The sequence below is a fragment of the Scylla paramamosain genome, chromosome 4, assembly GCF_035594125.1.
Source record: "Scylla paramamosain isolate STU-SP2022 chromosome 4, ASM3559412v1, whole genome shotgun sequence".
Taxonomy (NCBI): Eukaryota; Metazoa; Arthropoda; class Malacostraca; order Decapoda; family Portunidae; genus Scylla; species Scylla paramamosain.
The window spans coordinates 19,915,920-20,060,098 of record NC_087154.1 but is presented as its reverse complement, the minus strand read 5'-3'; the positions used below and the strand labels follow the sequence as shown (position 1 = coordinate 20,060,098).

Below are 144,179 nucleotides of genomic sequence, written 5' to 3'. Positions count from 1 at the left end.
TGCCATCTGTCCTGATTTTCGTGGACCTGCCCTGCTTCCAAATGTCAAAGTTTTCATTCAGGAGAAATTTGACAACATTTTACATTTTACTACATGAAAAGGCTTGAGATTGAGTTGACATGAAGTTTAAAGATATGCCTTTTTCATGTTTTGCATTTTATTGCCATATTGTAAAAATATATATATATATATATATATATATATATATATATATATATATATATATATATATATATATATATATATATATATATATATATATATGGTAGGATGTAGCAGCATCATTTAATATGTATGTACATAATCATACTAGCTACATCCCATTCTAGTGACAAATGTGAAAAAAATCTTTGAGATACCATGGCCTTACATTATTGTCATTCATTCATCCTCATCTGTTTTCTGATTTAAGTGTTGGTGCATCACTTTCTCATAAAAAAAGTTTGACCTTTTTAATTCATATTTCCTTTCTGATCACTTGTAGCAGTTTGTTTCACTCAGGATATCTGTTCTATCTTGGATACTCTTTGTATGTATGCCTTGTTCTGCCATAATTCACCTAAAAAAATCTGCTCTTCTCATGATCTGGTCTTCCACTCCTTCCATCTCGTACACTTCCCTTTTCCTACATCCCTCCATTCTGCTATCACCAATTGCCATGCAGAGGAAAAGCATCCCTGCTACAGCAATCTTTACCTAGTTTCTTTTCTTCACTTGCCATCCACACCTGTGAGTCATGTGTTTACTGTTGAAAGTCTGCAAAAACAATAACATTACCATTGCCATCATAGTATACTTCAGCTGGCATGCATCTAACCACTGGTATTATATAAAGGATAACTTTATAGCCTGTAGATACATACAGAGAAAGGAATTTTATCTATTCTATCTTCAAATCCTCTCCTTGTGCTCTCAGACCAGGAAGAAGTGTGCTGGAGTAAGTGGTCAACAGGAAGTGCATGACGGAACTAATGATTCTAGCAGGCAGTACACAAATTGTATGAAGTTGCCACCACTTAGCATGGAGTCACTACAGTATTGTGTAATGAAGTGGCAAGTAACATGAGATGCTAAACAGTGACATGACTCTGGAGCAGCATTTAGAGCATCTTGATACACACCTATTACTGAGGCTCTTACTGTTAATTAGGGCAAAAAAAAATCATGCATTAATCAGTTTTCATTTTTGCTGTTTACTTATTCCCAGGCCTGCTTTCACCTGTATTATGACTTTCACATTCAAAAGTTATCTCATTTCAAAAAGAGAACAGCAGAGATGCCGAATGCAGTAAACTGTAATTTACTGGATTTTTATCCTTCACTTATGTACTTTAATGAAGTAATGTTAAAAAAAAAAATATATGCAGCTTGCATTACTTTGAAGACAATAATTCCCACCCAGCAAAGTCATTCCATGCAACAACAGTTACTTCAGATAATTACATAATACAACTTTGTTAACTTTGCATTAAGTTCAGTGTTTGAGCAAGTAAGTCCTGCATCAAGTCGCACACTCAGTGTGCTAGATTCTTCAGTTTCTTGTTTAGTCATTTTTAACAGGGGGTTATAATGAAATTTGCATTTTTTTTTTTTCTAGACTTAAGCTGTTTCAGCTTTAAAAATCTATGCCATAATTTTATGTACATATTCAGTGCTTTATTCTGACATTTTCATTACTGTTTTAGTAAATATTTCCTCTGATTTCTGGCATAACAAAGTCAGCATGATTCTGACTGACTTACAGTGCCCTTATGATGCATGCTGTACACTCAGCACACACAATATACAGGTATATATATATATATATATATATATATATATATATATATATATATATATATATATATATATATATATATATATATATATATATATATATATATATGAATTATACTTATGATGTTAAAAAAAAGAATAGAGATACACTTATTTTAAACTTCTTACTCTTAAATTATATTCACGTTTTTTTTATGTAAGCAAACATCAAAATTCATTGTTATACTTTCATATAAGAACATAACATAAGAACATAAGAAATAAGGGAAGCTGCAAGAAGCGACCAGGCTTACACGTGGCTGTCCCTGTATGAAACACACCTACCTATTTCCATCTGTTATCCCCATCCATAAACTTGTCTAATCTTCTCTTAAAGCTCTCTAGTGTCCTACCACTAACTACATGATTACTGAGTCCGTTCCACTCATCTACCACTCTATTTGAGAACCAATTTTTTCCTATCTTCCTAAACCTAAATTTTTCAAGCTTGAACCCGTTATTCCTTGTTCTACCCTGGTTGCTGATCCTAAGAATTTTGCTTACATCTCCCTTGTTATAACCCTTATACCACTTAAAGACTTCTATCAGGTCCCCTCTTAACCTATGTCTCTCTAGAGAATGTAAATTTAATAGCTTCAACCTCGCCTCGTAAGGAATACTCCTCATCCCCTGTATCCTTTTAGTCATTCTCCTCTGTACTGATTCTAATAGACCTATATCTTTCCTGTAATGTGGGGACCAGAACTGCACAGCGTAGTCTAGATGAGGTCTGACCAGAGCCAAGTATAACTTTAATATTACTTCCGGCCTTCTACTTTTAACATTCCTAAAAATGAATCCAAGTACCCTATTTGCCTTGTTTCTGGCTTCTATGCATTGTTTCCCTAGACGGAGTTCAGAGCATATATGTTTACCAGTACAAGATTAAGAGCCAATTCACAGCTCTCTAGCCAAGACTAACAGTAGCAATTCTTACTAGAGATCCCACAAGGCACCTTCTATAGGATCTGTACATACTTTGTATTTGACTGGCAGGCTGTGTTACCTTACTGGATATATGGTGAAGGATGAATGACAAGGGGTGAAGAGTGATCATTTGTGTGGGGCAGTCATGAATGGGATGGAGGATGAGGGATGTGGTAATTACAAGATAGTGGATTGTGGGGAAGTATTTCTGGAGAAAGGTCAGGACAAGCAAATAACACTGCTATCTTTGTAATAGAGGTTTTGATTATTATATCATAATGAAAAGTGTTCATTAATGTCTAAATTTTGTTTTAGTGTCATTACACATGGTCCATGAAAAATATTACCTTATGCTGCTTTTTTGTGGCTGCTGATCAGCCTGGCAGCAAAGGAGTATTTTTCTTTCCTGAAGATCAAATCCTGAGTTTGGCAGTGTACTACCAGGTGCACAGGTAGCTACTCCATCTCACCTGTAGATCACACAGCAGGCACACCCATGTGAGGGTACAGCATACACCCTGTGGTTACATATTCAACAACAGCACATGACTCACTGCCGCAAAATATACAATATATTTCCCACTGTCTTTGTCAGAATACAGCATGTATATAATTTACTGCTGTATGAGCTATTTATTCATTTCAAATATTTACTATTTTTTGTGTGTCAAGATTACACAGTTAGTTTTCTGTAAATCTTTTCTGCATATTGGATGGATATTGCTACTGAAATATTATTATGCTCTCTTTGCTCAATATAGCTAAATTTCTGATAACCATAAATGCATTTGCTAGAGTTGCATCATAGAAATAAAGTTTGATTCGTGTGATGTATAACTGCTATTTATACTCATGAGCACCATCTAGTATGATCCACACTTGATACCTAAATCACAAACTGAAAGTTATTTGTCTTTACCTTTGTCTTTATCCATCTTCACAGTTGTTTTTTTTTTTTTTTTTTTTTTTTTTTTTTTTTTTTTTTTTTGTCAATTTATAACAAATCTTTTATATATGCTGTTGGCCACCAGATGTTGCTGTGGACAGCTGTGGCAGTATCACCGCGATGGGTCACCAGCCACCCTGCGGCACGGAGAAGACCTTCATTGGAGTCCCTCAAGACACACACAGCTCCTCCCCACAGACGCCTATGGCATCCTCGAGTTCCAAGGAGGTGCACATCCCACCAAGGCTCATGTTAGTTGACAAAAGTGTTTATAGAAAGGCAAACTATTTTGTGTATTGGTTGACTTAAGTATCTGAAGAATGCACTGCATTTTTAGCATTAAGTTGCAAAGGTCTGCTATATAGAGAAATAAAGAAAAAAGACTTTTTTTGCAATAAAGCTATATATCATGATTCTTTATGCATACAGAAAATAATCAATTAATGAAATATCACAAACAAGAAATTATGACAACAGAAGTAGGTAAATATACATGATTATAGCACCTTAGCATGGACACAGTGTCTGATGAGGGTAAAAACTCATTGCAGTACATCCGGCTGGCTCACGACACAAGACCCGACAACACTCTACAGCTCCTTACCAGGGAGTGGGGACTGGACCTCCCAAAGCTCCTGATCACAGTTCAGGGTGGAAAAGCAAACTTTGACCTCCAGCCAAAGCTAAAGAAAGTCATCAGAAAAGGTCTGTTGAAGGCTGCCAAGACAACAGGCGCATGGGTCTTCACGGCTGGCACAAACACAGGTATGTTTCTGCGGTCACCCTGGCCAGTCCTCAGGGATAATGTTAATGAATTTACAGTAAGATATATGGTGTATTTAAAATCTTTTCTTTTGACTGTAAATACAATGATGTACAAACATGGGGATCATTGCATTTTACTCTGATTATTGTTGCACAATGCTGATGCACTAGAAGGTATGATCTTTATCTTTTCTGTGTTCTTATTTTGTTGCTTATACTTTGATACTTTGTTTTCACAGAATAATTTCCACTGCTTCATTTCCAGGAAATCTTAAGTTGAACTGTGTTAATGAAATACATAGTCTCATAAAGATATCCTGTTCTTATTATCTCTACACAAGTACAACCACAGTGGTGTTATGTTTTCATTGCTTCAGTGATGTAGGTAGACTTGTGCAACATACCGCCGTAAACTTTTAGCTTCACTATATTTTATTTCTTCCTGTCATTTTTGCTTTTCTTGCTGTTCAGTGTGATTGGTGAAGCTATCAGTGATGATTCATTATGAGATAAATCAAGCATTGGCTTTCACTGTTATTATTATGTTTATTAAGTTGGTGATTTTTTTTTATTTTGGATGTTGATTTTTTATGGTGTGTGTGTGTGTGTGTGTGTGTGTGTGTGTGTGTGTGTGTGTGTGTGTGTGTGTGTGTGTGTGTGTGTGTGTGTGTGTGTGTGTGTGTTTACCTAGTTTTACCTAGTTGTATCTACCTAGTTGTGGTTTATGGGAGGGGAGAAATCTGAGTAATCTCATAGTATCCCATCTCTATATCTATCCAGTTTGGTCTTGAAAGCATGGACAGTTTCGGCATTGACAACGTCTTCACTGAATTCATTCCATTTGTTTACACTTCTGTTAGGAAAACTATACTTCTTGATGTCTCTTCTACAGTTAACTTTTTTCAGTTTCTTACTGTGTCCCCTTGTATTCTTTGTGTCTAAATTTATAAAACATTCTCTGTCCACATTTTCCATACCATTTATCACTCTATAGATGTTTATTAAATCTCCTCTCCCTCTCCTATTTTTCAAGGGTAGTGTATGTGTGTGTGTGTGTGTGTGTGTGTGTGTGTGTTTATTTTGTTTAATTCAAAATATTTGATTCACAAATACATATAATCTGTGTGAGTATGCATCTGTAATGGCTTCATAATAATTAGTCTTAGAGAGTTAGTTGCAGGGCTTGATTGATTGGCTTGTGGAGCTCATTTTCAGTGTTTTCTTCTTCCCTAACCATTGATTTTGAGTCTGAATGTGCCCAACCATAGGCAGCTGTATTATTAGAACTCCTGCACAGAAAAAAATTATGAGTGGTTATTTGGCCAACAAGAGGACTGTTCTGAACCATGCATGGATAATAAGTTAGATTTTTCTTTAATCTTGTGAGTAGGATAGCTTTATGGTGGCTCAGCAGAGTTAAAGAGGTGCTGAAATTCTACAAAGTCCCCACCTGAAACCTCCCACCTCTTGCCCTACCCTTAGATATTAAATTGTGCATCCCTCAAGCTGGTTATAGTAAACCAGACTAATTTGGTACTTGGGTTGGTGGCTGCTCTTTTCCCACACTGGTGTCATGTTCACAGTTGACAGGCACATGAACATCTCTCTCTCTCTTGCTCATTCTGTCATCCTTTGCCTTTGTTATTCTAAAATTATAAGTTGTTATATACAACTGGATGTTTTTTTTTAATGGCTTTTGATTTGATGATGGAACAACAACACTGTATATCTTCCAGTACACTTAGCATTGTGTATAGGCCATGCAGCACTGCTGCCCCAGTGTCCTTAACACATGAATACCCCAGCCCATGCCTTGCTAGCCATTGTCAGGTCAGGTTACTCCAAGGTTGAGGTGGCAACAGCGCAGAGAGGTACAGCCATCACCCAAGGTACCAAGTTAGTCTGGTTCCACTATAGTGAGGGGCAGTGGAATTAGAGGTGACAGTCATGTTATGTAGCTCATATAAGCCTCTTTCTTGTTAGTATGGATTGTGAGCATTGGTGATGGTGGTGGTGGTGGTAATTATATTGTTGACTATCAGGACATAGAGTAGATCAGTAACATGAAGGTGTTTGAGCAGGAGTCACCAGGCACGTGGGGGAGGCACTGGTGACAGAGAGCTCACTAAGAGTGCGCAGCGGCCACCTAGTGAGTGTGGGCATTGCTCCCTGGGGCATCATTGAGAGGCGGCAGGACCTGGTGGGCCACAATAAGGATGTCCCCTACCACCCCATCAATTCACCAAAATCAAAGTGAGTCTTTGTTTCTATCATTGTTTTATGAGTAGAAAAGAATACATTTGTTGTTGTTTTATGGAGAGAAAATAAAGCTATCCTTAAAATGATTATTGTAAATGTGAAATTATTGAATTCATGTAGCAATTGTTCCAGAAAGAACTTTGATTTCCTCTTTTCTTTTAACTTCATATGTAAGCTAAAAGATTATTTATAATAATTTATGGTGTAAGTTTGTCATTTAATATCTTTATGATATCTTCCTTAACAATAAAGGAAAGTGAACCATTAGGTAATTGATCTTCAGACATTAGGAAGTTCATAAAAGTATTCAAAATTTAATGTTTCCTTTCTGAATTGACGATATTTTAAAATCAAAATGATCAGATGCTTACTCATGTAATACATTTATCTATTTAATTCATTTTTTTTTTTTTTGTTTATTTGAGTATTTGATTATCTTTATTTACTTATTTACTTATTTTTGTTTATTTCTTATTTTTATTTATTTTATGTATTCTTTTTTTTTTTTTGACTGGGATAATTCCTGGTCTTGTGTACTTTTATTAAAAATATTTATTATAACTTGTTTTGTCAGATTTGTTGCTCTAAATAAGCACCACACCTTCTTCCTGCTGGTGGACAATGGAACAGTGGGCAAGTATGGACCAGAGCTCATTCTGCGCAGAAAGCTTGAAAACTACATTTCAAAGCAAAGAATTGAAACAAGTAAGTGTATTGTAACTGTTCAGAGAAATATAAAGATTTCTAATTGTGGTAATTCATGTCCTGCCAGCTTAACTTCTCTTATAGGTAAAATAATGGAGTCAGTAATAGCAAAGAACATTAGGGAGCTAGACAAACATAACTTGATAAATCGGTCACAGCATGGCTTCATGAAGTGGAAGTCTTGCTTGACAAACTTGTTAAGTTTTTTACAGTAAAGTTTATGAGGCAGCAGATAATGATGATAGTTATGATATCCTATATCTGGAATTTAGTAAAGCAAGCATTTGACAAGGTACCCCATCAGAGGCTTCAGAGAAAGGTTAGGACACATGGGATAGATGGGAAGGTATTAGATTGGATAAGGTCATGGCTAAGCAACAGGCAACAGAGAGTTGTAATAAATGGCTATAAATCCGAGTGGGACCAAATAATTAGTGGGGTGCCACAGGGATTAGTTTTAGGGCCATTGTTGTTTTTAATATATATCAATGACTTTGATAGTGAAATTACTAGTGATGTTAGTAAATTTGCGGGATGACTTAAAGATAGGTAGATTAATTAGGTCAGAATCAGATGCCATCGTCTTGCAGGCAGGTTTGGATAGGATGAACGAATGAACAGACAGATTGCAAATGCAGTTTAATATCAACAAATACAAAGTACTTAGCACAGGTAGAAGAAACCCACACAGTAGGTACACAATAAACATTGAAGCTCTGGTAGGTTTCTGGGTATGAAAAGATTTAGGAGTTATAGTTAGCTCTGAACTCTGTCTAAGAAAGCAATGCATAGAGGCCAGAAATAGGAGTGTTAAAAGTAGAAATCTTGGAGTAATATTGAAGTTATATTTGGCGCTGGTCAGACCTCATCTAGACTACGCTGTGCAGTTCTGGTCCCCATATTACAGGAAGGATATAGGTCTATAAGAATCAGTACAAAGGAGAATGACCAAAAGGATACAGGGGATGAGGGGTATTCCTTATGAAGTGAGATTGAACCTGTTAAATTTACACTCTTTAGAGAGACTTAGGTTAAGAGGAGATCTGATAGAAGTCTTTAAGTGCTATAAGGGTTTTATTAACAAAGGGGACATAAGCAGAATTCTTGGAATCAGTAATCAGGATAACAAGAAATAACAGGATCAGCTTTAAAAAATTTGGTTTAAAACAGAGATAGGAAGGAATTGGTTCTCAAATATAATGGTAGATGAATGGAAATGACTCAGTAATCAAGTTGTTAGTGCTGAGTCATTAGGGAGATTTTAGAGAAAATTAGACAGATTTATGGATGGGGATGATAGTGGAAATAGGTAGGTATATTTCATACAGGGACTACCATGTGTAGGACTGATGGCTTCATGCAGTTTCCCTTATTTCTTATGTTCTTATGTTTTACAAGAGAGATCTTTGGAATCCCCCAGCTTAACTCCTCTTGGCCACCTGTTTTTCATAATAGGTTTAATTGTTTTGTGTTTCTTGGATACTATATTGCAGAGAGAGACCAATCCCAATGAAAAGATGGCAACTTATCAGTTTTTATTGATGCTTATCCCTTGAGGGTCCATTAGAAGGATGATCATGGGAGAAAAATATTTCCTTATATTCCTGTACTGCAGCCTTTCTCAAACCCAATCCTCTCACATGTACCTTCTGTCTCTCTTATAGTAATACTTTGTTCCCATACTTAACAGAGATCCTTTCTTTCTCATCTATAGCATCCACTTTACCCCTTAATATACTCTCTTTTATTACACAGAATTCCGTTTTGTTCATTTGAAGACCATATATTTATGTTGTGTCAAGATTGTATTGTCTTGTGGCATTTCTAAATAATTGTGGAAACTTTCTATAAAGCAACAAAATAAAAAATCTGTACATTTATTCTGTCTTGTAGAGACACTGACAAATGTTTTTTGTTTTCAGGAGGTGGTTTGGCAACTCCTGTTGTGTGTGTGGTCATAGAGGGCGGACCTCAGACCATCCGGCAGGTGCTGGAATATGTCACTGACTCCCCACCTGTCCCTGTTATTGTTTGCGACGGAACGGGAAGGGCAGCTGACATACTGGCATTTGTACATAAGTGAGTGGATAAGTTGATCATTGTGAAAATTATTTTGTCTTATTATTGGAATGCTTTTATTATTCACTTTCCTGTAGAATCCTCTTGATGTCCTAAGCATTAAGTAAATGTCAAGATGGACTTACAGTGAATTGATTTAAGATTGGATAGATAACTAGTATAGATACAGAGGCAAGATCACATGAGTCTACCTCAACCCATGTATACTACAAATAATACATATGCAGACATCTGCATACACATGTTTTGGTGTTATGTGAGCATTGTATAGGAACAAACCAAACTATTATGTTGTGATCAAAAAATGTGTAGGATAAAGCTTTGTTATTGGAAATGTTCAGCTTGATAGAAATAATCTTCCCTATCCTCATCATTACCTTTCTTTTCAATAGGGTTCTACTTTATCTTATTCATTACATATTTGAAAATTTCATCAAACCTTCATTTCAGCTATGTGCTTCTTAAAAATCTTTTCTTTTCAGATATACTTACTCAGGATTGAGCATGATAGAAGGAAGCCGTGAGACTGTGATCATGACTCTTGGAAGAGTGTTTGAGTTGAGGCCGGTGCAGGCAGAGAAGCTCTACACTGAGGTGCTGCAGTGCATGCGCAAGAGAGATTTGGTCAGTAGTCCAGTAACTTGTTATTTCCACATGAGTATGAAGAAGATATAAAAGTAATATTTAATTTATATATTAGTAAAATTAATTAGAATATCTGTAGCTACTAATAATTACTTAAAGGTAAATTTTAGTATTAGACGAATGCCAGATACTTAATGTGATAATAATATTTGTGGATATCTGCCATGGATAGATTGGTGTTTTTGTTTTGTTTTGCTTAAACTGTTAGTGGAGGGAAAGGTGGATTACTGGGAGTGATGCAGTGTGAATGTCTTCTTGTAAACTTTGTCTTTTCACAAAGAATATTCTGCTTCATACAGGCATAAGCTGTAGGCCTGTTGGTATTATCAGTGTTGAATGTTGTTGAATTGCCTTGACAGATAACTGTTTTCCGTCTAAAAGAAGGCTCTGAGCTGGACCAGAGTATCCTGTCTGCTCTCCTTCATGCCCAGAGACTCAACCCTCCAGAGCAGCTGTCTCTTGCCCTCACCTGGAACAGAGTGGACATTGCAAGGTCACATGTCTTCTGTGAGGATGTAGAATGGTCCAAAGGTATGGACTGGTGACTGGTCTGTTCATGTCTTTGCAGAATATCTGTGGAGTCATGTTGAATAGGGAAAACTTTTCAAAAAGGATGATTTTTGCAGAATATTTTTGTCATCTCTTAAAAACTGCACTTGACATGAGGATCTTCCTATTTTAATGGCTTCTGAATGATACTTTTGAATCACATACACAAGAATCAGATAGCACCTGCAGAAGTCAAACTATTTTCCTAGTATTATTAATGTTCATGATTTCTGAATTTAACAAGCATTAATCTTCTTGTGCATATTTCAGGTTCCCTTGAGCAAGCCATGATGGATGCATTAGTAAATGATCGCATTGAGTTTGTTAAGCTCCTCCTAGAGCAAGGAGTTATAATGAACAGGTTTTTAACCATCCAGAGACTTGAAGAACTCTACAACTCGGTAAGCAAGATGGAAGATTTCTTACTATTAATTCTACAGATACAAGTAAGACCTAAACATTAAAAAATAGATGTGAGTAATGGTGATGAGTGAACAGACTGAATGGTGAGTGTAATGAAAAGTTTGTTATGTCTAGTAAGTGAAAGAAAGTGAGTTGATGAGTCATAATTTTGGTGAAATGTTATATCTGTAACTTACATCACCAGAAAAGAAAGGGCCTGGACTATAAGGTTAGGTTAAATGCTGTGGGTGTAAGATAAATGCCTGTGAAGCATGAATGGTCTTGAAGTACTTGAGTTAGAGAGAGAGAGTAGTGCATGGACAAGACTGAATGATGAATTTTCTGCCATGGTTGTCATTTTAAGGAGTAGACTGATATATATATTCATAATTTTCTGCAGAAAAGTGGACCTTCCAACACACTGCGGTACATTATTCGTGATGTGAAGAAGAATATTCCTCGTGACTATCGCTATACTCTCATTGACATTGGCCTCGTCATCAACAAATTGATGGGTGGAGCTTATAGGTATGTATATGATAAGGATAGTCCACAGATTTATAAAGGTTATTGAAATGGCCAAAATGTAGCTTAAGGAATCTTTAAATGCCCATAATTAGTGTACAAGGAAATGATTTAAAGTGGCCAAAAAAATTCAAAGGTACATAATATCCTACATTGCATGTGCTTCTTCCCTTTCAAGGCTTTGTATACTGTATGTCTCTGAATATTTTTGTAAATCACTGAAAGACTATTTGAGATCCAAAAAATAGAAAAATGCGCATAGCTGATTTAGTTAAACTTTCATCCACCAGAGCTTATTATACAAGAAAGAAGTTCCGCACCACATATGAAAACACAATGCTCAGGTCTCCACGGCTGCACCGCAACAACAGCAGCATCTTCCAGGCCAGCAAGAGTCTGTTGCAGAAGAACCCCAATAGCTCCCCAAAGTCTTACATCAGCCAAGATGACTTCTCTTTCAAGTTTGAGTTTGACTATCCCTTCAGTGAACTTTTAGTGAGTACAGTATTAATAAGCATAATGACATCCTCAAAGTATCATATTCAGTACAAGACAGCTCACTCATTACATGGTCCTGACCAAGAGATGCCATTGTGGAATGTATGTAGGATATGTAAAATTGAGTTTGGTGATTTAGGGTAGAGAATTATAGTAAATTCTTTATGATTTTAGCCTTCAGATGACTCCTACCGTAAAAGCCTTGGTTAAATTTTCATTAACATAATACTTGGTCCCTAAAGGCACTGTATTATGTTGCTGTTTTATTTAATAATGCATGTAATTCCTTTTGCATTGATGTAGATTCCTACTTCTTGTCTTTCCTGAGATGCTGTTCAAAACATGCTTTTAGAAATGGACAGTTTTATGAAAAGGATGATTTCCTCCACATGCTCCTTTTGTCTTTTTCATCTTGCTAGCATATTGTTTTGTGCCTCTTTCCCTAATCCATCTGTTACCCAACATTATTAGTATCTTGGTTGTATACAGTGCTAGCAGGATGTCACCTTTTGTATTTCCCTAATCCATCTATCACCCAACATTACTAGTATCTTGGTTGTATACAGTGTTAGCAGGATGTCACCTTTTGTATATTTTTATTATCTAGGTGTGGGCAGTGTTGACCAAGAGGCAGGGCATGGCAATGCTGATGTGGCAGCATGGAGAGGAAGCAATTGCGAAAGCTCTGGTGGCAGCCAAGTTGTACAAGGCTTTAGCACACGAAGCAGCTGATGATGATTTAGAGACAGAGGTTTATGAAGAACTCAAGGGATATGCAAAAGAATTTGAGACTCTTGGTAAGCATCACTGTGGATAATTTTTATCAATGTATCTATCAAAGGTTGGTCATGATAGGGCTCTACAGGGCACCAGCTGACCCTCTCACAAATGAACAGCTTGGAAACATATTGGAACATTTGTGACCACAGCAAACCCAGGGATTTATTACATTACTGGTACATCACTGGTGCTCAGTTGGGTTGAGACACCTCAGTTTTCCAAAACCAAGACTAGCAGTTCTTATATCAGCCATCACCTCACACCAGAGCTACTCATATCCAGGCCCACCATAACTAGACTGTCATGAGTTTTTTCATTGTCCACAGTAAGTTCATTTTATGTGTGTGTTTATAAGCATATACATATCTTTTTCCATGTTCTTTCTTTTTATATTTTAACTGCTTGTCATGATAGCTTTGTGTTGCTTCAGCCTTGCAGGTGATGGACTACTGCTACCGGCAAGATGATGACCGGGCACAGCAGCTTCTGACCTATGAGCTGAAAAACTGGTCCAAGCAGACCTGCCTCTCGCTGGCTGTGGCAGACAACCATCGTGCTCTGCTGTCCCACACCTGCTGTCAGATCCTCTTGGCAGACCTCTGGCTTGGAGGACTTAGAACCAGGAAGAATACCAACATAAAGGTGAAATTAACTCCATGAATCGGTGTATGAATTGCAGTAGTGTTAATATAAATTGTCATCACTACTCGATGTACTTCATGTCATGTTGAAGAGTGGTAGTGGTGCAGTGACTATTTGTCATGCAGTTGAATGAATTATATGCTTTCTTTCATAGATTTGTTTTCAGGTACTCCACCTATCTTCTTTTTCCACTTCTGCAAATATCAGTATTTTAATAGTCTGAATCTGTATAATTGCTATACACTGAATTCATAAAATTATCAACTTCTATATATCAGTCATGTTGATAAAAGTTTCACTGTATGTATTTTCTTCCATTTTCTCTTATATTCTCTTTTCTCTATCCTACATTATGTCATCATAGTTTTTGCAGAACATAAAAAGTATAAATGTGAACATCCTGATTCAATTTCCTGTTTGCAGCAGAGACCTTTCTATTTGTGCCCTTAATGTGGTTACCATACCCTTGTATGTGATCACACAGGTGATGTTGAGCCTCCTGTTTCCGCCACTGGTCTTGCTACTGGGCTTCAGGAGCCGTGAGGAGCTCAAAACAATGCCTCAGACTCGTGAGGAACACCAGTATGATGACCCAGAGAGATCCTCAGACTCTGAGAGTGATACAGACTCGGATGATGAAAACATGGACCTGAGGAATGACCATGATCCAGAGGTAAAGTTAGATCATGACCACTGTCATTGATAAGATTATCTCTTACGGTAGAGGTGACACAACCTGGTCATATACTTCACATCCAAGTTGGAAGAACATGGCCTCCCTATTCTTAGCATGTATAGAAGATTTAACATTCCCTGTGGTTCAGTGCTTCCTTAACCCTTGTTCTTGTTGGGAATTAGATGGAGCCATGCAGGCTGTGGTGTCTTTCTTACCCCTTTGTTCTACAAGACTAAATCACTTGAACATGATATTGATTATAATCTATATACTAGACACTGTTTAAAGAGGATCATCATCACAAAGTGTCAAATCCTACCTCATTGTAGTAATCAAAGTTCATTATATCAAGACGAGAAAATTTCTAAATCTCTCCCACTCCATTCCTTGTTAGCCAAGAGAATACAGTGGTAGTTTTCTTCTAACTAGGTGAGAAAATTTTTCAAACACAAAATCTGCCATGGTTGGAGGAAGATTACTGTATGTATGTGCACATCTTTTGAACTTTTCTTTTTCTGCATTTGTACCCATCTGATGATAAATTGTCTTTTAAAGATTGTTTCTTTATGTCAGAAAAGTACAGCAATCCTCTCTTCCCAGTGGCAGCCTTTTAGTCCCTCTCTGCCTTTATTTATATCATCACATAGAACTGTATCCCTTTTCTCTTTATTCTGAAGTCGCAATAACCTCAGTCTTTTACTAACTTTCATTTCTCATGTCATACATTTTTATGTTACTAATTAGTCTTGCATTCTTTCTTAAATTTAAGGTAACTCTGTCCTCTTTTCTTACTTGCACATTTTTCCCTTTAATAATAAATTTTTCATGATGTTTGTTTGCTTGACTAATTGACTGAAAAATTGCTTGTTATTTGTTTTCCTCTCACTTCCATGTGTATTTGTTCCATCCCAAGGAAATGTTTCTCTCAATGATTATTTTACATCAGTCCAATATTTCTTAATGTTGAAGTTAAGAATGAATTTTCATAAGCTATTTATTTTTTTTACTTTCTACAACTGTTGTGTGTATCATCCATGAATTTCATGAATAAGATACAGATTTACATTTCACTTTATATTCAACATGTTAATGACAAAAAGAGAAGTCATTCAGCTATTAGAGTGACAGTCAGGTTCATTACAGAAGCAATAACCATTGTCTTTATAGATGAAATTGCATTTTGTCATCACCTTTACCTTTTTGGTAAACTTATATCTTCTGTTTCCATGCTAGTGAGTCTTCTAGTTGTCAAGGAAATTTAAATGCTTAATAAGGTTTATGAACATTTTACTAGCTGTCAGCCTAAGTTTTAATGCCTGTTCAGATGAGTGGGAGTGTCCATTGGGCAGCACAGTTGGTGGGCAAATTCTACCAGGCCTGTCCATAAATGATGTCCACACAGCTGAGTTGATAAATAGGTGGGCATGCCCAGTGATGCCAATAGTGTGTGAAGTGTGGTACAATAAGCATGGTGCTTAGCATTACTAAGAAGAAAATATTGTGTAGCATGATAATTGTTTTGAAGAAGAAAAGAGGCAGGACAAAGTTGACTCAGTGTGCTTGTAAGTTGTTTAGACCAGTAAATGGTAGGTGGTTTATTGGAGGTCTCCAGGATAGACATCACAAGGTACTAATGTGAACCATGTTACAGTGATGTGGGATGTGGGGAGTCAACTTTGCTGTGGGTACACTACATAATATGTTAACTTGCGTCTGGTAGGGTTGAAGCTCAAGCCACCAGGCACTGCCTGGTGATTTTGCTCAATAAGCACTCAGACAGTTTGACAGTTTGCCTGTCAAATGTACCCATTAATGGGTATGCCCACCAATCAGGCTCTCTCATCTGGACACACCATTAACCATATTAATTGTTAGTTAAAAATAATGTAAAAAGGGAACAATATGTTTATATATCCAGTATGCATTGAATGCTTTCTAGGAAGCTGACTGTGTATATGCCTACTCATCACATGAAGAATCTTCTTCATGAGAAATTATTTGACAAGAGGGCCAAGATAGGTTACACTTACCTACTATATTTGTTATTGCTAACTAAAGGTTATCTTTTTCTGAGTCACTTAAATGCAAATGGCAGTACAGTAAATGGTTGCTAGTGAGTAGACATTATAGTACTAACCATCAGTTATCATTTTTTTTTTTTACTTTTTATTAAATATTCTGATATAGCAGTAAGCAATAGCACTTCATTCTGACCTCAGACAGCCATGCTACAGCAGTGAATCAGGCTCAGTCCGACTTGAGAATTCTCATCTCTGAATGTCTTAGTAACCAATTTTTTTTTTTTTTTTTTTTTTTTTTGGGGGGGGGGGGGATACCACTGAGCACATCTGTCAGGCTCATGTGTTCGTTCATGTTTTCTTGTGCTTTTTTGGTGTAATGTGCTGGGTGCTATATTGCTGCTTTTGTAACATTTTCCTTTTTCCAAATTACTAATGCTGAAAGATGGTTTTTGAGGCATTGCTTTTTAACAAGAGAGCAATGTTGGCATGACCTTTTCTTTAGTGGCTGAAGATAATTTTGAAGGTATTTTTCTCCTGGCACTTGCGATGTGTGTCCCTCTCCTTCTAGGCCCAACTGGTCAACTCTGTGTCGCTTCCCTCTCACCCCGTCACCCCAACCCTCCAGCCTGAGGTAGGACATCCTGGAGGGTATTGCAGAAAGCTTAGAATAGCAAAACAAACAAGGACCTGGATACACTTTGGAATGTACTTGAGAATAAGTTGAAAACTAACAAATACACCTGTAGACAGAAGACACGGTATACTTTTTAGCAAGAATCACCCATTTTGTAAAAACGAACACATTGACAAAAACAATGCATAAATCAAGAAGTAAAACCCATGTGCTTTGTGGAAGTTGAAACCAATACCTTGATGCTTTGTGTGTGTGTCAGTGATCAGAACTCAACTGAAATTTATACAAGACTTTCCCTACAGGCACCTCTATGCAACAGCAACAGTGCAGGGCCTATACCCAGCACCCTTGTTGTCCCACCCGTGCCTGATGCTTCAAGTTTCATTGATGAACACCATTCATCAGTGAGACAGAACGGAGTGTCCGGTGGTCATCTGTCAGTCTTGGACACATCAGCTTTTCTCACTAGCCGCTCAAAGCAGCTCTCTGCAAGAATAAAGTTTTATGAGTTCTACAATGCTCCAATTGCAAAATTCTGGGCTCATTCTGTAAGATCCTTTTATATATTTTTGCTTTATATCTTATAATGGAGATACTTAATCTGATAGGCTTTCAGATGTTGTATAAGGAACACTTTCTAATATTTAATGTTCCTGCAAGATCTGTGAATGAAATGAACAGTATCCTTTCTTGACATGTTTCAGTCAACATATTAACTGGCTCAGCAAGATGTGGTATACATACTTTATGCAGTGATCCCACTCTTCTGTCTTTTCCCTGACAGATAGCTTATGTTTTCTTCCTGTGTTTGTTCACCTATGTTGTTCTGGTGAGACTCCACAAACAGCCACAGTGGATGGAGTGGTATGTTATTGCATACATTTCCACACTTATTCTGGAAAAGGTGCGGGAGATACTGTCTACAGAACCAGTGGAATTAAAGTAAGTTAAATTGTAATGAGATTACTCATTTTTATTGATAATTGTTCAGGAACTGTAATGATTTTGAATGAGTTTAATGTGGAGTATTTATGTAATTCTCCAGTTATCCATGTATATGTAGTAGCAGCTAGACCAAAAGTGTTGATCAGATGAATGATACACAAGACTACTCAGCTGCCCATCCTCTCTTATTTGGAACTGGGTGAAGGTGATATGGGAAGTCAGAAGTCATTCCTTTCTATTAGAGTGGAATTATTTTTTTTTGCTCTGAGGTGATGTAGATATGTAGTAAACAGGAAAGAACCTAGTGCCCCCAACTTGATAATTCTTCTAGTGATTTTTATTGCTTTATTAACTCTGTATATATACAGACTGAAAATTGCAGCAACCATGATAGAAAGAGAATATGTATCAGTTGCTTTCATGGGGAGCATCTTTTAAGTCACACAGCACCTTGTGACACATGTTAAAATGTTGCTCATTTTTTTTTTGTTTTTTCTTTCAGGCAAAAAATAACTGTGTGGTCAGACAAATTGTGGAATGTGTGTGACTTGTTATTTGGAGTGCTGTTCATGATTGGCATGACACTGAGATTACAAGACCAGATGATGCAAGCTGGCCGGGTTATTTATTGTGTTGATATCATATATTGGTGAGTCAGCTTGAGATCAGTTGTACTATTACTTAAAGAGTTGCTCAGTTTCATTTACTGAGGTATGAGTTTGGTATCCTAACTTTGTGTAAAGGACATCTTGCTTCAATATAATTTGCTTTTAAACATAGTTACAATGTTATAACTAGACATAGATTGCCAACATATGCAAAGGTGTAATAGTTGTTAAATGTTTCAGGTATCTGAGAATTTTAGAGATCTTATCAGCAAACAAATATCTTGGTCCACTGGTGATGATGATGGGGAAGATGATCAAGAATATGGCTTACTTTGTGGTGCTGCTGCTGGTGGTGCTGATGGCCTTTGGAGTTTGTCGGCAAAGCATCCTCTACCCAAATGAGGAGCCACACTGGCGACTGGCTCGACACATCTTCTATCAGGTTTGTTGTGCTGCCAGTGTATTCACATCTTGGAAGATGATAAGATGCCAATGATAGCTCTTAGTGTAATAATGTATAGTCTATTTTTTCACCATTCATTGTAATAAAAGATTCAGATTGTTAGGTGCTGGTGTCAGAAAATATAAAAGGTTGGGCATTGAGAGTGGAGGTTGTGTCTGTCAGAATCCTGTACTTATTACACCTATATCCTTTTCTTCCTCATTCTTGGGCTTTTTCAAATCTTTGTAACTGATTGATGTCTGCTGAATATTTATCAGGTGATTACCAAGTACAGCACTCCAAATTCTTACCATCCCGACTTTTGTGCATTGTCTCCTCAAATTTTACGATTTCATCACATACAGATCATACATTTCTACATTGGCATCACAGATAACAAAAATAGATACATACATACTATGCATTGTATATATATATATATATATATATATATATATATATATATATATATATATATATATATATATATATATATATACAATGCATAGTATGTATGTATCTATTTTTGTTATCTGTGATGCCAATGTAGAAATGTATGATCTATATGTGATGAAATCGTAAAATTTGAGGAGACAATGCACAAAAGTCGGGATGGTAATATATATATATATATATATATATATATATATATATATATATATATATATATATATATATATATATATATATATATATATATATATATATATATATATATATATATATATATATATATATATATATATATATATATATCTGGGTACAGTTCACATACCTGAACATATAAATTCTTTATGTGGATAAGCCACTTCTTAGCCACAACACTATTCATTCCTGCTTGCATGTGAGAGAGGGGGAGAGGAAGGCTGGTGACAGCATTGTAAAAAAAATGCACAAACAAATGAGAGGTGCCTCACTACTGTGAAAGATGTGAGATTACACTATACTGCTGAATAATGCTGGATGTGAGAACAAAACGCACACATAGTTTTAGATGTAATGGCTCTGCACTACTGCATTGCAGCATCACCCAGATGTGATGACAAAGCACACACACACACACATGAGAAGAAGTGAAGAGACCAAAATAGAGACGTAAATTGGGAAATGAAGAAATAATAAAAGTACAGTGGAAACTTGGTTACTGAATGCCTCCCTTTTTGAACAAATCAGTTTTTAACAAAATTTTGAACTTGTTATTGCTTCAGTTGTGGTACCATAATTCAGTTTTAGAACAAAGTTATTTGATTTCAAATATTAAAAGACACAGCAAAAGCTGCTGTTTATTACTAATTTATAGTTTCTATAAATTTTTACTTATTTTATTTATATATTTGGAGGAGAGACACAGGATGTAAGACAATAATTCAATCTTTGAAATAAGGTAAATGTGATCCTGTTGAAAAGCCTTGATATAAATAAACAGTTTTTGCCACTCAGGAGTAATCCCAAGCTTTCTGTGGTTTCTCAATGACCCCCATTGCTATCAATACTGCACAACTATATTTTTCCAGTTTTTTATTTTGCCAGTAAGAGGATTGCTCCTCTCCGTGCCCCTCTGTAAGGCTTCCCTCACTAGATCGATGACAAAGAGAATACCTGCATGGTCATGGTCAAAACAGTATCTTCTGATGAGTTCTGTTTCACTAAGTTCATTCAATACATCCTTTCTGGCTGTGGTAGTGTCTGTCATAAGCCGCTAAGACAGGGTAGGCTGGTGTTTGGGAACAGATTAATCCATCTTACATTGATTCCTATGGGGAAAATAGTTTCAGTTTTTGAACATTTCAGATTTTGAAAAACATTCAGGAATGAATTAAGTTTGAAAACCAAGAAGAGAAAGATCTGGGAGTGATGATACAGGATAGTTAACATTTGGAGAAGCATGTAGAAAGGATATTCAGAGATGCATATAGAATGGAGAGAAATATTGGAACAGCATTCCATTACTTGGATAAAGATATGATGAGAAAGATAATTACCACTATGATTAGACCAGAGTTGGAACATGATGAATCAGTGTGGTCTCCCCACAAGAAGAAACATGTGAAAAAAATAGAAAGGATACAAACGATGGCAATGAAGATGGTTCCAAAATTGGAAGAATTAACATACAAAGAAAGGTTAAAGGAAGTGAATCTGCCAACATTGGAACAAAGAAGAGAAGGGGGAGATTTAATACTAATTTATAAACTGTGGAATAGAGTAAGAAATAGATAAAGAGGAGGTGCTGCTAAGAGGAGTAGGAAATACATACACGAGGACATAACAAAAAACTAAGAAAAGGAAGAGGCTTGAGTAATGTAAAGAAATATAGTTTCCCACAGAGAAATATAGAAGTTTGGAACAAGCTTAGTGAGGAAGTGGTATCAGCAATGAGTGCACACATCTTTAAGGAAAAACTGGACAAGTGTAGACATGGAGACGGGACCACACAAGTGTAGCTCAGACCCTTTAAATTACAACTAGGTAAATACAACTAGGTAATACACACACACACACACACACACACACACACGGTTTTAGATGTGATGGCACTACACCACAGCACCACTGTATCATGGTGGATGTGAGAACAAAATATATACACTCAAACAGTTCTAGGCCATGTTGACAGAATAAATAAGCATTTTTCCAGTCCTTGAAAATTAGTCACATTTGACTACCTTACAAACACTATCTGGTGAATCTTGTGATAGAGAATGGAATATGAATGAGAAGCTGTTTGCAGATGATACACTGGTGTGTGATTGAAAGGAGATATTGATGTAGCTGGTAGAGCAGTTTAGGATGGTGTGTGAAAGGAGTAAATTGAAAGTGAATAACATTTAGAGTAATAGTAGATGGTAGGAGGATGAATGTAGTTTTGAGTGGTTAGTAGCTTGAGGAGATAGACTGTTTAAATTATTTAGCTTGTAGTTTCTGACTAGTGGTATGAAAAAAATGTTTTTGCAGTTGAAGCCACACATGATATTCACAGAATACAACTATTTATTCTTTTTAAGGCATGACAACTTACATTATCATAATACATACATGTGAATACCACTTGCAATTGGCTTTAATGGGATTCATATTACTACAGCAGTTGAGCTTGAGTGCAACATGTTCATTCTTGACCAGATAGAGCAGCTACAAGCATTACTGGGCTCCTGAGCCCAAGGTTGACCCTTCCTCACACTAACCAAACCTCAGCCATCATCAGACATGCTGAATGTTCCATGATGCTGCCACTGATTCTTGCACTCTTTGGTGCATAGACATGAAACTTTTCATGTGGCTGTCATGCTCATTATACCTAAAAGGCAGCAGCCACAGCACTGAATATCTGATGTTTTCATAAATTTTTCAATCTCAGTTTTGATTACAAAATGGAGTGATTCTGTTTTTGTGCCATCATTGGCAACTTATTAAAGACCTGACATTAACAGAAGTAGATGCTATATTCTCCATGATTTTTCTAAATTTATCTCTGAATACTGATGCTAGTTGTAGTACTCCTGAAAAACAATACAGTACTAGTTTCCATCCGTAGGTATTTCAAGTCACTGAGTTAATTAAAGCGATCTCACTTTTCTCTTACAGATTGAGTTGGTCTAGCATTTTCATCATAATACAAGAGTATCTTTTCATATAATTTTTAAGAGACTGATATTTTTGCCCACAATGGTTTTCCCAGCATCATGCTGAAAGAGAATAATGATTTTTCAGCCCTATTTTATGTTGTACGGTGAAGTGTTTGCTGGTGACATTGATCCGGATTGTGGCGGCGAGGGCCAGATTCCATGCCACCCAGGGCGGTGGCTCACCCCAACAGTCATGTCCATGTACCTACTGGTGGCCAACATTCTCCTCATCAACCTACTCATTGCAGTGTTCAACAACATCTTTCAGGAAGTCAATGCAATATCCCACCAGGTGTGGATGTTCCAAAGATTTCAGGTAAGCCGTGTTGTCACCATCCATTTCAGACCATATGAAGCATCGTTTTTTGTAGATAGCTTCTAAACAAACATTTAGATTAGTGATATTTTGGCACAGCATATTTGACACAGTCCCTTAATTTGTGGTACTACAGTTCATTATTTCATTAAGGAGTTTACTTTTGGCTTTGAAGGTGCAGTTGGCATGAGGCAAGTAGACATTTGGACAGGAGAAGGTTTTATGCTGTGATGTGTAAAGGAGATGTGGGGTGGGAGAAAGACAAGGAGGGAAGGAGGGAGAGAGGAGAAGACAGGAGTGGAAGGAGAGGTAAAGTGATACATGTCACAACTACATCACATAAAACCTTGCCCTGTCAAAATGTCTACTTGGCTCTTGCCAGCTTCACCTTCAAAGGTAAGAGTAAACTCCTTAATGAAAGGCTCTTGGCAGTGTACTGTAGTGCCATAAATTAGGGGACCGTGTCAAACAAACTGTGCTGAACATTGATCCAACTGTTTGTTAGAATATGTTTGTTAAAAATTATGTCTCATAGGATCTGAAATGGCTAGTGGGTAAGAGATGGTCAATGATTATTGTACAGCTACATAATTCTATATTATGTTTTCTTAATCTTCATTTATATTCATTGTATTGTTTTTTATAACTAAATACATTCTTATTAAATGGCAGTGTTTTGGTATAAGTGACTATTTAAGAAATCATTGGCCAAAATAAATTGTACATGAGCACCGGAGCAAGCAAATACTTTCACCATATTATCTAAATTGTAAGTCTCATAATTCTTAAGTTTGATGTAAGTTCTCATGAACAAAGCAGTCATGAAGCCTGAGTGCCTCCTGTACTTTGTGCCATTGGATTTGCAGGTTGTGATGGAATTTGAAGGCAAGCCAGTGTTCCCTCCACCTCTTATCATCCTGTCACACATTCATCGGGTCATCAAGTACGTCTTCAGGAGATGGAAAGGAAAGCCACTCCTATATGACAATGGTCTCAAGTTGTTCCTCGATGGAGAGTCTTTAGAACGTTTGCATGACTTTGAGGAGGAGTGCATGGATGGCTATAACAGAGAGAAAGATCAAAAGGAGCAGATGAGCACAGAGGTACATGATACTGTCATCTACAGCAGCATTATAATTATAGATTGAGGCTCAGAATTTCTTTTTTTTTTTTTAATGTGAAGTGACATGTGAAATCACTACAACTAGCCTCCAAACATAAATAATCATGCATGTCTTAAGTTTCCTTGTGACACGAGTCACCGGACAGCAGGGATTGGTAATGTACCTACTTCATTAAGAGAATTACATTCATTTAACGTTTGAGGGCCATTCATACTTGACTCCCTCAACAATCAGTTGTACACATTCATGTTTTGTCTTAAGGCTATATAAGGATGAGTCCAGATGTCAGTAGCTTTCTGAAGATTTTTCACTGGCAGACAGAACCTAGGAGAAAATTATCTTAACCTGCACAGTGTTGGCAGCCAATTTTTTATTTTTATTTTATATATTTTTTTCATGCACTGAAAAATCCTAAACAAAGTAAAGATTGTGGAAAATATGTAAAAAGGGACTTAACAAAGTGAAACATTTTTTAAATCCACATTATAAGTTGCCAGGTGTTGGTGCATATAATGTGATGAATAGCAGTGCCAGTGGTGTTCGTGGTGCTCGTGATTTGTGGCCACTACCACTGTTTATGAATGGTGTTATGTCACCTCAGTAATGGTAAATCACCACAATGCCAATGTACATATGATTGGTAGGCTACTTGTAGTATATGAGATTGGCATTACATTATTCACCTTGTGCTAGTAATTTGTGGCCACTACCACTGTTTATGAATGGTATTGTGTCACCTTAGTAATGGTAAATTACCATAATGCCAACGTACACATGATTGGTAGTCTACTTGTAGTATGTGGGGTTCGCATTACATTATTTACATCACTGAATGATCAGTAGTCTATTGCAATTCACATGTTTGAATGTGTGGTGGCACTTTTTTAAAAAAGCAATATAATACATAACCAGTACTAGTTCACTTTAGAAGCGAAGAAGTGTGTGGTATTCTCAGAAGCAGGGCTCCAGGCACAACCTTACATCACACTCATTACTCTGTAATTGCAAGTCAGTGCATTTTCAAGAGGCTAGAGTAAGATTTGGAGTACATGCACTGTGTTTTCTGTCAAGCTCAATTAACAAATAAACAGTCTAGACTTTTTAAAGTTACCACCATAAATTCATGGTGTTGGCACTGAGCACAGGCATTTGAGATGCTTTAAATTTATTATGGCATTGGCATTGGGCGGGTTAAGGCCCAGTACACTCATTGCAATGCAGTGCAGGTCAGGCAACACAGGATTACACTTTAGTTATTTTCAAGGAACATTAATGATAAGGAATTTCGTCCTGCTGTCTGCTTTGCAGTGCCTGCCAAGTGTTCCATACCCTTGATGCACAGTGTACATTATACCTGAGAAACCATGAAATTTACATTCTCTGGTGTATAGATTATAGGGTAGTTTTGATACCTGTTTTTTGTGGAGGGGTGTAAGCAAGGGAAATGTGCATCCTGTTCACCAAAAAATACAGTAGTTCTATAAACCAAACTTAGTAGATGCCACTGTGATCACCAGGTAAAAACTACACTAACAAAGTAGTGGCAGCATCACTCTATTGTTTGAATAATTCTTTTGTCTTTCTTCACTAGGAACGTGTGCGCATCATGGCTGAGCGAACAGAGGGCCTGGCACAGAGAATTGAAGACATGCATGCAAAATTCATTGGAGCAATGACATCAGTGAATAATCTAGATTTTCATATAAAGAGACTGGAGGAAACGATGGAGCAAACCAAGAATAGTTATGCTGTTGTTCACCGATTCATGTTGAGTCATGTGAAGCAGAGGAGATCTGCTTCACCTTGTTCAGGATCGGGCAGCCCCAAGTCTGATGAAGGCTGCACATCACGTTCTGTGTCTCAGACAAGCTTGCATCAAATGTTAGAGGAAACAGAGAAGCTCATGAGCAGGAGACACACCCCTGAAGAAGAGACAAGTGATAAGGAAGTTAGTGACACAACTGATGCTGAACATGAAGCTGCACGACCCAAACTCTCCCCCAAATCAGGACACTTTGAAGAACTCCTAACATCCACTCACTTGGGAATGCTGGAAGGACTCAGTTTTGAGTCTATGAAAGCTTCAGGTGCCAGGCAAGCCAAGCGGCAAAGTCGTCGCTCAAAACAGAGATTAGATTCTGAGTCAGGAAGTTCTCAAGGTCGTGCATCAAGGGAGCGGAGATCTTCTGGAGGCCGAAAAAGTAGTATACGCAAGTCTTCCAATGTGTCTGGAGATTCAAAGCCAATGTTCATTCCTAAAGTTTGCTTTATGGATGACACTGAAGAAATTCCTGGACACCCTTCCCCTCCCAAGTATGAAAGGTGTCTCTCTAACCCCAATCAGCCCATCATTCAAGTCATTCCCCCATCCTCCCCTCCCCAAATCTTCACCTTTGCTAGTGAATATACAAGTCTGGCAGATGAACTGGAGACTGTCTGCAGGCTGTCTCCTCCCTCATCTCCACACCTACATTTCCAAAGCAGAGGCGCTCCTCCAATTCGTCGTCGTTTCTTGTCAGAATCTGCTGGAATTTCCATCACTATCAGCTCCAACCCACTGCGGGATGCAGAGGAAGCTGATTACCAGCTGATGGAAGGTTTGATTCAGAGGAGAATGCATAGAGATTCTGAAAATTTGGCAGTTTCCCTAGAGGACCTTTGTTCAGTGAAGACAGACTTCTCTGATGGGGAAGATGGAGTGTATTCTCACCTTGGAAGGAGAGATTCAAGGGCAACAGAGCTTCGAAAGAGACATAGTACAAGTATTGACAACAACTTGCCCGATATGTTGTCTGTCCCAAGATCCATCCCACTGACATCCTCCCGTATCCTTTCCCCAACTGGACGCAGATCCTCTTTTGTGTGTAGTAGTGAAACTACTCGGCTGGCCATTTCCCAGCCCAACAGCCCCAGCACTCGCCGGTCTTCCATACATGGGGATATGCGCACCCACTGGGCTTCCTCCAGCGCCCTGCCACAATCTGAGGCATGGCATAGGGCAAGGCCATCTCCCCGTCCACATTCGCCTCCATGCGTGCTGCCTCAGGTGTTGCCTGTTCCCAAGACTCCAAGCATAACTGCCTCAGTTCAATCTGACAGTCAGCCCTTCATGGCCACCCTGCAGGTACCTGCTGTCACTGAATTAGAGGGCAGACCTAAAGATTCCATCACCGAAACAGAGTGTTAATATTTAAGTGATACATATATCAACTCGAGTCATAGAAATTAAACATACTATGAACATTAGCTCAGTATTTTGAAAGTATAAATGTTTGTCAATTAAAAAGCTGTAGAGACTAGCTTCTTTAATTGCTTTTATTAGATTTCAGTAATTTAAAGATTTTATCACTACATTTTTATAGTTTTTGTCTCAAATTTTAGCATTTCATCAGTTGTTGATTTATTAGAAATGAGCAATAATTACTTAATTAACTTTATTAAAGAAGCAATAAGAGTGCAATGTTGTATGAAAGTAATTTAAGCATATGTGGAACTATAATTTTTACTAATGGGTGATATTATCCAGCAGTGGTATTGGGAGGAACATAAGATTTGAGAAGCTATTTGCAAATAAAGAATGATTATATTTTTTATAATTTCCTTTGTTTTTTATATTATACATTGACCTTACCATATTTTATATATATATATATATATATATATATATATATATATATATATATATATATATATATATATATATATATATATATATATATATATATATATATATATATATATATATATATATATATATAAAGTCTGCAGCATAAGACTACTCAGTGCAATAGTTGAAAACAGTTGACAGCATGAACCAGTCATAGCAGAGTAGTTCTTAGTCACCAAAAAAGTTTGTATCTAGTATTAATCAGTGGCAGAAGAAATAGTACAATACATGTGTATGTGAGTCTTGCTTATTTTTTAAGATTGACATGTAAAGCTTGTTTTATTAGTCTTTTCAAGATCATTGTTGCAAGGTAAATGACACACAAGTTGACATTGTTTTCACTTGAGGCCAAGGGACGCCTTTACACATGTAGCACTTCATTTCATTGACATCATGTAAACATCAGAGTTCCATATAAGTCATTCCAGGCATTCATTGTGTACTACTTGTATGCTCAATATCATACAGCAGTATGTAAGACATTACAGAGCTACCTATACACAGCAGGTATGGTACACTAGTTTTGTTATTGTTATATTGCTAGTAATCAGCCTTATATATAAAATGGCAGTGCTTGTATAGAAATGAACATGCAAAATATGACATGTAATGTTTCTTCCCTCTCTTTAGTCCTGTCTTTTTCTTTCATCAAAAAACAGTTCGTAAACTGACTCTCCAGAAATGCAAATTGTTCATACCTTTTAGATTTTATGACGTTTCACAACACTGAATAGATTTCTTTTTATTATAATCTTATGAAATCCACAGATTATTACAAGTCAGTTCTGATTTTTTGTAGGATGAGTGAACCAGAAAATGGAACAAAAAAAAGATAAAACCAAAGAACAATATAGACAATGTGGTTCCTTGCAGTAAATCACTTATGGATACAGTTAACTTTTGTCAATCCATAGGTAATTACATTTTTAGAAAATAATGTCTCAGATGACCTGGAACCTGGCTATGATTATTTCTTTATTAACATTTTAAAATCATCACAGACAGTGAAAGTAAGACATGGTCTTCCCCTTGAGATGCTTTATTACAAAAGGACTGCACTCATGGCCATGGTGATGAAGCCTCAGGAAGTTTTCAATTAAACTTGAGAATGTAGCATTCCCTTTAAGCTTTCTTTGAATGAGCACTGGTGTGTGCATGCATCAGTTTACACAACTAGATACTCATGGAACAGTTAAACATTCCTTTATCCATCACTAGAGCAATTTTAGACATTGGCCTCTGGAACTCCAAGACAAAATTAATTGTCTGCTACTTGCCTGCATTGCTGTTCATGGACTGCCATCATTGTCATTGCTTTGCTATGCTCCTTAGTATCCTTGCCTTCACTACTTAGGCTTTCTATCTTGGAAGAAAATGTTTTTATTATCTCTGCTATCAGAATGTGTATTGTTACATTATTTACATACATATATTTTTTTCTGGAAAGTAATGAATATTTTTTCAAGTATGTTTACCTAGTTGTGACTTAAAGGAAGATGGTTCTACTGTTCCACAAATGTTATTTACTGTTATCCAACTTGGTTTTAAATTCATATAAAAAAAGAGAGAATCTGGAAGAAGCCACCAGCAGGCCTTGTACAAAACATGCCTATTTCTACCTATCATCCCCATTTATAAAATATGTCTAACCTATTAAAGGCTCCTCTCTTCTCTGCACTAAGAAGCTCATTACTATCAATCTATTGGAAATATTCTGAACCCTTGCACCATCCACTCATTTATTTACCAGGAAACTGACACATGGCAGATAGCAGGACTGACAGAATTCAAGGTTAGTATAAGCATCGAAAAGTTGGAGATTGTCCCTGACATGTCAAAGCTGCTTCTGGTCTGGTTGAACAAACTTTTGGAAATTGGGACCCATCAACAGTAAGAATCTTGGTCATATGGAGATGGTCTGTTATAATTGCTCCAACTTGTTCCTTCAAGATGCAAAGTGATTCATCAATCTGCCATGATATCATCATGAATTACTGTATTTATGTTTACCTAGGTGGTCACCATCAAAGGTTTTCCTTTATGTGGGTCATCTTTCAGCTTTACCTACCTCGCTTAAACTCGGCTGCCTATTTCTTAACTATGCCATAGGAAAGAGCACCATCCCCTGCTAGTGTGGCCATTGTATCCTTGTGGATTTCCTTGGAAGATAATCCTTCAATGAAAAAGAAGTGAATATAGGCCTTTATTTTATTCTTAGAGTGGAGAGAATTATGTTGAGCACCTGAAGCTGGCACATGGTGATTCACTGGTGCATTTGGAACAAGGAAGCTGAATCACACACTGCTATGGGATATAGGCAGTGACTTGGAAGGAGAACACTGGAAAGACCACAGAACACCTCTAGATGGTGTGTGGACAATGACATGAGAAGGTAACAAGTAAAACAATATAGAAAAATGGAACTTCTATTAGTAGTGGCTAATTCTGAAGCTGTAAGGTCGCATCTCTGATGACATGGCATCTGCTTGGCAGCCAAGGTAAGAGTTACTCTGAAAAAATGGCATTAGAGAAACTGGCACAGGAATATATATATATATATATATATATATATATATATATATATATATATATATATATATATATATATATATATATATATATATATATATATATATATATATATATATATATATATATATATATATATATATATATATATATATATATATATATATATATGCCAATGGGGAAAAAAAAAAAAAAAACACCAGAAGAAATGGCACCAGAAAATGCCACAAAATTTTACATAGGAAAAAATGTCACTCAAATATTTACATGTTATGATATGTAATGGGATAGTACCGTACAACTACTACTACAATGGAGATTATTGAAAGCAATAAGGGAAATCAGACACCTGTGTTACAGTGGATACATGTATGTACGTACACCAGGCAATGGTCGAGAGCAAAAATGATTTTGTGGACAGTGTCTCAGAGATTATAGCTATTTTTTTCTCTATGTCTTTTAGTCATCAGTATACTGTATAGTTTTCCCTGCAGTTGGAGAGATGACCTCTTTACAGGCTCTGCTGTTAGTTTTGGCATATGGCAATGTAAAGGTGCAGAGCATGGGCAATAAGAACTCCTATCTTTGTATTTTCATTACCATATTGAAATTTAAGACAAAACAACATGGTCTGGATCATTTCCCTCTGAAGAGGGATTTCACCCTGCTGTATTGATACATCAAGTACAGTAAGGACTGGAAGGTAGGCAGATTATATAAATTTATATATCTAGACCAATGGTTCCCAACTTTTTTCTTGCCTTCCTCCCTCCCACCATCAACCATTTTACCTGGTCGGATTTCCCCCTTCATATACTACTACTACTGACATGCCATATCCCGTAGGATGTCGGCAACCATGGATTGCCACTGCTCACTGTCTCTAGTTGCTTGTATCAACTAAGCTGCAGACATTCCTCCTCCAGTCACTTGCATCAGTCCATCCATGTACTTCTGTCTTGGTCTTCCTTGTGGTCTCTTGCCTTCTATTTTACCAGTTAGAGTCTATGTTCCAGTCCCTCTCTTCTCATAACATGGCCCAGGAAGCGCATCTGTCTACTCCTAACCGTACTCAACTCTCTTCCAACACCCACCCCTTGCATCACTTCTTCATTTGTTCTCCTTTCTGTCCAAGATATCTTAAGCATCCTCCTCCAGAACCACATCGCAGCTGCTTGAAGTCTTTGTTCATCTGCCTTCATATAATGACCACAATATTATGGAATTTCGACCAAAATTATTGTACTTAGTTGCTACTAAAAGTAATAGTATAAATTTGATTTGTATTTATATATAGTAGTTGAAGAAAAGTCAGCTGCCACATTGTATGATAGTTTTTTTTTTCTGTTGGCTAGTAGCCATTTCCCTCAATAGAATTCCTCCATGGAATCCTAAAATTTCCCCCCAGATTGGGAAATACTCTTCTAGACCTGAGCATATAACACACACACACACACACACACACACACACACACACACACACACACACACACAAATTCTCTCCTTGCCAAGAAATTTTGTATGTTGGTGATAAGAAAAATACACAAAAGGTAGAATCAACAATTATGGTTGAAGGCCTTGTGATTACAAGCTGGTAGCCATGGTATAAACAACTTTAAAGTAATTGTTAGTTTGATTCCAAATCACAATTATATATTTAATCCACAAAATTTCTAATGAATGTAAAACCAAATTTCAAGCCAAAGGGAAGGTCTCTTGACCACCCACTGTAAATAATCCCATCCCTAGAGTTCATACATACAAGTACCTGGGTGTACAGCTGAGTTTCAGGAAGTCACTCCACGCTGTACACTATGTTCAAGACCTCTGTCTGCCACGGCTAGTGCCACTTCAGCTACTAATAAGCTGAGGCCTGGGGTCTGGCATCCCAGTCCTAAGGATGTTCTATATATCTCGTATGGTCCCTCATTGACTACACAGCCCCTATTCTAATACAGTTTAGTGCCATCCATCTCCATCCCCTGGAGCTTGTTCAGAATGAAGCCATGAGAATAATTTTGGGATGCCCAACGACTGCTCGGATTGAGGTTCTCAGAGCTGAACTGCACCTGCTGAGTATTATGTGTAGGATACAGGAGATTACTTATCGTACTGTTGGTTGGATGCTATGCATGGGCTTCGACTCTCTTAAGGGATCACTGAACCCCTCTCCCCCTGTATCATGATCCTTGGACTCCTACAACTCCATACCTCAGGAAGATCTTGGGAGTTTTTACAAGTGTAGGTACGAGTATAGCCGAGGCCTGTATTAACGTTGTTATGTCACTGCTCCAACCTGTTTGGAACCCTCACCGTGTCATTGTTGATATTCACTCACTGCATCAGCCCAAAAGGGACAGGCCCCCTCATGTGCTGCAAAACATGTTCATGACTAAATTGTCCAAGTACCCCCACGTTCAGGCTATTCATGTTTATTGTGATGGATCAGTCAATGGCAGCAAGTCCGGATGTGGGCTGTTCATCCGCGACTACATTTCTGCCAATCACCACATTGACACTGAGGTTTTCAGGTGGCTCCTTGCACACATGTTCTCCACTAAGGCAGAACTGTATGCTGTTCTGGAGACGCTCCTTATTATGGCGCCTCTCCGTAAAGATGTATTCTCCTTTGTTGACAATCAGGCTGCATTGTATGCTCTCCAGTCTACCTCCTCCATGGACTGTGATCTAGTTAATAAATGTCTTGATCTCATCCACACCCTAGAAGCTGCTGGTGCCATGGTTCACTTCACCTGGATACCCTCTCATGTGGGCATCCCGCTTAATGAAGAGGCAGAACGCCTTGCTCAATGTGCCCTTCAGGACAACACAGTGGACCCTGGCGCTGAGTACACTCTGGGCTATGTTAAGAGTAGCATTAAGGACTTTGTAAATAGTAGCATTAGTGATCAGCTGGAGCTTTGTTGCCATAGGGGCAGTGGCAGTAGCAGTAGTCTTCACTATGTACGTATCTCCCAGACCTGTGCTTACACCTATGGGAGACACACTAGGCAATGAGGCACAGATTAGGCTATAAATACTTTTGGGAAGTCAGTGCTTCTCCTGGTGTATGCTGTGTGCTGCACCAAGGGGACATACTGCGTCATAATGTCACGGAATGTCCTCTCATTGCTAAATTTAGGCTGCAAGGTCAACATTTTTTTTTTTATGTAGAAGGGACACTGGCCAAGGACAACAAAAATCCAATAAAAAAAAAAAATGCCCACTGAAATGCCAGTCCCATAAAAGGGTCAAAGCAGTTGTCAAAAATTGATGAATAAGTGTCTTGAAACCTCCCTCTTGAAGGAATTCAAGTCATAGGAAGGTGGAAATACAGAAGCAGGCAGGGAGTTCCAGAGAAAGGGATGAATGATTGAGAATACTGGTTAACTCTTGCGTTAGAGAGATGGACAGAATTGGGGTGAGAGAAAGAAGAAAGTCTTGTGCAGCAAGGCTGCGGGAGGAGGGGAGGCATGCAGTTAGCAAGATCAGAAGAGCAGTTAGCATAAAAATAGTGGTAGAAGACAGCTAGAGATGCAACATTGCGGTGGCGAGAGAGAGGCTGAAGACAGTCAGAAGAGAGGAGTTGATGAGACAAAAACCTTTTGATTCCACCCTGTCTAGAAGAGCAGTATGAGTGGAACCCTCCCAGACATGTGAAGCATACTCCATACATGGACGGATAAGGCCCTTGTACAGAGTTAGCAGCTGGAGGTGTGAGAAAAACTGGCGGAGACGTCTCAGAATGCCTAACTTCATAAAAGCTGTTTTAGCTAGAGATGAGATGTGAAGTTTCCACTTCAGATTATAAGTAAAGGACAGACCAAGGATGTTCAATGTAGAAGAGGGGGACAGTTGAGTGTCATTGAAGAAGAGGGGGATAGTTGTCTGGAAGGTTGTGTCGAGTTGATAGATGGAGGAATTGAGTTTTTGAGGCATTGAACAATACCAAGTTTGCTCTGCCCTAATCAGAAATTTTAGAAAGATCAGAAGTCAAGCATTCTGTGGCTTCCCTGCATGAAATGTTTACCTCCTGAAGGGTTGGACGTCTATGAAAAGACATGGAAAAGTGCAGGGTGGTATCATCAGCGTAGGAGTGGATAGGACAAGAAGTTTGGTTTAGAAGATCATTAATGAATAATAAGATGAGAGTGGATGACAGGACAGAACCCTGAGGAACACCACTGTTAATAGATTTAGGAGAAGAACAGTGACCGTCTACCACAGCAGCAATAGAATGGTCAGAAAGGAAACTTGAGATGAAGTTACAGAGAGAAGGATAGAAGCCGTAGGAGGGTAGTTTGGAAATCAAAGCTTTGTGCCAGACTCTATCAAAAGCTTTTGATATGTCCAAGGCAATAGCGAAAGTTTCACCAAAATCTCTAAAAGAGGATGACCAAGACTCAGTAAGGAAAGCCAGAAGATCACCAGTAGAGCGGCCTTGACAGAATCCATACTGGCGATCAGATAGAAGGTTGTGAAGTGATAGATGTTTAAGAATCTTCCTGTTGAGGATAGATTCAAAAACTTTAGATAGGCAGGAAATTAAAACAATAGGATGGTAGTTTTAGGGGTTTAGAGCAGTCACCCTTTTTAGGAACAGGTTGAATGTAGGCAAACTTCCAGCAAGAAGGAAAGGTAGATGTTGACAGACAGAGCTGAGAGAGCTTGACTAGGCAAGGTGCAAGCACGGAGGCACAGTTTCGGAGAACAATAGGAGCGACCCCATCAGGTCCATAAGCCTTCTGAGGGTTTAGGCCAGTGAGGGCATGGAAAACATCATTGCGAAGAACTTTAATAGGTGGCATGAAGTAGTCAGAGGGTGGAGGAGAGGGAGGAACAAGCCCAGAATCATCCAAGGTAGAGTTTTTTGGCAAAGGTTTGAGCAGAGTTCAGCTTTAGAGATAAATGTGATAGCAGTGGTGCCATCTGGTTGGGATAGAGGAGGGAAAGAAGAAGAAGCAAAGTTATTGGAGATATTTTTGGCTAGATGCCAGAAATCACGAGGGGAGTTAGATCTTGAAAGGTTTTGACATTTTCTGTTAATGAAGGAGTTTTTGGCTAGTTGGAGAACAGACTTGGCATGGTTCTGGGCAGAAATATAAAGTGCATGAGATTCTGGTGATGGAAGGCTTAAGTACCTTTTGTGGGCCACCTCTCTATCATGTATAGCATGAGAACAAGCTGTGTTAAACCAAGGTTTAGAAGGTTTAGGACGAGAAAAAGAGTGAGGAATGTATGCCTCCATGCCTCCATCACCTCTGTTATGCGCTCAGCACACAAAGACAGGTCTCTGACATGGAAGCAGTAGTCATTCCAAGGAAAATCAGCAAAATACGTCCTCATGTCCCCCCAACTAGCAGAGGCAAAACGCCAGAGGCACCTTCGCTTGGGGGGATCCTGAGGAGGGATTGGAGCGATAGGACAAGATAAAGATATGAGATTGTGATCGGAAGAGCCCAACGGAGAAGAAAGAGTGACAGCATACGCAGAAGGATTAGAGGTCAGGAAAAGGTAAAGAATGTTGGGCGTATCTCCAAGACGGTCAGGAATATGAGTAGGGTGTTGCACCAGGTCATGTTGTGGGCTAGTTCACCAGGATGGTCAGTAAAGAGAGGGTATACATGACTTGTATACCCTCATTGACCATTTCTTAGACTCAGCCACTCTCAGGGATATACTCAAGGAATATCCTACGTTTGCTTCCAGACTGTAGGATATTGATGCAATAAGGTGTGCAATATCTGTATTTATTTATTTACTTATATGTATTCTATATTTTTACTTATAATGTATACTATATTTTTATATTTTTGATACTCTACCCTTAAGTCTTTGCCCAGGGGGTGGGTGGCAAGGTCCGTCCTCCTCCTTTGTTGTATTTCATTATTAATGCAGTATCAATCACGACATAGACAACCTGAATATAAGATTGGATTTTTTTTTTTTTAAGACTTTTTTTTTTTTTATGTAGGAAGGACACTGGCCAAGGGCAACAAAAATCTAATAAAAAAAAAAATACCCACTGAAATGCCAGTCCCATAAAAGGGTCAAAGCAGCGGTCAAAAATTGATGAATAAGTGTCTTGAAACCTGCCTCTTGAAGGAATTCGTCATATGAAGGTGGAAATACAGAAGCAGGCAGGGAGATCCAGAGTTTACCAGAGAAAGGGATGAATGATTGAGAATACTGGTTAACTCTTGCGTTAGAAAGGGGGACAGAATAGGAGTGAAAGAAGAAAGTCTTGTGCAGCGAGGCCGCGGAAGGAGGGGAGGCATGCAGTGAGCAAGATCAGAAGAGCTGGATGTTTGAAAATATTAGTGTGTGTGTGTGTGTGTGTGTCCTCACATGAACGTTATAATACATGTTATATTATACATGAACACAGGTTGCCTCATAAAATAAGAAGGAAGAAAATACTAAATATTATCGAAGAAATATTGGGAAGAAATTTCTTGCATATATATATATATATATATATATATATATATATATATATATATATATATATATATATATATATATATATATATATATATATATATATATATATATATATATATATATATATATATATTCGGCATTTAAAAAAAAAATAAAGAAACATGCTTTAATACCAAACTATTTATTGGAAGTTTAACACGCTTTTGCAGCCACAGAACAGCAATTATAGACAAGAAGTATAATTCTATCATTGTATCCCGAACACAACCCTGGTATAACGAAGAGGGACCAAAGGAAGGCAAGGCGCACGTGGAGGTTCTCGGTCAATCCTGGTCTGCTCTAGTCCACAGCTGTGCCTCACACCCACCGCCCACTGACAAATTGACAATCCACCAATCCTGTATGTCCACCAGTACGTCAGAAGTAGGTGTCCAGGACAAGTGAGGAAAGGAGATAGAAGGAAACAGGAAGACAAGGAATAGAGGAAACAGGACGGGAGTGCCTGGCGTGAGTCAAGCAGCCATGCATCCCACGGCGGACAAAATACTGATGCGGAAGATCAAGAAAAGCCAAAAGAAAAAGCTGAAAATTGTGAAGGAAAAGGAAGAGCACAAAGAAGACAGTGTTCCAGGTGAGCTGTGTGTAGGTGGTGTTGGGATTTCCCTTCTTGGTGAGATATAACATGGGTGATGAGTGGCCGTCACAAGTAGCAGACGTGACAACTGATTGTGGTGTTGCAGCGTGGTCACCTCATCACAGGTTATGGCCATTACACCGCCGAGCCACACCAAAGAAATATATGATGGCCCCGAAAAGGACAACAAAAGTGGTTATTATTTTAGGTTTACATATTCGTGCTTAACAGCATTGGGAATGTGGTTTTTGCATACCTTACTGGATTTAAAAAAAAACTTTATCTTGTGAGTTTTAGTGGGAAATCAATAGTTTTCGAAATAGACACGGACACTATCCCCCAAAAAAACTCCCTAGATCCGATCCAGCAAAATAATTTAGGTTGGCATCCGTAAGGGGGTCCAGGGGTTAGGCTAAGTTAAATTAGTAGTATCCCTGGAGTTGGGGGGCCAGGGGGCACAACCCCCCAGTTAGGTTAGGGGAATAGGGGGATTATGGTGCAAATCTAAAAATTTACCCAAAAAGTGTTATATATGACCTTTAGAGATGTGCCCCAATTTCCATTTTATCATTCCCTCTCTACAACTTAGTGCCTGGTGGGAATCTGGGGTTTGCAGATAAAAGGAGGAAAAGTCTGTGAAATTTTACTTACCAATCTAACCTAGCTCATTGCTTTCTGAACTTCATGTAATAACATTGAGTGTTGTGGGTGGATGTTACTGTTGTATCGTGCATCATTAATTGTTATGTAAGAGGAAAGCCGCAAACCAGGTGGTAACATTGCATCCATTAAGATAATAGTAACCTAAATATTAATCTGCAGATTCATACACTACTTTGATTTTGTTAACCTTTCCCATTATACAGGGTGAGAGACAAGTGGAAAGACTGACACTAACTGGGGAGATGTCTTTCCCTGGACCACTGAAAGCATGCTGACTGCCAAATGTTGATCACTTAACTACATGACAGTTAGGGGCATTTCCAAATTAAGTCTAACTAAACATTTATTATAATTAAGGGCCAAGTTCCATCCTGGAGCTCTTGAGTTTGAGATGTATCAATATCTGGAACTCACTCCCAGACTGCCTTGGAATACATTGATACTTTTAAGGCAGCCCTGCAATCTAACCTTTAATCTTTTTTACTATATGGATTGATTTTATCATTGTTACAGTTATACAAAATTCTGCACATTGTTACTCTTCTAATTCAGGACTGGCGTGCCTGCAGACTTAAGCTGCTCCCATCCTAAATTTTGCCCATTCTCTCCTTTTTAAGCTATCTAGCAATACAGGGTTTCCAACCAGCTGAGTTAACCTGCCCCCTCAGTGGAAACAGGTAACTGTTGTCCATCAGTCTTTTGGTCACAAAAGTCAAACTGACTACCTTGCTTCAGTCTTGCCCATACAAAAATGGAAAGTATTCTGAAACTGAATCCCTACAAATGTTATAGTCTCTAAGCTGGGACACCTACTCCAAAATTGTTCAAAACATCAAAGACCATATCTTTCCTCCACTGTATGTAACTGCTGATAGAGTGGCAAGCTGGTGTCAAATATGTGATAAAAAAAAAAAAAAAAAAAATAGGTGAACCTATAGTGGACTCTGACTGTTGGTTAGCTAAAGTAGTGGCATCACAGGATTGATCAGGTCATGTATAGATGCACTGAACTTTGTGGAAACATTTCTCAAGTTAAAGCAATCATTGATTCCTGCAGTATTTTGTACATTGAATTTTAGGCACTTATATTTTTACCATGTACTGTGACAACTTTCCTCGCACATTTTGATAATTTCACTACCCATTATTATCTGTTTCGTATGCTGTCCCGTAATGGTCTAAGTCAGTGGTTCTTAACCCCTGGGTTGCGACACAAAGTTGGGTCACCAAACCATATCAGTGGGTTGCCAAAGATATGTACACAATTTTTTCCCCAATATACCTATTCAAAATGCTATCAAAGCTTTAATCCTGCATATAGAAGTTTTAATCCTGCATATACCTAAGTCATTAACATCTAAAGTTAAACAAACCATAGACAATTTAATTGAAGTAAAAAAAACAGCCTACATCTACTTTTGCCGCTTAGATATAATTCAAATTTTAAATAAAAAAAAATGGTTGCGGCCATAAAAAGGTTAGGAATCAGTGCTCTAAGTGGTTATTGAGTATTGCCATGTGTTGAAAGCTGAAAGTTGCCTGTATGTGAACAAATGAAAAAATCCAATTCTTGCTAACTCAAGGAAGCTGATAATGAATCAGATTTATGATAGACTGAGTTGGAACAAATCATAATTGAAGATTGTGCAAGGAAAGAGCAATTATGATTTCAAATGGAAGCTGAATAAAAAAAAAGAAATGGGAACACTAGCTTACCTAAAATTCTGTGGACTTACTAAAATTGGGTAAATACATTGTCATCTCTATACTTCATAACCTGTTGATGTAAATAGCTTTCCTTTTCCTCTCTTCTTCAGAAGAAAAGTTGCCAGAGGATGAAACAGAGCGCCTCATCCAGACTCATCACATTCTCAGCAAACGCCCAGCAGAGGATGACGAACCTTTCCCAAAAAAGAAAAGTAAGGAGAGTTTGCCTTCATTTGTGGCACTCTCATGGGGCCTCACCTGTATGTGTAGTGTTGACACCTGCTTGCTGGCCTGCTTACGCTTTCTTCAGGTGTATTTAGTAAGCAAATCAGGAGAATGTTCAGTGTTCCTGTTTACTTAAAGGGGAATGTTCAGTGTTTTTGTTTATTTATACAATTCTTTAAACTTGTGTTTGTTTATAAATATTTTTGCTGAATATTTCATGTGCAGGTGTTGGGTTATGTGGGTATGGGGTGTAAAGATGTCCCCATTGAAAGTCTCTGGGCCGTATTAATGAAGATTCTTAAATAGAGACGTAGGGATTAGCACAGTCATTATGCATGTTGTCTTGCTTACCCTTGTGCTTACCATACCAAAAAAGTTGAGCATGGTCCAGGACAGGCTTAACTTTAAGAATTAAGATGGACAACTGTCAGGAAGCCCAAGCTCACTGCCTGAAGAATTATCAGCCCTGTAAGGATGTTCTTGGTGACATGAATAAATGAACTGTTGAAAATATATTGACTAGATTGGCTGGAGTGTTATTGGTGACAGATTTGGCTGGAGATGTCTTGGAGAGCCCCACAGGAAGGAGTGATGCACTGACGCTAGTAATTAAAGTAATAATTAGTGTTATTTAGCCACTGGGAAATGCAGCTCTGCAGCAATGATGACCTTGACCATTCCTGTGTTCTGTTATTACTGTGTCTCCTTTACCTTAGTAATAGAGCCCACATGTAACTTTTTTGTGCTGCTGAGGGAGCGAAGCCCTTCAGGGTACTTCTTTCTTCATATACTAACTAGATGAGGAAGGAAACAGAAAAGAAGGAGTTGCTAAGTGGGAGTAGTGAGGCTCAGTTGGCTCTAGGTTATAAACACTGAGACAAAATACTTGTGCCTTGCACAGGATCTAATTTGCTTAATAAGAAAAAACAAAAAAATATGCTTTCTTATTCCTACAGAATTAAAGATAAATTACTATTTTTTTTTTTGTTTAATTGCCAAAATTGAAAAAAAGATTGCACTTTTAACTCCCAAAGGACTGGGGAGGTTGATTGACATCCTGCTGCTAAAGGATTTGGGAATGTCGATCAATGTCTTCGCTAAAATAAAACCAAATTATGTTATTTTCCACTCGATTTGCTAGCCCAGGCTCTGATTACACTGGTTTTGAGTCAGACAGCAAGGCTTGTTGGTCTACAGCTTGTCTCTGTCATGGCCAGTTCCCAGGAACATGATTCCGGTGTGTCCAATTCAGCTAATTTGCACCTGCATTTCCTTGCCTCCATAACCAGTCTGGTATGGTCAGCTAACCACACCATCAGCCACTGTAATGTGTGGGGGCAGAGAAAATGCCTGGGTATGGGGTATATGGAAAATCGTGAACAACACGTGGGGAGCTGATTGGATGCGAGGGCTGAGCGACTCTCAGCGTGTGCTGACAACACCTCGTTCAGTTTGTGATATCACTGTAATCATGGCACCTACAGACATCCAGATGGTGCCGTTTGAAAGAGGAGGAATTGATTGTGGGGAAAGTAGTGCTTTTTTTTTTCACTCATTCATTGCAGGTTAAGAGTAATAAACATATGAAAACAGGCTATTTTATGTGTTTTGAGCTCAACATGCAGTCCTTGTGGTACATTCAAATTACTCCCCCCCCACCCCCACCCAATCCTTTAGGGGCTAATGTGAAATTAAGAACCATAAGATTTTACTGTTTTGCTTTGTCACCATTTCCTGCTGCATTGGTACTGGGCTAAAGTTTTATGCATAGCCCATCCTTAAGCATGCACAAGATCAAGCTTAAGGCTGAGAATCTTTGTTAATATGGTCTTTGGGATCTTTTCAAGATCTAGCATCATAGAGGTGCAGTTGACTGTTTGTAAGGTTTAGTAAGAAATTTGTCTCCCCTACTGTGAACACCAAGCTTACTCTGTCTCTGTGTCTGAAGCAAGTTATTAAGGCCAAGAACTTACAAATAAATAAAATGACCAATACAGGACTGCATATAGTATTTTTTTTATAAAGATTTCTTTCTTTTTCATCTAGTAATTTTTATTTGATTCAAATTGCACTGACTGTTAGTGTGTTGGGAGGTAGGGATGAGAAAGAAAGATTGCTGGATGATGAAGAGAAGGAGAGCATTGTAATACCAAGTAACAAAGCCTGTTGGATTTTTTACTATGAGTGTTTCAATGTTGCAGAGAAAAAGAAAAAGCTAGAGCAGTTGGAAGAAATCCTCGATGATGGAGCTGATAACAAAGTACAAAATGACATTGAACAGAAAGTGAAGAAGAAGAAAAGTAAAGTGCCTCAGCAGGGGACCACAGCAGCAGTGCAGAGTGGACAAGAGAATGGAGTGAAGCAAGGACAGGACAGGGGGGGTGAGAGTGAAGAGACAGGCTATGAGAGTGAAGAGGGCAAAGGAGGTAGGTGCAACAAAGATGCAGTTTTGGTTTAAATCTATTTTTGATGGAGTCAAAAGAGTTTCTTGAAATTATTGTTTGATATGTATGCCAAGTGAACTCATGAAATACTGTTTTCTCTATTGGCCATCCTTACATGAGAAACTGTTTTTGAAATGTGATATGGTGGAGGATCTTCCTAAAATAACAACTTGTTACAGGTGTTGACAATACACTAGGATTTGACACAACTGTAAACAAATCTTTTGAAAGTCTGCGTGGGCAAGTTTCTGAAGAGACCATGAAGGCCATAGAAGGCATGGGCTTTACAGAGATGACAGAGATTCAGGCCAAGGCGATCCCCAAGCTGCTGGAGGGGAGGGATCTACGGGGGACAGCCAAGACTGGTGCTGGGAAGACTCTGGCTTTTGTCATTCCTGCTGTGGAACTGCTTCACAAGCTCAAGTTCAAACCAAGAAATGGTAAGCAGGGATGCTTATAAATAGTATTTGATATACTTCATTGTACACAGTGCAAAAGAAAACAGTTCAGTTTTGTAGTGATGCACGCTTAGCTTAGCTGGGTTCAAATCCTGGGTATGAGTATGATTTTTTTTTTTATTCACATTCTGACCACTTATCTCCTAGCAGTAAACAAATATGGGATGTTAGCTGAGGAGTTATGGGCTTGCCTTTCCAGCAGGAGAAAGCTAGGAATCTTACCCCTTGTTTGTCCATGTTGTAAGTGTGAATGTGCAGGTATGTGTGTGTTGTTTGCTTCTTTGAAGAGATGAGAAATGGTCTGTGCCTTATCCAGAGATGCAAGCAGAGCAAGGTAAAATAAATTGATGTTGATGAACTTTATGCTTCAGGTACTGGTGTGATTGTTATCTCGCCAACACGAGAGCTGTCAATGCAGACATTTGGTGTGCTACGAGAAGTGATGCAGGAACACACACAGACTTATGGCCTCATCATGGGAGGTGCTGACCGCAGGAGTGAGGCAGCAAAACTGGCTAAAGGTAATTGCAGAATAATCTGGTGTTTTGAAAATAATAATTGGCAGAACTAATTCTACTTAAAATGGATGTAAAAGAGGACAATCCAGCTCAAGTTGTTGGAATGGACTGATGTTGAGGAGTTATTAAGATGGAATAGTGATTCTTCCCAGACTATATCTGCTTTGCTTTGTTGCCTCTCCTCCTTTGAGTGTCATTCAAGGGAATCATCATGGTAGAAGAGCCATGTCTCCTTGTCTAAGCACTATTTTTAGTAAGCACTATTTTTACTTTGTCAATTCCCTGTCATTGCTTACTAGCACCTCTTTCACTCGTGTATTGCTTTATCCTATCCTTTCATCTTCCAAGTGATCATCTTCCTGGACAAGGTTCCTTGATCTCACTTGCATACTCTCTTCATAAACTCTTCATTCACATCTACCCAAAAAAATATTTGCCATGTATGGGAAACTAAAGGAAACTAAATAATGTGAATGGTAGATCTTTATATTAGTTTGTTCCCTGTACTCTTCATGTTCCTGTCTTGCATGTCCAGAAAGAGGAAGGGATACAAAGGCTTGATGTTTGCAGGTGTGAATGCTCTTGTGGCCACTCCGGGAAGGCTTCTGGATCATTTGCAAAACTCCCCAAATTTTCTCTTCAAGAACCTTGTGTGTTTGGTCATTGATGAAGCAGATCGAATCTTTGATGTAGGATTTGAAGAAGAGATGAAACAAATTTTGCGGATTTTGCCAAGTAAGTTTTTCTCATACAGCATGTATATATATATATATATATATATATATATATATATATATATATATATATATATATATATATATATATATTTATATAATTGACCATGATTTTTCCATTTTTGCAGGATGTCTGAAAAAATATTGGAAAATACAAAAGAAATGGTGATTAAACCACCAATTTAACTTGAAGTTAAATCATGACTGAAGTTGAAAAATTGTCAAAGTGGGTCTTTGTGTATTTTATATATATATATATATATATATATATATATATATATATATATATATATATATATATATATATATATATATATATATATATATATATATATATATATATATATATATATATATATATATATATATATATATAATACACACACACACACACACACACACACACACACACACACACACACACACACACACACACACAGTATTGGTGGATAAAGTTGACACCTTCGATTGAAACACAGAAAAATTGGTGCCAACTCCTTAGGTCACAACATTCATATGCTAGCATGTAGGTTTGTATGGTGGTGTCTGGCAGTGCCTCATGCCATGGTGGAAAAACAATCAAGGACTTTCTTCAGGAAAATAAAATTCCTGTTTTGGAGTGGCCAGGCAGCTTGCTAGACATGAATCTGATAGAGAATGTGTGGACACACATCAAGGAGTAGGTGGGCACCATCCAGACTCCATCAATTCCATGCTTGCTGGAGGCCATCACATGGGTTTGGAGGGACATGGACTAAGACTACTTAAAAATCTGGCTACCAGCATGCCCCAGTGCTTTTAGGATGTCAAGAGACTCAGGGAAGATGTTACTAAGTATTAAAGGAAGTAAATTAATGCATTAGCCATAGCATTTTTCATTTTAATTTATGGTGGTACAGTAATCCCTTGACTACCGTGGGGGTACGTTCCAAAATCCATGAAGTAGAAACAGTACAGTATATTTTTTAAAATTATTTTTATAATTTGTATATATTTATTTTAGTATTTTTATATATTTAAGCTTTTATAAACCCTCCTCACACTCTTATAAACCTTTTCTACACTCGTAAACACTTAAATTCAAAGTTACTTTTAGACACATCTGTATTTATTAAAAAAAAAATAATAAAATTTGGTACACTCACCTGTGAAGATATACAACTTGATTGATGATGATAATAATGATGATTAGCTGTGCAGTACTCAGTAGTGTAGGTGATGATGGTGCATAGAAGATTATTGTTGACAGCGTGACACACACAGGCGGCACAAGGCAAGGGTTTGTCTATGTTTAGGAAAACTAATTGTACTGCACATTGCCTATCCGTAATTTTACACCATCTTTGTCCATCTGTCCTTTTTCATGAAAATTTACAAAAGCACCTGGCGGAATTTTATTTTGTTTAGTTTTGTGCTTGAAGATGAAGAAGTTATTTTATTCATTGTATTGCTATATCACCATCTCACTTGTCTAGTGCTCACAGACCTAAACTTCACCACAGATAGTTATATCAGCTAAAAACCATTATATTCAAATGAAAATTTGGGGATATATATATATATATATATATATATATATATATATATATATATATATATATATATATATATATATATATATATATATATATATATATATATATATATATATATATATATACAGTGACAGTGAATATTTAGAAGATGAAGAAAGCGAAGACATTAGTGAGGACTCGGAAAATGATTTACAGGATCCACCTGTTTTATCAGAACAGAGAGATGATACCTATCATTCTTTCATGGTAATTTTTTCATTATCTTCGATTTTATAATAAAATGGTAGAAGGTAACTTGTCAGAGAGAGAGAGAGAGAGAGAGAGAGAGAGAGAGAGAGAGAGAGAGAGAGATAATGTTATTTGCCTGAAACTTGATATGAAAAGGGATGAAATCTCTCTCTCTCTCTCTCTCTCTCTCTCTCTCTCTCTCTCTCTCTCTCTCTCTCTCTCTCTCTCTCTCTCTCTCTCTCTCTCATTGGAAGTGTACAATTTCCCCTCCAAGATGAGAGAGAGAGAGAGAGAGAGAGAGAGAGAGAGAGAGAGAGAGAGAGAGAGAGAGAGTGTGTGTGTGTGCGCGCGGCGTCATCGCTCTCCGGGCTGTTTCTGGATGACGGATCACACAGCGGGAGGAGGAGGAATCTTTTATAAGGCATAAACTCAACTTTGAGAGGTCACATTGAGCTACAAAGTATATCATTGTATTCAGAATAACAAAGAGAAAATAATTATTAGTATTCAAACAATTTTCTGACAATTTCTAGGTTTACCATTTTTAGCTGTCATACAAAACGGTAAAATAATTTAAGCGCCGGAAGGAAAGGGTTAAGCAACACATGATTTAATAGTTTAATGATCAGTATGTGTCTGAACTGCAAGAAGATAGTTAATATAGCTTTAGATGTCATTAATAAGGACAGTTACAGATGACATAACTCATTTGCCTGCATATGTTTGGTAGAACGAAGACAGAGCATGCTGTTCAGTGCCACCAAGGATAACAAGACAAATGAGCTTGCCAGGCTTGCCCTTAAAACTGAGCCCATGGAGGTGGATGTTGACTCGGACAAGATCAGTGCCACAGTGGAAGGCCTTGAGCAGGGTAAGTGAACAGGTTTTATGTATTTTTTTTGCATGGATTTTTGCAATATTGAGTCTTGCTTGAAATGTGCTGTTTTTCAATACTGAGTGGTGTGTGAATGTGTGCATGCTTGCTCATTTCTTGCCAAGTTAGAATCAAACTTATTGGAAACATTCATAGGTACCTGTTTATTGGCAATTAAGAATCAAACTTATTGGAAACATTCATAGGTACCTGTTTATTGGCAATTAAGAATCAAACTTATTGGAAACATTCATAGGTACCTGTTTATTGGCAATTAAGAATCAAACTTATTGGAAACATTCATAGGTACCTGTTTAGTTGGCAATATATTTTTTTCTTCCTTATGGAATGGTTTGTATATCACACTTGTTTAATTTTACTTCACTGGTTAAGATCCTTGGCTAGGTGGAGACGGTTTGCTCTTGTCTCCTAACACAGCTTGGTGCTTCATCTGGTTTAACCACCCACCAGTCATGGGAATAAGTCCAAATTGATATTACCTGATGATCTGTGTGTCAGAGGTTCCTATATACTCATGTGTGTCCAAGAAACTGAGAAATGATTAACATTTCAGCTTTCCTGGTGTGCCCCGCTGACAAGAGATTCCTCGTCCTATATACATTCATCAAGAAAAACCGAAAGAAGAAAGTGATGGTGTTCTTCAACTCCTGCATGACTGTCAAATTTTACCATGAGCTTCTTAACTACATTGACCTCCCTGTTATGTGTATCCATGTGAGTTTCAGCCTTGCATTCACTTATATGCTAGTAGATTGGCTGGGTTGAAAGAATATAGTTGCCTCAATTTTTGTGTTGTAAATGGTGTCAGGAATGGATCCCCTTCTGAATATTTTTTTTCCCATAGTGAGATGAATTGTGATGTGACATCTTTTCAAGGCTACTCATATTTTTAGTAAACCCCCCATTAATTCTTGTCGCTTTGTAGAATATCATAGTGTGAGTATTTTGAAAACAAGACTATTACAGACTTCTTACTTATCACATGTATGATTTTTCTTTCCTTTTCTTTTAAGGGTAAACAAAAGCAAGTAAAGCGGACCAGCACATTTTATCAGTTCTGCAATGCTGAGTCTGGCATTCTGCTGTGCACAGATGTGGCTGCTCGAGGTTGGGATATCCCTGCTGTGGACTGGATAGTGCAATATGATCCTCCAGATGATCCCAAGTGAGAATCAAATGCAGTTGCTATGTGCTTGTGAAAAATTAGATGCATGTGTAGAGGTGCTGAGCATGCTACTAATTTTTTGGACCTGTTGAGCTTCCTTGAGATAAGAACATAAGAAATAAGGGAAGCTGCAAGAAGCGACCAGGCTTACACGTGGCAGTCCCTGTATGAAACACACCTACCTATTTCCATCTTTTATCCCCATCCATAAACTTGTCTAATCTTCTCTTAAAGCTCTCTAGTGTCCTACCACTAACTACATGATTACTGAGTCTGTTCCACTCATCTACCACTCTATTTGAGAACCAATTTTTTTCCTATCTCCTTCCTAAACCTAAATTTTTCAAGCTTGAACCTGTTATTCCTTGTTCTACCCTGGTTGCTGATCCTAAGAATTTTGCTTACATCTCCCTTGTTATAACCCTTATACCACTTAAAGACTTCTATCAGGTCCCCTCTTAACCTACGTCTCTCTAGAGAATGTAAATTTAACAGCTTCAACCTCGCCTCGTAAGGAATACTCCTCATCCCCTGTATCCTTTTAGTCATTCTCTTCTGTACTGATTCTAATAGACCTATATCTTTCCTGTAATGTGGGGACCAGAACTGCACAGCGTAGTCTAAATGAGGTCTGACCAGAGCCAAGTATAACTTTAATATTACTTCCGGCCTTCTACTTTTAACACTCCTAAAAATGAATCCTAGTACCCTATTTGCCTTGTTTCTGGCTTCTATGCATTGTTTCCCTAGACGGAGTTCAGAGCTAACTATAACTCCTAAATCTTTCTCGTACCCTGTACCTACCAGAGTTTGGTTGTTTAATGTGTACCTATTGTGTGGGTTTCCTCTACCTACGCTAAGCACTTTGCATTTATTGATATTAAATTGCATTTGCCATCTATCCGTCCATTCATTCATTCTATCTAAGTCTGCCTGCAAGGCGATAGCATCCGATTCTGACCTAATTAATCTACCTATCTTTGTGTCATCCTCAAATTTACTAACATCACTACTAATTCCACTATCCAGGTCACTGATATATATTAGAAATAACAATGGCCCTAATACTGATCCCTGTGACACCCCACTAATTACATGACCCCACTCGGATTTCAAGCCGTTTATTACCACTCTCTGTCGCCTGTTACCAAGCCATGACCCTATCCAGCCTAACACCTTCCCATCTATCCCGTGTGCCCTAACCTTTCTCAGGAGCCTTTGATGGGGTACCTTGTCAAATGCTTTACTAAAGTCCAGATATAAGATATCATAACTATCACCATTATCTACTGCCTCGTACACCTTACTGTAAAAACTTAACAAGTTTGTCAGGCAAGACTTCCCCTTCGTGAAGCCATGCTGTGACTGATTTATCAAGTTATGTTTGTCTAAATGTTCCCTAATGTTCCTCGCTATTATTGACTCTAACATTTTACCTACAACTGAAGTTAAGCTGACAGGTCTATAATTAGATGCTAAAGTTTTTACCTACAACTGAAGTTAAGCTGACAGGTCTATAATTAGATGCTAAAGTTTTATCTCCTTTCTTAAAGATGGGTACTACATTAGCCTGCCTCCACATTACTGGTACCTCACCTGACTCCAGTGATTTCCTAAAGACAGAAACTAACGGCTCACTAATAATCTCTTTACATTCCTTAAGTACTCTGGGATATATTTCATCAGGTCCTGGTGACTTGAACTTTTTTAGCCTATCTATCTCCTGTTCTACTATCTCCCTAGTTATGGAAATATCTGTCAGCTTCTCATTCTCATCTGGTCTAAACACCTGTTCACTATCTGGCATATCCTGCATGTTTTCCTGGGTGAAGACAGTTAAAAAATAATCATTCAGAAGTTTACTAATCTCCTCCCCAGAACTAACCAGCTCCCCATCTGCTGCCTTTAATGGACCTACAGTATCCTTATTCTTCATCCTGTATACCTGATAAAATCCCTTGGGGTCTGTCTTCGCCTGGCTGGCTACCTTTAATTCATAATTGTCCTTAGCTTTCCTTGTTAACTTCCTGACTGTTCTAACTAATTCATTATATTGTGTCCTTAAAACTTCTTCACCTGCCCTTAATCTCTTATATATACTTCTCTTACGCCCTATATAATGCTTTAACCTAGCAGTCATCCATTTAGGGTTATTTTTTTGTGATCTTATTGTTCTATACGGAATGTTTGCTAACTGACCTGTATGAACTTTTTCTACTAAATATTTATACAATTCATCTACATTTACTTCACCTAATCCCCTCACCTTGTCCCCTACCATCCTCTCCACTCCCTCATCTACTCGCCTCGACCTCACCTCTCTCATTTCAGCATGACCTGACATTCCAACATACTCACACCTATCTCCCCCCTTCCTCTTTCCTCCTCCCTTCTGGAGCCTCACCTCACCTCTCTCATCCTGCCTTATCTCTCTGAACTCCGTCCCTGACCTGACCTCACCCTGCATCCTTTGCCAGTCCACTCCTTGGAGGTACCTTTTTAATTCTTCAAAATCTGCTCTCCTAAAGTCGGGTATTTTACTAGTGTTTTTGTTTCTAACAGTTTCTTCCCATTCTAAATTGTACCTAATTTCCCTATGGTCACTGTTACTTAGGTGTCCTCCAACCTCTACCTGTGTGACTGCTTCCTCCCTGTTAGTAAGAATTAAATCTAGAATATTATTCCCCCTTGTGGGTTCTACGACTACCTGTTTTAAAAAATTATCCTGAATTACCTTAAGAAATTCCTCTGCTTCCTTGTTACCCGCAATCAGACTCCAGTCGATATTCCTAAAATTAAAATCTCCTACCACACATACCTGACTGTACCTGCCTGCTCTATTTAATTCCTGCCACAGTGAGGTGTTAATTTCCTCTGTACTGGTTGGTGGTCTGTAAACTACCCCTAGTACTACTGACTGCGATCCTTCCTTAATATCTACCCATATCGACTCTGCTTTGCTATCCATTTTAATTCTATTGTTCATACAACACTGTAATGTGTCCCTAATGTGTAACGCGTTTTCCCTACCTATATAGAACATTGTATACCCATCTATCTTAACCTCTGGATTAAATACTTTTCCTGACATATCTAACCAAGTTTCAGTTAAAGCAATGATATCAAATTTCTCTATGCTCACTATTCCTCTAAGCAAGTCTATTTTATTCAGAATACTTCTACAGTTTGTGTAGTAAACACTTAAGCTATTTCTCAACATCAGATACCTCAGAATTAATAATTTCAACAATAGCAAATGTGCACACACACACACACACACACACACACACACACACACACACACACACACACACATGAAGAAGATTGTAGGGTGCGATATGACATCATGAAATTCCTGGCATCTTTGTTATAACAGTGCTACTAGGCCATGAACTTGCAATCTTTGAACAAGAGTGAAGGGTGAGTGATGTTTATGTAACATTGATAATATTTTTCTCATTGTAACATTGATAATATTTTTTTATATTTTTAAATGGCCTGTTCTTATTCTTTCTAGTATTGCTCTGTGTTCTTTTTTCCTAGGATTGCTCTTTTTTTACAAGTATGGGAAAGGACAAATAAAAAAGAATAGATAGGTGAGTGAAAGGCAGCATAAAATTTTGCCCTAGTTTATTCTAACTCCCTTTTATTCCAAACTGCAGTGTAAATAATATGCTGTACTTTCCAGAGAGTACATTCACCGTGTTGGAAGGACAGCCCGTGCAGGAGGCCAGGGCCATGCTCTCCTTTTCATTCGTGAGGAAGAAATTGGTTTTGTGCGGTACCTCAAGGCTCACAAGGTTAATGTGGAGGCCATGGACATCACTTGGAGTAAGGTAGCCAACATTCAGCCACAGGTGAGTTAGTGAACATTAGTACATCAAAGTCTTATACTGTGTACCTGTCAGATGTATCTCTGAAAATGTGTGTGTGGTATGTTGGGTAGATGTCTTTGGGAATAAATGTAAAAGTTCAAATGTGGTATTTAGGAATCATTTCATAATGTAGTAAAGTGTGCTGGGATGGTTTTATGTTGAAATAATAGACTTTGTCATATCTAGTCCTTTATATTGGTATTTTTGGCAGGCTTCCCAGAAATTAGCCTGTTCTGGTGAGCAGATGGCTTAGAGTTGTTGAGATCAAGAAGTGTCTTGTGATAATTTGCACATTGAGACACCAGAGAATGCAGTCAGGGGAGTACATTCTTTTAGTATACAGTCTGCACGTTAAGTTAGTGCACTAGACTACAGGTGAACTGAATAATCACATTTTTCAATTAATGGCTAAGAGTGAGTTAACTTGTAGTTTAAAATCTCAGATCACTGATCTGTTGCCAACAAAAATGTCTTGACAGTGTTGTGTGGCAGGACAGCTGCACTCAGCCACTGTGTGAGGCTTACAAGGAGGGTTTTGTTTCATGTGTTATTTTGTGCCTAGCATTTCTTTTTGATTTGTTGTGTATTTATCCTGGTGTGATGGCCTGGAGGGTCACTACAAGGGAAAACATAACAGCTGTGGTTGCCTTGTGCAAGGCAGGCATTTCTATCCAGCCAATATCAGCTCAGACAGGTGTGAGCATAAATGTTTGTTAGGTGGTGATGAAGTGATTTGTCAAGGGAGAAGCATAGGACCTGCATGCATCCTGTCTCTGGCTTGGCAGGCCTAAATTATTATTCACAAAAAGGGATTGCAAGGACCAGGAAAGTGCAAGGCAGTGCAATGTCTTTTTGGGTCCTTGTGGATATTGATTTAGACCCATCAGGCCAGAGACAGGGTGCATGCAGGTCCTATGCTTTCTCAACAAATCACTTCACCACCTTTCTGACAAACACATATGTTCATGTCAGTCTGAGCTGATATCTGCTAGATTGGAATGCCTGCCTTGTATAAGGCAACCATAACTCTTTAGTGGTAACTCTCCTGCCCATCACATTGTGGTACACACACACACACACACACACACACACACACACACACACACACACACACACACACACACACACACACACACACACACACACACACACACACCAGATGTTGCACACCAAACCAAAAAAAGAAATGGCAAGTCACAAAACAACACACTAATCAAAATCTCACCTTAAAGGTCTCATACAGCAGCTGCCCTGCTACACAGCACTGCCAAGGCATCATTGTTGCTGAAAGATCAGTGAAAAGAGATTTTTTTCTAATTAACTCACTCTTAGCCATGAATTGAAAAATATGATTTATCAGTTTGCCCACCACCCAGTAAACTAACTTTCTGCACAGACAGTATGTTCCTCACTTACTGTGATGAATATGTTTCCAGTGTTCACCTTTCCTGTGACAGGTGTTGAATTTTCTTAGCCCATCCTGTTTAGCTATATTTTCTTATTAGTTCCTGGTAGACACTGAAGTCTGTCTGAAGCAGTGGTTCTTAACCTGGCTTTGATAGAACCCCAGGAGTTTGGTGAGTCAGTCTCATGGGTTCAGTGGAGGTGTGTGTGTTGCACAGTTTTATTTTTTTCAACTTCAGAGGGTTCAGTGAATGCATGTATGAAACTTGTGGGGTTCAGTACCACTGGTCTAAAGTTATGGTTTTTGTCCACAGTTAGAGAAGCTGATGACACAGAATTACTTCCTACATGCTAGTGCCAAAGAGGCCTTCAAAGGATATGTTCGGGCATACAACTCTCATCAGCAGAAGGACTTGTTCAATATCAACACTCTGGACTTGAAGAAGGTAAGCTGAAGAATAACTGTTTATTCTTTCATGTATTTAGGGAGGTATGTGGCCAACCATCTGAATTTCTGCTGTCATTATTGGAAAAAAAATTGAGTCGCATTCTCTCAGACCCACACCTGCATCTCCAGGGCATTTCCTGCATGCTTAAGTCACTTTAGGAACAGAATGTCCTTCATGGACAGACACATGATGTTTTTATAATTTTTTGTTTCAGTAAGTAGAGACTTGCTGTCATCACTGGTTGAGTTTTTAGGTTACTGGTATCAAGTGGATGGGTTGAAGGTATGTCAGTCTTACTATTGTAAATTTCATGTTAAATTTTTAGTAAGTGATTGCAACTAATAGGAAAAGTTTTGGATATAAAGGTATCAGGTTTTCATTTAAGTTAGAAGAAAGGGAGGTAATGAGTTTTAAGTGTAAAATCTGTAGATAATTATGTTCTTCAACAGGGTTTGAAAATTACACACTAATTTACAGGTAACTACATATGCACTAAGAACTCCACTTTATACCTATTTCCACTTCGATGAAAATCCGATGATGCTGTCATATCCAGAAGTTTTCTGTCTTGATTTAATGAATCCTCTCACATACTGGACACACATGTGTGTCAGGCAGAAGTGCACTGATGCATGTGTCAAAAAAAGTTACAGTGGAACCTCAGTTAATGAATGCCTCCTTTTTCTAAAATCCGTTTTCGAACAAAATTTTGAATTTGCTATTGCATTGGTTGCTCTAACATAATTCGATTCCAGAACAAAATTACTTGATTTCAAATATTGATTTCAAATATTAAAAGACAGCTAAGCTGTCATTTATTACTAATTCATAGTTTCTATAAATATTTATTTTGTTTTTTTATATTTGGAGGAGAGAGACTGTAAGACAGTAATTCATTCTTTGAAATAAGGTAAATGTGATTGTGTTGAAAATCCTTGATATAAACAAACAGTTTTTGGCACTCAGGAATAATCCCGAGCCACCTTTGGCTCTCTAGACCCCCAACATCATCATTACTGTACAGTTGCATTTTTCCATTAGCTTTTTTCCCAGCATCAAGATGTTTAAGTGTTATGATCACCTTCATTTTGTTGGTAAGTGAGTTGGTCCTCTCCGTGTCCCTCTGTAAGGCTTCCCTCACTAGATCAGTGACAAAGAGAATACTTGCACGGTCTAAACAGTATCTTCTGATGAGCTCTAGCTCATGTCACCAAGTTCATTCATAACATCCTTTCTGGATGAATTATAATTTGTGAGCTAGAGATGTGAAGCAGCCATCTTAGCATTGAGTGTCCATCATAAGAACATAAGAAATAAGGGAAACTGCAAGAAGATACCAAGCTTGCACGTGGCAGTTCCTGTATGAAATATACTTACCTATTTCTATCTATTATTCCCATCCATAAGCCCATCTAAAGCTGCTAAGATAAGGTGGACAGGTGTCTGGGAACAGGTTAGTCTATTTTACATTGATGCCTATGGGGAAAATAGTTTTGGTTTTTGAATACTTCAGATTTTGAACAGTATTCAGGAAAAATTAAGTTAAAAAACCAAGATTCCACTGTATTTAAATTCATTAAAAATTAAGTTTCTGGTGTAAATGTGTCAATTTTGGGGGAGTCAAAGATGATCATAAGTTTTACAAAAGTAATAAATTGGCAGCACTGATGCTTCCCAGAATAGGCTAACTCTTAGATCATTTGTCAGTTTCAGCCTGTGACTTGGGTGGGCTGTCTTCACAATCTGAGACATGCTGACTTCAGTTTTCCTTTATTTAGTTGATATCTAATGGATATTTCACAATGCCAATAGTACCATTTTAAAACTTGTAAAAAGACGGTTTAGGTGGTAAAACTTGTAAAAAGATGATTTAGATGATGTGTAGTGCACTGAATGCTTGCAGGGAAAGTTCTGAGCTATGAGGTTGGGAATATTTTTTCTTGTTTTGTATTTATTTTTTTTTAGGGAAAAATTAGTGAAATTACTTATTAGTAAATTTTTTATGTGGTTATTTTAAAGATAATTTATTTGTGAATTTAGTGATATATAATAATACATGCCTACTGTTGAGTTTCAAAGGAAAGAAAACTGCTTCTAAATCAAAGTTTTGCAAGATGTTTGGAGAGGCCACAAATGCATGCCAACAGAAGAGGTATTGGAAAGAAAACATGAAATTTAATGGTGTGTGTGAGGTCTAATTGAAACAATGTGAAAGTAACATTTAACATGTTCTCTTACTTATTCATAATTTCTGTCCAGTTTTATTAAATATCTGTTACTGATTAACTCCAAGGATCCATCACAGTTGTTCAAATTGGTTATAAAAGAAATGGAAGAAAAATCATCATACATGATACTGTGTGTGTGCACTCCTGTATCTATTCCTCCCCCCTTCTCTCTCTCTCTCTCTCTCTCTCTCTCTCTCTCTCTCTCTCTCTCTCTCTCTCTCTCTCTCTCTCTCTCTCTCTCTCTCTCTCTCTCTCTCTCTCTCTCTCTCTCTCTCTCTCTCTCTCTCTCTGACCTACAGTATGTTTATGAATCAGTCTGATAACACACCTGTTTCCTTTCCTGTAAAATGGGAAGAGATATTTCATGCCTGTATAGAACCACCAGTACAGTGAGGCCCTGTTCATATTACCTATTTCATGTTGTCTGAAGATTGGTTATGTTATCAGTGGTGTCACTCCATCAGTGGGAAAATGAACTGCAGCCACCAAATACCCTTCCTTGAGACAGGTGAGCACTGTTACCTCTACTTGTGGCAGCAATGCTCTTCTGTCTTAGGAATATTTGATAGCTCTGATTAATTTTTCTATCAAAGGAGTAACATCAGTGATAACAATCCATCTTCGGATGAACATGTGAAATTGGTAGGGTGAAGTGGGCCTAAGACCTGTGTACATTACTTATCTAGTTCTGTTTCTCCATTGCACAAGTTTATTTTACTGGATTAGGTTGGTAGTGGTGAAATGCCTGTCAGTATGTTTTTAGGGAGGATAGTTTTGGTTTATAGGGAGGGTGTCCTAGGAGGAAAGTCATATATTCTCAGAAATGAAAGCTCAAGTCATTCTAGATTGGAAGTATTCTATCTAGTTCTGTTTCTCCATTGCACATGTTTATTTTACTGGATTAGGTTGGTAGTGGTGCAATGCCTGTCACTATGTTTTTAGGAAGGATAGTTTTGGTTTATATGGAGGTTGTCCTAGGAGGAAAGTCATATATTCTCAGAAATGAAAGCTCAAGTCATTCTAGATTGGAAGTATTCTATTGTCAGATTGCTTTTAATGCCATGGTTTAGAAATTACATGACATTTAGATATGAACTCACATCAGTGGCAAGTGCCTGCACACAGACCATCCAGCAACATCCAGCTGGTTGCTGTTGCATTATGGTGTTTGTATTGTTTTACCTGTTATTTGCTACTGATTCACTGCATTCTTGGATTCAGTTATATTTTTATTCATGAAAACTTTGATGTGTAATCAGATGACATACTCATGACAGTGCCCACCATTGCTACCCTCTTCACTCCATCCCCCTTCCCCTTTTTTAATTCATAGCATGCTCATATAAAAAATATCGTATAACTTTTAAACTGTGACCTTAAAAGCATTTGACCATAGAATATTTCTGACTTAGAATGACTCTTTTTTTATGTAAGAGGGCCATTGGCCAAGGGCAACAAAAAATTTTGTATATAAAAAAGCCAGTTCTTGTGGAGATTCCAAATAGAAAAATCAAATAATGGAAGATAAGTGTCTTGAAAAGAGTTCAAGTCTTAGGAAGGAGGAAATACAGGAGCAGGAAGGGAATTCCAGAGTTTACCAGAGAAAGGGATGAATGATTGAGAATACTATTCTCAAATTCTTGCATTAGAGAAGTGGACAGAATAGAGATGAGAAAAAAAAAGTCTTCTACTATGAGGCCATGGGAAGAGGAGAGGCATGCAGTTAGCAAGATCAGAACAGTTAGCATGAAAATAGTGGTAGAAGATAGCAAGTGATGCAACACTGCATCAATGAGAAGAGGCTGAACTGAAGACAGTCAGTCAGAAGAGAGTTGATAGGTTGAAACGTTTTTTTATTCCACCCTGTCTAAAATAGCAAGATTTGAATGATTCCACCCTGTCTAAAATAGCAAGATTTGAGAATGTGACTTTTCTTCTGGGACTTACACACAGTGAAATCTCAGTTACTGAACGCCTCTCTTTTTGAACAAAATTTTGAACTTATTGCTTCGGTTGCAGTACCATAATTTGGTTCTAGAATCAGTTACTTGATTTCAAATATTAAAAGATGTGGCAAAAAAGCTGCTGTTTATTATTAATTTATACTTTCTATAAATATTTACTTCACTTTTATATATTTGGAAGACACAGTGTAAGACAGTAATTCGATCTTTGAAGTAAAGTAAATGTTATCCTGTTGAAAAGCCTCAATGTAAACACAGTTTTTGGCACTTGGGAGTAATTCTGGGCCACCTGTGGCTCTCTCAATGATGCTCAGTGCTCACTATTGCACAGCTACATTTTTTTTAGCAGCTTTTCCCAGCAGTAAATGGGTTACTCCTTTCTTCGTCCCTTTGTAAGGCTTCCCTCACAAGAGCGGTCTAAACAGTATCTTCTGATCAATTCTTTACCAGTAAGTTCATTCAGTACATCCTTTCTGGATTAATAATTTTTGAGCTGGAGATGTTCTGAAGCAGCCATCTTGGCTGTGGGTGCATCTGTCATGAGCCACTAAGACTGGTGTCTGGGAACAACAGATTAATCCATTTTACATTGATTCCTATGGGAAAATAGTTTTGGTTTTTTAACATTTTGGATTTCAAATGGCATTCAGGAATGAATCAAGTTTGAGAACTGAGGTTCCACTGTGTATAATATATATATATATATATATATATATATATATATATATATATATATATATATATATATATATATATATATATATATATATATATATATATATATATATATATATATATATTTTATATATATATATATATATATATATATATATATATATATATATATATATATTTTATATATATATATATATATATATATATGACATTATGAATGTATAAATTACTTTTTAGGGTGTGGAGCATATCTTCATATTTACTGGAGGTATGAAATGGAGCGAGTTATTTTACAGGACTAATACTTTGGATGTAGGCAGATCAGATGTCTAATGGATTAAAAGGAAACTTGCTTAAGTGTTTTATCAGATTTGGTTCACCTGTAACCAAGACCAATGAATTTACTAATTACCTACTTTAATGCTTGTTGATTCCCCTTTCAGGTTGCTAAATGTTTTGGCTTTCAAGTGCCTCCTTTTGTGGACTTGGGTTTCACAGCAAGCAAGCACCACGGTCGGCGAGGTGGTGGTGGAGGCGGAGGCTTTGGTGGAAAGAACAAGAAGCAGTTTGCTAAAACTAAGATATATAGACCTGCAAACAAGAAGTAGAATCTAAAATTGTATGTATTCAAAGAATAAATATAATGAGAAATATATTGTGTATATGATACTTACTCCATTCTTTCGGAGATACACAAGGGAGTTGACTTCAAGGTACACCAGCTTAATCTAAATATGGTTCATCAATAAATGAGTAAATTACATCTTTGTTTTTATTAAGTGTAAATAGTGCATCAATAATATCATATACATAGTACTTAATAGCAAATACTTAACTCGTTATTATATAAACTGAATGTGATGTACATACATGTTTGGTTTTCCTATCATAACAGCAAGGCACCAAAAACCTTGGCACCACAGCTTTTCCTGAGGCTGACTGACTTTTCTGTTCTCCCTTGACACGTTTAGGACTTAGATATGGATATAAACAAGGTTAATAAAATTCACAAAGGTGTGATGTAAATTATGTGTTAGAAGATGGAAATGTTTTGTCATATGATAACTGTTGCATGATCCCTTCTCTAGCATTCTGGTATTGAAGAGTAAAATTAGAATTCAGCCAAAGTTAATACATAAAAAATTAACAAGGAATCTACACGTGACATGCAATTCATCGAAACAAAGCATCTCCAGTTGATGTCAGTAGGATCAAGTACATACCAAGGGTTTGCTAAAAATGCCATTAATCACAGGATACATAAACTGTGTTAACAGTACCATAAGATACATTGAAATGTGGCTAATGGCTTAAGAGGAGAGGAAAAGGAGACATGCACAGTGAACACACTGGCACTTCATGACAGTGCTGTAGCACCATACAAGGAATTTTTAGTCAGCCAGCCGATCAACAGATTTTCTCTTCAGAAATTCCTATTTAAAACTTATTTTAGCATTTACATTGTGTCAAGAAAACTTAGAGTGGACAGTTGGATTAAAAGTCACACAGAACTGTTACCCACTTGCTTCCTAAAGTAGCAAGGATGTATTTTCTTTCTAGCATTGTGATGCTAATGAGATGAAAGATCTAATTATCTCAAGGAACACTCTTGAGGCAAAGTATATACAATATAAGTAACACTAATGTGAGAACAAGTAGGTAATCCTGGATAATTAGGTGTGTCCTGTTCATAAAACACAAAGATCTGTTTTGTAATGATGTATGTAAAAATTCTATAAAATTTTCACGTCTGAAAACTAAGTGTTCTTTGAAATAGCAGCATCATAAATACATAAATACTGTGTGATCTATTAGACAAAACTAATGTTCAACTTGGTGAATTAGCTTCCCATTTTGGATAAAATCATCAAGGAGAAAACTAATGAGTGATATGTAAAATGCATTCCCTACATGAGGCTTAAAACTACATCAGACAAGGCAAAATAATGTTGCTGAAATAAGATGCACACAGATGAGTCCCTATACTTTGGTGACATGGACTCTGGTGTAGCAAGTTTGTCACCTGAGGACTCAGGAACATGGTGACACTGACTGGGCAATGCTCTCGCTCACTCATTGATCTACGTATTTCAGTCTTCTATTGATATTTATGGCCTATTGACTTTAAGCCATTGTATTCCCAATCAGTCTTGGTATTTAGCAAATAACTTAAGGTTATGATGAGAATATGAAAAGAATTTTTGCAGCATGTTTTCACCAAACAACAGTAAAAAAGGCACTTAATGAATAAATGAGCGAGTATTATATTTGTGTCCCTAAAGAGCAAAAATTACTCCACCAGAACCAGCCACTGAATATAGTTGTGTTTTCTTCACTGGATGATCCTCACATTGATAACTAAAAATTTGGAATATGTTAATGTGAATGTGTATACTGTACTGTGTAGCTACAGAAATGTAGGTTGCATGTGTATTTAAGATAAAAATTAACAATTGAAAAAAACATACAAGTTATATTTAATAAACCTCTCACTGTCTTGTGGGTGAATTCTTAAGGTATTCTTAATGAGGTTTTTACTTTTTGACTTGCCAGATAAAAAGGTTTGTGAAGTTCTTGCAATCTTTATGTCTTACCACTTGCAACCTACATGTGAGACAGTTTCTTATCATTGTTATGAAAAGTGAAACTAAAAGTACAGTAATTACCACATGTGCGAAACATATGGTTGTCTTTGACAACACAATTTCTACTCAAATAAAATGTAATACATACAAAAAATTAAAATAATACAATAAAAAAATTACATACAACTCAAGAGGAGTGAATCACAGGAGTGAAGGTGTTTGTGCCATCAGGGACCTGGTGTGACCGACCCCTAGCAGGGAGTGGTGGTGCGTGTCACTTGCCTCCCGCCAGCCCCTTAACCCTCCACCTCAGGGAGCCTTAACAGGTGATCCTGAGCATAAATAAGTTAGATTGGAAATCAAAAAGTTAAGAGCTTGTGACCACATAAGCTGTGGCAACTCTACTTATATGATAATGGTGGTGGGCAAGTCATCAATATTATTATAAATGTGAATCTAGGATACTCCCAGTCAGCTTTGGGGTCTGGCAGGTGACATTGTACTGTGGTTAAGAAACACTGTTATCTGAGTGCAATGACTAGTCTACACCATGTGATCCAATGCTTACCAACATCTACTCTTATACAAATGACACTTCTCACTAAACAAGTTCTACGTGGCATACCACTCTACTGTACTACCATACAACTGCAGTCCTACCTGATATGTGATAAATCATTACAGTATCAGTGCACCACAGGTCCAAACTACATCAGGCTACCGAAGCCACATAAGACAACTTTCTCTGGAATACTTGCAAAACAAGTGCCAAGAGACTGGGCTTCTCTCACTAGCCTGAACATGGATTCAGATGGCCATTTTCAGATCTGTCAGCAGTAGGGGTGGGGGGTGAACAATGCTGTGGTGAAGGGTTAGCACACTTCATTGGAACTTAGGATAATGATTCAGCTAAGACTAGACACCAGTTTCCTCATTTGACTGGTGATAAAGTAGACTGTTCCCTGCAATATTTGGGGCTGGCATAACACATCTTGCAACCTGCTGCTCATGTACATACTCATATATTAATATGTGGTTCGTGGACAAACCAGTTTGTCCTATAGGCACAAGTACAAGTGGATGGTTGAATAGAACTTGGTTTGCCTACTGAAGCAAAATGATTGACAGTCCTGTGTTAAAATGAAGCATTGTTGCCACATTTCATGTGATGCTTCTCATTAATGTCAAACTTTGGCTTAAGATGATCTTGAATCAATGCAGTTAGTTCCACTTGCTAATCATGAACTGTGATGTTTACCAGATACATCTTGAATATCTTTGCTATTCTGGATTTTATAAAGCCTTGCATCTCTTTCTGGAAGGCTTAAGTCTAGCTATATATTTTAGCCTTAAATGTGTTGTTCTGAAAGCCAAGGTCTTCTTGTTCTCTCACATATCAGGGCTAAGTGATGGAATATGACTAAGTGATGGAATCAATAACAGGTACGTTTCCTTAATCAGTATTCAGTATGCTGCTAGCAGTCTAGTAAATGAATTTGTGGACAGGTAGAATTACAATCTGAATGGTGTTAAAACTATATCCTTTCATTCATGCATTCTTCATGTTAGTGCCAAACCACCACAATCTATACAGCATAACAATCTGCTTCATCCACAATTAAAATGAGGTCTCTGGTTACTCTGAATGTCTAATTACTCTCATAAAGAGCATTTACTCTTGGCTCTTTGAAGACTCAGAGTTGGTAGCTTCAATTTTCCGAGTCCACTTGCCTTTGTTTGGGGTAAAGACATCATAGGTGCCCTTTTCGGTAAACGCCTGCTTATAGTGGGTTGTACAGTACATGTCATCACCACCTATAGAGAATGTGTTCATACTGAAAAGAAAAAGTTTGGTATCTTTAAAGTAGAAAAAAAGTAGTTTCCAGTCTTCTACCTCTCTTTCACTGAAAAGACCTTGCAAGATTAAATCAACAAAAAATATTTGATGACTTAGATCACCATAATTCAATAAAATTATATGAATTCTTCACCTGTGTCCAGAAGCTTGCTGAAATGTTCCTTTATGTGTATGTTCATTAACTTTTCCTGACTTATTGGTTGCACCAGTATAGTCAAGAACACTGAAGTACAAACTAACACTCACCTTAATTTTGTACTACACTTGCAGCACTTGAAGCAATTTTTGTGGAGCACCCGTCCAGCCACTTCCAGCCGTTCCATGGCATAGACTGTGTGGTCACACAACATGCACTTGTCACCCCCACCACCCTGTAATGGCAGTCCTTGTATTAGTGACTGACAAAACTGTGTCAGTTTACAGTTATCATAATTATGACTGATTACTGAATAGACCTACATATATGTTCCATCAATAGGGATACTATCAATAAAGAAGTTTCATTAACATTTTTTTTTTTTATAATAGTGAGATGTCAAATGACTTATCATATGGGAATCAGTGAAGGGAACAAGTGTAAATATGACATGTTTGAGAGTACAAAGATTGAACAGAATAACACACATGTCTGGCAACCAGTAGCTCATAGGAAGAAGTTCCACAACTGAACTCAAATCAGGATTGTTCCTCCATGAAAATTACAACTTAAAAGGATAAATGAAATCTTATTGCAAGTTCTAAGCAGATATTATCAAAATATGAAACTGTCTTAAATATTAAAAAAAAAAAGACTAAGGCAGCCTTGAGATATATATATATATATATATATATATATATATATATATATATATATATATATATATATATATATATATATATATATATATATATATATATATATATATATATATATATATATATATATAAAATAAAAAAAAAAGAATAAAAATAACTATTACATAACGGATGTTCAGGAATTAGTCTGCATGCTTCAAACCGCAAGAGCCACAATAGTGATCTGCATCTTAACTATGTAGATGTGGACCCAGTGGCATGAACCATCAAGCACTCAGTGACCTGTCACGCATTAGTAGTCTTCAGTCACACCATAATGATGTATTAGGCCATCAAGTTAGTGATGCATTATATATGTATGTATATGCACACTGAATATACACTATTTTCATATTAATACATTTGTCACTTCTGTAAAAAAAAAAAAAAAAAAAAAAAAAAAAATGCATGTAAAAATCAACAGACTAAAACAAGTATTACAAAAGAATAGCACAAAGAAATCATAAGTTAGTTTCAACTAGATATGACCAAATTTCTCTAATATCAACACTTCAGAAAGTCTTTTTAGATAACCACAAAACAAACAAATAAATATTTCTTTGTCTTACCATAAACTGTAGTTCCTTCTCCCTAGAAAATGGCAATGTTGAGCTATACACATATAATGTTGTAGTTTATTAACCAATTTAAAATACAAAGTTGATAAATACATAAAAATTCAAATGGTAACATAAACCCTATAACATTTTTTGGTGATGAAAGTAACTATGGAAGGGACAGGATCACACACAGGTAGTGTTGTAATGTGCCACCACATCACTTGTTGAGTTGTGATGACTCAGTGATCCACAAACTTCACTTCTGTGAACTTAACTTTGGCAAATAACTGAGACCTATTTTATCTACAGTATTCCATACACAATTTTAATACCCATGACAATTAATACTTGACTGCTACCATGTGTCTAGTGTACCTCAGGTGGAGTGAGGGAGAAAATGTATTCCACTTCAGTACATTTCCAAGGTGAGGCTAAGGATCAACTTAAGCAATGTTACTCAAGTTACTTCTACTGCACTGACTCCTACTATGAATAATTTTCTGAATACTCGCCAATATCTGTCTTAATGGCTTACGATTATAAACACTTTTAAGGCATCTGGGAAGATTTTTTAATATTCAACAAAACTTGCAAATAGAATGTATGAATTTAATGTGGAAGGAGGCAATATTTTAGTAACTTCATTCAAAAGATTCAGTTTTGATAACAGTGCACAGATTACTTTCATCTTTATGCTACTTATTCTAGATAATTCCATGCATTCTAGATATAATACAATGAATACAATGAAGAAATTCTTTCTTTACAAGTCTGACACTGATAAACAATACAGAGTAAAAATCTGATAATTTGCAGACAAGCTGACAACAGGACAGTGTAGAAGCAAGTACAGATGTACCAGACATGCCAGTCCAATGAGTGCAGGAGTGGGTGGTGTACGGCACGGGACAGTCACAGCCACTCAACATTCACTTCTCTCATCACAATATTTCTCAAAGTCAATAACACCAGTCTCACACTTAAGTTCTCAAAATCACCATACATATACTAACTTTCAAAGTCACATGTTGTGCTCTAGCAATGACAAATGTAAGCAATTTATACATAAGTGAATGTTTCACAAGCTTTTCACTTTTTAAAGAGGTACAGTACTCTGTTAAGTGAATAATCACACAGCAGTAAAGCATATTACTCTGTAGTTTATATTCTTTCATGGAGTAATTCAGAATTATAACATATGCTAACAGCATTAATTCAAATCATAATCATGGCACTTCAGCTGCTCTGATCTTGAGGCAGAGCTGATCCAAAACTAGTAATATAAAAATCAGTAACCTGGAGCACTGCAGCTCATCTCTGGTCACTGGCAACTAATGAAAGCTACCTTTTCATTTGCTAAATTTGCCATCATACTTTGCAGACATCTAAAGTTTTGGAAGTCACAAGGCAGCCTCTTGTGAGTCAAGTGCTGGACTAAGCACCATCACCTAAGACACTAAAGACAACACAAGCATCTGGAAGAGCATTATATATAAAAAAAAAAAGACACCACCATATCACTGCCAAATATCTATCTATCCCATAACCCACAACTTAAAACTATCATTAACTAAATCTTTCTTCCACTTCTGTCTTCAAGTACAAGTCTGAGTGGTGACTTGCATATTGAAAATCAACGAGGCAATAAAATGGAACAAACTATATCAACGTGTCTCAGTTGAGGTCCATACATACATACATATGCAGTCAGGCAATGCTTCCTTATCTCTCCTATGAATGCCTTCTTATAATTTACTCTTAGAACTTTAACTATTTATCTGCTTTACAATTCTTTTGAACTCAAAATATTACAGATGTTCTTTAATATATTAATTATACTTCCATTAAATCTCTGTCAACTTAGAACTGATCTCATAAAATTGTGTATTCACTGAAAATACTGACATAGTACATAAATAGATAAACTTAGAATATATACATAAATTTATTTCATTACAAGGAAGCATTTTCACACAGGAAACACTTAACAAACTGGGCGATGAGCAGTGAGCTTTGAGGCGATGGCTGAGCAGTGATGATGGAGGAAGGCTGAGGCACCTGGGCTGAGGCAGGTCTTCACTGAAGGGGGAGGCAGGGCATCATCAATGAAGCACTTGTTCATCAAATTCACAGAATTAGCTTCGTGCAACTACTAGTGGTTAACCACACAACAATATCAGTGTTACCAAAATGAACACAAACTCTGAGAGATGATTCAAGTAAGCCATATGTAAGGATTTACATAAAGTAAATGGAGAGAAAGCTTACAGACCTTCATCTTTCAGTGTTTGCAAAGTATTGGAAATATACTCAGTTACAAGAAAACCATCAAAGAGACACATTTACAATGCATTTCATGTTTACTACACTGCATGCTTCGAGTAATCCATACAAAGCAAAGAACAATTAGTTCACACTAACACTACTAATTGCTGTACCACAAAGATTTGCCTCTGGAGTGTCTACTGACATTCAAAGAGCTAGATATGAGGACAAAATTCAGAGAATATCCACCAAGGTTATGGAGATCAGTACCCCTAGCAGATACAGTTACCTGTCCTGCTTGTCCTCCTTGGTCTTGAAAACAAACAGTATTGTCTGATAATTTATGATTTCACATTTCCATTCCAAATCTTGGGTAGCTAATCTTTCTGGCGATGTGAAAGTTCATTGGTCAGTCTTTCTGGTGAGGTGGCAACTTATCCTTTCAGTGGCTAACACACAAGTCACAAATATTGGGAAGACAATGTAAGGCCTTCAGCAGGTGAAAATGTGTTGTAAGATCATTGAGTTGAATCTCTCTGCCTTGACACTGCTCAACTCACTCAGTCAGGTACAGAGCTTGAGTGCAGTTGAGCAAGACACAAGAAAAAAATGTTGAGGGAGCCTTCCTTCCAGTGTGAGTTAACAGCATCAAGTGGACAACAGGTGGACACTCAAAGAATGTGTATTCAATGCTCCAAGTTATTTATTTTCATTTGATGGTTCAATTTCATATGTTCCTTATTATATTATTAATATTTACACTAATTATATATTTCTTTTCAAGTTTCATTTGCATAAAGTTATTAGTTAAGCACATACAAGGCAAAGAAAAAACTGTAACACCATGCAGGAAGATATAGACCTGGAAAAAGCACTCTCTCTCTCTCTCTCTCTCTCTCTCTCTCTCTCTCTCTCTCTCTCTCTCTCTCTCTCACTCATTCCCATGAAAAATAATCCCGTAAGTTACTTTTTAAAAGTACTTTTATCTATACAGGATAGATCTGAAGTTTATTTTTCAGCATCTTGAGAACAGTTTCCCTCACTTTTGCACTCTTTGGCCCTTGCATAATTTTTTTCTAGTTACATGAATATAACATACATGCCAAAATATGAGAAACAATCATCCATTATATTTACATGCAGCTTTTTTCACACAATGTATGTTAAATAGCAACTACCATAACTGTCAAGCTCACAACATGAATGAATGATATGTTTATATTTTAGGAGAGGAAGCCATGATAAGTTCATTAAAGCAATACAAATTAAAATCTTACACATGTCACATTAAAGGCTACCATGCATTGTCATGTAAAAATAAAACATTAATAACAATGTTGTACTACACTCATAGATCACCTGAAGGAAACCAAGTCACCTTATGTGACACATCAACATCACAGGTATATAACCATACAATCCTATCTTCCCATTCCAAGTATATATTCATGGCAATCATGCATAAATGGCAGGTAAATGGAATCTGTCACTTGCTGAAAAACATTTGAGCCACAAGTCAAAACGCCTTCATTGGGCACGAAGATCAGCACAATGTACAGTACCCTCTCGAGTTTCACAATTGCTTTTCTCCAAAGTCATAGTGCTAAATTCAAGGGTCATAAAACTTGGGTTGTTGAAAACACTTGAAAATGCTTATTTATTCTGATTGTATGAGTGAATATGTGTGTGTGTTTTGTCATCACATTCAAAGCATGAATTGACAGTGCAGCAGTGCAGTGCTATCACATCTAAAACAATTTGTGTGTGTGTGTGTGTGTTTTGTCCTCATATCTGGTGGTGTGGCTGTGCAGTGCCATCCTATCTAAAATTGTGCGTGTGTGTGTGTGTGTGTGTGTGTGTGCGTGTGTGTGTTTTTTGTTCTCAAATTTGGTGGTGTGGCTGTGCAGTGCCATCCTATCTAAAACTGTGTGTGTGTGTGTGTGTGTGTGTGTGTGTGTGTGTGTGTGTGTGTGTGTGTGTGTGTGTGTGTGTGTGTGTGTGTGTGTGTGTGTGTGTGTGTGTGTGTGTGTGTGTGTGTGTGTGTGTGTGTGTGTGTGTGTGTAAAATAATAATAATAACGATAATGTGTGTGTGTGTGTGTGTGTGTGTGTGTGTGTGTGTGTGTGTGATGCCCCCACATTTGGGGGTGTGGTGGTACAGCACCATCACATCTAAAACTGTGTGTGTATGTATATTTCGTCCATAAATCCTGAGTGACGCAATGGTGCAGTGCCATCACATCTGCCACAATAATAAGATACCTCTCATTTATTTTTGTTTTTTCACAATGTGGTGGTACTGTTGCCAACCTTCCTCTCCTCTGTTGCATGCAAGCTGATGTGAATAGTGTTGCAGTTAACACATAAAAATTTATATGTTCAAGAATGTAAACTGAATGAAATGAATGTACAATACACAGCATATATGTATTTACTTTTGCTATATGTGATGCAAATGATAAGAAGGTGTATCCCATATGTGATGAAAGCACAAAACTTGAGGAAATAATGCACGAAAGTTGGGATAGTAAGAATTTAGGACTCGGCTCGAAACTTGAGGATTACATAACTTGGATACCATGAAACTCAGGGTGGCACTGTACATGACTGTGTTGATGAAATATCAGTAATGTGAGTGGCTATTTATGGATCATATTATTAGTCTTGTTATTAGATATGTACATAGTATACTAAGTAAGAATATAACTAATTTCCTTATCTGTTCCTCACTGTGATATTCACTGATCAACCTCATGACATCACAGACTTGCTTCTAACAGAAGGCAAACCAAGTCAAGTGCTGACCACCACTGACAGGTTACTAAAACAATGTCATCAGCTTGATGACCTCATGAGATTTACAGCATTCCCTGTGGAGTAACCTTTGTGTTGCTTTACTTCAAAAATTCTGCTCATCCTGATGACCTAAACACAAATGAAGGATCTCAGGTACTTACCACAAATCTGTTGACCTTGACCTTGGGACGTTGACCGACCGGCTGGGTTGACTCCTGAGCCTTGTTCTCAAACATGGCACGGAGGTTTCGGGCCGTGTCGATAGAGGGCATGCACTCGTCCTCGTCCTCGTACCTCTCGATGCTCTGGTTATATTCATTGTTACGCTCCACCTCAGACTCCCACTTCTCAAATTTGGCACGCAGGGAAGCTGCCTTTTTGGCACTCTGTGAGGATTTAACCTGTGTAGCGGCAAGGAAGCACGGCAATACAGCAGCACAGCAGCACCAGCACAGTGTGTGCGTGCATCAAAGGCAGTGCAGCAGATATTATGCAAATTTTACCATATATAATTTCATATTGTTGTATATTTTGACATCAATGATGTTGCCAGCCACATGTACATAATTCATGCATAACATTAATATGACAGTATTGAAAGAAAGGCAGAAAGTTAAGACATTTTGAATTAGAGGCAAATTGTGAACAGAATGACAATTAGAAAGTAATAGAAAAAATTGAAGGGAAAAACACAGATTGAACAAGCAGCAAAAGCAAACAAGCAAAAAAATACAACAAAAGTAAGAGGCAGATGGCAGTTGGGGAAAAAAAAAAAAAAAAAAAAAAAAGGTGAGTGAAATGTAAGCAGAATCAAGCAATCAAGCAACAACAGCCAAGGGAGGAGAGGCAGTAAGAAAAACAAACATTAGCAATGTTATAAACACTGTGTTGAATTTCCTGATATTGATCAAATATTATTTTTTGAAATATTCTGAAGTATAAGAAATATCAAACATGTACAAGTTATTAACATTTCCTTTTGAAGGATTAAAACTAATATTTAAACAGCACACACTGACAGACATTGTGACAGGTGAGACTTTGTGGTGAACTAAGTCTTCAGTGTGTTTTGTTCACTTGAGACCATCTAATGCCTATCAGTGACATATGGTGCCACTAATTCTTTGACTTGAACTCACATACTATACTTCAGACTATTCCAATTGGCAAACACTAATTACTCAGGACAAAATCAACAATGAGAGAAAAAGAACCACCTAAGACAAAATCAGATAAATTGATAACTAAGGAAAAGGCTGGAGAGTTTTATCAGTATATGATTACTGGGTATTTTACAGATAATGATTAAGTGATTATCATCTTAAGATATTGGATAAAATAAATGAACATGGGTGAAAACATGCTTTGACAGGTGCAGAGAAAACACTGGAAAAAACAAACAAACCATTATGGAAGAGAAAATGCAGTGCTAGTGTACTCAAAATTCTGAACACAAGAGGTGTGGCATCTCCCTCTATTGACTGTACTGGACTAAAATGGTTTTGTTCTCCCATTAAATTGGTGACTAGTGCTTTTATGCTTGAAAATGATCATCCTTTGCAACTAATGGAATCAGCTGTCATGAATGATAATTGTTTTATCTGGAGCTTGCAGAAGATCAAGTCTTCCAAAGATATGCTGTTTTTGAACAAGAAATTCAGCCATTGGAATATACTGAAAAATTCTGTATGCACAGTATAATCTTGTCTTACTATCAGTGTGTCATTAGTGTTTATGTTTGAGTATTCCAGCCACACCCTCAAAGACCTCATCCACATACAGTTTTAGCAACACAGCTTTGAGTGACCTGACATGACAAGTCAAAGATCACATCAATGCACATTTTTCTTAAAACAAGAAAATAAGAAGAACTACAAACTTTTCAAGTGTACCATGAATAATAGCTATGGATGAAATAAAACTGAAATGCTGAGAAAGAAATATTAACAATGAGTTAAAATTGATTTTAGGTCCCAGTTTGGAAATCTTATCTTAAAAATAAAAAAAACTATAACCTCTATGCAAATTATCATTGAAGGAAGTTAAATACCAAGCAAAACCTTCAACTTTATGCAGCAGCTCATGAGAACATTAATCTTGCCACACTTACATAAAAACAACTTGTTTGCAGAATCTCAAAGTTAGTGGAAGCTCATTTTTGACCTATGTCAGGAAAGCTATGAGCGTTTTTTCACAATAAAATGTCTTCACTACAAGAAAATAGAAAAGAAACTGAAAACGAACTAATGAAAGTTGTCTCCATGCTTCCATGAGATGTTATTTCTGAGGTGTAAATCCAACAAATCAGTTGGTGATAGCACACCCCCTGAGTGCATGTTTCATAAATTATTATGATACTTTCCAAGTTTTGTTCATCTGCTCAGTGAACTCAGTTTCCTAAGAAAAAAAGAGCTTTTAAATGTACTGAGAACTTTGAGACTGAAATACCTGGTGAGAAAAAAAATCTGGACTAGTTTGTTCACACTGCAAAGAACAGATGCAGAGCAAAGCTGAAAAGTTGATCTAACTGTAGCAAGACCAGAAGGCCAACAATCCTCCCCTCCTGTGTGTATCAAACTTGTGTTGACTGATAATTACTTTTAAACAATTTATGAAAAGCTTTTAGTTACAATTGCCAACTGAACATGTGAAAAAAAAAGTCTCACTCTAGTAACTGAAGTGAGTGGCAGGACCAGTTGCATGCACGCTCCAAATCTTACCATCACCATGATAAGGCAAATGAGTGGGGCAACAAGGGTTACAAAAGCAGAATATTGAGTTTGTACACTGCGAGTACCTCACCTATACCACTGCCACACCTACCAGCTGCAATGGCAACAATAACAACAAACATATCAGTCATCTCAGATGTACACCAACTTCTGAGTAGCTTTTTTCAAACCTTAACAATAGTAAAATATATTGGGTAAAAAGGTTTTGGTAGTAAAAATCACTTATGTTCCAAAAATAAATGATAAAGGGTCTCCACACCATCCATTAATTTCAAACCTCAAGATATGTAACATGTATACATGTCATATACACATGTGAAGAGAAAAATTCTTCTATTTAAAAACTTTACATAAAAAAAAATTCAGTTTAAAAGAATACAGCATAACCTTAACTAATGGCATTTGTTATAGTAGCTTCAGTTTTCACAGAGTAACCCAAGCTATTTCCATACCACTCAACAATACTTGTATTACTCAAAATTACATCAACAAACACAAGGCAACTGTGTTATCGTGTGCTTACAAAAAATACTCCCAGCACTATTATCATTAATTGAAATTAACAAGTCCTGATAGCTGAATCTCTGTAAAAGTGAGCTACTTGTCTTATCAGAGAAGATACACATGAAGGAGAACATCAAACAAATCATAAGGTTGCACCCTTACATGTAATGAAGTCCTATAGAACTGGACATGGAAATGGAAAGATCTCAGGGCAATTTTAGATGATGAGAGTTCAGACTTGAAGCACTTACAGACATCTGCATTAATTCAACACCAAACATTAAGGTTATGCTGCAGTCAGCTGTACCAAGATGTTACAAAACCTGTCTTCCTTACCATCTCCAGGACTTCATCCTTATACTTTGGCTTCCCATCCTCCTCCTCACTATCTTCCTCCTCACTGTCTTCTTCCTCGCTATCTTCCTCTTCTTCATCAGAATACTCCTCGTCAGAATATTCTTCGTCAGAGTCGTAGTCTTCCTCTCCCTCTGGGGGTGGAGTAAACTGCTTTGGGGGGCGAGGACCTGCATGCCGGCATTGGATTGGCAATGTTATTGTAAAATGTCAGAAAAAAGTAGGGGAAAATAAGAACTTCAGTTCTCCTTCAGGCAAAACAAAAATAAAAAATGAAAATGCCCTAGTTTTGCTTCTATAGTCTACTTACAAGAAGTACACAAATGTCATTCTTAATGTGGACAATTAATACTGGAACAGTGACATGCTAGACAAATCTATACTAGGGTTTGAATGGGAAGACTGCAGTGAAATACACTGTTACACCCTTCTAACATCTAAGAATAAAATTATTTTTATCAGGATAGACTTGGTTCAGGCTGCTTAAATCAATTTCTATCATGCAAAAATTACAAATTCACAAGTGTGCTCATAAGTATATACACAACTGCATTAGGGATGGCACAAGTGTACTCCAGAAAAATGTAAAGAAAACTTGTGTTGCTTTCTGATTCTTGAAAATCCCCACTTTAGAAGATTTCAAGAGTGGCTCCTTGTTATTTCTACCTTTATCAATAATCTCTGCCTGCTTCTCCATCTTCTTGAACTTGGCCAGCAGTTTACGGGTGCCTCGGCAGTCCACCTCGTCTTCATAGTTGTCTGTGCACTTCACCAGGTTGGGGTCTCGGCCAAGTTCAAGTTCCTCCATGTCGATGCCCTGGAAGAGAAGTGTGTTTGCTGTGCTGGGGCGAGTCATGGTGGGGGTAAAGGTGCAGTGACTGGGCTGACAGGTAGTAGTGGAGGTGTGAGACAGGTAGTGAAGCAAGGAGAGGAGGGTTTGTGGAATCAGAGTCTGCAGTCACATCTGGGTGGCTGGTTAGCTACCTTTTATCAACAAAATAATGAAGGTGATTAGTTTCTTATGCTTCACTGTTAGATCAGAAACATCTACTGACAAAGAATGCCTGAAAAAAATAAATGAAAAAAAAATATATACACAAGTAAAAGGGTGTTACAGTTTAACTTGTGACGGGGCTGTGAAATAAAAGGGAGTAGGTGTATCAGTTAGTTGTTGAATTATTACTTGCAAGGAGACTGAGTTACTGGGACTTACTTGGGATAAAAGTATTAGTAAAATAAAAATAAGGTACACACATCCATACACGAAGGATAAATTATGGGTAGGTTGATGTATACAATTATATGACTCCTATTAAAATTTAAGAGCAAAACCACAAAAGTATCTACTCCACTCTTGTGTTCATTTGCAACTGAGAGCAATTATTTATTTGAATTAGCCTCCAGGTATATATTATTTAGTGAAATCTTTATTTAATCTGAATTTTAATTAATTTTCCTTTTATAGGCATATGAAAGATAACATGACAAAAAAGTGGTATACAACATAACAAGAATAAAAGAGTGGTTCAACTATTCACTTGAACTAAAAAAAAATACACAAAAAAATACTGTAAAACAAAAATAAATAAATAAGGGAAAGGAAGGAAGTGAGGAAGGAAGGAATGAAGGAAGGAGATGGATAAAGGAAAAGACAAAGACAAAACATCGATAAAATTTGTACCTGCCATTGTGTTTTCAAAATAAATGTTGGGAAATTAAAGTCTAAAGGGAGAGCCTAAACAGAATGCCTGCAGTTTGTGACCACAATCAAAGGGACCACATCAAATTGGTGTTTTGGTTTCACAAGTTACCAGGGGGAGCACAGGGAAAGAGAAAGAGAAAGGGGGGTTTTGGTGATCTATTAACCAGTGCAACATGTTAGCCTTGTAGACTTCCAAATACCCTTATCAAAGACCTTCACCAAATTAACATCCAACTCATTAGAAAAAAAAAGAAAAAGTCACATTAATAAGGAAGAAAATAAAATGGAGAAACTGAGTTGAAGAAAGTGAACATATAAATACAATAAATATCTGACAAATTAAATAAATAAATGAAATGGGTATAGAATGAGCATGAGGAGGGGTGTGGGTGAAGTGATGGAGAAATAACACTGTACCATATCACAAAGACAAGAGAAAAACGGGAGATAAAAGCAGGAGCAGGATGAATACAAAGGGAAAGATGGAGAGAGAGAGAAAAAAAAAAAGGAAAAAAGAAAGGAGAGAAAAAATGAGGAGGAGGAGGAGGAGGAGGAGGAGGAGGAGGAGGAGGAGGACTAATTTAAGTATAAACTTTGAAACTGAGAAAACACAACAGGATTTACAGTCAAGTAGAACATCAATAAAAATGACAATGCATTCAAAAGTCTGACACAAACAATGCAAAGACCAACATGTCATAAGTGTGTGTCTGTGTAATACACAAAGAACAATTACTGAGCTTTCTCCCCTAAACATCTTGTAGTGTCTAACCAGGATAATTTTTAAATAAAAGACACAAGGTATAAAAGAATAAAAACTACATAGTTATTGAAAAGAGATGGATGTGAAAGAAAATGACAAAAGACATGATGAAAAATAGAACAGTAGTATGGTGAGAAAACACAACAAAAAAATATTCAATTAAAAAAAAAAAACGTAATTTGGTGAAAGCAAGGAATGGTTAAAGAATTCCCTTCATAGATGATGTCTAACTAAAGTGACAAAGATCATAAGGACTGAGGAGTCTTCCTCATAAACTGTTTGCCTGCAATTGACCTGTCCAGTTATTGGCTCAACAGTATCCCGTGTCTCATGTCTCAGTGTTGTCTGCTCATTAGTTCCTCCCTGTTAACTGGTGTTTTCGTGCTGATTACTTCAGGATCATGTGAAATCAGTTTAAAATTACTTATTAGCTTTTGAAAAATGCTTATATGGCTAAAAAAATATTGTGCAATTACTCTGCTCAGTACCACATCTTAGGATATCCTTAAAATTATTATTGACATTATTGCCAATGGGTTAAGTGGGGTGGTATCAAGAGCATAGGTGGTTTGCTTGAAGGTGATGGTAAGCATGGGGTCAACTGGGCATTAGAGGGACAAGCACATCCATTGCACTTCACCTCTACAAGACATGACTGCCTTAGCACTGTCCAATAAAAGTGAAGTGTGGTTATTTCAACGTGAATAATGAGTGAAAACTTGAAGGAAAAAATCTCAATAACAAAAACAAAGTAATCCAGCCTGTTATAATGCACTTACTATAAATTGTTAGACTGAAGTCTAACTTTTATTGCAAACATATCACTCATTCTATTTATACATGTATTATGAAAACTAAGACAACAAAATATAACATAAATGAAAACAAGCAAGCGAACACCAAGTTAAAGAAAAGTGTTGCCTCATTTGCTCATGTCTCCAGTAAAATAAGACATTACTGGTTAGTTTCAGCTTTAAGAGCATTAGACAGCCATTGGGCATACACAAGTATATATTCATACCTCATGGTGTTTGGGAAGTGTCAAGTCAACATATTAGCCTCATCCCTCCCCTGTGAAAACTAGATCTAAGGCGCAAAGCTCATGAGGAAGAGTGACAGTTCCGACGGTCACAGGTTGGCTGGATACTAGATGAGGGACTCCAGCTATGTGGGTTAATGGCCCATCACCACCACAGGGCAAGTATAAGAGGGTGAAGGTTGTCTGACTTCAAGAATAGGTGGAACTAGACAGGTCTAGCTAGTGCCATAGGGTGATGCTAACTCATGAGGGAAGCCAGTGAAAAATGTGATGGCTAAGTAATAAGGGAACTGGTATTGCTGTTTCATGTAGTGATTGCAGTTCAAGTTACTGTATTCAGTCATTGATGAATCAGTCTAGCAAGAGCTTACAATTCTAGGATCAGACATGTGTGACCTGCAGCCTGTGGGACATGTGGTACCTGGTGCACCTTTCCAATGGCCTGCCAAAACTTTATTTCTACTCTACAATAGTGTGTGGCTGTGAATCATTAAGATCACAGTTTGGCAAGCTGACTCTGAAAAGCACCCATCTGTTACAGACCATTATAGTACTGTAAAAAGTTCATGTACATGATATACACAAAACTCTAATACCATCACTACAGTGAAGTGAAAGTGCATGAAGAAATCTTTATCATTGTATTTCTGTTGGCAGTATGGAAAAAAAGACAATACCAAAGAAAACTATTACAATACAAAAAAAAACATCCAGAAGGATAAAACTTAATAATGTTCTAAATTTGGAAAGGGTACTAAGAACAGCTACAGTAACATGCAAATACCAGTTTGGTTGACTCATGAGGCAGGAGACAAATTCTTGGCAAAAATGTCAGATTAATATAACGTAACTTTGCTTTTATACCTCATGCTTCACTATTACTCTTATGTTGCTGTTAAGGCTTTCACATTTGGCATATTTAAAAATTAAAGGTTGTAGTTTACGGTCATACCACAACAAATGCAATGTGTGTAAATGCAATGAAGTTAAGAGATCCTATTTTTGTCTTTGCAGTGGCCGCCAATTAATGTATTTACCTTGTTGTGCTTTACTGGAAAAGAGCTGTATGTGTGTGTGTGTGTGTGTGTGTGTGTGTGTGTGTGTGTGTGTGTGTGTGTGTGTGTGTGTGTGTGTGTGTGTGTGTGTGTGTGTGTGTGTGTGTGTGTGTGTGTGCGTGTGTGTGTGTGTGTGTGTGTGTCCTATTATCCTAAGTGTCTATTATCCTAAAATTAATCTGATGTGAGAGGGAGTCATCACCCATGGTTACATAAAGCAAACCCTCATTTATCTTAAATAATGAAACTCCTTATTGAATGTGATGAGTCTGAATCTGGCCTGTGGTGGTGAGGCTGTGGTGGTGAGGTGCCAGTCTCGTGTGCTACTTCTGAACAGATCTTGGTCCTTCACAGTGAGGGTGTGTGTAGGTTTTTGATCACTCAGACGGACAGGCATGGTGGGTACCTCACAGACAACACAGGGATTGGTGGGTGGGGAGGGGGTAGGGGCCAGGAAAGGGGACAACTCAGTGACCATGGGAAAAATTACCCGAAGCCGGCACACCGCACAATTAAATGCCATGCAACGTTTGGGCAAATGCGTCTTATCTAGGTCTTCATCAACCTGATCCTCTCCATCTGGATCCGATGAGCAGAGGAATAGTTTTTTCCGTCTCTTGGCATCCTCTTTAGCACGTTCTTCATACGTGGCAAAGAACTTAAAGCGATCAGCAAGGGAAGACCTTTCACCTTCTTCCTCATTAGATTCATCTTCATCTTCAAAGATCTGAGAAGTGAAATTTCGAATGCGCTTGCCCTGCAACATACCAGCAACACTCACTGGTTAGAATCTCTCCTGCAGCAGTCCATGCAGGAAGCAAGTCCTGCTGCAAAACATTCATGATGGAAGAACCAGGTCGGCATTCACTGTACTTAAATTGAAAACATATGCATAAATGTGTCTATAATATCCATCTAAATCTGATACCTGTTGCTACAGTCTGCCTCCAGAGGATGGCCAAAACAAAGATGGTCCCCCTTATTCTTGTCCTTGCATTCTCTAATCCTCTCATTCTTCTCTTCCACCCTCTCATGTATGTCAACATATGGCAGGGAGGTCTTCCTCTTGTACCAACAGTACCTATCAATCCTATACATTCTTAGTTACGCCATTTTCTGCTCTTCTTTCCCTGTGGTTAAAACCAACAAAGGATGCTGTGCTTGATTCCCTCAACCACTTGCATTTCATTCCTTTACCTTTACTTGGCATAAAAAAAAATTAGCTGTGAACTTTCAAAACTTTCACCATTCATTCTCTGCACACCACAGGCACTTCTTAAGTAACTCTTATGTATTTGTTCAAAATAGAAAAAAAGATTGTGCTGGTTAGCTATGCCATTTTGATTCCAGATTTATTGAAGCCTTGAAAATTCATGCTTTTACACATTACCTTTTTTTTAGGTGATGAAGTTACTTATCCATAATATTTGTCTTATTTATCCATAAACATCTCTGGTCATTAGAAAAAAAAAAGTGGAAATGGAATTCGAGCAAAGTGCAGGAATCCACTTCATCGCAAAATAAGTCAAACACTACAAATTAAAAAAATAATGGAATTTATGAATATTTGAAATAACTTTCTAGAGGCTTTCATAAACTGGGACCATATGGCATGAATGCAAATTTCAAGATATTTATTTCATAAGCTACCAAGGACTTTTCCCAAAGTACAGCTTCCAAGAATCTGTGTGGATAAGAGACAAATGTTAGAAAGAAGAAACTATAACTACTGATGAGGATGTTCAACCTTTCTTTATAAATACATGAGCAAATAAGCATAGAAAAGATGCAATACTTACAAGCAAGGGACACCAGTGGAATACATCAAAATGAAAGAAACCATTACATTGCCAGGAATTGTACTGCAACATATTCACCATAACGTGATTTATCAGGTCACATAATTAATGAAGCAGTATAATTAATACTAGACAAAAGCCAAAATTTCAGTAGCTTAAAATTTTCATGAAGGGAGATAACAACTTTCATGAAGGGAGATAACAAAGTGGTGGGTGAAGTTAAACAGAGCCACTTACATCTCGGGATAACCTGTTCTCCCGCCGGGCCTGAGCTGAGGAGGCTGGTCGCAGCACCACCTCCCCGCCCTCAGCAACGGTCTTGTCTATTTGCTTGAAGAGATTGCGTGCTTTGCTGGCAGTCTCTGTGAAGTGATGCCATTGTTTAGTAAGTTGCTACTCCTATTTTCAACATCAAGCTTCTGTCTGTTTTCAAAATATATATTTCAAGGATCAATAATCTTAAGGGAGAATCAATGAAGCTTCAATGAACAGCACACAAACCTGCTTCTTTGAAAACTCTATCCACTTCCCTTCTGTCGCCGCTTTCTTCTGAGTCACTTTCAACCACAGACAGGCCCTTTTCAAAACGTTCCCTCAGGTTCTTAGCATCAATTTGACCTTCAATCTTAATCTGTTCTTTGCGTCGAAGTTGACCCTTCTCATCCTCATTGCCACCCTCAAATATTTCCCTTGTGGATATGTTCTTTCCCTGGAATGGCATTAATGGGTATTAAAGGCAGCAAACCCTTAATAAAAGCCATGAATACTCAAAACTCTTCACAGCAGGATATTGTGGTGACAGTGAACAGCTAAGGAGAAAGTTGCATTAACTGCTAATCTCATGCACATTTTAACTTACATGGCTTACAATTAAAAGGTCTTACTTTTATGAGCAAGTGAAAAATATAGAAACCCGTGCATTTTACTTTTAGCTGACATATTCATCCTAATTAGGCAGATTTGCTGTTAATCACACGAATGCAACTGCTGCTTAAATTCATTCTCATATTTCAGATTCCAAGATGCAAACACATACAGCGCACAGCATCTGTCGGAACTTTGCCAGCTCCTGCCTTCGCTTCTTGGTGAGCTCATCTTGACGGTTCTTGCGTGCAAAACCGGCCTTCAGATCCTTCATGCCACTGAAGCTTGCCTGGGAATAGGAGGAAGAAACAGTCACACACCACAGCTTGACAGTGTAATTCTTAGTAATACAGCAAATACAAGTTAATACTCTAGGAATCCCACTAATGTTCTCTTATGGATTGATCAGAGATATTATTTATTGTTTCAGCAGCTCAGTTTCTCAGCTTTTCACAATATTATTATGATATGAATATAACAGTACTTACCATTGATTACTGATTCTATCCTAATTTTAAATAACCAGTATAAGAACCAAGTCTGTTTGTAACTATCTCATCCCATTCCATCTTACTTCCTCTTTTATCTTTTCATTTATTTTTTTCCTTCGTAAGTTTGTAATGCCACCAGTTCCACTGCTCATGCTTCACCCTGTAGCTGATTGTGCCCAAATGATAAGGAATTCCTGGATTAGTAGTGTGAAAGAAAGTGGGGATTTATGTATGATGGCAGTGTGACACATTCCTGAATTAATAGTCTAAAAAAAAAGGTGGCCTATTGTGTAAAAAAGTGGGAACTTCTGTGTGCTGGCAATGTAAAAAATTGATGGATCAGAAGTGTGTAAAAAAAAAAAAAAAAACTGGGATGTGTATGCTGCCAGTGTAAAGAACTCTTAAATCAGTAGTAGTGTGCAAAAATGTGGATGAGAGATTGGGTAAGTGTTCCTGTTATATTTCATTACATAATGCTTTGTACTAAGCAAATGAGCTCTGAGTTTGGCAACTTGCAGACACAGGCTTCAGGTAGCAGCCTCTATGTTGGTTTAGTTTGTATCAGTGTCATATCAGAGGTTTATTTTATTTGTCTGTTTATTTATTATGTAAGAAGCACTCTAACTAAAAGGCTAAAAAAAAAGGGGAGAGAGAGAGAGAGAGAGAGAGAGAGAGAGAGAGAGAGAGAGAGAGAGAGAGAGAGAGAGAGAGAGAGAGAGAGAGAGAGAGAGAGAGAGAGAGAGAGAGAGAGAGAGAGAGAGAGAGAGAGAGAGAGAGAGGGAGGGAGGGAGGGAGGGGAGGGGGTGGCTCCTGAAGTGCTAGTCTCTAAAGAATAGATCCAAAAGGATTATTCAAAATTACGATCACAGTCCTTGTATTCTGCCAGTATTAATATTTCCACCACGAAATATCTCAAGAGCCAGGATGGCTGTGTTCATCCTTAAAAGCCTCCCGCCTTTCCTGCCGCAACCACCCTGAATGTGGCCCACCATCCTTCATCACCACAAGAATCTTCTTACTTACCGCCCGACTCTTCTTGTTGAGTTTACCATCCTCTCCTTCCTCGCCTTCCTCACCGTCCTCTTCCTCATCCTCCTCATAATCCTCGTCCTCCTCATCTTCATCATATTCACCAAGTTCTGAGTTCTCAATGCCGTAGTCATCATCAGACTGCATAAATCTGGAACGTGAAGATTGATGATGTGATGACCACGCCTTACAATGAAATAAGTCTTTATTTATTTTTATTTTTTTTTACTTTACTTTACTACTTTATTTTGAATTTAAGATTATTTTCCATAATCATCACCAATCTAGTCTGTCATTTTGCAAAATATCAAAATAATCACAATGATGTGTGTGTGTGTGTGTGTGTGTGTGTGTGTGTGTGTGTGTGTGTGTGTTCACGTTTAGCTGGCTCGTGTACACTGGTGACGCAGTTGCTGTTATGAGTCGGGTTTTACATAATGGTATTACTATTACCAGACATACCCTCAACACATGCATATCTCAGGAAAATTCCATTTATAACAAGCTTTTTCCACTGATGTCCCTTCAATAGACTTCCATGATAAGATTTTTCCTTAGACGGCAATTATCTTTTAGTCTGTTCACCTTAGTTTTTTTTTTTTTTTTTTTTTTTTTTTTAGTTATTCCATTCGATTCATAATTCTCTCTTGCTCACATATTTTCATCACGCCCGATGCATCATTCGCCTTTTCTGTTTCAACCAGATGCATTGCATGACTAGCTAGTTGACGGTGCTAGTTTCAACTAGCACAGTCAACCTTCTCTTTCATTCCACTCAGGATTTGGAATAGTAAGCAAAATATACAACATAGAACCACAAGCAGCACACCAACTAGATGGTGAGGCCACGGTAACCACCTCCTCGCTGCTGCTTCGGGATTGGCTGGAACACAATGGTGTCATTGTGACGACACGTACATTTCACAACTCAATCACCAAGGGCACGCCGCCCATCACTTGGCACTTCCCAATACATGAATGACACACGCAATAAAATTTTCTTGGTTATTTTAGTATTTCGCAAACTGAAAACTAGATTATTAGTATTTTTGCTGTATATATATATATATATATATATATATATATATATATATATATATATATATATATATATATATATATATATATATATATATATATATACAGAATTAACTAAACATCTATTGCGAAATTTCCGCTTTTTTTTTGAGTAAATAAAACATTTAAAATTATCTGCAATTATACCAAAACAGATTTCGGAAAAAAATAATGACCTACTCTTAAAATCGTACAGTAAACATTCGCTGATTAGCCAGAGAGAGAGAGAGAGAGAGAGAGAGAGAGAGAGAGAGAGAGAGAGAGAGAGAGGCGCAGACCACCAACCTTGCGGCCTTGGTGAGGAGGGACTGCGAGCGCCTCACAGGGATAGGGTCCGGGACTCGCTCCTCCTCTGTTGAGATTTGCTCGAACATCTTGAACTTCTGCTTCAGGTTGGCATGGGATAAATCCTCCAGGCCATAGTCAGGTTTGTTGGTCGCTGTGGAGGGGAACAGTGAGTACTTACTTGGGTTAAGGCATGCATTACTCAACACAAGTCTATTTGTGTTAGGGAATCTACCGACATAACTCGTGTTCAAATTTCAGTGAAGCAATAAGCTCCAGGCGTGATGACGAGAGGTAGATGGCATATTATCATGCTGAAGAGTTATTCGTCTCAAGTCACGTCGTGTACATCAAACTGTTGCTACTATAGATATAGAAACACCTTCATAGTGACGCGGGATGGACGGAGGGAGTTGGGAGAGGGGATGTACTGAATGTGTGGTGTCAAGAAGCTGAAGAACTATTAACAATGGCTCTCCCCTCTTTCACAACCATCACCAGCACCACTAACATCTCTCTCTCTCTCTTTTCTTTTAAGCAGCGCACAGCACCATCACAACACACCAAGATGCACAACTAACCATCATATGTTACCATTAGTAGAAACAAAAACAATAACCCTAAAAATCACGTCTTCCAACTTCGCGACCTCTTAGTCATGTCACGTGTTTGGGTCGCGAGTCTAAATATACTCAGAACAAAACTCCAATGACTGGAGGTGCCGGCCGAGAGACGAGCAGGCAAGAAAGCAGAGAAGGGAAGGATCCACGCAGGCTGCCGCAGGTCGAAGGGGGCCACTCCACAGGCTGTAATCTTGCCCACATAACCCCAGCCTGCTATGAGCCACACTCCCAGGGCTCTCAAAGTTATCACCGCCAATTTTTCTCAGACGCCGCTCGCCGCTAAATATTGCGCCGGAAACGTTAATTAAGCCTCCCTAAATATACAGCAAGGGATTTTTTTTTTTATAATTATTTTGTTATTGTTTTCAGTTTTCTGTTCAGCGTGGGAGTCACGTGTGTTCCAAAGCTTCGGTCGCAGCAAGACAGGAGGAGCACTGATGAAAGAGAAGGAAAGACGGATTGGCAGGAGAGAGAGAGAGAGAGAGAGAGAGAGAGAGAGAGAGAGAGAGAGAGAGAGAGAGAGATTATGCATGAGGCAGCCATCTCTCTCTCTCTCTCTCTCTCTCTCTCTCTCTCTCTCTCTCTCTCTCTCTCTCTCTCTCTTTCCTTCCTCTGCTGTCCTCCTGCACCCCTGCCCTAATCACCACCACCACCACCACCCTGCTGCTTTCTCATGCACGCTAGGGATCCTGAAAAATTAGATTGAGGAATGGAAGTGGACTAGCGAGGAGTGAAACTCCTAAGCTATATATTCACTAATTTCTTGTTGACTCACATAACCAACACCCCTTTCCTCCCGTCCTCCTCTTCTTTCTCCTCCTCTGTCATCGCACACCCCTTTTTCACATCATGTTTCTTGGACAAGACGAGACGAGACAAGACAACACGCATGGCATTCTTATCCTTTGCCTCCCTCCGTGTCAGCTGCCAAGAGGAGACCGCGGGAGGTTATCAAAGCGTCGGGGAAGGACCGGTAGCGCTATACAGGGACTGAATGAATGGCAGGCTAATTTCTTTCTTTGTACATTAAAGCAAGGGGGAAAGATGACGGACAGGGGAAGAAATAAAAAAAAAAATATGAAACTACGTAATCCTGTCAGTTCTTAAAGCGAATAAAGAAGCGTTTGGGATTAATGATGAAGCTTACTTTATTTTATTTATTAACATTTTCAGTCAGACCTAATTAAATAACCCTCCGTTCTCTCTCTCTCTCTCTCTCTCTCTCTCTCTCTCTCTCTCCCCTCTCTCTCTCTGAATGGCGTGATAAGAAATCCGAGCAATAATATAACGCAGAGAGAGAGAGAGAGAGAGAGAGAGAGAGAGAGAGAGAGAGAGAGAGAGAGAGAGAGAGAGAGAGAGAGAGAGAGAGAGAGAGAGAGAGAAATACGTTCGAAAACAATATGAAACATCTTTCTTTTCGGCATTAAACATATCGGAAAGGAAAGAGGCGAGACAAACACAAATAATCAAATCACAGTTTTAGAATGTGCAAAAATTAAATCCAGCAGTTATAGCAAGAGGGAAATCAAATACGCAATCTTGCATCGCTTAGTCTTAAAAAAAAAGGAAGAAAAAAATGAGAAAAAACGGTCCCACCAATAAATAACAGCAAGAAGAAAAAGAACCAGACTAAGTGAAGCGACTAAAACTTTCTACCAATGCGTCGCAACAACTACGGTCATATAGGGCGGAATTATAGAGTGCATAAAATACTAGTGAAGTTAAAATCAAACACAAAAAAGGCACAGTGAGGCACAGTTCAAATTTAAAATAGTAAAAAAGGTAAAAACTAAAAACTATCCACAGATGTAAACGAAATAAAAGCGCATCTACCAACACAACTAAACCAATATAATTATAAACCACGTGACTAATTGAACATAAACTGCACTACTTGAACAAATTTCCCTGCAATCTCGACCCAACAGAACTGTCAGCCAATGGCCTCTTGCTACTGCATAGTTAGAGCCAGCGAGTGAGGGGGCAATTGGAAGAGTATGGGGGGTAGATGAGGAGAGGGAACGCTAAGGGTGAGAAAAAAGAAGGGAAATGTGCTGAGGGTGAGGGAGGGGGAGACGTGAGGTGGACACGAGTGGGAAGGAGGAGGAGGAGGGGAAGGAGGATAACGAAGCGAAGTGAGATATGAGCATAGAGCAAGAGTAAGAGATGAGAAGAAGGTCAGGAAGACGTAATTACGTTCGGTGAGGAAGCGAGGAAAGGAAGGTTTGAGAAGAATGGACGAGGAAAGGGAAACCAACGTGGAGAGAAAAGAGAAGTGAGTGAGTGAGTGAGGAGGACGAGAAGGCGGAGGGGAAGGAGAAATATTCCTGCCTAGGCCGTGGATCACTGAGCAAGACGAGGAGAGGCAGGGCGGGGCTGGGCAAGGCGGGGAGGAGCCGGGTGGTGGGAGGGTTACGCTGGACGATTACTGTTTTAACGCCGCCGCGTGACTGATGCTGATGACTCCCCCGCCCCGTCAATGAGAGAGGTGCAGCGGCCAGGCCAGAGCAAGCAAGCGCTATCCGAGGCTTGTCTGTGGCACAGGAATAATTTTCAACCTTCGACAAGCATACATATGTAGAAAGATAATTGGTTTGATTTAATGCGCCGCAAGAATGAGGTCAGATATATTACAGAGGGTTAAGTATTATACGACTGTTGAGCTTATCTTTGAAATAACTACTAAGAAAAAAAAAATCCAAGTCGCAGCGTCCTTCTTATTCTTATAACAGTATCTTTAAAAAGTCAATATTTCAAGGACCCCGAAGCAAATTAACTAAGTTGAAAGCTGTGACTATATCAACTGAGGCGAGGCGATGATCTATGTAAATTACGTAGTTCCTCAAATATCGTGGAACTGAGCGACCGCACTTATTCAAACGCCGTCATTCCCGTGATGTGCTGCCATGACTCATTCACTGTCAGTGCGTTCAGGAAGTCACAAGTGTCACGGGTAATTTTCAGCCAATTTCCTGCTGCTCTCTGCCTCTCTGTGACTTGCCATGACCTGACCTCGCTGACCGGTGACTGTGGGCGGGCGACTCTCCATCATACCTGTAATTACCTGCCGCCGTGGCCAGGAGGGGAACAGCCGCCTTCCCTCTCCCCCCTTACAAACCCCATTCCCTCGCCAGGACCAGCCATTCTTGCTATACCAGATGTGTGTGTGTGTGTGTGTGTGTGTGTGTGTGTGTTTGGATGACGTCACTTCCTGGACTGGTGACTCATGAAGCTGTTTCACAATTTTACTCTCTGGGTAGTAAACAGGTAAAAGCGAATCGTCGTGCTTCATGTAAGAGATTGGTGGCGTTCGTTACTGAATCAAAAGACCTCAGCAGACCACGCAGCGCTTTGACAATCTGCGTCCATTCCACAACTGTCGTCCGTGTGGCTAACTGGTTTGCTTTTTTTTTTTTTTTTTTCGCGGACTAATGAGTTAAACGCATCTGAGACAGGAAGCGGACAAACATGAAAAAGCTAGTTACGTCTTTTTATTCTGGCCAATAGGCAAGGCGCGTAATGTCCGCTTGGCACGACAGACTGCTGTTACTGGCGGCTGTACCAACGCGGCTCATCGTGCACAGCCTGGGCAGCGGAAAAAACAGCAATTACAAACACACGGCATGGACCGCCAGCCGCCAGGTTACCGAATGATCATCTGCGTGGCGGCTGCAATAAATAATCAGAAAGCTCTGCGCTGTTCCTCACAGAGTCTGCGCTGCACTGGCTCTTGGCACTGCACACACCACCTACAGGGACTGTCTCTCCCCTCAGACGCTGCGTTGGTCAAGACAGCGGCACATGACAGACTACCGCAGTCCTCTCGTAACATAATCCTACTTCCTGATGATTTACATGCACGTATCTTTCCCCGCCTCCGTCACAACAGGCAGTACTCTCCCACTCCCACTTATGACTAGTACATTGCCACTTACAAGAAGTAACGGGAGTGCCTTGAGTAAATTATTAGTTTTCCTTTCTCTCAACTCCTGGAATGCGGCGAAAAACCAAATTAGCACGTATTTTCTTCCTCCCACGAGATGGAATGCAATAAGAAACTAAAGTAACACTGATTTCTTTCCTCTCAGTTCCTGGCATGCAGCAAGAAACCAAAAACAACAATGATTTTCTTCCTCCCAGTTGATGGAATGCACCGAAAAAACTAAATTAACTCGGATTTTCTTCCTCTTAACTGCTGGAATGCGACAAGAAACAAAAAAAAAAAAAAAAAAAAGATTTTCTTCCTCCCACGTGATGGAATGCAGCAAGAAACTAAATTAACTCGGATTTTCTTCCTCCCAGCTGCTGTAATGCGGCGAGGTACCAAATTAGCTAGGATTTTCTTCCTCCCAGTTGATGGAAGGTGGCGAGATGGACTTCACTCAGCCTGCAGCAGAGTGAAGCCACCAGTTGCCAGACGGTGCCTTGACAAACGTCCTCATGCAACATTACCTTCACACATTAGTCTGCTGCTACACACACACACACACAAGCACGCACGTCCCTTAATCGGACTAATGGGCTGTGCTCCAACTAATGTATGTTTTTAACGAATGATAACGAAAATAAAATACTACACACGTACAACAGTCACGTGACAGATCATAACACTCCATGCACGTCAGGAAAACAGTTAAAGAAAATAAGTAAAATATATCACACACTTCTTGGGCGACGCAGCAACACATCAATTAGTAAAACAACACCAAAATTCTACAACTGATTAGTAAACACTTCAAAACACTTCACATTAGTTAAAGTGGAGAAAACATTATGTACTTAGCGAAAATACAGTGACAAGTTAAAACATCAAATTGCATCATAACTGGAAAAAAAAATAAAAATAGTAAGTCTGTCGCTACCAGACACTCAAAAAGTGACACACCAGTAGTAGTAGTAGTAGTAGTAGTAGTAGTAGTAGTAGGAGGAGGAGGAGGAGGAGGAGGAGGAGGAGGAGGAGGAGGAGGAGGAGGAGGAGGAGGAGGAGGAGGAGGAGGAGGAGGAGGAGGAAGAGGAGGAGTAGAAATAATAGTAGGGCCAGGAGAATAATAATAAGTAGAAGTAGTAGTAGTAGTAGTAGTAGTAGTAGTAGTAGTAAGGAAGTGTTGACTAGTGACTCACATCTGACGACCCCTTCGGCCAGTTCCTGAGGCTGACTCTCCAGCACGATGAGTTTGGGTCTCCGCAACACTGTCCGGGTGACACACACTCACTAACTATCTCTCTCTCTCTCTCTCTCTCTCTCTCTCTCTCTCTCTCTCTCTCTCTCTCTCTCTCTCTCTCTTTTATACACTTTACGTTCTTGACAGCCTAAAATGATAATAATAATAATAATAATAAAAACAGCAACAACAACAACAACAACAACAATAATAATAATAATAATAATAATAATAATAATAATAATAATAATAATAATAATAATAACAACAACTACAAACCAACAGCTGTTTCACGTTCCTTGCATGTATGTGTGTGTGTGTGTGTGTGTGTGTGTGTGTGTGTACTTGGATGTGGGTGGTTGGGCGAGTGAGTCACCCTATACAATTATTAACCTTGAAATTCCAGTATACACACACACACACACACACACACACACACACACACACACACACACACACACAACCTGTCTGAATTGAACTAAATATACCTATATAAAAACGCCCTCTCTCTCTCTCTCTCTCTCTCTCTCTCTCTCTCTCTCTCTCTCTCTCTCTCTCTCTCTCTCTCTCTCTCTCTCTCCCCCCTACCGTGTGTCATAACTCATCCAGGGATCAACACACAGATCAAAAGAGCAGCTCAATATGCCACACGCACGTAAAATCAAACAAAAGTCTTGCAAATCTATCGGTGCTTGAGTCGTATTAAGATGAAAAGGGTAAGGCAAGACGAGAGTCTCACACGCAAAACAGCACACATCTTACGCTATTTGTCCTTCATTTATGTTTTTCGCCTTTTTTCGTATGGATAATATCTCTATGGCTTATTTTCGGTCTCAATAGGATTTTTCTTACTCTGATGCATTAACTTTTATCTATATCCTTGATTTTTCTCTCATTTTTCAGTCTAAACTCGATAACGTTTCTCTAATGCTTAAATTATTATCGTTGTCGTCATATTATCAGTGTTTTTTTCAGTCTTCAATTTTCTCTCGCTCATGCATGATTTATGAGAGTATTGACCAGTCATTCTCATTATCACCACAAACGAAACAACTGTTTCGATTCGAGATTCTGAGATGCGAGGAATGACTCAGATGTGCACACAAGACACTCCAAGCAACGCCCGGGATCCTGATGCTGCTGGTGTGAACTATAAACACAAGCAGCTCGCGACGACCCGGTAACGCAACACTGACACGCGACCTGGCCATGACAATAACACCACCTCCAAACACACACACACACACACACACACACACACTGGTGTCAAAAATGCTCTAACACTTGAACGCGAAAGTATGTACAAACAAATCACCTTTTTTCCTTGATTCAAGATTGTCACAAGCGCGTGAAAATCGAAACTTGATCTTTTAAGCTTTTTTTTTCACATTAGCGGCACGGGTTAACATATAACGACATAACACAGGTAGTGGGTGTAATAAAGGCGCCTGCAGGTGGGCAGGAAGGACAGACAGACCAGGTGTAGTGGATGTGAGTTAGCCAGCCAGACTGCACTCTTGTGATAACCTGCTGAGGTGCCAGACACCACCACGCCGCAACGCGATGGATCCCAAACATTAAACTAAATATTCCTCGCCTGACGAGTGCCATTATTGCTTCCCTTTTTCTGCAACATCAATAATCGCCATCACTCTGGAGATAATCAGAGCCAAGACTCCGCCGTTCCTTGGGTCAATGATCACAAGAGAATCCTTCCAAACGTCATTTAAGTTTTACAAAAGATCGAGGAGTTATTTCAGGATCAAGGTGGCCTGGCCGAATCTTCCTTCACATGCGTTTTGGGGTGAAATACTGACTGACTGCTGGTGACGTCACAGTTTTCAGAAGCATCACGTGACTAGCCTGGGCTGGCTGGCTGGCTGACCGTCACGCTATGAGGAGTGGTGAACCTTGAACCTACGTAATTTCGGATAGTGAACCAATTAAGGGATCGGTTTCCAGGTAGTGGTTCGAACTCAAACATTCCATTGCGCTGAATCGGTAACAAACTAGTAGATTGGTTGACTGGTAGATTAACTTATTGAAAGTAACGGACATGGCAACACTGAGATCATATGCCGCCGTGAACGAATGGATGGAAAATTACGACACCTGAATTCACCAATAGCAGCAGCAGCAGCAGCACCACCACCACCACCACCACCAGCAAGATTAAAATGCGTGACGAGAACCCGACCTTGATTCCATTTAATGAACTTTTTTTTTTCTTCCCGTGGTCCACTTCTTTTAATCATTATTTATTTTTTAGTATTCCAGTCAATGGATGGCGTAGAGAGAAAAAGATACATGGGCGGTCGATGTTCTGTCTGCGTCAACATCAATTAAAACGCAGCCTGTCACATCATCATCATCATCAACTGACCGCTAGCTGCCTTAATATGAATTCACAGAAAGCCGCAGACAATGTAATGAATCTTTTCTTTCATAATTATCTGACGCAGTGCAAATATTCCGCAGAACACACACACACACACACACACACACACACACACACACACACATACACACACACACACAGTCCCGTATGCATGCCTAATACCACGAATTAATCACGCAAATAAATGAAAAAGCCCACGCCTAAGCTTTCATTGAGCAGACCAGCACGCCAAGGGCAGAGGCAGCCTTGGGTGGGCGGGGCGGGCTTGTCTCATTCATTCATGGCTGTGTGGATGCAAAAAAATTGCCCGCTTACACCCACGTAAATAAAAACAACAGTGAATGAACGAATAAATAAACATGTAAACAAAGAATTAATATAACAAATAAGGTATGGAAACTTTTAAACAAATAAGTTTTTATAAATTAAACAAAAACAATGACAAAATAATCATTGACACAATAATAACAATAATAATAATAATAATAATAATAAAAATAATAATAATAATAATAATAATAATAATAATAATGAACGAAGCCTACTCCAAACGTTCTCAGACTCCCCACCACTGCAATCAGAACCTCTATTACTACAATATTCGCATCTAACCATCACTCATCACATCTATCACCCGTTCATCGCATCAAGGCATCGAAATACACCAATACCCACCAATAATACACCAAGGCACCCAACAGCTCCTCAACTCCTGTACCTCCTTGTTCCTAGATAGCCAGCAACACTCGGTCACTCACATCAAGACACCCAGCAACTCAACTCTTCCTGTGTTTTTCTCAATAGACAAGAACAGCCACTCACATCTCTCCTTGCGGGCTTCGTCTGGGTCCTCCACCACCACCTTAGGCCTGAAGAGCTCCTTGAAGTGAGGCTTGCAGTACAGGACGCCCTCGTGACTCTGGTACGTCTCCAGCCTGCGACGAGAGAGGGAAAGAGGATCTGAAGAGGCTAGTATGAAGATTCTCGTAAACTTGTATTCTCTAACGTTTTGTCTAGGCACAGCTTTCAACAGGCTCTAGTGGATGTGTTTTCATGATTCTCGTTGGTCTCCAGCTTACTCCAGGAGAGGGAAAGAAGGGAGCTTGAAAAGGCTATGTAAATCGTTAAGGGTGGGAAGAAAGGAGAGAAGATAGGAAGGAGGGAGAGAAGGGTGGGTGGGGAAGTGGGATTAAGGTATTTTCAAATATTTCGTCGTCTTATAGCTCGAATACTTTTAACAGGCAAAAGTAGAAGTTGCTGCAGGTTTTCAAGGGTGTGTTCATGATCCTAGCGATAGTTTAATCCATTCGGTACTAAACAAATTTTTCCCCATCTTCGTTTCGTGCATGTATCCATCTTTTTTTTTTCTTTTTTGACATTTACTTTGGCATTATACAGTATTAATGTAGCTTACAAAAAAAAAGTGTCCAGGCTTTTTTTTTTTTCTTTTTTATCACAGGGCTTTGAGCGACCATATGAGTGAAAGTGTTTGCTGAAGTAAATTCCATACTGAGAGAACCCAAGTTAAGTCAGCCTTAGTATTCGCCGCAACACTCACGTCAGGATGCAGTTACACTCCTTGCAGCGGAAGCAGTTCTTGTGCCAGGCCGCCTTCTCCGCCACGATCTTCTCCATCTGGAACACCTGCTTCCCGCACTGCCGGCACTCGCTGGACACCTGGGACACCTGCTGAGAGGAGGACAACCGAAGCAGGTGTTAATGAGGCCTCACGGGAAGATCAGTGGGTCAGGAAGGCGAGAGGGAATGAAAGATGGGAAAGCTGATAACTCGCTTGGTCTTCAGAATGATTCAAATATTTATACAAAATTTCAAGGCTAGGATAAAAGGAGGGAAAAGGAAAAAAAAATAAAGAAAAAAAATCTAATGAAAACAAGCTCTGTACAGAAGTACTGATCAAGTCGAATATCTATGCAAAACAAAAGAAAATGCAAAAACGAACACTTGAATCAAATAAAATAAATATACAAAGTAGAAGTATTTAGAGAGTGGGAATGAGTAAAGAGGAAATGAGGAATAAGAGGGTAGAAAAGCGAAGAGGAGGAATGAGAGGGAGGGAAAGATGTGAGGGTGCAGGGAGGCTTTGATCTACGTATAACATAAACACATGTAAACTAAATGCTAAATGGATGTGGTTAATCAATCTATCTATCTGTCCATCCATCCAGCTAGCAGGACAAAGGTTTACATACGTACCTGTGGACGCTTCGACATCTGTTAGTTCATATTACTTTTTGGAAATTGGTCAATTTATGTACAAGTATATGTTTATTTATATCTTGTTATATCTACACAGTGGCTTGTACTTATTAATCACCTTGTTAGTTGTTGTCATTAGTACGTGGAAAAATTGTTACATCTGTTGTCATTAGTACGTGGAAAAATTGTTACATACGTCTGTTAAGAGAGAGAAAAAAAAAAAAACGTAAAGATATTTCATTTTAGATGCGTAATGAATGCATGAGTAAATACATCAATTGATAAAGAAAATCGCTTAATCACACGTTTTGAGTTTCGTCTCGCGTGACTGATCTGACACAAACGCGATGGAAAGAAAAAGAAAAAAAAAAAAAAAAGAAAAAAAAGTCACCATCAACAAACAGGCCAACAGGGACCGCCACGTGTAGAACTGATGGCTTCCTGCAGCTTCCCTTGTGTCCTCGTGTTCTTGCGTTCCTTATTATATACATAAACAGTTCCGCTATGATTTAAGTTTCTCGTATGTATCATTGTTAATCGTTTATCGCTCTCCTTTCTTTCTCTTTTGTTATTATTTTGTTCCTTTCCCCTTTCCTTTTTCTTAGTACATTTATTTCCTTCCCTCTAGAGCGCAGTCATGAACGAAAGCGCAGCCGTGCGGATCACTACAATAGCTCCCTTTTCTTTCTCTCATTGTTATTATTTTTATTCCTTTATTCCTTCCATTCTTTCTATCTTTCCCTCCCTCCAGAGCGCGGTACTGACAAAAGCGCAGACGAGCGGATCAGACAAACAATAAACACTGGACAAGCGCAAGAAACAACGGGATTAACACGGGGAGGTAAGGATTTACTGGCTAGGTCCGTTATTAGCAGCGCATTACCGGATTACAGAGGTGTGCCGGATTGCAAGGCATGAGTCACGGATCAGCGGCGACAGAGGGGCGAGAACGCGTGATCCTCGGTAAGCTTGGATCAGTTAAGGGAAGGGAACGAAGGCGAAAGGAATGAAGGTTGTAAGCGTAAGTAGATAAAGTGAAGTGTTGGGGGTGGTGGTGGTGGTTGAGCAGGAGGAATAATATTGATAAGAAATGCGTAACTGAGGGATATACTTGACAGTAGTGAAGGATAAAGAAGAGGAGGTGAACGAGGAGGAGGAGGAGGAGGAGGAGGAGGAGGAGGAGGAGGAGGAGGAGGAGGAGGAGGAGGAGGAAAAAGTGCGTAACTAAAACACATAACTAAAAAGCGAAAGGTGAGGATGATGAGGAGAAAGAGAAGGAAGAGGAGGGATAAGAAAGAAATTGTGTAACTGAATAGGGCATAAATATGTAGGAGGAGGAGGAGGAGGAGGAGGAGAAAGGGAGGGAGGGCTGTAAACAATGTTGGAGGTAAACAAGATCAAAGCAGAATAACGCAGGTCAAGGTTTGAGGCGAATACTGAAGGAAGGAAGGAAGGAAGGGAGGAAGGGAGGAAGGAAGGGAGGAAGGGAGGGAGGAAGGAAGGAAGGAAGGAAGGAAGGAAGGAAGGAAGGAAGACAAGGACAGAAAGATGGAGAGAAGGATGGAATGATGAGGGAAACGAAAAAAAGAATAAAAAGGAGGAAGAACGGAAGGAAGGATGGAAGGAAGGAAGTGGAGAAAGAAAGGAAAAGAAGTTGACTATGAAAAAGTGAAAGTGAGACGGAAGAATGAGAACAAGACATTAATTAATAGAAAATAAATTATGAGAGAAAGATGAAGAAAAAAATAAAAAATGCACGATAAATGAGAAGAGAGAGAGAGAGAGAGAGAGAGAGAGAGAGAGAGAGAGAGAGAGAGAGAGAGAGAGAGAGAGAGAGAGAGAGAGAGAGAGAGAGAGAGAGAGAGAGAGCGTGTCGGTGGATCGTAAACTTTCTCCCTTCAAGGCCAGGAAGGGAAGGAGAGGAAGATAAAAGAGGGAGAAAACGGAAGGGAGGAAGGAAGGAGAACATTATGAGAGAGAGAGAGAGAGAGAGAGAGAGAGAGAGAGAGAGAGAGAGAGAGAGAGAGAGAGAGAGAGAGAGAGAGAGAGAGAGAGAGAGAGAGAGAGAGAGAGAGAGAGAGAGAGAGAGAGAGAGAGAGAGAGAGAGAAACGGAAGCAGGAGGGAAGAAAACAAGGAAACGGAAGGGAATGCAAAATAAGATGATGGGAAGAAGAGAAATAATTATGAAAGAAGAGAGGAAGGTAAAAAAAAAAAAAAAAGATGGAAGATTGAATTAAATCAGAGGACGTCAGTAATGATGATGATGGTGAGGAGGAGGAGGAGGAGGAGGAGGAGGAGGAGGAGGAGGAGGAGGAGGAGGAGGAGGAGGAGGAGGAGGAGGAGGAGGAGGAGGAGAAGAAGGCAAATGCATATAAAAGAATAAAAAAGAGATATGAGAAAGAGAGAGAGAGAGAGAGAGAGAGAGAGAGAGAGAGAGAGAGAGAGAGAGAGAGAGAGAGAGAGAGAGAGAGGGAATGGCCGGGAGTTAGACAGCAGCCAACTCGAGTGACACATAATGATAGAGAGGACCAAGAGGGGCAGCGCTAGGTATCACGGAGACTCTCAGGAAGACACACCAACATTCACAAAACTCGTCCCTCTCGTGCTGCGCCGTGATGAGGTTCTCCATACAGAGGGAAGGAAGGAACGAGGTAGGGAATCAGACGCGACTCAACACACGAAGGACTGACGTCTGTAAATCTTTCTCTCCGTTTTCTGAGCGAGTGTCATATGAGGAAATGCGTGAATCGTTGGATGGGTAATAGTTCAGTCTCTTTCTTGTGCAAGTTGGTGGATGGATAAATTGTTCCTGAGTAATGTAAAGTTTTCGCACTCTTGAGGAATGAATAGATGAATGAATTAATTACTTGGAGTTAATTCGGTCGATGATCTGCCTGTTCAGTTTTGCACACACACAGACACACTCGGCGCGCGGGCGATACAAACACACACACACACACACACACACACACACACACACACACACACACACACACACACACACACACACACACACACTATATCAAATAAATAAAACAAAGTAAATATAAAATGAATAAGCCAAAACAAAACAAAACAAAACAAAAAAACAAAGGTTAACTTAACAGAAAAACAAATGAACAAACAGGAAAGGCTTTTAAACGTATAAGAAGATTAACTTCACGTAATGAAAAACAAGACAACAAGTAAAAACACAAAAAAGAAAAAAAGGATAATTAGAAAAAAAAAAAAAAAAATTGAAGTATGAAAAAAATCGTAAGAGACAATATTACAATAATCATAAAGCGTAAAAAATCAGCTGAAATAAGGAAAAGAAAACAAAAAATCGTAAAGAAAGTATCTTAAAGCGACGAAAATCGGCTGAACCTGATCTAAAAATAAATAAAAACACCACTTTAATCAAACATAACACCTTAAGAGAAGCAAGGAAAGAGAAGCAGAGAACAAGAAGCGAACCCTGCGGGACACCGACACCTCAATTCAACATGTTACTTACTCTGTCATGCTTGTCCAGGAGAGAGTACAGAGGGAACGGGTCCACCGCCTCCTGCACCACCACCAACACCACCACCACCACCACCACCACCACAGCAGGAGTGCACACAGGTGAGGGGAGGCAAGGTACACACAGCAGGACCGGTGCACATGCGGGGGTAGAGGCACGCACATACACACACACAGGCATGCAGACACAGGAAGCCGCGAGAGAATGGGGGGAAGAAATAAGCTGGTTTAGTTGGTGCACATGACTATACGCACACACAATAATGCGTACATGAGAGAAAAGTGTACATACAAAAAAGCAGGCGAGTGTAGTTTTGTTAATAAGGCTAAATCTGCGGTGTGTACACGGCCAGAATGTACACACACGGGCTGGAGGTGAATGCGTTAATCAGTGCGCACACACACACACACACACACACACACACACACACACACACACACACACACACACACACACACACACACACACACACACACACACACACACACGTATACACATATAGGTAACTGTGCCAGGCGATATGAAAAGGCTTAAATTACAGAAACACACACACGTGTGTGGCTGAGAGAGAGAGAGAGAGAGAGAGAGAGAGAGAGAGAGAGAGAGAGAGAGAGAGAGAGAGAGAGAGAGAGAGAGAGAGAGAGAGAGAGAGAGAGAGAGAGAGAGAGAGAGAGAGAGAGAGAGAGAGAGAGAGAGAGAGAGAGAGAGAGAGATCCCATAGCCGTAGACCCAGCAAGATGCAGGTCAGGTGGTCAGGTCACGCCAGCGGTTGCGTGACCTGAGAGGAGGAAGGACAGTAGTGATCTTCCCGCACGTGACCCACCTCCAGGTCACCTCCCAGGGGTCAGGTCAAAGTGCGACGCAGTAAAGTTATGGAGGTATGATGTATTGCAATGATGGACGTGTGATGGTGTTGGTGATAGTAGTAGTAGTAGTAGTAGTAGTAGTAGTAGTAGTAGTAGTAGTAGTAGTAGTAGTAGTAGTAGTAGTAGTAGTAGTAGTTGTTGTTGTTGTTGTTGTTGTAGTGGAAGGAGCGAGAGGAATGACATTCTCTTCTATCTGTATTCTCATCCTAATCTCTTTTCAAGGGGTACATCAGTGTGGTAGACGTATGTATGTATGTATGAACTACCACCTCCACTACCATAACTATCAAAACAGTAATAATAACAACAATGAAATAATCACCGGCGTTTCGCGTGCAAACTTTAATAATGCAGGTGAGGAAGGTTAATCGTCATCAGCAGGTGTGATTAACGAAGGTAAACACAACCAGGTGGCACCACCACCACCATAACACCACCTCGGCTCCACGGCACCGTCGTCAGGAGCACCTCAGTACCACATCACCTTATCATCACTTCAACACCACAACACAACATCATGGCAAAAACTCATCACCTCAACACCACACCATCACAAAACCTATTCATTACCTCAAAATCACATCATTACCATAAAACCTGAACCTCACCACCACTCCAAACCAGTGCCATCACCACAACGTGTGTCAAAAACTAATCATCTCAACACTACATCACCTCATCATCATCTCAACTCCACAAAACCGAGTCACCATCTCAACATTAACCACACCACCACAAAACCAGAACCTCACCACCACCACATCACCACCTTGTCAATATAGTCACTCCGTAAGACACACAACACCAGACTCCAATCTCTCTAATCTTCACGTCTTCCCTTGATTTCCAGGTGACGTGCCAAGTGGAAATTGCAGCCCGGGTTTGAAGGAAAAAGGAAGGAAGGAAGGAAGGAAGGAAGGAAGGAAAGAAGGAAGGAAGGAAGGAAGGAAGGAAGGAAGGAAGGAAGGAAGAAAGGAAGGAAGGAAGGAAAGAAGGAAGGAAGGAAGGTAAATGGGATAGAAAATATATAAACGAGATAGGATGAACCGGACGTGACTTTTCGGAACTGTATATTGTGATGGTCTCCTTCTTGGAATTAGGGACGCACGCTGAAATTATGGGTTGGCCTCTCTCTCTCTCTCTCTCTCTCTCTCTCTCTCTCTCTCTCTCTCTCTCTCTCTCTCTCTCTCTCTCTCTCTCTCTCTCTCTCTCTCTCTTTTCAGATCCTCAACTCCATACTTTTACTTTTTTTTTTTCTGAACGGCTTATCCTTTATGTTAATTTAGGGAGGAGGAGGAGCAGGAGAAGGAGGAGGAGGAGGAGGAGGAGGAGGAAAAGAAGAGGAAGAGGAAGAGGAGGAGGAGGACAATGCCGTTGTCTTTCGAGGGATCCACAAACACGCAAAAGAATGTTCTTCCTCTGCGCCAGAGAGAGAGAGAGAGAGAGAGAGAGAGAGAGAGAGAGAGAGAGAGAGAGAGAGAGAGAGAGAGAGAGAGAGAGAGAGAGAGAGAGCGGCGGTGTTTATTCAGCATTAGTCACCTGTGTCGTAATTATTGAGGTGAGTCACGTGATTAGTCAGCCTTAAACCACCTATTTCATTGAGCACGGGTACCGGACAGTTAAAATTGTTAGACTGCTACTGCTACTACCATTACTGCTACCTATGAAAACCTCAATAACTACTACTACTCGTACAATATAAACCCCAGTAACTACTACTATACTATAAGTACTACACTACTATACAATATTATGAAAACCCCAATAACTATTATTACATTACGAAAACCCAAATAACTACTGCTATATTATGAAAACCCCAATAACTACTGCTACTACTACTACTACTACTACTACTACTACTACTACTACTACTACTACTACAGCTACTACTACTTATGAAAATCCCAGTACACTATTTACTACTACCTATGAAAACTCCAATAACTTTCATTACAGCCTGTTGAGGTGAAGACGCCCAAAGGTTTAAAAATACGGACTATATATTAGTATGGAGACTACCACGTGTAGGCCTGCTGGCTTCTTGCAGCTTTCCTTGTCCTCGTGTAGTCTCCCCCACATACGGGATAAAATGCCATACGCTAATGCAATACCCACGTTAAGTTACCGGACATGTGTGTTAAAAATAAACTTCGCTTTCGAAGGTCACGACGAATCTTGAATGGAAAAAAAAAGAAAAAAAAAATCCAGTAGTCGGTAATTTAGCGGCGGTGATGGCGGTTGTGGTGGAGTTTCCATCACTTTAATAGTAGCTGTGCGCGGCAGGTACTCCGGCGGCTCGGAAAATAATTCGAGGCTAAACACAGAGGCCATTCCGACGTTAATTACTGCTTTCCTCCGCGCCCTACACGCTTCACGCCACGCCGCGATGCAGGAATGCCGCCAAGGGGAAGGGAGGTCACTGGGGCAGGAACTGTAACTTTTCTTTTTTTTTATGAACGGGGGAGAGAGGGACAGGAAAAAAATAAGAAAACAAATAAATTACTTTGACAAGTTAAGAATAATAAATGTAGACTGCTTGATTATCTTGGTTCTACATACACTACCATCAATATTATGAATCTTTATGAGCGAGAGAGAGAGAGAGAGAGAGAGAGAGAGAGAGAGAGAGAGAGAGAGAGAGAGAGAGAGAGAGAGAGAGAGAGAGAGAGAGAGAGAGAGAGAGAGAGAGAGAGAGAGAGCGAGCTTACTCTGGCAGATCAAAAACGACAAATGCTATGAAGACTGCTCGATTATCTTGATTATGTGAATACTTTTATTTGTTCGTCGTCCTTTTCTTTCCCAAAATCAATTCACGGTATCGTTTCTCTCTTCTCTTCCTACACTATTTGCTTGTTTGACTGAATAAAAGCTTCTCGTCTTTTCTTCCTCAGACCCAGTTCACGATACTGCTTCTCTTCTCTCTGTACACTGTTTGCTTATTTAACTTAATAGGAGTTCCCCGTCTTTTTCTTTCTTAACTCCAATCCGTGACACTTTCTATTATCTTTCCATTTCCTATTATCTATCGAAACTTTTCTTTATTTGAATGAAAGCTTCTTCTCCTTTCCCTAGCGCACTGCATCCCGTGTCGCTCAATCTTGGATCACGTAACATTTCCTGAGTCCATGATTCCCTTCAGAGTTTAACGTCACGAAAGTGCAATTATCATAATTCTCTTTTTAATTAATTAACGTCAAGGATTAAAACGTGTAATGCAATCCTTGTACAATTCATCACGCATGCTGGGTAGTTTTTTTTATTTTTATTTTTTTATTACATTCTTTAAACTTGATTACCGACACGCCGCAATCAACTCGAGTAGATTTGGTGTGATTTTATATCAGTTTCAATTACAAAAGGAGTGAAATAAATGAGTGAATGTCAGTCTGTCTATAAATGTTTTAATATACAAGTGAACTATGTACCATATCTATCCATCTTTAGGGCGTAAGTAAATGTAATAAAGCGTAATCTCTTTCTCTCTCTCTCTCTCTCTCTCTCTCTCTCTCTCTCTCTCTCTCTCTCTCTCTCTCTCTCTCTCTCTCTTCTCTCAAAGCAGCAGTAAAAAAAAAACGCACATAGAACACATTAATTTATGGAAAAAAAACTATCGAAGAACACAAGACAAACCGACGAGAGAGAGAGAGAGAGAGAGAGAGAGAGAGAGAGAGAGAGAGAGAGAGAGAGAGAGAGAGAGAGAGAGAGAGAGAGAGAGAGAGAGAGAGAGAGAGAGAGAGAGAGAGAGAGAGACACACAAGAACGAGACGTGGCATTGTCCATCACAAAAATGACTCTGGGAACTAAATTGCACCAGGAAGTCATAACAATGGGACGAGGGAGGAACAGGGACTGTGGTCGTGGTGGTGGTGGTGGTGGTGGTGGTGGTTCATAAGAAAATATCAGATTTTGCTTTACTCCTCGTCAGTCACCAGTGGCCATATGAATACTAATTCTGGGGTACTGAGACACTGTCAGTTTTATCTACAAGGAGGGTGCAGCGTTAGTGACAGTGGTGATGATGGTGATGATGAAAGGGACAGTGACAGTAATAATGGTAGTGACAGTAAAGGTTATAGCGACACTGTCAGTTTTATCTACAAGGAGGGTGCAGCGTTAGTGACAGTGGTGATGATGGTGATGATGAAAGGGACAGTGACAGTAATAATGGTAGTGACAGTGAAGGTTATAGCGATGGTCAAAGCGTCAGCGGTAGTGACGATGACAGTGAAAGTGATAGGGCCACGGCAGGGACGCGAGAACATGCATACTATACTTTATAAAGACGAGAAATTGTGCTTTATAAAGAGAATAGGTGAGAATATCGTATAACACGAAATGAAAGAAAAAGTCTTTTAAAGCATAAAAAAAAAGTGCCTTAAATACCTTAAATACCAACGGATACAAACTAAAGAAAAGTGCCTTATAAAACAAAGTATGAAAAAAATAAAAAAAAGATTTAACGAACAATGGAAAAAAAGAAAGAAAGAAATACCTTAGAATACGAACGGATGAAAAAAAATAAGAAAACCGTCTTACAAAACGAACCATGAAAAAAAAAAAAAAATGCAACAAACGATGAAAAAAAAACTTCCTTCGAATGCGAACGGATAAAAAAAGAAAGAAAGAAAACTGCCTTAAAAAACCAAATATGAAAAAGAAAAAAAAAGGTCCAACGAACGATGAAAAAAACAACTTCAGAATACGAACGGATAAAAAAAAAAAAAAAAAAAAAATATATATATATAATATATATATATATATATATATATATATATATATATATATATATATATATATATATATATATATATATATATATATATATATATATATATAAAACCGCATTATAAAACAAACTACGAAAAAGAAAAAAAGAAAAATGTAACGAACAATAAACAAAAAAAAGTGCTTTAAACGTAGGGCGAATTAAGAAAGGAGGAAGCAGCAGGTGCCTCATTCAGCGAGCGACAAGATGCATATACAGGATAACAGTACCCTCCTCTGATGGACAGTTCGCAGCAGCTCCTTAAACAGCTCGGCAAACATTATCACTCGCATCTGAGCAGCGGCGTGTTACCAAATGAAGAAAGAGGCTGAGTTAGGTTACATTAGGTTAAGGCTAGGCTAGGTTAGCTTGACACTCTCTCTCTCTCTCTCTCTCTCTCTCTCTCTCTCTCTCTCTCTCTCTCTCTCTCTCTCTCTCTCTCTCTCTCTCTCTCTCACGTGACTTTTACTACGCCCATAAGGCAACTATCCCTTTTCTCCCTGTTATTCTTCTCCTCCTTCCCCAATCCTTCATCTTCTTTACCCTCCACAGGAAGTCTCTCTCTCTCTCTCTCTCTCTCTCTCTCTCTCTCTCTCTCTCTCTCTCTCTCTCTCTCTCTCTCTCTCTCTCTCTCTCTCTCAAAAACAGCTAGGATCATAAGCCAGAATTTGCTCTCATTCTGAAGGAAACTGTGTGTGTGTGTGTGTGTGTGTGTGTGTGTGTGTGTGTGTGTGTGTGTGTGTGTGTGTGTGTGTGTGTGTGTGTGTATCTCCTGTGCTCACCCAACGCCACTGCGGCATAATTATTATACATTCCTTGGACAGAAGATGAAAAGCAAGCTGTGTGTGTGTGTGTGTGTGTGTGTGTGTGTGTGTGTGTGTGTGTGTGTGTGTGTGTGTGTGTGTGTGTGTGTGTGTGTGTGTGTGTGTGTGTGTGTGTGTTTGGGAGGAACCGAGCATAACTGCAGTACTTTTTGCTCTCTCTCTCTCTCTCTCTCTCTCTCTCTCTCTCTCTCTCTCACACACACACACACACACACACACACACACACAGAGCATAACTGCAGTACTTTTTGCTCTCTCTCTCTCTCTCTCTCTCTCTCTCTCTCACACACACACAGCATAACTGCAGTACTTTTTGCTCTCTCTCTCTCTCTCTCTCTCTCTCTCTCTCTCTCTCTCTCTCTCTCTCTCTCTCTCTCTCTCTCTCTCACACACACACACACAGCATAACTGCAGTACTTTTTGCTCTCTCTCTCTCTCTCTCTCTCTCTCTCTCTCTCTCTCTCTGTCCGGTAATTCCCCGTGACCCTCCTCGCTTTTAGTAATTAGTGTCCCATCCATTGCCACGCACACGCACGCACGCACGCACACGTACACACACACACACACACACACACACACACACACACACACACACACACACGTGGAGCCGTCAATATAAGGGAAAGAAAAGAAAAAAAGGGTCATTATAACACTACTCTGACCCAGATTTTTCCCTGTCTCCTCGGCCCCCCCCAATCTCTCTCTCTCTCTCTCTCTCTCTCTCTCTCTCTCTCTCTCTCTCTCTCTCTCTCTCTCTCTCTGATCTTCTTCCCTTTCCCTTTCCAACTTCCTGAGAGAGAGAGAGAGAGAGAGAGAGAGAGAGAGAGAGAGAGAGAGAGAGAGAGAGAGAGAGAGAGAGAGAGAGAGAGTAGCGTGCAAGGTGAACCTCAGCGTTTTATTGTAGAGACATCAACTCTCACGCACACCATCACACGCACCAAGGCAGGGATCGCGACACACACTACACTGGCGCATCACACACCACACACACACACACACACACACACACACACACACACACACACACACACACACACACACACACACAAACCAGAAAAAAGAACAGCTCCCGTCATCAAATTTATGTAAAAGTTGAAAAAAAAGACACTGTAAATAATCCCTCTGTCTCCCTTCATCAACAGCAAAGAAAATAAAGAAAGAAAAGGTTACGATTATAATGGAGTAAACATAAATGTGAACAGCTCTGTCAACAAATGAAAGTACAAGTTAATAAAAACGGTAAATACTTTTTTTTGCTCCCACATCAACATTAATAGCAAATAAAATATGAGAAGAAAAGTTATGGTCATAATTGAGGCAAAAAGTTTTTTTTTTTAATTCCTACAAGTAAAACGGAAACGAGAACAGCCCAGTCAACAAATTAATAAAAATAAAACTGTAAATAATTTTTTCTTCCCACCCGTACCAACAATAATAGCCAAAAAAAAAAGAAAGAAAAGAAAAAGAAAGGTTGTGGTTATAATGGAGCAAACAGAATTGAGAACATCTCCGTCAATAAATGAATGTAAAGGTTATAATAAACACGGTAAATAATCTACGTTTTCTCCCACATCAGTAAAAACAGCAAAGAAAATAAAAGAAGGAAAGGCTAAGGTTAAAACAGTCAGAGAAAAGAGTGGGTTTCAATCCGACGAGCAAACTGAAATCGAGAAAAAGTAGCAGTCAATAAATTCATATAAAATTACAAAGAAAACAATGCGAATATGTGCTTTGTGTGCTGTAAAATTAGACACCGAAAATTAGGCGTGTACGTAATATTGCATTTCACCATACAGGAAGCGGTAACCATTCAAATTAGAAATACCGGTGAAAAAGCTCGAGTCGGCGCTGTTCAGTGAGGGTAAAAATTAACCAGATATTAATATGAGTAACCAAACAACACAAACACCCAACACACACAACCCGGTGCTGGTTAGTGTCCTCATTCCCGTACAAAGGATGGTGACGTGTTAGCAACCCAGAAAACACCTTGAAAAAAAAAAAAAAACACTCTAAAAAACACATATACACTGCTAGTGACGTGTTAGCAACCCAGAGAAATTTTTTTTTTTTTTAAACAAATTAAGAACCATACTTTGACAATAACGTGTTAGCAACCCAAAGAAAAAAATAAAGAAAAAACAATAAAGCCACAAGGTGTTAATGACAAAAACATCGCCGAGCCTTCTGTTGTTGTCGTGAGCGAGGCAGCGGCTGCGACTGAGGCAGCTGCGGCGATGAGGCGGCGGCGTGGCGTTAACACATTAAGAAGCAAAACCACAAAAACTCGCTAGCCACATCGCATCTCGTGTATCCATAACCACGCACAGAGGAGTCTGAGCGTGGAATGCACACACCGAGCGGCGAAGGGAGGGATTGCTATATTACTATTATTTATGGTTTAGGTGCATGGCGTGCAAATTATATATGCGTTAGGCGGCACCAGAGAGATTTAGCTTATTTACCTTGGGCTTTTCAAACTTGCTCTTCATTTTGGCGGCATCGAAAGAGCGGACTCGAGGCCCCACGTGCTTCTCAAGAATGTCATCCCTTTTTTGGTACGCTGCCTTCTACTCCGGGGAGATGAGGAGGAGAAGGAACAGGAGGAGGAGGAGGAGGACGAGGACGAGGAGGTCACGTAAGGGAGACAGAAATGAAAGAAATGTGATAAATATGGTAAACAGAATGCAATACGTCAAGAAACGGGAATAACAGTAGCAAGAATAAAAGAAAATATGGGTGAAATGACAGTCCGCTGAAGAGATGGATGGCAAGGAACGGTAACAGTGTGTATCAGTTTAGCAAAGCATGTTATGTCAGTTTCTTTAAAGGTGTCAAGAGAGTGTGGCGTGTTATTTGTGTCGGTTCTCTCCTTTTTGCTCTCGTCATGGTGCAGGTAACGTGTCATTTTCCTGTCGTGGAGGAAGTGCGAGGGTTGTTTTACGTGAGCGAGTGAGTGTAAGCTGTGTGCCGGGGGTGAGGATGAGAGAGGATGGACAAATGATGTAAAAGAGCAATGAGTCAAACTAGTGAATGAGTGAATGAGTCAGTGGGTGAGTGAGTGAGTGAGTGAGTGTAAACTGTCTGCCAGTGGTGAGAATGAGAGAGGATGGTTATGTGACAGGGTAAAGAGTCAAACTAGTGAGACTAAAAAGAATTAAATGAGTGAAGGAGTGTATGCAGAGTCACATCAATGAACTAGTGTAAACTGTGCGCTGGTGGCGGGAATGACGGAGGAGATACAAGTGGTGCGATAATACTGAGTCAAATTAAAGTCTAAATGAGGGAAGTATTTGCAAGTGAAGTGAGAAACTAAGACTTACATGGGAGTTTGACATAGAAAATATTTACAGTTTCCAAACAAGGCTACCATAAAGGCAATGTTTAGCAGGGTCTATTACTGTAACCTCGAATAAAGACTACAGCAAGTACTTCAGCAACTGACACAAAATTTACAAAAGAAGACAAGGACAATTTTCTTAAACTAAACATCTTATAGAGCAGGAAGCAGACTATAATAGCTGTGTATGCATATATATATATATATATATATATATATATATATATATATATATATATATATATATATATATATATATATATATATATATATATATATATATATATATATATATATATATATATATATATATATACATCGATCTTTGGAACATTATCAAACCTTAACCCATTATCATACTACAGTGAAAAAAAATATTGTACTTTAATCCCATCATCATAGTGCAAATCTACGGCATAAATCTACGTGATCTTAACAGTAAAGGAGCGCTGCCGAAGACGAAACGGTGATCATGCATCTGTTTTGAACTCTACATTCAGAGCTGAATTAGTATACGTTTTTTTTTTTATTTCTTATTGTTTTGTTCGTCTTCTGCGACGCTCGAGTGGCTCTGTGGCAGCAAATAATAACAATAACAACAATAATAATGATAATAATAATAATAATAATAATAATAATAATAATAATAATAATAATAATAATAATAATATAATAATACCAATAATAACGACAATAAACCAAAATCTTCTAATCGCAGACCATTAAAACCTGAAAATAAAGAAAACTTTAAAATTAATAAATATGAAATACAGGAATTAAGGAAGAAAAAAAAAGTATTGCAGCATTCCATCATAAGTGAAGATAAGATAATGAACACACACACACACACACACACACACACACATGTAACGCACCTCAAAAATGTGTTCGAAAAAAAATAAATAAAAAGTACAAAAAAAAAAAAAAAAGAAAATCTATTAGACCACATCTCGTTTTCATTTCCGTGCAAACCAATTAAGAAAGACCCTCTTCGTTGACACTCAGAACCCAAGGACCAGAGCAGCCGGCCACTCAAGCCCTGATTAATACAAGGTAATTGCCGGGTCGTGGACAACAAAGTCGTCCTTCGAATATACGGTAAATTTGGCAGCAATTTCAATAGGTTACAGAACTGACCGTTGGGGGCAAAAAGAAAAAGAAACGGGGGGGGGGGGCTAAGCTGTATGTATGGATTCCTTTTTGTGTGTGTGTGTGTGTGTGTGTGTGTGTGTGTGTGTGTGTGTGTGTGTGTGATATTTCACCATTCCACTCCTCGACTCAGCCCAAGCTTCTCAAAATTACTCACTAACTTCAACTTACGGGAAACAAAAGACGACTACAATGATCATAACACACACACATACACACACACACACACACACACACACACACACACACACACACACACACACACACACACACACACACGCTAAAAAAAAAAAGTTGGGGGGAACAAAACCTGAAAGATAAACAAAATAAATCCGAAAAGAATGACGGTAATGGTTTAAGCAAAATTTCCCTCACTCGTCATTTTCCACTTTTCCTGACACACTTTAAGTCTCCTCACCCTCAATTCAAGGTCGTGAGTTTAGTGGGTCAAATATATTCAACAGGTCAAGGTCGAGTAAGAAAACTGGTGATGGGGTTAATTTAGGTCTTGTTTACAGAGAGAGAGAGAGAGAGAGAGAGAGAGAATTTTTAATATGTATGCATTTGAGTCATAACAAACCAGTAAGTCACCTATGAATCATACCTCGCAAACTAGCACCAACATAATTAAGAATATACATCATAACATGCGTGCGTAAGTAAAAAAAAAAGAAAAATAAATAAATCAATAAATAAAAATAAATAAATAAATAAATAATAATAACGACAAATAAATAATATGTTTGCAAAACATGAAACATATGTTTTAGCTAACATGCACAGCGGAGCAACAGCAACAACAATAACAAATGAGCACAACAAGCAAGCGAGTCTCGAGAGGCGTGTCAGAGGCTGGAAAAGGCCCAAAGTGCAGTGTGAGAGGATGAGATGAGTGTGTATGGAGGCGCAGGTGCGGGAAAAGGTGGAGACAGCGAGGGTGGAGGAGAGGGCCACTCACCATGAGGTTTACTGACACCCCCGTGCTGATGTGCCGCCGCGGGGGAGTGCGGGGTGGGGGAGGGATGGGCCCCACCAAGGAAGCGCACTACAAAATACACCAGAGTGGTACAGTGGAACTTTTTTTTTTTTCGTCAGCATTACAACTATGCATGTATTCAGAAAACTAAGTAGCAATGATGTTACTCCATTTTTTTATACGCCATCACTATATATAACTTTATATAAGGAAACTATGTACGCTTTTTTTCTATACGTTAACATTACCTCTATATTCTATACATTAACACTGTAACTCAATACTATAGAGAAAACTCTATTCGACTAATATTCTGGCATTTCTCTTATAGTAAATCCTGCAACTACTCATATGTATAGAGCGAACAACTATTGCAAAAATGTCCCACAACTGCGCGTCAAGACAACTATATACGAATCAAGTTCCACCATGTTTTCTAAAATCAGCCCTAAAACGATGTGGCTACTATGAGTCACTGGTTCGGAAGCGACATGTTTATTCTCTGGTAGCGCGACACTTGACCTACCTACACGCTGGTTGCAGAACTACAATGGCGAGTGAATCCTCCAAGCAAACGAGGCGGAAAATTATCAGGCGCATTAATAACATATAATAAATCCACATGACATGGCCTGGCATCACACTCCCGCCCTGAGCCAGCTAGTCTGTTTCCGGGGCGATCAAGGCAGCAGAGACGCATTATAACTAACAGTGAGGCAAATGTTACGGGAATCAAATAAGCCACGCAGAAATGATGATGGATTCGTGAGGCCACAACAATAAGATCATAGGATACTCTAGCTGGATAAATCTCTATCTTTTGTGGTGAGTTGGATGCTACTTAGAGGGAATTCGGGAGTTTATTCATTGCGGGAGGAGGGAGAGCGCCGTGCCTGAATAACTTTCACAGATTAAACTAGACTTGCCAATCACTTCTTCCTATGCAGGGATTAAAACTATAGAAAAGGTAATCCGAGCCACTACTAAAAGAGAACGCAGCTCTTGGGAAAAAAAAAAAAAAATTTACTACAATAGAAGTGAAAATTACGAGTTAAATAATTAGCCACACAAATCTCTTCTGATACTAAGGAGACGGGGTTCGAGGGGCCTTCACTAAGTAAGAGAAGCCGCCGCGCCAGGACAGTCTATACGGGAGACTTACTACAATAGAGGCAACGATTACGGTTAAACTAGCCACACAAATTTCTTCTTGGGGTTTGATACTATGGAGACGAAGTTCGAGGAGCCTTTACTAAGAGGGGACATTGCTCCAGAAGAGTCTACTGAACACTTACTACGATAGAGGCAAAAAATAAATGAAAAAAAAGTAATAATAATAAATAAATAACGGGTTAAACTAGCCACACAAATTTCTTCCTAGGGTTTGATACAAAGGAGACGGGTGTTCGAGGGTCTTAAACTGAGAAGGGGCGCCGCGCCTGCAGTCTACAGACACTTACTATACGCGCCACATTGGCTTTGGTGATGTATGGTTTACGACCGCTGCCTGCCCTGCCCGCCTCGTCCAGGGCCTCACACAGCCGCGCCTGGTCACAGTAGCTCCGTCGCTGCAAGCCACAAGCGGCCCACGGAGCACCAGCAGCAGGAGGAACCAAGGGAAAGTTATGTGTGGCAAGGGGAGTTTGTAATTCGTAAACGCAATTTTTCAGTACTGTTTTTCAATTTGCAATAGCTTTCAAGACAAACTTCACGAATTACAATCTTCGTTGCCACACATTTTTCCCCCCGTGTTTTTGTATAATTGCTGAAAAACTTAACTTCCCGAACTATAAAGTCCAGCAACAGTTATGAAGAGAAACGGGATTGTAATTCGTGAAGCCAAAATGCTTAGCGCTTTTAATTTACTTGCTGCAGTTTTTATGACACATTCTGGAGGGGGAACGGGGAAGGAAAGCCAGTCTACGAGCTCATTTTCAGTTCTTACATTCTTACGCAGCAAGGGGTCATCCAATGCACCGCCGCGACCCGTAACGTCCAGATCACTCAGATCGTGTTGAGGTGAAGACTGCTTCCTTCTTGGACGGAAGAGCACAATGATGATAACGAGACAATAGTACTTCGCATTAACTAGTCATGATACCTCAGCCATTCAGAATTATCAAACATTACAAAAGTCTATGCTCCCGCCTTGTAACCCTCGTAGGTAGCGTCATTTCTGCACTTACACGCACACATTGAAAATCACCTCTGTGTCTGAACTTGAGCTTCACAACCATATTTCGTCATAACTCGTGAGAAAATTAAACTTAGTTCGCAACTTAATTAATTTACACGCATAACAGAGGCTGGCAGAAATTTAGAGTTCAAGTAATTATATGAAGTTTCTGGATATTAGACATTTCATAACCAGCAAACAAGAGCGTCTGTTTCATCATCATCACTGAATCCTTCCCTCATGAAAGGACTCCATGCTCTCACCTTACGGCGATCAGGTGAAGTGGACATTACAGTCCGCGACGCTACTTGATATGTTAGCGGGAATATTTAATGGCACACACACAGCTCATCATTACAGCACAGACTACTGCCACTCACTCATCCCAGGCCAGGGTGCGTGAGCCTGAGGATCTCATATAACCCATTCTAGCTGAGACACAGCTACGCCGCATCTAGCATGACGGGGCAACGCACCGCATGTCCACCAACACCACAATGTTTGCAGGTCACATTTATCCACGGGGCACTACACGGGTTGAGGGAAGTGAGGGAGGAGCTGGGCTAGTGTGCTGTACTGTACCAGGTGTTTGACGGAGACGCCCGTGTACACGCTGGCCCTAGGCGGCGATGGTGCGGCATCATTGTTGTTGTTGGTGTTATTATTGTTGATGTTGGTTTTGTTGTTATTAGGAGCAGGGGGCTTTGAGCGGCGCCCCCCAAGATCGACCATGGTGGGAGAGTCGCCCCTCTGCCCACAGGGTCAGCCCACGCCCACGCGAACACCAGGTAAGGGGCGGCGGGACGGGAGCCCGACCCAGAGGGCAGTGGGGCGGTGGGCGGGCGCCGCCGACCAGCCCACCAACACCACCAGCACCAGAAGTAGCACCAGCACCAACACCACCAGGAAGGGGGGCACCGTGGAAGCAGCAGAGGCCGCCACGTTTGGCCACCAGCAAGATGCAGTGGCGGCGGCGGCGGCGAGTGGTGCACCAAACGGCGAGGCGACAGGCAGGCAGGCAGACGGGCCAGGCAGAGGCGAGGACGGTGGAGTGCGGCAAGCGGGCGGCACGGAGTCACCACGCGACGTCCACAGCCACACCGGCGCAATGCCCGCGTCACCACGCAACAAACACACGCACGCACAGGGAGACGCGGCGGTCAGTCGCCGTCAGTGATGCAGGAGCAGTGAAGGCCGTCGCAACAACGTAAAGAGAGATCACCACGAGTTAACCTCCAATTTTGCCGCTGCACAACCTCTACTTCCGCCACTACCATGATCCTACATACCGCTACTCACACTCTAACTAGCAGCTGTGTGTGTCACTGCGTATCTCTGTACAAGTGTTAAGGAAATACGTTCACCAAGACTAGTGACAATGTGCACCCAATTTTATACATTCAGTAGTATGAAATATTACGACTAGTTGTACAAACTTCAATAATCTACTCTGAAAACTACCAACCTACTCTGGAATTGTAACCCATTACCAGGAAACTGTGTGACTGGCTAGCGTAATTCGAGATGTCTCAGCAAGTGACACTAACGTTTAATATCATGTTACTTTTTGTAGCTAGAGCGTATAAACAAATACAACAATGCGGCTCACAACATACGAGGTGGTACTTGTTCGGGATCAACGTTGGTACATCGTTATTTATCAATTTCACGCTTCACTACAACAAGATAACATCCAGTACCCACCTGGTATTCGGCGATGACGGCTTCACCATCAGTACTGTCAGCCTTAGCCAGATTTTGCTTAGTGGCGGTTTTGTGAGCTGTCTTTTTGTCCTGCACCCCTGATGTTCCCTGAGAAGGCTGGACTGATAATATTTTTGGCTTTTTGGTGGAGGTGTCTGTCTTGGCGGCGGACTTACTTGTATTGCTTAGGACGAATTTGCCTGGACGCGACGCCGTGGCGTGCTGTGGGAGGGAGCTGGAAGGGCAGGGTAGGGTGGAAGTGGGTTTAGGGGCGAGCAACGGCTTAGGTGGCGAGGACTCGGGTTCTTTTTTACTCAGTTTAGGGATTTGGGTAGTACTTTTGTGAGGGGAGGGTTTCAGAATAGGAATTCTGGACTCTGTGGGGAGAGGTAACTTGCTACAAGCTTTGTAGGTGCTGTTGCCTGGCTTCTGTTGAGTCCGCGGGGCAGTGAGGGCACACGAAAAGAGAATGTTATTTTCAAAGATTGTAACAATATACCAAACTGGATACATGTTTTGTGTGTTTATCACGTAATATAGACATCTATGATATTTCGCAAGCCATTCCGTTCGGGCAGTATTGCTGATCCAAGTAAAGAACATACTCAATGAATCTGTTCATGTAGAAGAACGACTAATGACTAATGTTCACTATACATACTACTCCTACATAACCAGGATGTCCCATTTTACATAACAAACAGTATTTCACAACATCAAAATCAGATGTTGCACATATCTAAAAAGCGTGGATGGCCAAACATCCCCGTCCACACCTCTCTAAGATAAACGTCTACCTCAACGCGTTCATTACGGCGCGTCCCAGCACACTCATCACGACTCCACACTGATCTTGTGGTGCTGACGAAACCTATTTCAACAGTTCAGCTATTTCCTGAACACATCTAAACCGACTCTTCTGCCAAAAATCAGTCCTATTACTTTTCCACGTGTTCAGATGCTATGCAAGGAGTTACTACACAACAGGGAGGCGGAGAATATTTGTTCAAAGAATCAATTGTGTTTGAGCGACTGAATAATCAGAGAGAAGAACAATGTGATGTGAAAACGCACAAACAGCAAAAAAGAGTCAGCATGCAATGATGAAGGACAGACCAGTCTGAGGCAGCACCGTGAGGTGCGAGAGGACAAACAGCGCGCAACACAACTCACCATAGCGTGGGAGTGAGGGAGGGAGGGCGAGACACCACCGTACTCCCACAGGCCGCCTGACTCACCGCTGGTCAGTCTGTGCAGGTCACCATAACTTGCCCGCTGTTAGTAGTAAGTTAGTAGGTCAGGCCAGTTATATGGTAGGCTACTCTCCTGTTATTAGACCAGGCAAGCTTCATTGCAAAATTTTGCTACTTTAGGCAAAAGGCAAGCACAAAATTAGGTAACATTCAGCATACTGGCTATGTTAGAGCTATTATGGTACGGAAAGAAAAAAAAAGAACAAGAAGTCATGATATACTGTAAATGTCAAGTTTCCGAAATAGCTTTGTTATTCTTAACTATAATAATTAGAAAAGGATGTCTTTACAAAAGTCAACCAGGGTAACTGTTGTTCAGCTTGTATCTCTCTCTCTCTCTCTCTCTCTCTCTCTCTCTCTCTCTCTCTCTCTCTCTCTCTCTCTCTCTCTGATAATCCAGCATTGGCAGTCGTTAAACTGTGGTTACAGCAAACTAAATTCCATAATTTCTCAAAGAATAATAAAAAGAAAAAATAAATAAAAAATTACTGTTATAGCTGATACCATTAAGGACCACACTTTCAGATGCACTGAGAAAGCTAGTGATATGCTAAACAATGCAGTCACCCTCAATATATATATATATATATATATATATATATATATATATATATATATATATATATATATATATATATATATATATATATATATATATATATATATATATATATATATATAGTGCAGTCAGAAGATCTGTATCCCTACTAAACAGTCACAAGCTCTGTAATTAATTTATTTGTCAGCTTTAACTAATTAAACCTTGTCATAAATGTATGTTTTAGTTGAATACATACATAGTCTGAATACAAGTACATGGGTACAACTACACACTGATGTGTGCTGTGCAAAGGCATCATAACTACCATCAATAATGAAAATGAATCGAGTGGACGTCAAAAATAGCTCTAATGCATCAGGTGCTACATGAGGGTTGTCCATCCACACTTACCAACTTCTTGACGTTGACAGAGTGTGTTGGGGAGAGATGTCTGGGCGTGGTGGGGGTTGTGGGCCCAAGAGGCTCACTGTTTAGTCGCGTCAGGTCAGAAAAGCTCCGTGTCTGTCCGCCACCACAACGACACACACACACACACACACACGCTGGTTACTATCATCATCACTACATCTATTACACCAAGTTGTAAACACTCAGAAGGCTACATCTATTACACCAAGTTGTTAACACTCAGAAGGAAATTACTAACTGCATATCATCACAACTATCACCAAATGAACACTGATGTCAACTCAGCAGAAACAAAATTTCCACCTATGCAATTGAAACTCTTTAGGAATTACTATGACATTATCTCAGTGATTTTCTACATCACATGATGCAACAATGCAAAATATATTCAGGAATCAAGATACATCATATTTCAAAACAAATAAGTAACAAAAGGCTCCCATTTGCCACTATAAGACATGTTACAGTAATGTGATGAAGATGCTTTACCTTCTGCTGAGTGTGTACAGTGTCCATCCATCATCACTAAAATACTACAACACAAGTACAACTACATCTGTCTCACTAGTGCTGCCTGACTCACCAAGGCCTTCACGTTGACAGAGGCCAGGGCGGGTCGGTCACACTCTATAATGGAACACGGGGAGTCGCGACCTACACCGCGCAGGTCGTTCATGCTCCGAGTCTGGCCGAGCAGCACCCAAGGGCAGGTTGTTAGTATGGGGTTAGTGAGCAACATACACACAAGCGCACACACAAACACACACATTCTAACTTTCTCTCAAGCTCATTAGTAAAGATGTCAAGCTGGGATGATATCATCATAATGCAAATAGTTGCATGCTCTTCATTAACTCAGAACTCTCAACACAGATAACATTAGCTGGAAAACTACCAAATTAGGCATACAGAATAAGAAAATGACTGCTTTGTTGATTAGCTTAAACTTCAAAGACTATCTAAAATTGAGTATCCATAATTATTATACTTGAAGGTATAAATGAAGGCTTAGAAAGCAGTTGTGCTTATCAGTCACAGGAGACAAGAAATGAGACCATGAAAGTTTTAAGTCCTGTTCAAGTTATCCAAGTGATCACTGAAAGTACATAATTAATCACTTCATCTGTGACATGTATCTAGCTAAACCACAAACTCCACAGTCACATTTCACATCACAAGGACACATTGCAGACTCATAACTTCAGATCCCTCAGTATACCGATGATAATGATTTGCTCCCCTACATACTTTTGCATGCAAGTTATGATTATACATACATGAAGGTTAAGAACAACAGCACACTTAGCAAGCAATGTTAGTATGGTAGGCAATGGATACCTCACCTTGATGTGGAATTAAATTTTGGAAAGGACACCAATCATAACAAAAAATTCCTCAGAGTTTCCCCGCCCAACAAAAAATATCTCCACAAAATTATTGATAGTTCTTTTTGTTCTTCTCTTCTCCTCCTCCTCCTCCAAATCAATTACACACAATCTCAACATATTAGTGTTTTCTTCGATTTGGCATCAGAACTCTTTCTTCAGAGGGTGAAACACACACACACACACACACACACACACACACACACACACACACACACACACACACACACACACCACTGGTACTGTGGGCAGCCAGCCTTATTCTGATGGTTGTAGGTCACAAAGTGAAGCCAGAACCATCACTTGTTTTGATAAGGGCATCGTGCCATCATAAGCATCTTAACACACAAGCATCATAAGGCAAGTAATAATAAATGTTGTCACTTGATGAAACACCAAAATCCTGTTTGAGCAGGGAAAGAAAATAAAAATAAATAAATAAAATAAATAAATAAAAAAAGTAAAAAAAATAAATAAATAAAATAAAATTGGGATACTGTATATGGAGGAATTGCTTTCCATAAAATGGCAAGTTTGTATAAATGATATGTATAATAGATTCTAAAACTGATGGACTCCTTCAGGTCAAAGATACCAATAAATCTGATGCATAGGATTTCTGCATCTGAGGCTGACAATCTACATCATAATGCTTTGACACTGCTGAATAACACACACACACACACACACACACACACACACACACACACACAGGAATACCTCTGCACTTGAAACCCTAAAATAATGCATATCATAACTGATCCCTTGAAATCTCACACACCTTACACTTCATATCCAGCAAATAACTTGGTGCTGTGGTTGTGTATAAATTACAAGTTGGGGACTTGATGGTATGTATGGGAACACTTACCAGCTGTCGAATGGAGACACCAGTATCAAGAGGCTGCTTGGATGGAGTGTGGCTGCGGGAGAGGCCGTCCTGCACTGACCGGCAGTATTCCTCACGCTGACAAATCACAATTTCTTTTGTTACTATTGGAACTTTCTTCAGGATTTACTGAAGAAAAGTCTATAAGAAAATAATGATATTCCATCTGCAGTGAATGGATTTCTATTTATTTTTTTACATTTATTATAGGACAGATGAATGGGTAATATTTTTATCAACTTCTTCCACGCTTTTATCATCTGAACTAGAATGACAAAAATGCATCCTAATCTCAGAAATAAAAAAAATCTTCCTTAACTAAGATGATGATGATAAATGGATGAACATTAATATGTAATATTACTGACTCTCACAGAGTAGAGAAGGTGACTCACCAGTTGCTGGAGAGACACATTCAGTTCCTCCTTGGGTGCAGGGCTGCCACCAGCTGGACTACAGCTGCCACTGCTGCTATGCCGGCTGACCGCACAGGAGGATCCTGAGGCTGTGGCCTCGTATGCTGATTTCTGTTGTGAGGTGTTGGTGTCGTTAGTTCACTCACATGCATAACACCATTCCAAATACACTCCAGTACATATAATGCTGACACAAACAAACATGATATTTGGCCATGTTTTGTCATGGTTTCAGGAAAAAAAATAAAAAAATAAATAAAAAATTAACATACACTCTATAAGGCACCATTTCTGCAATTTCCATGCAAAAACAAATTCTAATGAACACAAAAATATTATATAAATTCATTTAATCAAAATAATAATCTACATCAGTTACTAAGTTAAAATGCACACATAACTAAATCACTATCCATTCATGGTAGAGAAAAAAATAAAGACATGTTGGTATTCCATGACTAAACCTTCATTGTGCAGTAGGTTGTGTGGTGCCTGGCAGGACTCACTTTCATGGTGTCCACTATTGTAAAATTCTAACACAACATCAAGGCATCACTTGTGTCTGGGTTGTGTGATAGCACACCACTGATGGCTTGCATTCCACACAGATATAATGTGCTCCTCTTAAAAAAAAAAAAAAAAAAAAAAAGAGGTACAAATCTGTTATCAGCAAGTTATCACAACTGTCTAACAAACTTTTCAGACAGTGATGCCAAGTCTTTCTGTGTACAGGGAACGGTGTAACCTGCATGGCTACACACTCTGAGGAGGAATATTGCTAATGTACTCTTTGTGTCTTGTAAACGGTAACAAAAAAAGTGAGGCCACAAGAGACACCCTTGTCTGTATCTTGTATTTCTTCAGTGAGATCAGGAGGGACATAATTTCTTGGCTACCTGCCTTTGTGGAAGATCACAGCCCAGTAAAAAGATAGATCAATAGGCAGAATATAAAATATGCAGCAGCTCTAAGATGTCTTCCTGTGTTATAACAGAAGACTGATTCTTGCAGAAGTTTTAAAGCCTTATGATGAACGAGTTTTTCTTGTTGTCTTCTACTGTTGCAGTTAGCTTTATTTTCCATTACTGCTTAATGGTTTCTGCTTGATGTCCATTTATAAGAAAGAGGAGTACAGACCATTTAAAAATTTTACAGGACCTTTCTAGCACATGAAAAGACCGCTTCCCATGCCAACACAGTATATGCCTATCTGCTGCCTGCCTTCTGTATACTATTTGCAAAATTAATCACTTGAATGTGACTGTCTTAATGTAAGCTAGATAGTTATGACAGCTGGTTAACAAATGGGGGAAATATAATGATGCAGTGTAAAAGATAACACCTATTTCTATATCACACACAGACAACATCTATTAGTTGTGCAATAAACCAAAATTAAAAGAAAATATTAGATGCATAGAAAAAGCATGGAAGAGTGCATAAATAATAGGGAACAGACCCTCTCTTCCACCAGCCACGCCATGACTTCATCTGTGGGAGGAGACAGGCCATCACCCAAACAAACCTTTCTCTTGGCATTAAAAAAAATAATTCCTACATATCTACAGAAAGTGAATGGAGACAGAACTACTTATGTCTGTGTTGCATATATTTTCTGCTTCAGTGTTAAACTAATACAGTTCTAATGTAGTGACTAAATGTGGAAAGGGACCTGATAATGGTTAAGGCTGTCATCTGTGGCACTGTACTTTGTTCTCCAAGGCAGAGGTTTGATGTGTGGTAGATGTACCTCTCACAGGGAATCTATCCTGCCTTCAGAGAATTTCTTAGTGTTTCTGTGATCTTGAGATCTTACAACTGTTATGAGAGAGAGAGAGAGAGAGAGAGAGAGAGAGAGAGAGAGAGAGAGAGAGAGAGGAGAGAGAGAGAGAGAGAGAGAGAGAGAGGAGAGAGAGAGAGAGAGAGAGAGAGAGAGGAGAGAGAGAGAGAGAGAGAGAGAGACGAGAGAGAGAGAGAGAGAGAGAGAGAGAGAGAGAGAGAGAGAGAAGAGAGAGAGAGAGAGAGAGAGGAAGAGAGGAGAGGAGAGAGGAGAGAGAGAGAGAGAGAGAGAGAGAGAAGAGAGAGAGAGCGAGAGAGAGAGAGAGAGAGAGAGGAGAGAGAGAGAGAGAGAGAGAGAGAGAGAGAGAGATATATATGCCATAGTTTGTTCTCCCATGCAGAGGTTTGATCTGCAGCAAGCACCTCTCATGGAGAATCTATCCTGCCTTCAGATAAATTTCTTATTGTTTCTATAAGTTTCCATCAGATGGAAGGCATAACAGTACTATGATGGAATGAGGCAATGTCAAATACAGTAATTTACTCATGGAGTATTGTAGCTCATTATACAAATGAAAATTTAATATAGATGGTAAATTACTATTAAAAGTAATTAAGAAATTGCAGTAGGAACAAAATTAATGCAGTGTATAATACACTGCTCTAATAGTGTAAACACACACAAAAAAACTCCTGTGTTAAAGGTGTATGATGAAAACATTACTCTGTAAACAACAGCAAGGCAGGATATCCATTTTCATATAGTTCCTCAAAATGAAAGTGAATACTATCCAAGTGATACCAAGTAACAGTATGTATGAACATTGAAAAAAAACTAATCCTATTCTTACATACCTGATATAAGTACTTTGCTGTAAGACAACTCAACTGTTCACTAACTTAAGATTCACAATGACAAAGGTGTTGATGGTTTAGCAATGTAAGGTGTCAGTGGGTGCCAGTGGGAGGTGATGATAGTGAGTGACAGGATGTAAGTTGGATGATAGATAGTGAGAGGGAGGAAGCAGCAGGACACTGATAAGACTGATGCCATTACCACTTTTTATCTCCCTTATCTGGCATGAGCTTGTAAGAGGGAATGACAACATTGTGTCTTCATATGCATTTCTGGATAAGAAGATTAAAATTATCAGTTCATGGAATTCAGATGAGTTGGAGAAAATGTGAATGATCTTTCCTTGTTTTCTAGGTAAATGTGTAACTTCATCCTTCATATGTGAACAAGAATCATAGAGGAAGGATCAATATCAATAAACTATTGGAAGACATGAGTCCTTATTTATCCTTTCCTTCTTATTCTTTGTAATATGGTGCAGTATTAAGGACTCAATGATACAAAGCACATTTATGGACAAAGGGATGAAGAGAATATCATGCAAAGATACTAAAAAGGACAAAATATGCTAAGATGATATGAGGAAGGGCATCAGGACATAGAGACAGTTTAGGAGATAAGGATGAGTACAAGGGGTGTAAGATGCAAGAATGGTTACAGATTCCATGGTGTGAGGTGCTTACTAGTGAGCGCAGGGACACTGGGGTGATGTCGTCAGGGCGGCTGGATGGGGGTGACAGGCCGGGGATGGGATGTGGAGTAGGTGTCAACCTGTGGGGTGGAGGGCATGGCTGACCTTACTGTTGGGTGATTATGTGCATTTACTTATACTCAGCTTGGCAGCTGAGTCCATACACAAAATTTTTAGTACCTTAGATAAGCTTGAAAATTATAGTTATTACATGAAGGTTCTTCAACCTTTTTAAAATATCTAGACATAAATCTTGCAGATTTTATGTATGTAAAGGAAAATACATTGATGCAAATGCAAAATGTACCAGCAAATACATTCCTCATTTTTTTTTAAACAAATTCCAATGAATTGATATGTGTACTACATATTTTGCATAACTTTTGTATAGGTTGAGATTCAGTCACTGAGACACATAAAATACTCTCTCACAACTTTACTTTAATCTCATTGGTAAAATATAATTATAGGTGTTTTTATATATTTTATTTACTTATTTATTTATTTGGAAAGGCAACTTTACCCAAGACATGGAAACACACTGACCAAGCTGCTGATGTTGACACTTGTGTTGAGTTCCGCCTTGATCTCCGGTTTGACGGGTGTCTTGAGGATGTCAGGTGTCGCCCTCTTGGTGTCCTGGGCAACACTCAGGTAGGATGAGCGCTGTCAGGAAGGGAGAGAAGAGTGTTAGAGTTGGCATGGTGAAAGGATTATTAGGTAAGCTGAAGCATTGCTTTGGGAATTATTCATGCTGCTAGTTACAATAATCTATCCCACGAGATATGATGTATTTCATTTTTATTTTCGCCCATCCAGTTATTGTCTTTACACACCATATACCAACTGAATGCAAAAAGGCGTCACTCAGATGACACACACGTGTACCTAACAAGAGCAGAGTAGTGTAACAAAGCAAGGCCTGTACTCTGAAACGTTTTGCTATCATGACTATTTTCAAAGGCCACGTAGATAATTAGCCGGGTTCTTAAGAGTGTTTCTCCTGTTAAACACACACACAAACACACACACACACAAAAAAAAAAAAGTAGCTTCAACTAGAGCCTTTAGAAAGTAGTCAGGGGAGGTACAGAAATGTTTCAGAATATGGTCGACTCACCAGCTGCTTGACGCTCACGCCCGCCAGATCCTCCCCGTCGCTGAGAGGTGCGGGTTCGGGTGTTTCTTTAGCAGACCGAGTGTTCTCCTTGTAGGCGTGGAGGAGGCTGTGGAAACCTTCCTTTATGTTGGTCTCGTGACTGATGAGAGGCTCCCTGTCGTTCAGGTTCTCATCCTTCACCTGCTCCCCATTGCAGCCGTTCTCAGGGTGGCGGATGATCGCGTGGCCATTGAAGAGTGGTGGTGTGGGTGCGGCCAGGTGCTCCTCCTCGCTGTCCAGTTCATTAGCGGAGCTGCTAGAGCTGGCCTCCTACAGAGTGAAGGGTAGGAAGTTAGCGACATTATGCAGTGAGTAGTGGGTTTACATAATAGGTGATGATAATGTTCGAATACTAAGCTAACAAAGGAAAACGTAGTTACTCAGTTTATATAGCCGTTTTCAGAAATTATTTGCTCTCGCCACAACTATTTTTCAAAGGTCACTGACATATTTAGCTGGATTCTCAAGTGTCTCTCTCCTGCTAATAATGTAGAAATCTTGTTAATCTGTCACTAGAACCATAAATTTAAACACCCTTATAAACCTGTGTAACTTCAACTAGAGCCTTTTGACAGTGTTTGTGCAGAGAGAAGGGTTTCAGAATACGGTCCATAATCTGGCTAGTGGGTTTACATAATTAATGACTGATAATATATAATTGAACAGCCAGGTAACAAAGGAGATGACACATTGATCTAGTTCGTCTCTTTAACTATTACTATGATTCGTGATATTAACGTCTTATCGCTCACACTGCTTTCCTCAGCCTACTATTCGTCAAGGTTATGAGTCTGTGCAAAAATGATGGTGTATATTTACCGGTACAGTTTCAAAATAATATGACACTCATGTTTACATTCTAGCTCGTTACAACACAAACATTCGTGCGGCGTGCATTACACTAACAATAGGCTACGTACACATTATGACGGGAAGAAAAAGATACATTTGTCATAAGAACATTCCAGGCAAGGTCTTTCACACAATACAGGAACATTAATCTCTCTCCTGCAGTGCGCCACTCCTTCCTCCAACTCTCTCTCTCTCTCTCTCTCTCTCTCTCATGACGTCGCCTGGAACTTTAAAAAAATAAAAATAAAATAAACTCAATATACGCTATCTCACTATGATAAGATGATGCAGCAATTTCCTCTCGAGTGTAACCCAGAACCCAAATATCACGAGCGTGGATGGAAAATATTAAGGCAAATCAGCAAGGATCGAAGGACACGCCTGGAGGAGTGAGAGGAGCATCCACTCTGCATAGGATCTGGAGGTTCTTTTTTCTTTTGACTTATGGAAATTTGCGTTACATAATGGTGACGAGTATTTAAATCTGGGTTTGTCATGTTTTTTTGTATGAATTTGTCATATATTTTCGTACTACTTACAGCGGCAGCGCGGTACTGATTCCTTTCCAGGTGAAATGAGTGCAGCGTGTCGGTTTCTTCCTTTCTCTCGCGAAGATTATGAGTTATTTGCATACCGTTTCGCTACACAACGCCTCGGCATGAGACGGAAAACTGACAACAACGACGTATGCAACAAAATGACAGGAAGGAATAAACAAGAATGAACGAGTGTGAGAATCATCAAGTGTCATTCACCACCGCCTGGGACCGCCCACCGCTCCTCCACACGGTGAGTGGTAGCAATTCTGAGGAGGTTAACATATAACGCAGCAGCTTCAAATAAAGTATCTCAAGTCCTAGTCTTTCTTTCATTGGTATGCCAAACGTTACCTTGATAGGGTACATGTGGGGGTGGCGAGGCGTCCTGGCGTGCCGGGGTGTCCTCATCGCCCGGGAGACAAGTCCTGGGGAAAGGAGGGTCGGGCCAGGAGCGGCCCCCGGGTTGCTTTTGCAAGGTGACCCTTGTCTCTTTGACGCATTGTTTGCGGGTGGTATGTAACATTCCGTGATCACTAAGTTTTTGGAAACATTTCTGCGCAAAGGAGCGTTCGAAATCTTTTGGTAATTTAGATTATTTCTGGCAGAACGTGAATTGCGGCTCACTGGTGCTCGCGTGTCCTTGTCACGCTTCAACGATTCTTCCGCCACAGAGGCGCGGTCTGTCACTGGCCCGCGCCCTGTCTTGGTGGAGACGTGTCTGGGCGTCATGGCGCGAGGGGAAGCACGGGTTAGCGGCGGAGGTCTGGAGGGGGATGAACTTTTGGGTTGTGGGATGCGTCCCTTGTAAGCTTCCGTGGCTGAGGCAGGCTGTGTCAGGATGGTCTTGGTAGACACATGTCTCTGTGACATGCTTTGAGGCGACACTGGTATTAAAGACACACGCTGAGCCGCCAGGCGGGGCGGAGACACGTGACTGGACGCAGCGTTCTGGAACGACACACTCTTCATACGGGGAGACCCCACCGACTCACTGGGAGCCGAGTGCCGCTGCGACACACTTCTCGTTGTCTCCTCCTGGGGACGTGAAGCTTTCAGAGACAAATACTTAGTGGATACGTTCTGGAGCGTTCTGCTGGGCGAGGAGCTTACACTAGGAGACTTTTTACTCAACACAACAGTTTTACTTGAGACGTGCTTATCGTTGCCAGATACCTGCTGTTTCTTCACCAACACCACACTTTTGGAGGAGACGTGCTTGTCCACGCCCGTCACCTGCTTTTTAGTCATCGTTAAACTTTTAGATGAGCTGTGGTTTTCCTCGCCGGTCACTTTTTTCATCGGTGCTGGCGACACCCTTCGCGGCCCACCGGTGCTGCCCGAGTAACGGCTGGGGGCAGGGGAGGGCCTGGCGGGCGAACCCAAGTCTCGAGGCTTGGCGTTCCTCATGGTTCTGTTACTGTCGACACTGAACCTGATGAATGCCTTCTCTGTATAGCTCATGTTTCTTCTCGTGTATTCCTAATTGATTTAACACTATAGGCACCAAAGCACTGCTCAATAGGCAATACATGAAAGCAGTCTCATTTGTTACGCTTATATTTGGTTTTTAAATCAGTCTCATATATCCAATTTTCTCGTTGTTTTCTTGGCATGACTCACTGCACCCTTACTTTCGATGTTCAGAGAAGAAAGAAAAAACACGATACATTTCACTACTGCTTCAAGAATCATGAATCACAAGACGAAATCAACTTTCACATTTTCGAGGCACCACGAAATTCTATCTTGAACTTAACACAAACACACACACAAACACACACACATAAGGTTGATATGTGTGTGGACAATCAATCTTCTCAATCTAAACGCACTTTGAGGTTTCACGAATCACCGGGTGTTGTTTCACTAGAACGATCTTCCCTTTACGGGTTTGCACTGGTTTCGATAGCTCACGTGACGCGGCGGTGGGAGAGCGTCTCTCTGGCTGTCTGTGAGTCTGACAGTAAGGAACGACCCCAAGACAGTGCCAAGTAGGAGGATGTGAAAGAGGAAAGGGAAGAGGAGGAGGAGGAGGAGGAGGAGAAACCAGCCGTAAGTGAAATGGAGATAACGAGATAAGTGACGCTGAGATAATTTGCAACAGAAAGAAGTATTTATCCAGGACTATAATAGAATAGGAAGGACGAGACATTGAGCAACACATTAAAAGAGAGAGAGAGAGAGAGAGAGAGAGAGAGAGAGAGAGAGAGAGAGAGAGAGAGAGAGACTATGACATCAGAATACTCGTGAATGGAAAGATACGTGTGGATAGAGAGAAATAAAAAAAAAAAGTAAGGATCCCCAAGAATAAGGGAGCAGAAACGAGATGAAGCACAAGCAGGCAGTAAGGAGGAGGCTGAAGGAAGGAACACCGCAGGGTCGGGTGGTGACTCTCTCACTGTCACCTGTGTGTGTCTGTACAGCTGTAACGCGATAGCCTTGCACCCCCACCCGTGACGCACCTCCCACCCAAGACTCCACCCCCAACCCAATCTCCTCAGCCCCTCCACTCACTCCCCCTTCCCCTACTGCTTACCTTACCCTATGCCTCCCCCGCACTGCCTTACCCTCAAGGTGTGCTAACTTCTAAATGTCTCCCCATGTGTGCGGTTTTCTATACAAGGGTGGGTGGAAGGTGGTGTTAAGCCTATCGTTTCGTTTTGCTTCGTCGTACATTGGGAATTTAGGTTTCTGCAGCGGTTTCTTTTTTGTTCTTCGATTGTTGTTATTTTCTAGAGGCTTACTGACTTTTTTATTGATTCCTCTCATTCTCGTGTTGTTTCGATACTTTCCGGTCATTTTCCCGTTTCTTTTCAGTGATTCCTCTTATTCACGTGTTGTTTTGATACTTTCCGTTGATTTTCCCGTTTCTCTCCTGTTAATTCCTGTCGTCCTCGTGCTGTTTTGATAACTTCCTTTCATTTCCTGTTCCTCTCTTATTTCTCGCATCCACATTTGATAACTTTCTTTCATTTTCTCGTTTCTTTCTCTCTTTTTTTTTTATTCCTCTCATCCTCAAGTTATGTTGATGTCTTCCTATAATTTTCCTGTTTCTATTTCTCTCATCCTCATAATTATTTTGATGTTTTCCTTTCACTTTCCCTGTTTATCGACGCAAACGCACATATTTTCTTAGCAGTCAAGTTCCAGTTTCTCATTCACAGACCCTAAAGTTATCGTGTGCTTGTGTCACCACGTTATCTGTCATCAGCGCGCTGTCGCCACTTTCTCTACACCGTGCCGCACGAGAGAGGCCTCCGCGCGGCACTGCTACGGGAGGAGCTTGTCGGCGGCATTGGGGTGAGGGCGTGGCGCCACTTAGAGGGGAGATCCTGTACGTCTTGGGTCGTCGCTTACTCCGCTATTGTTGTTCACTTTTTTTTTTCTCTCATTGTCAGTCTTTCATACTGTATCATTCTCTGTGTATTTATCCGTTTACCAACATGCTTCCCTTCCAGCTTTCATTTACAGTTTTTCCGGAAGATGACAAGCACAGTTTGGGTTTGGGCTCGAGCCGCGGCGGCCGTGTTACGGGGGAATCGGCCGGGTCGCTCACAGTCAGCTAATACGGAAGTCACGCCTGAGCCTTCCATCACCAGGGCGGGGGATGGGATTGTATGTAGTAATGCACGCTTTCCATGACGCGCCTTAATGAAGACAAATCCCGCGTAGATAAGTGAAAAAAAATAAAGTATACAAGATATGGTTCTGAATAAAAGCGTCGTGCTCTTCAAGAAGTAATGAAAACAGGCACGTGCTTTTCAGAGAGTGGTGAAAGACGGACTTTAATGGAGACAAGTCTCGCGTAAATAAAATAAAAAAAGGGGGGGAGGTTATAAAAGACATGTTTCAAGTGGAAAACAACGTTGTGCACTCCAGGAAGTAATGAAAAGACACGTGCTCTTCAAGTAAGGATGGAAAAAGATTATAACATAATGATTCTGACAGCATGACATTATGAATAAACACGGCCTTGAACTGAATCGCTATTATTATTAATCAACTTTCGTTTCTATTCTTTAGGAAGTAGTGGAAATAGGCACGCGTTAATCAAATAATGCTGAAAAAAAGCACTACTAAATACTAATTTAAGCAACACGACATTAATATCTGAACAGGAAAGACCTTCAGTGGAATACCTATTATTATCCTTGAGCGTCGCGTCTGCAGCATCGCGTCTTGCTACACTCAACGCCTCGCCAGCGTCACCGCCTCTGCCTCGCTGCACCACGCATGCTGGGAGAGGCGGCTCTTCTCCTGCATGATCTTTTATACGCAAGAACATGGTCGACGTAATGGTTGTTTAATAATTCCTTTACTATGAAGTATGTGTGTGTGTTTATTTCACATAGAAATACTGTTAAGACTCAGCACAAGAATCTCTGATCACTGTTCTCACAAGATGGTTTGTTCATTCTCAAAGATGCTTCTTCTTTCTCTTTACACACCTATGGTATATTAAATCATGCGTAATGAAAACATGAAATCGATGAAAAAGTATCAGCAAGCTGACGAAATTGTCAGGCGATTGCACTGTTCTGTAACGGTAAATTTCTGATCTAACAACAATGGCCAATTGCGAAGCAATTCTTTGTATGCGAGTGTTTGGGTCGTAACGATGGCTAGTGAACATTAGCCTAGCACCGCAGACGCTCGTGGGATCCGGACCCGCGGGCTAATCCTTACAAACACACACACACACACACACTCACACACACACACACACACACACACACACACACACACACACACACACACACACACACACACACACACACACACTTAAAAAAGACGCAATATGTGCGAACACTTACCTCGGTACAAAAAATAAATAAGTGAACGCGACAAGCTACACTGATTACGTTTTTTCAAACTGTTAGAAACACTTGGTTACTCAAACATGACACAACATCCTCAACACTTTCAACACGAATAAGAAAAAAAGTTAATTCTAAATCTATCCACGACAAAACAAACTAAAAATGCATATGAATAAAAAATAAAACTAATCCAACCAAACTATACCATCACTGAAAAAGAGATTATAAAAACACAACACATGCAGACGAAAATTCAGAAAAAAAAACACACACACACTAAATATAAACAGAACGATACAAATAAATATAACACTCTGGCAACTCAGAAACCACCACCATCATCACCACCACCACCACCACCACCACCACCACCACCACGAGGTTCCTGAAGAATGGTGGAGGGGGAGGGGGAGGTGGAGATCAGGGCGGAAGAGCAAGCGTAATATGTATGAAGGAAATAAGGAGGGAGGGAGGGAGGGAGGAAACCATGCATGTTCCTCCATCTGCTCCACTTCCACCTCCACCTTCACCTGTAGAGGAAGACTCGGCGGGGGGGAGAGGAAGGTGATGAGGAGGCGGCCCTCACTCCACTCAAAGCGCGCTGATTGAGAAGACCCGCTGCTATCCTCCTCCTCGTTCTCGTCCTGCTCTTCCTTCTTTCTTCTCTCCTCCTCCTGCTTCTGCCAAATTTCCACCTGCTTCCTCCACTCCTCTTCCTGCTGGCGTCTTTGTTCCTCTTCCTCTTCCTTCCTCCTCTTCTCCTCTTCCTCACGTTCCCTCTTCCTCCTTCTTGAGACCTCGAGCAGCCACTCTCTCTCCTCTTCTTCGCTACTGACGGAGGCCAGCGTGCAAACAAGACCAGGACGAGTACATCACACCGTAAGCCACCGAATTGAAGCCGTGCGTAGGTGTATGTACGTAGACCAAACACATACACATGGCCAACCGTGTAAACAAACCAGACAAGGTGATAAACTGGCAAACAAACAGATAATCAAAGGAACAAACAGACTCCCATATATTCCACCTAAACAACCCAAGGACTTGAGTAAACAGACAGAGAGAGAGAGAGAGAGAGAGAGAGAGAGAGAGAGAGAGAGAGAGAGAGAGAGAGAGAGAGAGAGAGAGAGAGAGAGAGAGAGAGAGAGAGAGAGATCCACAACCACAACCCAAATTCCTCACATAAAACACACTCGTCGCCAGTCACTTCACCCAATCACCAATTAGAACATCAAACACCACCAATTAACTAATGAGGCAAGTCACGCAGGTCACACTCGTACCTCCTGGTGTGTGCGGCGCCCTTGACCCGGCGGGGGGAATGCAGCAACCCCCGCCAGCGAGGAGGACGAGAGGGGCGGTAACCAGTGGGGCGGGAACCAGTGGATCGGGAACCAGGGAGGCGGGGGTGACGGTGGAGGGAGCGAGGTGGGTGGGAGCGAGGGGGACGGGAGCGAGGGGGACGGAGCGGGGTCAGGTCACCACACTCTCTGCCGCGTCTTGAGGTCATCCATGTGTAGACGCCGAGGTCCTCCACCATGATGTGACCTGCCCTCTTGACCATCACCGAGCCAGGTCATGTGTGTGTGTGTGTGTGTGTGTGTGTGTGTGTGTGTGTGTGTGTGTGTGTGTGTGTGTGTGTGTGTGTGTGTGTGTGTGTGTGTGTGTGTGTGTGTACGTAAAAGCAAGTGTTGGGAATATTATGGCATAGTTTATGAAAACAAAGGGTAATAGGAAAAAATAAAATAAATGGAAAGTATACAAAGAAAGATTATTTGTATGCGGTAGAAAAGAAAAAGAAAAATCTTACTAAACTGATATTTCTAACTTATTTCCTTTGACTGTGAAAAAAAAGAGTTGTGATTGAAATGCATGGATAATGTGTGTGTGTGTGTGTGTGTGAAACTATGTATTACACTACTGATCGGTGTATCAGTATGGTGAATGGTGTACGTATGAGTCGTGTATGGTGCAGGAATGGACGTGCATGGACTGTGTATGGTGGCGGGGTGCGTGAGTAGGGAATCGACCAGCGTGAGGAACGAGAGGATGGAGGGACAGTCGTGGAGGGCGGGGGAAAGAGGGGATACACTAGGGGCAGGACGCCGGCACGGAGAAGCGACACACCCACTCCTGACCACCGCCGGGAAGGCACTGATTGGGGGTCCGGTGGCTCTCTGGCCTTCAGGGAGACGGTGCGAGCAGCTGGGGTGCGGGCCAGCAGATGGACAGACCACCAACACCTCAACATGCACCACACACCACTACCACTCGCTTCTTCACGCTCATCATCATCCTTTATCTTGTCTTCATCTTTCTACTCCTCTGTCGTACTATCTCTACTAGGTTTCTGTTCTCGTCTCAGTCCTTTTGCTAGTTTTCCTGCTTATTCCTGTTCCTTCTCGTCCTTCTCGTCTCCCTCAGCTATAATGCCAACACTTCTAACCTTCTCCTCGAGTCTAGCCACTCAGACACACTCCAAACGTTTTAGCCACAAAGAGAAGGATGATGAAAGCTGGATGCCTCACAGTGGATGACAAGTAACAAGAACAACTCAGATTTGACAAACCTACACACAAGAGAAGCGGGTTGTGGAAGATGAGGGCCGCGTGCAGCCCACCTTCCAAACAAGACACTAAAATCAACTCCAACGGGAAACAGTCAAAAGTCACGAACTCTAATCAAATCCCAGGAACAAAGCCACGCCGTCTCGGGGACCCAAATCACTCCATCACAAATCGATCACCGCTTCCTCAGATGTGGTGTACTTGATTGACAAAAAAATGACCTGGAAGCAAAATTTACTAGAGTGCTTGAGAACCTGAAAGCAACTGACGGTACATGAGTGTGTGACCTGCGACTTACACCGGCAAGTCAGGTCATGTCAAGTCGTCGATGAAAGAAAGTAAAAACTTGGCTTAGGACGCGGCTAGAAAGGAAAAATTAGGATGATAACAGCTCTCTTTTTCCTATCGCAGCAGCCACAGAGCCACGTCAATCTTCTAATTCCTGTCTTCTTAACTCACTCCTCCTTATTCCCCCTTACCTTATTTTCCTTCTCTGAGTCCCTCTTCTTCTTTTTCTTCTTTCTGAGCCTCTCGCCGTCTTCGCTGTCTCGATGCTTCTTCTTCTTTTTCTTCTTTTCGCCACCATCCTCTGCAACGCCGTTCTCCTTGTCCTCTTCTTCTATAGCCTCTTTCTTCTTCTCTTCTTCCACTTCCTTTTTCTTCTCCTCCTTTATATCGGCCTTTTTCCTTTCTTCTCTTACTTCAACCTTCTTCTTCTCGGTGGTCACTTCAATCTTCTTCCCGCCGGATTCTTCGATCTGTTTCTTCTTCTCCACTTGCTCTACGACCTCCTTTTTCTTCTCAATGCCTCCGATGCCGTTCTCCGTCCTGGTTGTTGTCGTCGTCCTCTTTTTGAACCTCAGCCCCTTGGCGCCCTTCTGCAAGGCCCAAGGTAAGGGATCGAGTTAGATGAGTTTGGAAGAGACACGGTTTCTGGAGTCAACAGATAAGGGTGTCAAAGTCAACACGTAACAGTACTAAAGTCTATAAGTAACAGTTTCAAAGTCGTTAAGTCCAGAATCAAAGTCAGTAGGTAACAGTCCAAAATTAAAGGTAAAAGTTCCTAAGTAAACAGTTAACAGTGCCAAGGTGAACAAATAACTGTGCCATGGTCAACAGGCAACAGTGCCAAAGTCAACAGGTAATAGTGCCAAAACCAACAGGTAACAGTGCCAAGGTAAAAAAGTAACAGTGCCAACGTCAACAGGTAACAGTGTCAGAGTCAACAGATAATAGTGCCAAGGTCAACAGATAACAGTGCCAAGATCAACAGATAATAGTGCCAAGGTCAACAGATAACAATGCCAAGGTCAACAGATAACAGTACCAAGATCAACAGATAACAGTGCCAAGGTCAACAGATAACAGTACCAAGGTCAACAGATAACAGTGCCAAGGTCAACAGATAAGTGCCAAGGTCAACAGATAACAGTTGCCAAAGTCAACAGATAACAGTGCAAAGGTCAACAGGTAACAGTGCCGAAGTCGAAAGATTATTCAATTATTCGGTCAAACTTAAGTAAATAAAGGGAATGCAAAAGGAAAACGATATAAAAATAAAATAGAATAAACAAAATAATACACTAAACTCAAGCAAATAAAAATACCAAAGAAAAAAAGTATCTACAAACTAAATAAATGACGATAAACTAAGAAAAATAAAGCTTTGAGAGAGAGAGAGAGAGAGAGAGAGAGAGAGAGAGAGAGAGAGAGAGAGAGAGAGAGAGAGAGAGAGAGAGAGATGCGAACAAAAAAGCATACTATGAAACTAAGTCAAAACTGTCTCAGTCCATAATGACAACACCACCATCGTCACAACTAACGCCATCACCACTATCGGAAGAAGTAAGAAGAAGAAGAAGAAGAAGAAGAAGAAGAAGAAGAAGAAGAAGAAGAAGAAGAAGAAGAAGAAGAAGAAGAAGAAGAAGACTACAGTGCACGTCACCGCCTCTACGCGTCAGACTAACAAACATTACGCACATCATCGTCGTCTGAGCCAAAGAAGTTATTTCCTTCCTCCTCCTCCTCCTCCTCCTGCTCCATCTCCTCCGCTTTCTGCTCCTCCTTGGCCTCGGTGTCGTTTTCCTCCTGGTCGCACTGCACTGGGTCAAAGCGATGACGAGGCACAAAGATGTCGTCGTCGTCGTTCTTGCTGCCCCAGAAGTCGTCCTCGTCTTCTACTTGGGACTCCATCTGGCGGGCGGCGAGTGGGCGTACGTGTGGGCGGAGGTCGGAGAGCAGAAGGTCGCAGGGGGGATATTAGAGTTAGCAATTGTGACACACCACCACCACATCACCACAACACCACAATACTTACTCTGCCACACTTACCTCATCACCACAACTCAAAACTATCTCCTCGTAGTGGCAAGTAAAGGCGCTGCGTTAGGCATTAATGTAAATACGGTTTTAGTGAAGGGAATTGTGAGTCTTGCTTCAGCTTCCGTTATAAGGCAGCTCAAAAAAAAAATAAATAAATAAATAAATAAAAAATAAATTAATTAATTAATTAAATAAATAAATAAATAAATAAATAAATAAAAATAAATAAAAATAAAATAAATAAATAAATAAATAAATAAATAAATAAAATAAATAAAATAAATGAATAAATAAAATAAATAAATAAATATATAAATAAATAAACAAATGAATAAAAAAATAAAATAACAATAATAAAACAAAGCTAAATAAAAAAAAAAAAAAACGTAAAGTAAAGAATGACCAAATAAGTGCTCGATATGACTCAAGTCAGCCTTAGAGTTTTACCACAGTTTGTTTTCCTGTGTTCTGTTGCTAGGTTACGTATGAACGGAAGGCATCCACTGGCCCTCTATAGCCTGGTGTGCACTGAATTCAAGCTTGGGGATGTGTATTTTTGTTAGGTAATCATGTATATTCTCTGAGGAGAAAAATTAAAACTGGTATAAATTCTTAAAAAGAAAGACTTGATTTATCGAGGACTTATTGCATCGCAAGTGGCAAAATGAATGAATAAATGAAACTGGATAAAACCAATCCACATTGAACATGATAGTTAAATCAATATTCCACACGAAGCAAGCTATTCCAGACACATCAGTAATATTGTAATGTCTCACGGAAGTCTGACAGCGAGTGAACTATTGAAATAAAGACCGACCTAATTATTATATCAGTGGATCAACTGCCTGACTACTATTTGCAAATCTAATGTAGCTATGGATTTGTATACATTTCCATTGACAAAAACTAAACGTTTGGCATTACGAAGGAGAAACTTAAATGTTGGCGTTTTCTTTCTTTTCCTCCGAATTAAACTGGATAACCAATATAAAGGGTAATAGTCAAGGCAGCAAATTAGTCAACTACTGAGTTCTACTGAACGTCTGGAAAGCAGCCACGTGTGTTGGCGTGCCAAGCGTCGTGGAACTCCCTGCCAGCAGCCAATGGAACCACCACAGCCTCGCCCTCAACTAACACTTGCTGTAACTTATTTCAATGTAAATACGTTTAATTCAGTTAGTTTAAGTCACTGGGATGTTGGGGTTGTATGAGGAGGCTGGTCAGGCTGTCTCTTAGCAGTGTTCACATAACATTGGGCACGACCACAAGAACACTTAAGGCAACGTAACATTAGCTTAAATTAATCTGTGACTTAAGAATAATCAATATGCAACTGATAACAAGGTTATGAGAGCGAGAGGGAAAAGCTGGTTATTCATACTCATGGCTTAAAAAATACTGGAGGCAAAATAAGGAAAGACTCGTGTACGTACTGCACCTCAAAAAAAGAAAGAAAAAAAGCCAAAATATGAAATATAAAATAACAACAATAACACAAGAAATGATAAAACATGACATCAATGAGAAAATAACAATTAATGTGCAGAAAGTCAGGCAGTTAGACAGCAGGCACGGCAGTAATGCTGCGGCGAGCACACAGTTGCCAGGCGCTGGTGGTATGACTAAGTAGTGACTGCCTTCACTTAACGCGCCAAGGGTAGTGACGTGGGTTTGGCCAAGATGCTGCCCTCCATGACACCAGAATGACAGAATAGGCAAGAGTGACATTACTTTGCACACGTCAAGTGAATGCATCTCGGTGATGACTCACACGCCAGGTGGTCGCTGTGGCATCAGTGTGTGTCAGTTAACGCGGTGTATTGCATGTTATAGTAGTACAGAGTTGATTTATTGTACAAATAAAATATAAAAAGAGTACAGAAAGCAAACAGATAAGAGCCTACGAACATGACAACTTAGAAGCAACAAGGGGAATGCAGTGTTAAGTGAAATCCAAGAAGTATAAATGCAGATTAGACGTGTGCCTGCCAAGAGTAGCACCAAAGAAAACGAAAGCGTGCAGAAGATTTCAGGAGTAACTAAAGCAGGAGGTTATGCCAGTTAGCGGTGTCACTACTTACATTAGAACCATTTTGGAGGGATGTGACGGGACCACTAACACCAACACCACCACCACCACCATCACTACTGCTGACTGCTTGGGTGGTGGTGTCAACACGCCCACTACTCACACCAACGTCGCCACAGTCGTCACGGGCAGAGTTAGAGAGGTCACCATCACACACGCTGTTAGTACCATTGAGGGGGAGGGCGCCTGCAGGGGAAGGGGATGGGGAGGAGCGGTCCTGGCTCTGGGGAGAGGATGGGGAGGCTGGGTCATGGGCTGGGAGGAGATGGGAGGGCTCGGCCGGGGTCTCACTGGACTCAGGACTCGTTAAGAAATTGGTTTCCTCAGGGGCCAGGTCACCTGGCGCCACCGCCTCTGTGTGTTTGTCTTGTTGCAGGGAAGCATCCAGGTTAGAGGCACTGTCTTGTGAGACGATCACCTCCTGCTGCGGGACACTGGGCAAAAGATCAACACGGTCTTCCTGCGATACTTTTCTGTCTGAAGGTGACACACTGTCCAGCAGAGGGGAACTTTCTTCATCGTGTTGAGTGTCGACAGTGTGCGAGAGTGTGACAATTTCTTGTACTTCAACTGTTCCTTGCATGGAGTCACTGTCCGGCACAACACTGTTCTGTAGCAAGAGACTCTCCAGCACATCACTGTCCTGAGTAATTTCCTGCGGGACATCGTTGTCTTGTAGCGCGGTGCTGTCCTGAGGCGCAGACCCGCCCTCGAAGGAAGTGAGAGAATCGGGGGTGGAACTCCTTGTCACTTCCTGTGAAACTTGTGACAGCTCTGACCTGGTCTCGGAGGCGATGGTGAGGCTGGACTCGGATATCCTGAGCAACGGCGGGGCGACTTGCAGATCCCCGAGACTGGCAGCGTCGCTGTCGTCCTCCCGCAGGGCCAGCAGCACACCCTCGGCTTCCAGAGACGAGGCACATTTTTTGCTGGGGAGGAGAGGATCCCCGGCCTCTGCTATCGTCAGGTGGGTGCCCTTCTCTTCGACAGTCGATACTCTGGTGGTGAGCGTGACGGTGGGTTCAGGGGAGCAGTGAGACGACCCCGGGAGGTCTGAGGACGACTCGAGAGAGTCCATGTCCAAGGTGCTGAGGTCGTCCAGCTTTGTGGGCGAGAGCACGTCGATGCCGCTCTCCGTGTCGGCCATGCCCGCGGGGTCCTGGAGGGAGTCCAGGTCCAGCAAGGAGTCTAGGGTGAGCCCCGTGGGCGTGGCGGTGGTAGGGGCCTTGGCGGGGGTTAGGGCGGGAATGAGGGTGGGGGGCGTGGGCTCGATAGAGTCACAGCTGAGGAGGGAGGAAGGGTCGGGGGAGGGGGGTTCCAGGGAGTCAGGCTGACACAGACGAACATTGAGTTCAGCCTCGATCAGTTCCTGGAGGGAGGGGGAAGCGCCCTTGGGGGAGGCACTGTCGTCCATCACGGACAGGTTAGTGTTGACACCAAACTCGAGTGAGTCAGCCTCCAGTTGGGCGTTACTTACGGCGGCGTCCGTTGTCTCCACGTTGGCCATGGCGGACCCTGCAACGAGACGAGAGTGTATTAGTGGTGAGTGGCGACGTTCCGCGGCGGCAACACAGGCCAGATGTTGCGGGGCGTTACTCACAAACAGCGACAACCGGAGAAGCAAGTGATTGTAATGGTGGGTGATGCTGATGGAGATGATGAGAGTATAGGGTGGTGGTGACAGTGGTGGTAACAGTGGTGGTGCAGGGTTGTCTACCATCCTCTCTACACCCACGCGAAGTTGGCACTGCGGCGCCCTCCCCCCACCCGCGCACATGCCAACATGCCGTCACGAAGTTGGCACACGCTGGTACCGGTGTTTTGTGTGTGTGTGTGTGTGTGTGTGTGTGTGTGTGTGTGTGTGTGTGTGTGTGTGTGTGCGCGTGCGTGTGTGTGCGCGTGCGTGCGTGCGTGCGTGTGCGCTTGCACATACATACACACATATATATATATATATATATATATATATATATATATATATATATATATATATATATATATATATATATATATATATATATATATATATATATATATATATATATATATATATATATATATATATATATGTGTGTGTGTGTGTGTGTGTGTGAGAGAGAAAGTGTGCGCCGCCTTTTCATAATAGTCACCGCTAACAGATAACACCATGTTCACCTCACCTCTCAACAGACAACAAAACTCTCACTCCTCCATCCACGTTTTTAGTTCCTTTCCCCTTCGCCACCCCAGCGTCCCCAACAGGCCATACAAATAACAGCGTCCCCGCATGTACTCTGCATTCCTTTCACTCCCCCTCTTCTTCATCTCCCTTCGTCGTCCTCTACACATACTCTTCCCCTCGTCACTTCCCCGTGCCTTGTCTTGCCTCCCCGGCGGTGATGGTTTCCTCGGATGGCATCAAACAACTTATTTTCCCTTTATTCAGTTCTCCATCAAGTGCTCACCTCTTTGTGTTTCCTCTGCTTTCTTTTCTCTGATTGTTTCCTGTTTATATTTTCTGCCCATAACTTCCTCATCCTTCTCTTCCTCATTCCTGTTCGTCTTGTCATTTTCCTCATTATTCACCGTCACTTTCACTCCTGTCTGGCTGCTTCCCTCCTTCTCTTCACTCCAACGCACTGCTTCCTCATTGTCTTCTCTGTCAGTGTCTGCGCCCTCCGCCAACTGCCAGGGGGAGCAGCAGTCCCTCGCAGCGGAGACACATGCTCGCTCTTCGTTGCTCCACCTCAGCCAAAAGTCTTCCTCATCCCCGCCAGCTTTCGCCACCTCCCGCTCATGCGTGAACACAAGGGCCACTTCAGCGTCCATTTCTTCTTCCTCCTCCTCCATAATGATGTCAAGAATAGGAGAACTCATGAGGTCCTTCTCGGCATCCTTGATGAACACTCTGGTCGCGTCTTCCTCCTGTGTCTGCTCAATGGCGTCCAGTGTTCGTTTAGCCTCGTTCATTTCACTTTTAGTCACATTGTCACTGTGATTGGGTTTTGAGCCCTGCGTAGTCTGGTCGTTGGGTGACTTGTAAGACTTAATTATTTTAGCAAAGACGTGTTCTAGTTCATTCTTGGAGTTCAAGTGTTCTGCTGGATTGCTGAGTGGAGTCTCTTCGTCTCCAGCTCCCGAATCACTCTGATCTGGCTTCAAGTACAGTCTGGTAAAGCCGCGGGAAGTTTTTGGTGAGCCAACGCCTCCACTCTCCGATACCCCAGCAAAGTCCTTCCTCAGGCCAACCTCTTTTGTTGCTTTCCCTTGCCTGATCTGGCCCTTGACCTTCTGCAGCACCGCTCGGGTCACTTGATCCCCCACGGTGCAGAAGGCGGCACTGAGAGAACCTCCACCACCACCGCCGTCAAATTTTCTTCCGTTAGGGTTACCTAAGTACTTCTTGTCCAGAAAATCAGGTGTTTCCTTTTTCCTTTTGGTTCCAAGGCTTCCGAAGTGAAAAAACTTCTTCTGTGCGGCTGAATTGCTGTCTTCAGGAGTTGTCTCTCTGTCGCTCTTCTTGGGGAAGGGGAAAGGTTTCTTCTTGGACTTGGCATCTTCTTTAGGATCGTTCAGTTCAGTGTTGACCGCCTCGTCCACCATCTTGGCAGGGGCGGCCGTGGCGGCGGCGGGTGCAGTGGCGGCGGGGACAGCGGCGGTGGAGGCAGCGGCGGCCTGAGGCAGATTAGAGGCAGCCGCAAGGTCAGACACCATCACATACTCGCCCTCCATCTCTCCCTCGTCCTCATCCTCGACCTCTTCCTCGTCCTCGTACTCTTCATCATCCTCATACTCGTAGTCATCATCGTAGTCCTCGTCATAGTCGTAGTCTTCCTCGGCCATGCGGAGAGCGTCTTCCTCTAGTTGACTCAGGAACTTGTTCTTGACGTATTCCCTGTACTCCTCTTCACTCGCGAACTGCCTCTCCTCTTCATCCTCCTCGCCCTCCTGCAGCATCCTCTCCTCCTCCTCCGTCAGGGTGTGCGGCATGGACAAGTAATCCTCAAAACCCACGTCCCCGCGCTCCCAAGGCTGCACCGCCGCCTCCTCCTTCTCCCTCTCCAGATCCTTAAGTTCGTGGATCTCTTGCTCCGTCAGGCCCACTGGCATGTTGAGGAAGCGGTCCAGACCAGCACTTTCGGCCTGCCGCACGCGCTCCCGTTCACGCACGGCTTCCTCCAGTTCCTTCTGCTCCTGCTCCGTCAGCTCTGTCGGCATTGACATGAACTTGTCGACAGAGAGATCCTTCGCGTCTCCGCTCTCGGCGAGGTACTTGCGCAGCTCCTCTTCCTCCTCGGGCGAGAGGGCAGGGGGCATGGTCATGTACTTGGCAAGACTGGGATCGGCCACTGCTGCCGCCTCACTCATGCCCTTCGTGTCCGCGTGCTCCTCCTCCTGGCGGTGACGACGCCTGTGTTTGCGTGGCGGCGGCCGAACCAGCAAGTCCTGCACCTCCGCCAGGTGGTCCTCCTCCTCGGGCACGGTGGGCAGAGGCACGGGGCTCTCAGGCAACTCCCTCAAATCCACGTCATCCACAAACACCTCAAGGTCCTCCTCCATTGTCTCCCCGACCTCCTCCTCCACATCCACCTCCATCACATCTTCCGTGTCCTCCTCCATCATATCGATGGAAGCCGGGGGTGCCAGTGGCGCAGCCTCCCCAGGGGCCTGTCCCAGCGTGCCCCACACATCCTGCGTCCAACCTTCCACACTCGCCACGGGCACCTCTTCGTCCTCCATGTGCTCCTCCACCACCATGGCCTCATCTTTGCTCTCCTCTGCCTTGCCGTCCTCGAAGTGAGTTTCCTCGTCCACCTGTATTTCCTCCACAGCGGCAGGAGGCTCCGTGGCGGCCACTTCTGCAGCTTTGTCTGTTGGGAGTTCCCTTTCTTCGTCTTCAGTGACTCCTGCCTCAACTTGGTGTTTCTTCTCCTCCTCCACGGCCTCTTTCTTCACATCCTCTGGCAGCTTCACGAAAACCTCTGTCTCCAAGACCTTCTCATCTTCCCTTGCGTCCTTGTTTGCTGTTTCTTGCTCCTCCACTACTTTGTTTTCTTCTGCAGACACATCTGTTGCCACTTTGATTTCCAGTGTCTCTTTTCCTTCATCCTTTATTGTCTCGTCCTCTTTTATCTGTTTATATTTTTCCTCCTCTTCTTCCTCCACAACTTTATCTTCCTCTGTCGTTTCCTCCTGTGTTTCATGGCGTGTTGCCAGCGCTTCTGATTCAATTGAGTCTTGTTCTTTCATTATGACATCTTCACTGACGTTGTCATGTCTCTCAGAGCCCTCCTCCGCTGCTGCCAGGGTTTGCACCTCTTCTTGCTTAACCTCTTCAGGTGGCTGAGGTGACGTCTGTTTTGTGGACTCCTGTTCAGCCATCTCGTCTTGCTCTTTGGGTGGTTCTATGGATGTGATTTCTGCGTCTTCCTCTAATTTAACTTCCTCTCCAGATGACAGTTTGATGCTTTCTTCTGTCTGGTCTTCAGCAACATATGTTGTTGCTGTCTCTGGTGTTTTTTCTACCACCTCTTTCGTGTATTCTTCCTTCGTTTCCTTTCCTTTTTCTTCCAGCGTAGCATCGCTTGGTTGTTCTTCAGTCATATTAATTGTGTCGTCCTTGAGTTCGGCCTTCATTCCCTCGGCAGCATCATGGGGTGTCTCAGGCTGCACGGTATCAGCTGCGTGCTCAACAATCTCCTCGCGGTCGTCCACTTTCCCTGAGGCCTCAGGTACAGTTTCCATTACTGCCTCTTCCTGAGGTTCTGCTTCGCAGGACAAACCATTTTGCTGGCTGGAGGGTTCCTTGATCTCCTCTTCTAATTGACCTTCATCCTTCAGCTCGGCGTCCTGAGTCTCTAGAGCCTGACTTATTTCGGAACCTTCGGAAATGTCATTCAGATTGCGGCGGTCGTCCTCACTTTCCTCGTCCTCGATTACAATAAAGATTCGATTCTCGTTACCATTGGACGTGATTCCCTCGAGCCGCTCACCGCCGTCCTCGATGTCTCTCGCCTCCTCAGTTTCGGCTGCGTCTCCAGTTTCTTCCACTTCCTTTTCTGTTTGTTCGACTTCTTTCGTCTTCTGCTCAACTTCTTTCGCTTGACTGGACTCTTCATCGTCCTCATCCAGACGCTGCAAATATTCTTCGAGGCGACGACCGACTTTGGCGGAAAATTCCTCCTCAGGCGACATATCCTGCCGAGGCTCCTCAAACTTGGCGGAGTAACGCTCCACAATCTCTTCCGCAGTGCCCACGTATTCCGGAACTTCCTCTTCGTCGTCCTCCTCCGCGGCCTTATCGGTCTCCCTGACGCACTCCTCGGTGCCATACTTGGCCAGCAATGTCTTCCACACCTCGTCCTGATGGTTCTTCTCCCCAGGCTCCTCGCTCCCTCCCTCGCGTGACTCATTCTTCCTCGACTGAGTTTCGTCAGGCTTAAGAAGGATTTGTTTGTTGCTGACTTGCGTCGCGGTTACAGGCGGCGGGGGACGGTGGCGGGGCGGGGGCGGGGTGGCTGTTGGGGGTTGTGCCAACAAGTTCTCAATGCCAGGGTAGCGCGTCAGCCCACCTGGTCTCTCCAGCCCACCACGCCAAGCCCCGGTCTCCTCGTCATCTTCCTCCTCTTCTCCCTCTTCAGGCACTGAAGGGACTTTCTGTCGCTGGTCGTCGGCGTGTGCGGCGGCACCTGAGTCGTTCTCCAGCTGAGATCCTTCCACTTCCCGCTGTGTTTGCTCCTCGCGAGCAGCCAAGAAGGTGATAAAGATTAGCCATACCCAGAGCACTGCCTCCCGCACACGCTTCCGCCAATATGAAGGAAAGATCCACTCCGGCACAAGCGTCCCGTCCTCGCCCCACCGCGGCAGTTCGGGCACGCGCCACTCCCTCGTGCGTGCCCACTGCCACAGGTCGGCCGGGTGCCACTGCTGCCACTGCCACTGGTCAACGTCGGGTATCCACTCAGCACACCACTCGGGCAGGTGAGCAGTGAGCGTGGTGAGCCACTCCTTTGCCTTGTCCATGCCGCCGCTCCGCTCCCGGCACACAACACACTGCACGCACACTTCAGATCACAGCACGCCGCTTGTCACGTCAGCAGAGGCCCCGCGAAGGTCGCTGTGGCGAGGCGGCCTGAGAGCGGCGGCGGCACAGCGTCCACTGGCACTCTCGAGCCTGCCAGCCCCATGCAGCCTCCACAAGTTCAAAATAGCACGTGGCACTGAGCTCGACCCTCCATCCCTCCATCCATCCCACCTTCCTTCCCTCACAGATATCAGCCACTCGTCCCTCCGTCCATCCCTCCCTTCCTGTTATCAGCATGGGTTGCCCCTCCATCCCTCAAGAGCACCCTTCCAATAATATGATTGGCTTATTCTTCCCTTCTGCACTGCTAAGATGATCATGTCTCTTCATCTTTCATACATGAGAGTATACTTGTACCTGGAGCATTTTGACACCCTGGGCGGGTCTGTCCACTACCACCTACTTCCTGACCTCTCTCTCTCTCTCTCTCTCTCTCTCTCTCTCTCTCTCTCTCTCTCTCTCTCTCTCTCTCTCTCAGCCTCTCAAAAATGTGTTGATTTTAGAATAATGTAAAACTGTGTATAAAGTCAGAACTTTCATCAGTAAAATTTGTGGCCATCACAAAAATATCTATTGACTTCTTAGGAAATTGTTCATTCATAAATATACATGTTCTTGCCTCATACTTTAAAATGACACACCTAGTACAAATGTAAAGAACTAACAGAAGGAAGATGGAATCTCCCAACTTTTGTGTAGCGTGCACACGTGCACTAAGTTCGGCGCATGTGCGGTCTATACCAGTTTTGTCCCGTGCACTGTGAAAAGGAATTCCAAGAACACTGTTTAGGCACAGCACAACAATTTCTTTCTCATGTTCTTACAAAATTGTTTGCTCGATGACAAGGATGCATTTTCTTGCCTCATATTAACTCTGAAGTGCCAAACCTACAGTTAAATCATGTATAAAGAAACCACGAGTTTGACGGAAATTCACCGGCAATATCTAATAACTTTTATGGGATAAATGGACAATGTTGCCACCAGCTGCCATGTCTGAAATGATTTACAGTAACAAGTTTTACGCACCAAACAACCACGAACACCTCTATCTAATATACTGTATATCTGAAGATGAAGAAAAAAGTGTTTACCATTGAAACAATTCACTGTTTCCCATATGAATTATGGTAAAGATATGGCATATCTTAAAAACTGAAGTACAGAGAGCAATCAGTATTGCGTTGTAGGTATAATTTTTAAGACAGACAGACAGTCCCGTTTATTCCCTCCCCCCTTACTACGCTCCTGCTTCCAGACACCGTCAGTTCATCTCTTCCTCTTAAAACACATTCGTTCTTCACTTTTTCATCTACGCCATTTAATCTTCACCTCTCTCTACACACCCACCACTGAACTTCACAACACCCAACAGTTTCTCCGTGACATTTCTCCTCCCCTTTACACATCTCCGTATAATCCCTCTCAGTATCCCCGTGTCTCCCTTCCTCCAGCCTCCAGACATCTCCATCCTGCCAGATTCAGAAATACACCCGCGTCGTCCCTCTTTTTTTTTTTTTTTTTTGCAGAGAAACAGCGCCACGCACTGACAAATTTACGTCCTTCGAGTAGTTTTCATAAATCATCACATGCAAGCGAACCATTTAAATCAAGCAAAAGATAAACTATTCACGCTAAATCCTTACAAGAGATATTGATGTTTTTCCTTCTTTCTTTTTCCTTTACTTTCCGTTAAGTATAGGCCTGACGACTTCTTGTAGCTTCCCTTATTTTCTTAAGTGCTGATGTTCTTTTTCTTTCTATAGTTAGGCATCCCACAGTTTTCTCAAAGCCGTGCCAAGGAAGAGAAGAAAATGGTTTTGAGGAGTAACTGCGCCTTACTGTGACACTCGTTT

At 40.3% G+C, this 144,179-nt stretch overlaps 4 protein-coding genes across 30 annotated transcripts in view; 2 read left to right on the top strand and 2 right to left on the bottom strand.

Moving 5' to 3' along the window:
* The window catches only part of LOC135099808 (transient receptor potential cation channel trpm-like), a 108,369-nt gene extending 80,844 nt beyond the window's left edge, over positions 1-27,525 (top strand). For 2 of the 3 annotated variants that reach the window (XM_064002361.1, XM_064002362.1), the window contains 21 exons: positions 3,774-3,939; positions 4,240-4,453; positions 6,535-6,706; positions 7,287-7,417; positions 9,340-9,496; positions 9,979-10,120; positions 10,501-10,672; positions 10,961-11,091; positions 11,493-11,620; positions 11,908-12,112; positions 12,723-12,912; positions 13,326-13,537; positions 14,022-14,210; positions 16,803-16,865; positions 17,171-17,416; positions 17,653-17,810; positions 18,316-18,462; positions 18,662-18,863; positions 22,575-22,805; positions 23,672-23,908; positions 25,521-27,525. In XM_064002361.1, the coding sequence (XP_063858431.1) occupies positions 3,774-3,939; positions 4,240-4,453; positions 6,535-6,706; positions 7,287-7,417; positions 9,340-9,496; positions 9,979-10,120; positions 10,501-10,672; positions 10,961-11,091; positions 11,493-11,620; positions 11,908-12,112; positions 12,723-12,912; positions 13,326-13,537; positions 14,022-14,210; positions 16,803-16,865; positions 17,171-17,416; positions 17,653-17,810; positions 18,316-18,462; positions 18,662-18,863; positions 22,575-22,805; positions 23,672-23,908; positions 25,521-27,116 (5,089 nt within the window). In that variant the 3' untranslated portion in view covers positions 27,117-27,525. The remainder of the gene's footprint in view (positions 1-3,773; positions 3,940-4,239; positions 4,454-6,534; positions 6,707-7,286; positions 7,418-9,339; positions 9,497-9,978; positions 10,121-10,500; positions 10,673-10,960; positions 11,092-11,492; positions 11,621-11,907; positions 12,113-12,722; positions 12,913-13,325; positions 13,538-14,021; positions 14,211-16,802; positions 16,866-17,170; positions 17,417-17,652; positions 17,811-18,315; positions 18,463-18,661; positions 18,864-22,574; positions 22,806-23,671; positions 23,909-25,520) is intronic. The other variant, XM_064002363.1, reaches the window with a different exon arrangement.
* A 9,311-nt stretch (positions 27,526-36,836) lies between these two features.
* LOC135099806 (uncharacterized) lies at positions 36,837-59,023 on the top strand. 2 transcript variants are annotated; one of them, XM_064002357.1, is made up of 12 exons: positions 36,837-37,200; positions 39,684-39,785; positions 42,000-42,224; positions 42,422-42,682; positions 43,072-43,221; positions 43,789-43,953; positions 46,446-46,586; positions 47,164-47,324; positions 47,624-47,775; positions 51,464-51,632; positions 53,369-53,500; positions 58,814-59,023. In XM_064002357.1, the coding sequence occupies exons 1-12, from the start codon at positions 37,092-37,094 to the stop codon at positions 58,976-58,978; spliced, it is 1,932 nt and encodes a 643-aa protein (XP_063858427.1). In that variant the 5' UTR covers positions 36,837-37,091; the 3' UTR covers positions 58,979-59,023. The 2 variants fall into 2 exon arrangements, with proteins under 2 accessions (XP_063858427.1, XP_063858428.1); XM_064002358.1 differs by lacking the exon at positions 58,814-59,023 and adding an exon at positions 53,718-57,461.
* On the bottom strand, positions 54,347-142,470 carry LOC135099804 (titin-like). Of its 23 annotated transcripts, none has more exons than XM_064002339.1 (20): positions 137,705-142,416; positions 135,253-136,775; positions 132,827-133,039; positions 131,326-131,724; positions 105,791-105,895; positions 92,703-92,833; positions 91,967-92,079; positions 88,706-88,774; positions 82,962-83,115; positions 81,594-81,750; positions 80,252-80,368; positions 79,717-79,924; positions 79,453-79,577; positions 77,907-78,173; positions 73,524-73,674; positions 72,840-73,027; positions 69,429-69,653; positions 63,060-63,184; positions 62,687-62,790; positions 59,129-61,287 (listed from the first exon to the last, which is right to left on the bottom strand). In XM_064002339.1, exons 1-20 carry the CDS (start codon positions 142,260-142,262, stop codon positions 61,265-61,267), a joined length of 8,955 nt encoding a protein of 2,984 aa, XP_063858409.1. In that variant the 5' UTR covers positions 142,263-142,416; the 3' UTR covers positions 59,129-61,264. The 23 variants fall into 23 exon arrangements, with proteins under 23 accessions (XP_063858423.1, XP_063858409.1, XP_063858407.1 ...); XM_064002337.1 differs by having other exon boundaries at positions 69,429-69,668; positions 137,705-142,411; XM_064002341.1 differs by having other exon boundaries at positions 69,429-69,668; positions 72,840-72,991; positions 137,705-142,409.
* LOC135099807 (uncharacterized) lies at positions 108,383-118,206 on the bottom strand. Of its 2 annotated transcripts, XM_064002359.1 has the most exons (10): positions 118,048-118,206; positions 117,563-117,694; positions 117,150-117,245; positions 115,477-115,578; positions 114,876-114,986; positions 113,844-113,945; positions 112,671-113,099; positions 111,549-111,716; positions 110,251-110,358; positions 108,383-108,859 (listed from the first exon to the last, which is right to left on the bottom strand). In XM_064002359.1, exons 1-10 carry the CDS (start codon positions 118,093-118,095, stop codon positions 108,581-108,583), a joined length of 1,575 nt encoding a protein of 524 aa, XP_063858429.1. In that variant the 5' UTR covers positions 118,096-118,206; the 3' UTR covers positions 108,383-108,580. The 2 variants fall into 2 exon arrangements, with proteins under 2 accessions (XP_063858429.1, XP_063858430.1); XM_064002360.1 differs by lacking the exons at positions 110,251-110,358; positions 111,549-111,716 and having other exon boundaries at positions 108,395-108,859.
* Positions 142,471-144,179: the final 1,709 nt, after the last annotated feature.

Excerpts from the sequence above, each read along its gene's own strand:
- LOC135099806 (XM_064002357.1), top strand. The coding sequence starts at position 37,092 with ATGCATCCCACGGCGGACAAAATACTGATGCGGAAGATCAAGAAAAGC. Across the intron at positions 43,954-46,445 it reads AATTTTGCGGATTTTGCCAA|AACGAAGACAGAGCATGCTG; the intron begins GTAAGTTTTTCT and ends TATGTTTGGTAG. Across the intron at positions 51,633-53,368 it reads TAGCCAACATTCAGCCACAG|TTAGAGAAGCTGATGACACA; the intron begins GTGAGTTAGTGA and ends TTTTGTCCACAG.
- LOC135099807 (XM_064002359.1), bottom strand. The coding sequence starts at position 118,095 with ATGAAAGTGAGTCCTGCCAGGCACCACACAACCTACTGCACAATGAAG. Across the intron at positions 117,695-118,047 it reads CAACCTACTGCACAATGAAG|AAATCAGCATACGAGGCCAC; the intron begins GTTTAGTCATGG and ends ACCTCACAACAG. Across the intron at positions 113,946-114,875 it reads CTGTCAACGTCAAGAAGTTG|CGGGCAAGTTATGGTGACCT; the intron begins GTAAGTGTGGAT and ends TACTACTAACAG.
- LOC135099804 (XM_064002334.1), bottom strand. The coding sequence starts at position 142,262 with ATGGACAAGGCAAAGGAGTGGCTCACCACGCTCACTGCTCACCTGCCC. Across the intron at positions 73,675-77,906 it reads GTGCGGTGTGCCGGCTTCGG|GGCATCGACATGGAGGAACT; the intron begins GTAATTTTTCCC and ends CTTCTCTTCCAG. Across the intron at positions 62,791-63,059 it reads AAGTGTAGTACAAAATTAAG|TATGAACACATTCTCTATAG; the intron begins GTGAGTGTTAGT and ends TTTTCTTTTCAG.